The following is a 144,179-nucleotide window of genomic DNA, read 5'->3' as shown; positions in this document are numbered from 1 at the left end:
TTTGCTGTGCGCCACCGTACCCCTTCTAGGCTTATTCGCTTGAATCCGCTCGTTTAGATTAGCCCTCGCGGCGCCACATTTATTCACCACAACTCACCAATTCGGGAGTGTTCTTTTGTTTTCTTACTGTTTTATCTGAGTTATATTTTTTTTTACCGTTAAGCCATCTGTACCTTCTCTACAGTGTCACCCAGCGTCTGACTAGTGTATGCTGTCTAGCCTACCTACTGTGCTGACCTGTGTTCGTTTTGGCTGTAGCCAGTAGATAGCCAAAAGATAGCCAATAGATAAATAATTTCCTATAAATAATAATTCACTATATTTTATTATTTTTACACTTATTTAACCAGGTAAAGACTCACTGAGATTAAAAATATCTTTTGTAAGAGAGACCTGTCCACGAGAGCGGCAAAAAAGACAAAAATCAGTTATATTCAAGGACAGTCAAAGACAAAACACTCAGGAAAACCATAGCTATGTAGAAAAGAGACATAAACCTGGAAGCATGTAGAGGCCTCATACAAGAACAGAGAACATTGTCCTAATCTTAATTGTCTTGAGGTGGGCTCGTTTGAGTTTTTCATGTCAGATTCATCAAACGCTTGTCACCTCACAAAACTGTCATAGGTGACCCACATAAAAAGACGCATGCCACCTTTTCGTAGAGTCTACGCGCTCATGAGCACTGACTATTTGACAGCAAAATTGACTCTCCAAAAAGGGTAAAAAGAAGAACTTGGAGTTCGGATATTAAAGAAATTAACATCACTACTCCAGCGTCACTACTTTCTGTTAACGTAGTGTAACTTGGACTGTCGCCGAATTAAAGAAAAATTGGTTTGATATAAGATTGGGAGAAATCTCGCCAAAGCAAAATGGTCCATGAATGGGACTGGAGGAGCTAAAAAGAGGGAAAGTCTCCGTCACAGAGGTGGACTAGAGAATATGACAGATGATGTCTGACTGTGGGTTTGAGATGCTAGTGTTGTATAATTGTACAATAGTCAGTTTAAAGTATATTACAATTCGCAGAGCAAAACAGTCAAATAATCCGCCGAACAGGATAATCTTAACATGATTATACATTATGAGGATGATTTTTAAGCTTCAGGAAACGGCGTACTGACTGTAGGCTACATGACAAGTGCGACAAGTCAAAATCACTCGTAAATTTCGCTCCTCCCAAAGAGAAAATTCGAAATACGAGAAAATTGGTAAATGCGGGAAATTCACTTAAATCGCGTGCACGAGCCACTTAAGAACAAATGTAGTGCGTTTCTCGCATGAGGTCCAAAAAGGGACAAGACCCACTGCCAAAAAAAATGGAACTGAGTCATGAAACTGAAATCATAAGGTAATTACCATTAAACAGTACAGAAGCACTGGCCAATAGTTATGTTCCAGGTCTCACACGAATCCATCTAGCGAAATCAACTCAATTTTCAATCATTTTGTAATGTGTTCCATATGGAGGGGCATAGTATTTAAGAACAGAATTTAATTGCCCGAAAAAAAGTCAGTTCGCACTCGGGGAACAGACATCAATAAAGCATCTTGCCAACGGAGATCATAATGACTACTTTTTGTATGTAGATATAGAATAAAAATAACAAGGCAGCAGACCGTGGATAGATCTGTAAGAGAAGCTGAGCCTGTACAGGTGCGCCTACGCATGTACCTGCATACCCGCACCGCTCTGTCTTGCAGTTAACAGCGGTGTGTGAGCCATCTGCAAATAGGAATGCATAACCATAGAGAATGTCAGACGTCCCTAACCATTAAGCACATTCATGAAAAGCAGATCATAGAACTCAAGCAGAGGCAAGAATGCTGCTGACAGCAAGTACTTTATAGCACTTGAAGGAGACGCAGTATTTATTGGTAAAGTAAACATAGGTTCACTTTGAGCTTCGACTAAATTACCAATGTTAGACTTGAATGACAGTTGGTAATAAATTTGAATAACCAAACACTGCTAACTTTAATTGCTTTGCCCTGCAAAGCTACAGCCTGAGGATGATTTGATGGCAATTCTTTGGAGTTGGTAAACACCGTACATTCAGTTTTGTTGGCATGTAACGCTAACTCAAGCTGGCATTAATGGGACTAGACCTCATCAAAAGCAGTCATCTGTGTGAGGTTTAAAGAATCAAATACAGATATCCAAATACAAGAGGCTTAAGACAACCAATCACAATTACAGTTGCCAACTGAAAGAATCTCATTAAAATCAAACCTAGCATAAAAGGTGGATAACTCCCAGAGCAGATTTAGATTTGAAACTCCTCAGTTGTACTCATACATTTCAGAAAGCAGGACCAGGGGTATTGGCGTACATTACGTGAGAGTAGAAGTAAAAGAATAACAATACACTGCTGTTTAACAGTATAGCCTGGCAAATCAGATTGGGAATTTATAGGCTGTGAACTGGGGGCGACAAAAACAGTGAATGTTAAAATCCGACCATGCAAGCCATAAAAAAGTGAGAAAATGAGGCAGAATCTTAAAACCAACATGAGCTTGTGGTGTCCACTTAAGAGAGCTCAGCCCCAACAGGGTTATTGTCTGCTACCTATAACTGTCATGTGTGTCAACTGTACTGCTTGCACTCAGAACATTGCCCATATATGGAAGTTAAACATGACGGTAGAACTCATGGAAAAGCTGGATAAACCTGATATACTCCACCCATGACATTTGGTGGCTGTGTGAACTTATGTTCAGGAGGAAATTCAACAAGAGACTTTGTCCAGTGGCATCCAATTTTTTGTACTCAACTGTCTAGTGTATAGTGGTTAACCATTACTGCTGCTGATTAATGAATAAGTGGTTACAGTATAATAATTCGCAATTCCATTACCGCTGTAAGTTACTGTGCCTGCAACATACAAGGTCATTGCTATGTGAAATAAATGAGATCAGATATGATCACAGATGTAGATAATCACTAAGTCACCATAATCCCTTTGACATTTACAGTTTGATTTCAAACAATATCTGTTTTTTGTCTAAGGCTTGAAGCTGTGTTTGTGGTTTTGGAAAAATGAAAATGAAGCTGTAACACAGTATCTACCTCTGAAATGAGGCATACAAGATAATGCCTTCATCTCTCCTGAGATCTCCATGCTTTTGTTGTGACTGACTCCAGCACTGGTGTACTGGATGTTCTTTCTGGAACACCATTCATTCGTTGGGACAGATGTGAAATTTAGCAAATGGTGGATGGTGGCAAATTTGATCAGTAGTTGCTATAAGAGAAGTGAGGTGCATCATGCCAAATGCCAGCCCTTCTGTGGTTGGGTCTATCTAAGTGTGGATGTCTTGGACCTATAGTATGTCACATCACAGACCATGATCCTGTTTACAGGATTTAAAGAACAGTTCCACAATTATGATCCGAGGAGCTGTCAGCATGCCGTCAAACGCATTTCAGTGATATATATTGTGGTTTGTGGTGTAGGTAACTGCTAAGGGTCTTGTCACCACTTCAGAGTCAAACCTGGGTGGTGGCAGTGAGACCACCAATTCCGAACAGTTTAACTTCCTGGAATAGCCGCAGCAAGTTCAAGTTCGAGTTCAAGTTTATTTCTTTAGTGCTTTTTACAATCAAAAATTGTCTCAAAGTAGCTTTACAGACATCAGTGCCTAATCCCCCAGTGAGCAAGCCCGAGGCAACAGTGGAAAGGAAAAACTGCCTAATGAAGTGAATAGGATGAAGAACCTTTGGGAGGAACCAAGACTCAACAGGAGGGAGCCCATGATCCTCTGGCCAGCACATGGGAAAGGGGGCTCAACTGCAGAGATCACTCAGGAGTCAGAAGTTGGAAAAACTCAACAGAAATTTGCCAGGATTCTGGATAAAAAATTCCTTGCAGAGGATTTGGTCAAAAATAGAGGAATGGTCCATAAAACACAGCTGTCAAAGTCTGCAGCTGACAAAGTCTGAAAGTGAAGTAAAGGAGTCAAAAACTTACCTAGGATATATGACAAAAAAACAAACACAGCTTACTCAAGAAAACTCATTGAAAGGCAGAGCCACACAGAGTAGTGAAGGAAAGGCTGAAATATACAAAATAAACAACACAGGTCCAACTAGACAGGGACATCCATTGAAGCCCTCTGCTAGACCATCACCCCCTCTGGTGGAGAACTAGGGAACTGAGTAGGGAATGTACTCACATAACAGAATATACATGAATTTTAAAAATATATTAATTCAGACAAATGTACGGTAATGATCTTCTTCAACTTAGAAAGCAAAATTTTAATTTGATTTTATGGAGTAAATAGTCTTTCAGTGTTTTAATCAAAAAGTGTGAGGCACAAGTCAAGTTGATCACTGAGATTTATTTAAGCTTGGCACTGATGAATCAGAGGTTTTCAGTGTGCCCTTATCCTTCATCCAGTCAGCAATCAGAAATGAAAACCCTGACAAAACTTGCCAAGACAAGACCAGGTGGACCAACAGCCGTGGTCTAAAGGTTAGAGAACCGGGCTTGTGACTGGAGGGTTGCCAATGGTGTGCCCTTGAGCGAGGCACTTAACCCTAACGCTCCCCGGGTGCAGAGGAATGCTGCCCACTGCTCCTGCGTCTGTTGTGTGTGTTCACTACTGGTGTGTTGAATGGGTTAAATGCAGACAAATTCACTGCTAGCTGTTCACAGTATGTGTGCAATCATGGAGAATTTAATTAATTTTAGTTTGTACTGTTAACCTTGCTATTCATCTTCTGTTAAAATACTGTGAAAAATACCGGGGCAACTTCTTTGACAAATCAACTTAGAAGGAAGGGGTCAGCTGACAACAACAACAACAACAACCATCACCTTTATTTGTATAGCACCTTTCATACAAGAAATTACAAGCACCGAGTGCCTCACAGGACAACAGACATAGAGTGAACATAAAAACAGGGAAAATAAGACAGAACATAAGAACATTGAAAATAAAGCCCAATAAAACAAAATAAAAATAAAGTCAAAAACAGAATACATAGAATGCATAAAACCAAATAAAATACAAAATTTTAAAGGAAATGCAACAGTGCATGAGTGCAAGAAAGAATTTTGGGCCTGTATGAGGACAGTTATAGCTAGTTAAAGGCTAATGTGAAGAGATAGGTATTTAGCTTCTTTTAAAAATATTTAGGGAGCTGGCTTTCCAGATTTCTATAGGTAGTGTGTTCCATAGCTTTGGGGCGTAATTAACAAAGGCTGCATCCCTGCATCATTAGGTTCAGCAGAGATGTACAGTTGCATGTCATCTGCATAACGATAGAAAAATACATTGTGCTCTCTAATGATGTCACATAATGGTAGCATGTAAAATGAGAATAATAGTGGGCCAAGGCAGCTCTCTTGTGCAACCCCAAAACAGATGTCATGTTTCTCAGACGCATGATCTCCAAGACTGACAAAACTTTCTCCCTTTGATGTATATTTTGAACCAGTTTAATACACACTCAGGAAGACCAACCAACTTTTCAAGATGATTGATAAGGATATCGTGGTCAATCATATCAAACGCTGCACTTAAGTTTAGTCTGAGGTCGCTGATGATTTTAATAAGAGCAGATTCAGTGTTGTGGTATGTTCTAAAGCCTGATTGAAATTCCTCCAGGATATTGTTTTCTTTTAGAAAGGAGTTTATTAGTACTGCAACTATCTCTAAGTATCTTGCTAATGAATGGAAGGTTAGATATTGGCCTATAGCTGGTCAGTGCATTACTAGCTAGGTTGGGTTTCTTTAGTAAAGGTTTTACAACAGCTGTTTTGAAGGCATCAGGGAAGATGCCCGTTTGAAGAGATGTATTTATAATCTTCAGGACATGGCTTGAAACACTTGAATACCCGCTTAAAAATGCTGTAGATACAGGGTCAATAAATGAGGTGAAGGAATTACATTCAGTGACAGTCTAGAAAAGCTCAGTTAATGTAGTACAGGTGAACTTTCCCATGGTTACATCTTTTTTGCCAGGTCTGCTGAGGCCATCTGTATTTACATCAGCAGCAATACTGGCTCTGACTGAGGTTATTTTGTTATTGAAAGACAAAGCAAGACAACTGAAAGAGTTCTTCACATTTTGATGCAGAGAACTGCGGGGGGGGGGGGGGGGGGGGGGCAGTGTTGAGTAGCTGGTCAATAATGGAGTATATTCTAAAGCTTCCGGCATTCTCTGTGATAACTTTGGAAAATTAATCCTTTCTTGCCAGATGTATTGCTTTGTTATAGGCAGTCATGGCTTCTTTGTATGTATTACAGTAAACTGTGAGCCTAGTTTTTCTCCATTTTCTTTCAGCTGCCTGACAGATTCTGTTAATCTCATTAACACTGTTACTGTTTAACCATGGGGAGATTCTGTCAGCCGACCTCTTTTTAAACTTTAGTGGAGCAGCAGTATTTAAAGCAGATGACAAGGTATTGTTGAAATTTTAAACCATGTCATTTAAAGAGCAGTCATGACTGCATGGCTCAAATGATCTCATAATGTTAGAGAACTTTGCTTCAGTCTTGCCATCTAAGTATGTCTTTTGAACCAAAAATTCCCTTTTAGTCTTTAAGATTAGGTTGGCATCAAAAAACACACAGTGATGGTCAGAAACAGATAACTCGAGTACAGAAACGTTATCAATGTTTAACGCTGTTGTTATTACTACGTTTATAATGTTACCATGCTGATGAGTGGCTTCATTTACATGTTGGGTAAGTTCAAAGCTGTCCAGTAAATTCACAAGCTCCATAGCTTTGGAGTCATTCTTTTTTTTTAAATGTGAATATACAGGTCTCCATTCAGGATTAATCAATCATATCTAGTGACACCAAGTGAAATCAGCTCTGAGAATTCCTGTAGAAGTAGTAATGAATATCCTCTTGGCTGATAAAATGTAATGATGAGCACTGATAATTCTTTGCTTTGAGCTCAAGAGCAAGATATTCAAATGATGAAAATTCACTATGGTTAATGTCATTACACAAAAACTGTGAAGAGAAAATGGTTGCAATCACTCCTTTCCTGCTTTGTCTGACTAACTGAAAAATTATAGTTTGGAGGACAAGCCTCTATCAGTGTTGCAACACCAGTAGTGCCATTTAGCCAGGTCTCAACAAGCCATACAGTTCAAATTCTTTTCAAATATCATTGCATGTTTGCCAAATGTGTTGACAGATTCATGGCAGAACAGGTAATTCCCTTGGCACCTAACACAGGACTATAAAATGATCAAAGCCAACAGTTTTCCAAACATTTAAGGCACCTTTTAAACATTCCAAAAGTCCCCAAAAATAAAATTGCTGCTTTTATCCACTATGCACCTAAACTGTGGAACACCCTATCAAGAAGTATTAGAGAGGCAGGCTTAGTGGACAGTTTTAAACGGCAACTAAAAACATACCTTTTTAGTCTAGCGTACTATTACCAATTTTCTCTTTTGCCTTTCTCTTTTTTTGTTTTAATGGTTTTTATTCATTTTATCCATTCCTCATTTTTTTTAAATTCTTTTCTTATTTCACTTAATCTATTCTTTTAATTATTTTACTCTAAACTGTTTTATTTATTAATTTTGACAATCTCTCCTGTTTTATGTCCCTTGAATTATGTGGTTTATCCTTGCTTTTTCATTGTGCGGTCTATTTACTACCATTTTATTTATTTTATTACTTTTTATTATTATCATTATTATTGTTATTTTCTTTCTGCTGATATGTAAAAGCACTTTGAGCTACATTCTTTGTATGAAAAGTGCTATACAAATAAAGTATTATTATTATTATCATTATTATTATTACCTAAGCCCTTCCAGAGAAACTGAAAACAATGACGGTCATGGGAATTGTCACCTGGCGGTTTAATGACGGTTTAATTACACTTTGTAACGGTTATATTGTGCTGTGCCTTTAAGAGCACACTGCCTATTGTGCAGCTGCGCCTGCGTATATTGGGGGGATTAGAGTAAATTAGTCTCTCTCTTGTGTGGAACAAGTGCAGTGCTGTCTGACTCTACTACCAAAAAAACCTGTAACGCAACAGCTTGTATATCCCCCTTTCTGTTTTATTTTCACTAGTCTGAAGTGCATGTATGTCCAGATTAGTGTGCCTGGAGACCCGGCATTATATGGTTGACGCTTTATTATTAAACTGACCCCCATAAGTGCCGCCAACTACGTTGTTCTGCCTCTTCCATGGTGTCTCCAGTCTTCAACCATAGGAAGCTAAGGCATGACAACCTGAAATTTTCATGTTGAAACACGCTGGAGTTTTGAACTGAAGGAACATAATAAACTGTTTGCCATGCATATCCCTATTAGCCATGAGAGGTTCAGATCATTTTACTGACTCAGATCTTTGAATCTCGTTCAGTGAAATGAACGAATATTTTTTCAAGTCATTCGTGCATTTCGTTCATTGGAACTAGTGTGGCACTGTAGCTGTCATCTGAGTGATGACAGAAAGATGGTCCTCAAACAGTAATAGCAACATGGTTTGCTTCACTTGGCAAAGTATAATATGCAAGTTCTATGTGGCTATGTGACAAGTGAATGGAAGACACAGACCTGAAAGACCCATTCGTGAACGAAGTTGAGGCTGAGTGGCTCGCCTGCGCAGCCTAGGGAAAAAATGAACGAATCACTCACTTAGACGACTTGTTACTCCTGAGTCATACAAAAGATTAGTTCAAAATGAACGAATTGTTCACGAACGACACATCACTAATCCCTATCTAACATAATATGAGTAATGTTAATTATAAATGCCATGGATTACTGTTTGTTGAGTGCCACAAATGAAATAGCCTGTTACAATTCGTTGGCACTTTAAAGGCAAATGAATTCTTATCAGCATAGAGAGAGGCACTGTCAGTGTTATGCACGAGTGTGATAAATTACTTAGAACCTTTCCTTTAGTAAGAACATACCATAAATTGTAAGTTTTCAGTGGAGTGAATTTACCTTAGCTGATAGAAATATTGCTACTTTTAATTCATTTAACAGGAAAAAGGAAAATATTTAAATTAAACCTTTATATGTATGTTGCGTTTGTCTTAAATTGTCACGCACTTCCTGAGATTAGCCAACCAACGGAGCTGCTAAAAGGGGAAAAATCGTCTTTCTGTGTGGACTTGTTTCACCCTTGCTGGCTTCAGATATGCATTTATGGGTACAGTGGTCTGATGCAACCTGTTACCTTTTGATGAACCTCGTTAGTTTGAAACACATTATGTAATTCATTGATTGGTACCGTTTTTGCTTTTTAACCTACTGTACCACTCACAGTCACCCTTCCCTCCCCCAACCACAAATCACACTTCCAGTGTCATAATTTTATCAAGTACCTGGGATAACCTTTTTTCCCTCTAGGTCTCACAGACTGTGGAATATGGTGGGGTAGGTTACCAATAGCCTGTACTGTAGGCTGTAATCTTCTAAAATGTTTATACATCTCCCTGTTGTATTGTTGAAGCCTATTCAAGTTCCTTATTACTCTCTGAAATAGTGTCATGCAGTGACAATCGCTCATTTATTCATTATCAATAGGATTTCAGTGCTCACATTATTAACTAGTGCTTCAGTAATTTGCATGTTTGCGAAAGCTTTTGCTAGCTGACCTCATACATCAAGTATATTTCAATTAAAATAGCCCATTAACAGCCTGTTCTTGGGTGGTAGCTGACATGGAACCCTATCAGAGAGACAGCTGATCCGCCTGCAGAGCGCTGACCTCCGGGTAACACTGTGTGTGTGCTTTTCAAGTGACTGACAGGTCCAGCCTGATGGGGGGGAAAAATTGATTTCACACAATCCCAGCCTCCTCTGAGTGGCCCCAACCAGGGGATGGGGCAAAATGCACAGCCTTGATACAGCCATCAACCTAAAAAAAACAAAACAACAAAAAAAAAAAAACAGAGTTTACCAAAGGTCATACTTCATTTGAGACCTCCACAGCTTTCTAATGAATTATAGACCCCTGCCCCAGAACACACACACACACTAGACACATTTACTGTTTGCTTGACCTTAGAAGCGAAATCAATTTTACAGGCCTCACTTAATATGTAGTGTGTCCTTCTAAAGAACATAAAAAAAGATCTTAGGGATTACCCATAGGACCATTGAGTCTCCAGTGTGGAAGAGCATGAAATCTGAGCATTTGGAGAAAAATAAGTATTCAGTGCCCCCCCTCTACTTATCAATTATTTGCTGCAGCATCAATGGACAAGAGTCTTAAAATCCCAAAGTTCACAACAAAACCCATGATGTGTTTTCCTTGCTGAATCAGGGAATGATTCTGCCTTCTTAGTGAGATGAAAGATGATATGGTGTTCGCTATGTGTCTCTTGTAATGATTTTACATCTCATTCATGTCTCATTGAGCTCTCTTTTGTAAGGCTTGACCTGTGGTGAATACGTGCACTTCTCAGGCGAGCCCAATCCACAGCGTGCCTCAGACCCGTGGTTGCCTTGCCTGCTCTTTTTAATCAGTTCCCCACAGGCTGTGGTACTGTAGCCTGTTGGCTTAATCTAGGGTAGCAATGAGAATACTGAGAATATAGAGCAGTCATTCTTACCATTGGCTTCATTACACTTAAAATCCTGAAAAAAAAATAGGTGTTGTACAAATTACGGCTATGTAAAATTATCTTTGTCTTTTTTGGACTGTTACTGTCTTTGACTCCTAACAGGCTTATGGTCCCTTTTACATAGAGAGTGCTGTCCTTGATTGCCTGCTCATAAAAGTGCAAAGAGACAAGCTGACTCTTTCGGACATGAGCTTTCATATAAACACTCAGGTATATTTCCATGAACAGTGTACAAAGACATGCAGGTTAATACATCAGAAAGAAAGATGGGGCCTAATTGCATCTGGAGTTCTTGAAGGTTAGGTCCATTTGGTGAGCAGGCATAAGAATAGACACAGAGACAGAGAGAGAGAGAGAGAGAGAACACAATGTAGTGGTATAGTGCAGTACTCTAGTAGTGCAGCTTATGCGGTAAAGGTCAGAAATATAGTGTGACCTTATGTTATTCACTTCACTGCAACAGAATTAGATGTCATGTGTTTAGTCCACTTGTCTCAGGGTAGCTGAAACAAGTGAATGTTATTTTTGTTGGTTACAATTATTGCTTTGGGCACAAAATGATATTTAAGTACTCTATGACATGTCTGTCTGAAGACTTGAGAGGATACACAATATTATTAGAACAGGCATTGATGGAGATGTGCAAGATTGTGATAAAGGACTTCCTGCTACTGTGACACCTGCAGCTTGATTCCACATGGCAGTGTTGTCATTATGTCATCTTCACTTTATCATTCCATCACCATGACATCAGCAATGACCTTGCTTTTCCCGCTCAATTACTCATGCTCCAGAACGTTTGGTTTCAGCCTTATCACTCACTAATCTGGAAGCATCTTATATACTTTTACACATACCTAGGTAGAGGTGTCACTCAAACTTTGCTCAAACCAAATAAACTATAAAACCCATCATACTGAAAACTCCTGAGGAGAAATAAGCAAATACACAAAGAACCAAAAAAAGCAATTAACACCCCCCCCCCCAACTAAAAAAAGCTAAAGATTTGCATCCCAGAGGCAAATTATCTGAACCAGTAACTACACAGAGGGTCCCTTTCTGTCCAAAGACCCCATACTTTTGACTTGGAAAGTCTTCACAGGCACTCAGAGAAAGACTCCATTTAGAAAACCCTAAAGGCACACAGGGAATAAATCTATGGTGGAGCTGGAGGGTGGAGACAACTGTCTCATCACTGAATTCTGCCTCAGTTTACTGCAGCTGGGAGAGAAGAGTAGTGCCATTGAAGCCATGCTAAGGCCTAAGCCAAACAGACATTTTGGAGATGTTCAAGAGATGGAAGAGTCTGGGGAGTTGGGATAGGAAGAAGCTGAATAGGCAGAGAAACCTGCCAGACACTGGCATCTCTGCTGGTGTGCTTTATGGAAAAATAATAAATAATTAAGTGTGGCAAGGGTAAGGGCTTAAAAGTACACCAAGTCAGATAAAGAATGTTTAAACTGTAGCCAACTACGCCACCCTGGGAATTTCAGCCAGAGAATTTCAACCTAGTACTTGCAAACAGAACACAGGTTCAAAAATTGAATTGCAAAATTGAATTTCATGGCCTGAGGGGGTAGTGGAATTACTACAAAGCTGAAAATATACAAAAGGACTCCAGCAACAAACCTAATTTGATTGCAAAAAGGTGTTTATAGGTACGATCCCCCCAGGGTACAACCAGGTAGAACTATAATTAGGAATTCCTTATTACAAAAGTAGCTTTTTTTAAAATAAAGTATCGGTACGAAAAATATAAAATATTTCCACTATCATACAGACAGACAAATGCTCACCATTGTAGCTGGGGGAAGAAAAAGGGGGTCAGCAGCAGAACTAAAGCTTACCTTGGGAAGACAGACTAGTTGGGAGGTATGCCCAGGTCCCAAGCCACATGCACACGTGCATGCTAAAGGTGTAACGGTTCTGAAACAAAGACCGAAACCGCGATACAAATGTCCATGGTCTCATGTCGTGGTTCCAGAAGACGGATGAGCTCTCATTACGTTACTAATGTAACAATAATAAGTGAATGAAAAATGAGTTAGGGCAAACTACATATTTTGTTTTAGGGGTGTAACGATACACGTATTTGGAACAGGACGTTCAGTTTGGTGCACGTTGAGTGAATATTGTCTAACTCTAACCACGCACATAACTTTATGCACTGATGCTCAGTCGACCGAAACGTTAGCAAATAAAGTGATACTTGACAAGACACAGGGTGTGTCCGAAATGGCATACTAATGTACTGCATACTGGCCCAGTATACACCTTGTACTGCACACTACTCCCAATCATAGTATACAGTATGGTATGCAAGTAGGCTATGAGAACTTTCGTGTAGTGTACAGTACGTTTCCTATTGGTTGGGCTATTTGTTCCTTTAAAAACGACAACATACATCTATCAAAAGTAATCCTATAAGAAAGCATATGAAGACTTATTACACAAATATGGAGCTGATAAATTTGTACTTGGAACTGCAGCTGGAGTTGAAGTTGGAGCCGCTTCTGTTGCTGTCTGCCATGTTTTTTTTTAAATTTTTGGCAGTTGGAAATTGTTGCGTTGCATCATGGGATGTGGTACCCGAAGAAATGAGCTCTTGTTGTATACTGCAAATTTTCTCCAGAGTAGTACATCATCCGGGTAACTGTTGTGTACTGCAAAATTTTTATTTTTCGTGCACTGCATACTACTTACGTTTATTTCAAGATCAGTATGAGTAGTATGCCATTTTGGACACAGCCACAGTGTGCCCTCTCCTCTATATTTCTGTATACGGAACTAAAATTAAAAACTCCGATTCCATAACGGAGCTGTAGCAATCTGAATTAGCACATGTTCAATGATGCAGCCTCGTAAGTATGGCGGCCGCAAAGCTAGAGGTTGAGGACCCTCCGTCAGGTCTCCTGTTTGGGAACATTTCGGTTTTCCAGTGAACTACAGTAGCAATAGGCAAAGACAAGTGGATAAGACGACACATGCCGGCATTGTTCAACTGAAATCGGGTATGTTACTGGCACACTGAACATGATTACTCATTTGAGATGGCATCGTCCAAGTACAAGTAGCAGTGTGACACTGTTCAAAAGTTTGTGCAAGTTTATAAATTCATAATTTCAGATTTTGCATGTACTGAAACCATACCGAACCGTGACTTCAAAACCGAGATACGTACCGAACCGTGACTTTTGCGTACCGTTACATCCCTAGCACGCGCACTGCAAACAATAATAAGTGAATCAAACCAAGGTGCTCCTGGAAACTTCACGCTGTAAGGGGACACCACCAGTGACTGGCCTTCCCAATAGGGGCCCTCAGCCGCAGCCTTAATTAAAAAAGAATCATATTAGTTGAGCAATAGACACACCAGATTATATATCAGTTGTGACCAAACTATACATCAAGTTAAAAAAAATTAATAAATACAAATCACCCATCCACCAACAGCGCGAACAATATTCAAGACGCAAAACAGTAACAGACAAAACAGCAACGTGATTGGAATGCGGCACACCAATACCAACTCCCCTCGAACACTTTGCAGGTCTAATGCTACCTGTAGTGACAAAATGAAAAGTTAGGAAGAATAGAGAAGAAACCTTGCTTAAAAGTAACAGTGCCGTACCCTGCGCATACGTTCCCACAGTGTGGCAAATATACATCAAAGCTGGACAGCACCAGGGAGTGCTACGGCTTGGCAGATGAAGCTACAAACAATAGCAGTTGTGCTACCACCATGCAAAACGTAACGGGAAAAATAGCACTAAGACTGAAGATGTGACTACCCGAGGGTTAGTAGAAGGTGGAACGTACCAAAACTTCCACAAAATCAAGCTAAAAACCAAAACAGACAAATCGACGGGTGCATAAACCCAAGAAAAGCAGTACACAGCAAGTCGACACATACCTTTCAAACGGAGGAACACGTGACGGAAAGGGCGAATATCCCGAAAGCAAACCTTCAGGTCGCGTTTACCTGAGCCTTTATTCACGGAGAGCTTGTCAGTTATGCTAATTAGTTGCCGGCAAACTGAACAATACATACAAAAACGGGGAAGTGAGGCCACCCGGCTAAATAAGCACATATGGAATAATAAAAATAAGAGAGAGTTGAGAAATGAATACACAAGTGGATACGTTAAACATTTTGCATTTCTTTTTATAAATAAAAAAAAATAAGTCAATGAAAAAATATTAAAAACTGTTGTAAAACATGTCTTTCTTTCTTTCTTTCTTTCTTTCTTTCTTTCTTTCTTTCTTTCTTTCTTTCTTCAACATCCAAGAAAATACAATACAGAGATCGGCCTAAACAAACCAGTATGCAAACAGACAGACAGATTGACTGACAAACATCTATTTATTTAGGCTATACATTTGTTTAATCTGAACCTTCACTTATGACTTCTGTGAATACACTGCTAACATCCATTTATTGTAGCAGTTATACAGGCTTCAGGCCAAATAATGGAACAGAAGAACATGAAAAATGTGTGAATTAATAGTCACAATAAAGTAAATCTTGAGAGCATAATGGAATTTGAACTGTCTGCCTGTCTGACACTGAATTGCCTGTCTGTGGAGAGGCAGGCAGTTGACCAGATAGTGTGATTGTCTCAAGCCTCCGACCCCCTGCAGAGAGTTTCCACTGGATGTCCTGTTCTCCTGCTGTGACTGTTCCCACAATACTCATCCGAAGGGCATCTCTCATGTTGAGCCATACAAACAAAATTAACCAAATGGTGAGCTCCTCTCAATATTATTTTAGTACCCACCAAACACTTGGGCATGGGAAATTCTGCCTAAATACAGACACCTGTTTGATATGGTTGAACATGTATTCGACATGTTCAGTTTGCGCTTTAGTCATTCAGAGATGCCACTGCTTTCTTAAGGATGAGGGTTCATAAATGCAGGATTATGGTAACTTTCAATCTTCTCACTGAAAGGGTCTCATAAAAGGCCCTCAGTGCTGTTTATGATGTCAGGTTTTCCTCATAAAAAGCCCTCAGTGCTGTTTATGATGTCAGGTTTTCTATACAAAACACTAACTATGTTAACTTGCTCGACATAGAACATTGAAACTTAGTATGGTGTTGTATGGAGACTGAAAGAGATGAAGGTAGCATTGTTCTGAACATTTTATTGTTCCTGTCTCTTCACTTCATGTATGTTAGGCAAGTAAATCCACACTGGCACTCATACAGCTGTGGCTGTGGTTCTGCCTTTGCTGACACTAACTTTACACGTTAACGAGCACAGGGAATAAGGATAGGTTCCCTTAAAAAAACGTTAAAATACTCCATTAAATCTTTAAATGGTATTTATGCCTATCAGCGTTCAGAGATCAGAGAGAGACAAGAAGAGAAAACAAAAGGAACATACAGTGCCGGATAGAAAACAACTGGAAGAGGTTTGGCTGTGACACTTTGGGTGTGGCCCAGTCAAATATAAACACAACTATTACTTCGGTCACTGAATCCTATGGAGATGTCCCACCTGTTTTTGTTTTTTTTTTTTTTGTAGCCAGTAAAGCATGGGACAATAAAACATTAGATAAAGTCTAATGTATACAGCCACTGAGCTTGTTTTTGAAAAGCATCTAGATGTTTTATAACCAGAAATGTTTTTCCCAAACAGCCTAGTTTATATGATGAACCACATCACTACATTGAGGTCCATTTGTATGCATTTGCCCGCAAACAAATGGTTGGACAAATTTGGATTTTGGCCACATTTTTTTGAAGTTGGAGCTTTACAAGGAGATATTCAAGCTATAGTAGCCTTTAATCGTGGGCATCGGCAGCTGTGTTGGCTTATCCAAGCACGGAGCCACAGGGGTTAAAGCCGTAACCCACATCTTTAATTTGGGCTATATCCGGGGGAGAGCAGCAGACTTAATCACAGTCTGGCTGATGCTGATGCACACTGACGGCCATTCATTACTGAGGCCCACAGCCTTCAACCCTGCATCAGCCTCCCCCAGCCTGCCACCTCAGGCCAGCAGAGCATGCCTCCTCTCATCCCATCACCACTCCCTCAGTGGTGGATCTCTCCATGAACAAAGATAGCCAATGACCAGGCAAGAGACAACACAACTCAAGGGTGTTGTGAAATTCCAGTGAGCAGATACCTGCCATTCCATGTCCCAAGGTTTTGCACCTCAACCAAAGGGTTATCACAAATCCGTGTGACAATTTCCAGCAACATTTATTTTTTAATCCACTACAGTTTTAAGCTTTCTTCGACTGATAGTCTTAAATCAAGAAATTATTGCATTTTTTTTAACATAGAAAGGATAGATTTCTGAAAAGTCAGAGAAGCTATAGAATTCATTTAGCTAACTCCTCCCTCCCAACACACACACACACACACACACACACACACACACACACACACACACACACACACGTGTGCATTCCTTTCTTTCATTATGCTGTTATGCTTCTCATTTGCATTTCATTTGCATTTTCAAATTAGCCTGTTAAATTTACCCGTGCAGTAGGTCTGATGGAATTAGATGTGTGTGGAAAGTGATGCTGTAATGACTGTGTGTGCTGTTCCATACAACGATTTCAGAGAAAGTCAATGTGAAATTAAATTATGAATGGAATGTAATTTCGTGTGATAAAAAGGTGGAAAAGTGACAGAGAATGAATGGTCATTTAGAATGGGGAACTATAGAAATGATCTCATGAGTAGACTCTTACATTGTTTAAAAAGAAATCTCTCTACTTGCAACTCAGTAAGATGGGACATGGGTGTCATTTAGTGTGTGTGTGTGTGTGTGTGCAGTAGTTGACAAGACTAAAAAACTTTTCATGACAAGTCATATCTCTGTCTTACTTGAATTAGTATCACAGTGTTTATTTTTGGGTCCATCTGTGAGGTCTTTTAGAGATATTTGCTACAGTGGTTGTAAAGGAAAATCACTCTTAGGGAAAGCCATGTTCATATACTGTTTTCTGCTTTTGTTAAAAATGTTATAAGGATTTGGTTTTGGGTGAGTTATATGGCAAATAAACACTGAAGCTTTGTGCAGTCCTTATCAGTCTAACCATCTGATGCTCCATCTGTAAGCTCCACACAGGCAAGTAGAAATAAATCAACTTCACTACTGATTCACCAGCTGTACCCACTAGCCCCTGACCTATTTCTCTCCGCTACCGTCCTCTGATAGTTTGCATTTGTGATCTAAGTGGAGTGATGACTTGCATTTTCTGTTTGCTGAGGGAATCCAGCTGTGTTGCTTGGCTACTGGCTAAGTGCTAGGTAAGTGCTGTGTTGGGTAAGTGCGGTGTGCGTATTCTGCCGCTTAAGAGCTGAGACAATCCAATACTGTGTTCCTTGTTTCTCTTTCAACGCTTTCCTCTCTGAGAAAGGTGCATTGAGCTGGAAACAATGTCCACAGAGGCGGAAGGATTCCATGCCTCGTGCTTGAGGAAGGAAGTGTCTCCTAAAGGGTCAAAAAATGGGCCCTCCTTCTAAAGGTTGCCATGGTATCCTCAGGGTCCACTTTGTTCGAATGTCCCCAGTATAAACAAATACAAAATATCACATTAAAACAAATCCGTTTTAGTCAGGGCAAAATGATACTGAATAACCTTTTTTAATTGAAATTATAAAAAATTACGAATTATAATCTTGCTGGAAACAACATTTAAAGAAATTATGACAAATAAACTTATTTCATATTTAGCTAACTTAGTTTTATGTTTAGTTCATACTTAGTTCATATTTAGCCTATTTCATAACTTAAAAAAGCCCAATTGTTTCCAAACTTTCACATGTCATTTCTGTTACTATATTCCACATACACAGCCATCTAATAATATAATAGTAGATGCTGCAAGTAGAGTAACCAAACTCTATAATTTATGACTGCGCACTATGTCTTGAAAGCTTATCTTTGTTTACAGCATGAGACCCCATGAAATTGTGGAAGCAATGTACTGCAGAAAGCCATGCATGCTACACATTCTGGAGAGACAGGAACACAGTAAAGGTCAATCCTAACACCGCACACTTCCCTAAGGGACTTTCAAGGGGTGAGTTTATTTGGGTGAGTCACATTAGGTCTGGTTTAATGTCAGAAATGGGAAGATGCCAGCTGGAAATGCCATTTTGATGGAAAATTCTGCCATAGAGTGAAAGAGGATATGTGGATTGTTGATTTATTACTGTGGGAAAGAATCTTGAGTTAAAATAAGGGTAGATGAGTTCATTAACTTTTGGGATTTAAATAGCTTTGTTTAAGAGAATTTCTCACAGAATTGGTGTAATGGATACTTTAGTGAAGGAGGTGGGCATCAGCTTAAATGGATGCTTCTGAATGAATGAACAGCGGTCACTATGTCACATACTGACTCAAATCTTTTGTCTCTGTACTCTTCTTTGGAATTCCTTGCAGTTTACAACATTAGTTAGTCCATGTAACAAAGATAGCGCTACATTAACTTTATAATTAGAAAAAATACATCAAAAGCAAACACTTAGGATTTCCACTGATCAGTCAGTGTGTGAAAATGATACTGAAACTCATTCAGCCTTTAAGAATAATGGAATAATGCGTCAGACAGAAGAATTTTCGTAGACTTGTCATTCCTTGAAGTCTTGGGGGAAACTCATTTAAAGGTAGTATTCGCCCGTTGAAGGCTGTGTCCATCAGACTTTAACTGATCCCTTCATTGTCTACCATCTCAGTTTAATTGACTTAGGTCAATATCTCTGTATTTAATTAACGTGTGGTCAAAAAGCCCTCTCTCTATTGCAGAGCATCAGCAAGCTTCTCCGTTAGGGCAACACCAATGAGTGCTCCTAAGGGACACATCGAACATTTAAACATCAACCACCCAGTAAATCATGGTGGCGAGGAGATTGTTCCATCCCTCCTATACCCGAATAGTATGACATGAAACTACACTGAAACAACATTAGTCATCTCAGACCAGAATATGCGTTTATGAATGTAGAATTTCTCCAAAATAGGTGTATGTAATACTGATCTCTATGAGTGACATGGAAAGATGCTATTTGCACTGCCACCTGCCAGTTGCTAAATTATACATGAATCCATCTGACTTTGACTGTTGGGTTTATCTGCTCAAATCTGTGTGACCATCTCTGACTTCCAAAGCCCATTTATTGTTTATGTACCATGGACAAAGACCTACCATTCTTCCATGGATGAAGGTATCAAGTTTCATGTAGATAATTCTGTAGAAAAAGACTATGTCATTCTCTCTCTCTCTCTCTCTCTCTCTCTCTCTCTCTCTCTTGCTCTCTCTCTGCCTCTGTCTCTCTCTCTCTCTCCCACCCTATCCATGATAAGTATGAAATGTGAAATGTAAGCACATTCCCAGAGCTGGGGTAGAGCCCAGGGCACGGCAGCTGATGGTAGAATGAAAGAATTGAGTTGTAGGTTAGGAATCTGATCCAGTCTGGGCTTCAGCCATCACTCCCGAGTTCATGCTAATCTTCTCACTCTTCCTCCAGTAATCCAGTTAATGCTACCATCTTTTAATTTCCATCATTACAGGCAGAAAGGACTACTGCCTCTCCCGTAAGCCCTGAACCACCAGCAGGCAGCAAATCATGCACTGTTAAGGGTTGTGTTGGCGTAACACTGTACTGGAGCTTTGTGTCCTAGTTTTTGGTGCTGTGAGAGAACGACAGCTGCTGGGGCAATGAACAGTGGGGTGGGGGTTGCATGGGGGGTGGTGGTGGAAGAGAATTAGTCAGTCTCTATAACCCTCTGTCTCACTCTGGGGAAATAGCAATGAGCAGGCACTCTGAGGAAGACAACAGCTGCAGCTCCCAGCCTTCACACACATGCATGGGAAGAAGCCCTTGGTTCCCATTCAGTCCTGCACCTGGATGCTGTGATTATTCTGCATACAGCACTGGACGATGAACAAATTATATTTTAGGAATATATGCACTATATGAAGGTCATCACTGACATTAGGATCATGTTATATAATGGCACAGAATGTTCTTGTTGAGTGCAGTGATGCTGATAATATCTGTGTTAGTCATTTTATGTTTGTGTAGACACTTGGAAAAAATGTGCTAAAAATATTGAGAGAAGTGAGCATTACAACAGATGCAAGACCATAATCTTGGCATTATTGGAAGGATATGTAGGAATCATCTCTTTGGAGATTTTTCCATAGCCTTTTGGAAACTGAAAAGACAGCGGGGTGCCATTTTTATCTCAGGACCCATATGTTCCACGGCTGTCAAACATTCACCTAAGCTTTTAAGCTTAAACATGTGTAAACAGTAGTTTACATAATGATGAAGGCAGTGGATTTACCCCATATGACTGTACTAAGTGTTAAGCCAGGGAAGTGACTGCCCTGTGGATACTATACTCTTGTTCAGATGTACAGTCTTGGACTGCTCTATCAGTGCTTTGTGTGAGACCTTTTGAGTGTGTTATGTGTGTGAGTGTGTGTATATGTGTGTGGGTTTTATTCTTGTATGGCTTTAGTTATTACACAGAACTGAAGATGGGTACAGTTAAATGATGAAGGCCATTTACTCAGGTACAGTATGTGAAGTAATGGTAACTTCAACAAACTATCAAATCACTCCAGATAAGTGGGTCTCATTACAGTTCTTTCATATCTTTCAGTGCTGTGTATTGAAGCATTACTGCATTTGCAATATTTTTTGTATGATAGAAAATAGTATTGTGCTGAACACTATGTACAGATCATTGCTGATTTAATATGTGGAGTATTAGCATGTGTTCTAAAGGCTGTGATAGAAAATATCTTGAAGTATTTTTATTATTGTGATGATAAATATCTCAGTATGAGACGAAGACCCCAGAGATGATTTCATAAACCAGCTTCATTTAGAAAGAATCGGTGACAGTTACACACGGAATACAACAGAGTTTTGATGTTCGTATATACATTATTTCAACAGCAATATTAAAACAGTTATCATGTAGATATAGTTATCAATGAGGAACATGTAGCCTATTTACTCGGCTCTAAACAGACCCCTCTCAGAGAGGCTTTTGTTCTGCAGTGATGGTCTCTCTTAACTTTGCTCAGCAAAAATTGATTTTATCATTACAAATTTCAGTATCATTTTTCAAAGGTGGTTGTATCAAATGTTGTTTATTCTGGCTGTATGAAATCTTGCCAACAAGCCATGTGCAAAGCACATGTACCACATTTCAATATGGCTTATACAAAGCTGTCACTCCTGACAGTACACTTGGTGTGCCATTGCATCTGTTGAACTCATAATTTCCAGTTTTGCTATTAAATAAATAGTTTCAGCTATTTAAAATAAATCAATTTATTAATGAATTCTGACAATAAATCATTGTCGTGGCAGCTACATATTTTTATCGCCTAGACTAGATTAACTTTATTTGTCTGTTAACCTGTGAATGTCTACTAAATGGAAACAGTTTGGTTTGACCCAAATTTTCTTTTGGGACGACAGCTACCCCAGTCTTACCTCCTATCTTCTTCATGGATTAATTCTAACACATTCTGACACAGTGGTGTACATCAAAGAACAAGCCTCATAATCAACCTTCACCTTCTGATATAGCTTTAAAATGGATTGCGCAGAACCGATCCCGTACTCTAAGATAACTCACTCAGGTGTGATGAGAGGCCTGTTACTTTTATTACAATACTGACAGACAATAACTCACCCTTATGTAGTCTGGCAAATTACCTTTAGGTCTGTCTTGTACAAAGTTGTCTTATTTGCAATCTTGCACCACTCATAAGTGTGTCAGGCTACAGACATGCTCCAGCATCTCATAACAGATGTGGATTTTGTGACTTATTATGTATAGCATCAAAGATGACAATGTACTCACACTTCAGCATTCAACTGAGGAAGACTGTTATAGACAGTGACAAATGTGTCATACGTGTTATGCTTTGAGGCCTGAGTTTGTCTATCTGTAATGATATATGTGTTATTACTATCTGTCTTGTCATCATGTGCAGCTTGGCACTGTATGTACACATGTAACTTAAATGCTGGGGCTTAAAGTTGATTAGAAAAGGCTTGACAACCCTTCACTGGATCACTATTGTGCAGTTGGCTAAGCCTTATGTAACTGTAGGCAGGCAGCTACAGTTACATAAGGTCCACCGTTGGCTCCTAACTCTGTCTGTCTTTGTGCCATAATAATTTTATTGGGCAACAGGGTAAATGCATCAAATGTGAACAGATAAATGTATATGATCTCAGCAGGTTGAAGGGTGTCCATTAGCTAACAAATTGTGAAGAATGCCTATTCACACCTGAAAATTTTGTGTAACACCTAAAAGTATGGCAGTGTTTGGCTTGAGGCAGTCCCACCCAAAATAAAACAAAAACACCAGTAAGCACATTTGAAACTGAGAGTTGGACTTAATCTATCTACCATAAGCCCCTTTCACACATGCACTGCAACCCTAAAATAATCTAGACTCTAACTGGAGGGGCTGTATGTGTGAACGCAAATGTCCGAATCAGTCGGATCGGATCCTAAATGGACTTTATTCTACCAGCCCTCTAGTACAAAGTCCGTTGTATGTTCGATTGAGTCCATGTGTGAATAGAGCAGATTATAGTCTGGAGAATGCACAGTGAGGAAGTGGGAGCGCTGATGCCTTTTCTAACATGCGACTGGCGCGAAACCGGAGGAATACAAACATCCGTAGGTGAGGAAGAAGGGTCATTTACACAAAGACGCCAACGAAAACGTCTAACTGGAGAGATGAAGAGATTTGGGAACTTCTGTCGGTAACGGCCGAGGCCAAAATCGTCAGACAAAAGTCAGTAGCCTCGTCCGCCATTTTCGGTGTGTTGTAAACAAAACACTGCATTTTCGCAGCATACTTTTTGCATCATGTCCTGCCTCCTGCATGCTCTGCCCAGGTGCCACCCCTTGCCTAAACCAAACGGAGTATATCGAGTAGGGGACAATGCGTCTGACACTGTCTCCTGTTGTGTGCTACATGTGTGAAAGGGCAACTTCTGACAAAATGCGAACCTGATTCTGCGGACATAGTCCATAGTGCATACGTGAAAACGAATATAATGCCACAGAACATTTGGTGACCTTACAGTGAAACATTAAGGAAGAGAGATCTAAATAAATTTGTGAGGAACGGACAAACATGGGATATTTGGCAGCAGTCTTGAAGTCACAGACCAAACAATAACCTGTCTTTAAATGAGACGGTCGAGATAAGTCTGACAAAGTATAAAAACAATCTAAGTAAGATTATTAAACCCTCACTTAATAAACACCAAATGTAGCACTGCCTTAGGAATCCATCCATAAGAGGAAGACCTACTCTTGCACCCTGAGGGTTCTAACAGATTGTCAGCCATACAGTCAAGTTCATATTAACAAAACAAACAAACAAACAGCAAGACATCCTCTGGTTCCGTCGAGCACTGCCAGTAACCTCTACGCAAAATCATTTTAAACCCACACTGCCGTGCTATAGTCAAACGAGGGATGCATTGTCTCCACATTCTCTGCCTGTCTCCTGTCTATATAAATTCCTGAGTATTGATTCCTCTCCTCTGTTGGGTTAGAGCAGGCTCTGCCCTTGCTCTGCTGCCCCCCTGCCCAGAATGGCAGGTAAAAGCCGCCTTTGTTCTTTGCCACCTTCTTGGGCCTCTTGAAAAGCTCAGCCTGTGGGTTGTGATCTAGTGGCATCCACCCAGGCTTCTCTTTCAGTAGCTTGTCACGATCTGGACGCACACTACGTAAGAACTTCTTGAAGATGTTGGTAGTCAGGGAGAGCCTCCGACAGAGCTCCTGTGAGCGACTGAGACGTAGTGGGTGGGCTGGGGAGTCAGGCCTGCCTCCTCCCTGCTCCTCCTCTTCAGAATACCTCTCCACCTCAGGCAGGTCCAGCCAGTTGCCCACCAGATCAGCAAAGACATTGTCACCAAGCACCAGAGGTTGACGGTTCCGGCTACGACTCATGAGTGATGAGGTCCAATCACTGGAGTCATCCAAGCTGTCCTGTGAGTAGTTATTATCCAGAGATGGTCCCTCACGTGAAAGGCTGTGGAGTATGCTAGACAGATCCACAACTTGTGGTGGATTAGCTGGGTGTGTCAGATTAGCTGGATTGGATGGACATTGGTGTTGGTCTTTAGACTCCATGTCCATGTAACTCAGCCGTGGACCACAGAAGTCTACTTGTGGGGCTGAATATCCTGAGACCCTCCTAGACAATGGCAGGCTCTCACTCTCTAGACTGGAAGAAGAGGGAGACGTTTCTAGGCTGTTACAATGAAAATGCTGAGTGTTCAGTTGATCCTCATGAACTAACTGTGATCTATGGTCCTGAGGATCCTGATTTGGGCAGTGGACATCTGTCTCAGTTGGAAGCTGAGCTGTTTGTCCTGGTCTTCCTGAGATCTCCAGCCGCTCAAGGGCTGTTTGGACCTGGAGAAGTTTGAGTTCTTGTAGAGCACCCATCATGGAGTTCATCTGTGCGTGAAGACCATCACCAGCCTCCTTCATGGAGAGCTGCAGGGAAAGGATAGAAGAGGACAAAAGCAAACAACATCAATGATTTTGAAGACAAAAGCACCAGCGGAGAAACCTTTTTGTAAGCATTTGAATATTTACCCCTCTAGAGAGCCTATGGCTGCATCAACATCAGTATTATAGTATTCCAGTATTCCACAGAATTCACTGATCAACAGATTTGCTGATCAACATGCTGATCAACAAATTCGTACGGTCAGAAAACACTGGCATAGTTTTTCAAACCGCACCACAGAAAAAACAAGTACACCACAAAAAGACCTACAGAAAGAAAATGGAAAACTTGTATCATCACACCTTTTTGATCTCTTAATGACGGTCTATCTGTTTTACTTTCCCAAAGGAAAACAACACCTTTTCTTCTCCTCTCTTTTGTGGAAGGACTGTCTACTTTACAGCTTTTTTGTGTTCTCTCTGTTTCCATCATGTGACCTAGTTTGAGTGACAGATCCTCCATATGGCCTGCGTCTGAAGGGAAGAATGTGCTCCTGGCAGCTGCAGGATGGCAGAGAGAAAGTATCTGGCTCCACCATGCCACTCTCCTAATGCACTGAGAGCTTGAGTCAAGCAGCCCAACCGTTTGGCCTGAGAAACAACAACCCTCTGAGGACATGCAGTTAAATTTAACACCAGCCTTACAAGGGTTTTGTTGTTAAAATATTTCTATAAACATACTTGTTTGACGTTTCAGAAACAAAAAAAAGTCAAGTGCATAATTGCAATATCTTGTTGCATCCACAAAACAGTCTATATGACATAAACTTGATGAAGACCCTGCAGAATTAATAGAAATCAGTCCCCTAGTTGTACGCAAGAACAAACCACATATTTGTTTATAGCCTGGCTGTATTTCTAGTCACAGATCATTTCGACAACTGTAGCTTCTCAGTAAGCTAAAAGACAATGAGAACTAATGGCTTACCTTGCATCAACTTTCACAGAAAGGTTTTATGCCCTTCTGGTTACCCTGGCTCTAGTCTTCTCACCTTTCAAAGGCCAAGTCTGCTTGTCCTTTATAGTCCTTTATAGTCCCCTGCCAATTGGAGACCTTGTCCAGGCCTGGCAACCAATAGGCTCTGTCTAGACTTTAATCCCAAACAGCCGGGGAAAGGTTCACTCAAGCAAAATTGACTGACAAAGAGTGAGAGTTCCTGCAGCAGTGGGATGAGCGGCGGTGGGGGTGGGCTGTCTGCCATATGTTAAGGCGGTACTCTTTTACTCATAATGATTTTAATTATGGGCTCTGTCAGAGCAGGGAGGCTGAGAGCAGGAGAGTGATGGACAGTTATGTTAGTACAGTTGCTAACTATGCATTGTCTGTGTCAAGGCTGTCCCTGACTTCATGGATGGGCATTATGTTAAGTATGCGTTTAACTGATAATATGATTGATTTGCCATGTAAATGTAAACAAAATAGTTTAAGCTCTGACTCAAAAAATATTTAAACAGATGAATAGATACCTAGAATCTGTGTAGCGCCAATCCCACACTAATCTCAGACTGACAACAGGCAGTTATTCTTAACGACAGAGCCATTTGAGACAGATTATTTTATTTGCCATAAAAAGCAAGTTGGACACACTTAGATTATGGATATATGCTTTGAAACATGGCACATGGAAAGAGATAAGACCATAAAGTTGGGGACAAAATAACATGAATGCAGTTACAGCCTTCAGTTAGCTCATACTCAGACTCAATACATTAATCATAAACCATGAGGTTTACTCGGCCCTGTATAGCTCTAGACACCACATACATATGGCTGACATCATTAGGGGGAACTAGACATCTTGAAGAGCTGGGTAACTGTACATAATTACTGTTTACTTCAGTGACTCTATGGGTACTGTCACACAAAGTGTTACATTCTGCCTTTGCAGATACCTTCCATAAGCCTTTCACAAGCATTACATGCCTAAATAATTCAAGGCTAACCCAGCATGTAGCACTCAACACTCAACTTTAATTCCAATATGAACCAAGCTTATGTCTTCTAGCTGACTCATTTGTTAATGGAGGATATGTCATCCTCTGGTGCTGTAATATTTGCATGCAATCAAATGCGCCCCTACATCCATTCCTGCATATTCTGAAAATCATTTTAAAGTGCCCTGAACATCATTTTAGCAGAGGTCCCTGGAGATCTGTAGAGCCGCTTTGAGTTTGACCGAAAGAACACATCGTTTCCTCTTGCAACTCTTTTTAAATGAATCCAGGATTATGTGTTAAGGGCTAATGCTTGTGTTGAGTACAGTATCTAGTTGATCACCTTTACTGCTCTTTCTGTTGGTCAACTCACAGCACCATGGGCAGACGCAGTCTCGTCCCCTGAACAAGTCCTTTTTTTCTGATTAGAGTTACTACATCTGCTTTCTCTGCTGGCCGTCTGTCTGCCCTGCGTTACTTTCCCTGGCTATCCCGGATGTTTATACTGTTACGCTGATCATATCCCTTAATGATGCACTGAAAAAATGAACTTCCCTCTCTAAATACATACCAAATGAGTGCCTCTTAAAACTCTATAGATCTTGCTTAGTGTCCACTGCTGATTAGGAAAATAAGTTTTGAGGACAGCATAAACCTTCCTGTGTTCTCTGCATGCAGCAGAAACTGACATGCAGTGTTCATTTGCAGATTTTCTCATTTTCATTACTATGATCACACCAGAACGTTACATAATGTCCATTAAATTACAAATTATGCAACACATGGAATTAAGAATTAGATATACGCTTGACTGAAGGCTAGGGGTGAATCGGCTGAAGAGATAGAGCAGAGATGTGTGCTAAACACTGATACACAAAGAGTTTGGAAGCTAAAAATAAAGGTTTGTCTATACACTGAGCTAGTGCAGACATCTTGATATTCCTGCAGCTTTACACAGAGAGGGAGTGAAGTGTTGAATTAACTAATGTGGCAGTGCAATAACCAGCAGCAGTGAACTAATGGTGGATGACGTTATACTCATTTTTCATCTGCTCATGGTTGCATTCACTTTGCTCCTTGTATAGAATCCCTACCAGTGTTACATTTCAAACTATATAGCTCTTAAAGTCACGGATGCATTCAGCTTAAATACTCAGAACCTCCTGGTGACAGAACTATGCATCTTATCTACAACCTGTCATTATCAAAGTCTGCTTTCACCAAGTTTGACGAGAGGCAATAAAATTCATGCAGGCCTGATACAGAGCACCCATTGAGTGATGGATGCAAATGCTTAAAGCAGAGAGAAGAGTGTCTTTCTTTGGATCCATTAAAAAGCTGTACACATACACACATGCATCTGAGGTTGCAGTCATCAAGCCTAATAAGACCATTTATAGTGGAGTTAAGCAGACCTATTTCATGCCATGGGAGTTAATGGGGCTATTCACTATGCTCATTCGGGAGGAGGAAATGAGGCAGCAAAGGTTATCAAACCCAGAGTTGTTAAGGCAGTGCGTTTATTTCATAGCACTGCTAATTAAATATGAATGCTGCCTTATGCAGGTCAACGGTAGAAATGTGATCTGTGTCCAGAGGGATACAGAGTGTGTCTCTATGCTGGCGTAAACTTTTAGGGGTAGGGTGGGGTTGGCTCTTGGGGCCTTGACACTGGGAGGTGGTCTAATTGTCAGTTTCCTGGCAGACATTATGTTCTACGTAGTAAGCTAATTGGTAAGGGGCAGATTTGACAAGAGAGAATCAGGTATGCTGAAAAGATTGAAACTGAGACTTCTGTTAAGAGAATAAAACTCTTAACAATGACCAATATCACCCAGAAGTGAGATAAGAGATGGTTTGAAAATTTAATACAAGTCGTTTTGCAAAGTTTCTTCCTGTTTATCAGTACTTTCCAAGAATAATGTTACACATACTATTCAAATGGTTTATTTTAATGCAAAAGGGATGCATTCCAGAAATATTACCTCCATAATGTTCAGTGTTTCACTGCTTCATGATCTATACACTACATCAGCTATACATAAACAACCATTTGTATGTATTTCTATTCAGTGAGGTATATAATTTCCTACTGACCTATTTAGAATAAGTGTCTCAAATTCTCATAGAGAATTCAAAACTGCACAACCATAACAGCAAACTGTACAGTCTTGGCAAAAAAAAACCCATTACACATTATTTGTTAAAGTAGTTAATTCTTTCTTCCCGAACAATATTTATTATAGTTAAAGATCAAGTTACAGTAACACAAACTGATTGGATATTATCATATTGTTCAGAGTATCCGAAAGTATTTATCAAAATCAAGGCAGGATGTCTCAGAACGGAACAAAAGCTTATTTTACCACCCATTTCCCCCCTTTATCTGCCTGTTCACTTAAACAAATCCATATGATTACCCCCAAAATACAAACAAACGCATATGGGCAGTTAAGAAGCTCCAGTTCAATTACTCTCCATGAGTTACTCCATGGAGCACATATGCTGAGGGGAACTTGCTCAGTGTTCTGTGATTGGGCAGAAACACAGCAACCTACACAGAACAATCATGTGAGCTTATCAGCCACATCTCCAGCACAATGATCACACACACACACACACACACACACACGCACACACACACGCGCACACACACACACACACACACACGCTCACAAACACACATGCACGTCCCACAGCTGCCACCAGGGCCCAGGCCAATTTTAGCCAAGGGGAAGGAAGGGCCGTTTGAAGAATGAAACCACAAGAGAGGCACAGGCTGAACAAGTGCAGTCCCATTCTTGTTCCTAATTGAGAGCAGAAACAAACAATTCTGTTTGTGCCCACCTGAAATAAAGCTTAGACTGAATATGCACACACTTGACATATTCATAGTTTTCTTCAAGAAATAGATTTGACTGCTCTGAGAGCCATGTCAAATGGCACATGAATGTAATGCAGTTCTTCAGCACCCATTTTCATTTCAAAGCGCTGCCTTCTCCTTCATTTCTAAAGTGAGATCGCAATGCAGATACTTCACTCTCTTGCTCTGGGAAGCAGCAGGCATGCTAGTAAGGCAGCTGCATGTTTAAAGCAGAAAACTGAGGTAGAAACTTAAAACTTCACAGTTCTCTGTTATTATTGCATTGTTCAAATAGCCTGTATTAATTTTACAGCATTTTGCCTTGCTATGGTGGCTAAGCCCTGTTAATTTCTCTTCTCGATGGATTTATGCACTGGTATGTATACCAGCATCAAGAGCTCTAAAAGTAAACGGTGATGTTCGTTGTACTAGGGATCCTGCTCACCCATTTTGGTTGTGTTTTCAGCTATAGTCAGCATTGCCTGAAATAACCTACAAAGGTCAGAGATCAGGGTCCTGAGTGACCTCTTCTCCCACACACAGACTGACCCAACGGCTCCACTGATTGGAAGTGTTCACAGAAGTCTCTGACAGAGAGCAGTCAGTTAAAATACTGGTGTCATTATGTCTTTTGCTACAAATGACAATCTTTCCTTATAGATACTTTACAGGGTGTTAGCACTAAGAATGTTACTAACCTACAGCTATCACTCTATATGACCTTACATAACCATCAACAGTTCAAAGCTATACACAGAGGAGGTTTAATTGGGTTGTCAGTTTAACTAGTCTTTTAGGCATATGAGCTTCGGTCCAATCATGGAGTAGCCAGTCGAGTGGCATTACAGCACCAGAATAGGCAGACAGACATGTGGCATCTTTGGCACAGACATTACCTGTAAACATGACACAGCAACAGACTGTACTCTGCAGGGAGCAGAACAAGAGACTGTTTCTCTCCTAACTGCATCTGTTATTCATCTCTGTTGTTTTGCTTCATCAATAAGAGAACATACTGCTTTTTTCAGTTGGCAAACTATGATTATGGCAACCATGACACAGCATGGCATCTCTCTGCCTCCTTGATCTTGGTGCAGCTTAAAAAAATATGAGGCTAATTTTTGAAGCTGTCTTGGCAGCAGCATTGTGGTGCAGATTGTGGTTCTTCACCATTGTCATATCAAATACAAATGGTACTAGTGCTTCCTAAGTTTGACAGCTGAGAGCAAATAATAAAAAGCAAAGACACACTACAGAAGATAAAAGTTGGACCAAATACACTATGCGCTGTAAAGAAGATGAAACCGAAATAAATTGGTGTCAGCTCTTCTGTACTATACCGTCACTTTAATATTTCAGAGAGAGTAGCTTCTGGCATCTTTTACAAGACAATCTGAGAGATTAACTGTAGATTTGTTTGGAGGACTGTACATTAATAATAGAAAAAACACGCTGATATGTTGTTTTATTTGTATTCGGTTCAGAAAGAAATAATTCACAGAGTGCACTTCTTAAGATTGAGTGCATGTAAGGGACTATGGAACCAACCATTTAAATTTCTTTATTTAGAATCAATTGCCCGTTGGAATGTAATAAGATATATGAGACACGTTTCTCACCGGGAGACAGCACAGAAAATACAGGGGTTTGAACACAGAACAGAGTCCACACTACATTAGTCCTTAACTTTCTGCAGTCTACACTGGGAAGAAGCGGTAAGAGTCCACTGAGGAGAGAACGTCTCTTATGAGACTGTCATCGCCGATGAAAAGGAAAAAAACATTCCAGATGATACCGTTAGTACACAATGCGCGCAGATGTTACTGGAACCTAACGTGCATCGAAAACAAAACACAAACGCGTTTTGATACCCTGTAGCCGATGTACTGGCAAAATCAGAGTTTGGAGAGAGTCAGTTTTGTTTGTTTATATCAAGGCGATTTACACAAGACGTTGCCTCAAAATAACATGCTAGGATACATTTAAAGTCGTGCGAAAAAGAAATATGATGTTACAGAGAAAAACACACCCGCTTACCGTGCGTAATGGCGCATATGTCCAACCATATACAGTGGCGTATTCGTGTTCATACATAATAGCATTGCTTTAACCAATTCCAGACTGATATAAACGAACAGAAATGATCAAGCTTCAGGCTGATTAGGTATACATACCAGTTCCTGCTTCAGGCGCCTCAGACAAGTATCCATGTTTTTGCGTTCGGATTTTGAAAGGTGGTCCATCTCCTAAGTGTTGTATTAATGCAACCACTCGGTCGACAGTTTTATAGCATCACTCCTCTATTATGTTGTATGAGCAGCAAAAGCATTTTGGGGTGATGAATCAAACTTACTTCTTTCGTTTTTTTCTATAAAAGTAAAGCAACGCATACAACGCAAAACATGTTCATAACTTCCAAGAATGTGTATTTCTATCCCCGGTACCGTTATTCTTCAGCAGTTCGCCACCTCTGTAACGGTTATCCCCGGGCGGGCTTAGGATATCAATGACAGGCGGTCAGTGTCTCCGTCGCACCGCACGCTGCTTTGAAAGGCTGTGAGCTTTTTTTTTTTTTTTTACACTGACCAGAGCGCTTACGTTTAGCAAATAACCCTTCCCTCAAAAAGATTCAAGAGACATTTCCTTTTGAGTGCAGCTTTCTCGCAGGCAGTGACTTAAATCAGCCTCATCTCAAGCCGAAGAGATCTTACACTGTAGATCTTAAATTTTGATCAATGAACAGACATAGTTGCCTGGTATAAGCTACTTTGTACAGAAGTGCCGGTTTGGTGAGCAATACCAGGGAAAGTAACACTGTTTCGTCAGTGCAATTACAGAAAAATAGGATTTGTGGTGTTTTATTCTAATTTCAGAATAGTTAACAGCAAAATATGTACCACGACTCTGACGTTACATTTCCATTGAATTCCCATTATTTCATGTCAGTGGTTTGCTTACTGTTGTCATTATAATTTACATGATACACAGGGAGAAACATTAGCCGATTAAAGAGTTTCTCTTGAGAAAGAAAGGGCGTTTAACCACCTGAGTGCTAAAATCTTTGTAGTATAACCTACATGGAAAACAGGCACCTGTGTTGATCAGGCTTAGGCCAAATGTCACAAAGAATTAACATTTCATGCACATGTTCTTCTTCTGATAGGCTTTAAAAAGACCAGGAGTTACGTATTTATCCTGAGACTTTGAAAACAGTAAGAATTTTGATTCCTTAAGGTCAATTTATTGTTTAATCTTAGAGAGTGGTCAAATTTTGATCTTGATGACCAAGACTTTGTGTTTGACATATTAGTCATTCTTCAATGTTATGGCTTATTGCTGCCTGTGGACACACTTGAATGCAAATAATGGGTTACTAGACAAATAAAGGGAGCACACCTATGGAAATAAGAGATATATCAAAAGCAAGTGTTTCCACACAGGTGTCGCAGTTCATTAAACTATCAAAAGCTCACCATACATAGAAACATGTATAAAAGTGCTGGGCAGGAGCAATTATCCATTATTTATGTCACTATTTACATTACGTGTACATTACATTTAGTTAGCTTATAAGTGGAGAAACAATCCAAGCTCCAATGTAGTGAGATACCTGTGAGTAAGTGTGGAGTATTAAATCTGTTTAAAAGTGCAAGCAATAAGTACGGGTTTTATTTCAAGACAGAGACAAGAAGGTAGGTAGAGAAGAACACAGTAGGTACATGTAAGGCATGTTAGGGTGTTAGAGGTGTTAGGTGTTAGGAGAGGAGGTGCTACTGGAAAAAGTGAGTCTTCCAGAGGTTTTTGAAGACAGAGAGGGATGCCTCTGCTCTGGCAGTTGGTAGCATGTTCCACCATCAGGGAACCATAAATGAAAACAGTCTGGACTGAGATTGCCTTTTGTGTAGGGATGGCAATGCCAGACAGTGTTCCTTGGAAGAACGCAGTGGGCGAGAAGGAGCCTGATTTTCCTTATGTTGTAAAGAGCGAAGCAGCACTGCCGGGAGACTGATGCAAGATGGTCGGAGAAGGATAGCCGGTCATCAGTCATGACAGAGGTCAGTCTTAGAGAGGTTTAGTTGAAGGTGGCATTCCTTCATCCATGTGGATATGTCTGAGAGACAAGCTGAGATCTGCACTGAGATCGTAGGGTCATCTGGCGGGAATGACAGGTATAGCTGGGTATCATCTGTGTAGCAGTGATATGAGAAGCCATGTGAGCAGATAACTGGACCCAGGGAGATGGTATATATTGCAAAGAGAAGGGGCCCCGGCACTGAGTCTTGGAGCACCCCTTTGGAGAGGCGATGGGATGTGGATGTTTGTCCTTGCCATAGTACATTGAAGGTGCACCCAGTGAGGTAAGATTCAAACCAAGAATGTGGTTTGCCCGAGATGCCCATATCGGAGAGAAGGATGCAGTGGACTGTCCTGCAGCCCTGGCTGCCTTTAGGGCTTCTTTTAGTCAAAACTGATATCTCCTTACTGTGATGTCCACATGTTGCTTTTAAACACACAGCCAAATAGACAGGCAGTTCTAAATCTGCTGAATGCACATGTCAGTCTAGGGTATGAGCAGAACAGTTCATCCACAACAGATGGACACTACAGTTGGGATGCAAATGCACAGAACCATATTCCGTGTAAAAACACACATTTGTGAGTAAGGTGATGCAAAGAGCACTGACAGTTGCTCCCAGAGCAGTGGTCAAAAGTCACACAGTTAGATGAATCATCCTCCATTCCTGTCTTGTCAAGTTAATTACTGCATTTGTGGCTCCTACTAAAAGAAATCTACAGACTACAGGGCTCTGCCCTTAAAACAAAGCGTTGTTTGCACATGCTTTTCTTTTGTCAATGATCTAATATTGTGAACAGTCTTAAAGAAAGTTTGAAGTTTTGTTGACTATTTCATTTGTACAGAGGTGTAACAACACATGGCAGACTGGTAAAAAAGCAGTGTTATGCTGGAACAAATGTGAACTGTACAACAGTGCACTGGCAGGCAGCGAGGGTTTGCTGATTGCTTGGATATTCAGAAGTGTCCAGGCATGCAGGTTATGGTCAGTGAACTTTGTGACAAACTGACGGTATCAGTTAATTATCAAGGACATGCTGGATTAAGTGTTGGTTATGCTGCTTCAAACACCAACTAAAAGAAGTCAATTCCTTCAAACTGAACTGAACGAAGAGTTGCAGATATACTGTTTGTTGACCTAATTCCATCTAAATGAGCAGCATTATCATCTTAATTTTCAACTGTGCTACATGTTAGACTTTCCCAGATGAACGCAAGCAGAGGATGTGGCACGGAATCCAAAAGCAAGCTGGGGCGAGATATATAAATAAATCATTTGGAAATCAGCGCAGTGTGCTTTGGGGAGAAAGATAGAAGCAGCTTTTCATGCCAAGCTTTTACTTTGCTACAGTATTTTGTTCTTGTTATGCTCTTTGAAGAACTGCATAATGACATGTATTTAAAAAACGATTTTAATGTAAGATCTAAAAAGCACTCATGACAGAAGTTGCCCGCCATCTTGCATGACTTTCTTTAATACAGAAAAGAAAAATAGTTGTTCTGCTCCTTCTTTATCATACATATATTTTATTAAGCAGATTTGTTGCAGAGACACTCAGACGCAGTTGCAAATTTTCACTTTTCAGTAGGCTACTGTTTTGAACTTCAGTGGGAGACTGAAAATTTTACTGTGATAACAGACTACTAATGAGTGATGAATATGTCACATAAAATGCCCAGTGAACATAGCACTTTGACAGGCCAAAATAAGGGCTCTGAAAACTATGGGGATGTTTTGAAATCTGCAAATCCCGACCGGATCCACATCCTGACCCGCAGCTGTACATGGGCTTGTTTCCACTTCCCCCCAGCTGTCACCATAACTACCCTGTCTGAGGAGTTCAGTCCAGACCACACAGTACTGGGCGCAGTGACAACAGAGAGAGACATTCATTTCCCTTAGCCTGCTGTACAGAAGAGCAAACTTACCCAGAAGCTTGGACATGCCTTGACTAGAGATGGATCTCAGCGTGTAATTTACAATTTATCTGTCAAAGCAAGACAGACGCTGAACAAAATATACATTAGGAGACTGGGCTCCAGGCTTCAAGAACTGACGCGAAGAGAAGAGTCATGACTGCTTGGGCTGTGGAATATCAAACATGACCAACTACTGAGCAATTAGCCACTCAGGTGGAACAAAGGGAACGCTCCAGCCCTCTAGGAATTGAATGCACTGGGAAGACCTGGAAATGAGGTCACTCTTTCAAGAGGAACTCACTGGAAGAGGACCAGCTGGGTCTTTTTGGAGGATGGACTGGCACAAACTTATGGAAGGAGGGAAAAGCTTTACATTTTAACAGATGCAGTAATCAGCTACATCACAAAAGACAAACACTCTTAAGCTTAATTAACAGACTGCCGAGAGGACATTGTCAGTTACAATGAAAATGTTTTATCGCTCTACTCGTGCTATTTACATGTTCTGCAAAGCCATATTGTTCAGCGGCCATTTTCTTGTCGTCCATAATTCTCCTTTGTGTGATTATCCAGAGGAAGTAAACGATCTGATTAGCACAATGCTGGAACAAGTTTGGAAGTGCCATGTTGCTAAAGAGCATGTTGAGGGAAATTGATGGCTGAAGACAAACTAATCTATCAAATAAAAAGCTTTTAGCAGTGATGGAATAAGCATAAGATGAACAGGTCAAGAAAGGGAAATGATTCTTGAATGTCACTGCTGAGCTTCCCTTACAGCACGTCTGAAGGAGGCATGAAAGCCATTATAAGCCCAAAGTAATCAGTATTCATTCATGTACTCAGTTCAAGGGAGAGGGACTCACAGACGTGAGGGCAGGATGTATTTGAAACATGTGCATACACTCCAAAACACAAATGGATGCATGAATGTCCTGCGGTACACAATGATCCTGTGATAGAACTGATTGAACAAATTATGCGAAATATGTCTCATTTCTCCAGTCTGATGGTGTTATAAGACACAGAGTTATACACTCCTTGGCCACTTTATTAGAAACACCCACCTTGCATGCACTCCTTGTTGTTGTACAATTAGTGACAACAGCCCATCTGTTGCCATGCACAGTTTATGGTTGTCATCCTCTAGCCCTTCATCAGTCATCAGTCTCTGACCACAGCACCGCTGTTGGCTGGGTGTTTTTGGGTGGCTCACTACTCGCAATCCAGCAGTGACACTGACATGTGTAAAAAACCCAGCAACGCTGCTGTGCCTGATATACTTGTACCAGCGTGACACCCACCACCATGCTACTATCATGTTAGTGTCACTGCTGTGTTACAAATAGTTAATTACAAATATAATATTTGATCAGCAGTGCTCCTGTGGTAATAAACTTACCATTGGTGAATGGAGTAGAGGGTGGCTGACAAATTGTGCATGGCAACAGATGGCCTACAGTCTGTAATTGTACACTTATATAGTTTACCTATGAGGTAGGAACAGCTCATAAAGCGGCCTGTGACAGTAGGTCCAAGGTAGGCGTTTCTAATAAAGTAGAGAGCTTATATGAGCTGTGGGCGTTGTATATGAACTTGTCCATGCATAAAGAGTTTTTAATCAGCCACTATCCATTTAGTTTCACTAGGTATTTGTTAGGTGTGGATCCAGAGTGAACTGTCTGATGAAATATCAAGAGGCTCTTCAGATTTCATGAATAATACATGTCTGTATATAAATAATTTTCCAATGCCAGTGGGCGTAGTCTTCATCTGATTTCAGTTCAGCTGCTTTCAACTGTAACGTGACATTGAAAAACAAATACTGCAATGGTGCCATCTAGCGTTGGAAAACTGAAAACAGAACCATTACTTTGCTGGTTTGGAAAAAGAAAGTAGGAAACTGGGGTTGATGCAGTGTGTCTAAATTGCAGAGGGCTTTTTTTTTTTTTAAATATAAACAAGAAAGCAAACAGATATTAGATATCAGACTGGATGACATGTTGGATGTTGGTGTTACCTGTTCATTAATTTGTGTCTCTTTAAGACAGTTTTGTGATTTATGATTCTGACAGTAAGATCAAGACAAGGCTTTAGACTGTTTCATTTTGCCTCATTTTATTATTCGTAATTATAATCTGTTTATAACAGCAACTTATCGTTCCAAGCCAATCATATTTACCAAGTGCAAATGTGCCAGAACATCTTAGAGTGACAGCTAATGAGAATAAATAGTCATTGATTTAAACTGTAATCTAGGCGAATTTAATATGTGTCTATAATGTGATGGAAACGCTATAGATTGGCTGTGCTGAACTACTTTATTGTCTATTCTCAATGTATTGACAGGGCAAAATGTGACGGCTAAGTTAAAAAGACCATATCTGAACAATCCATTACATCATTACTGCATGAATCTTATAAGCAGAGTTTAAGGAACATGATGAAGTCAAATAGTTCATTTTGATAAATTTTCTGGTTGCTCATGTGAATTTCTTATGTATTCCAAAACATAATTTCATGATTTAAATGAGGATTTATTGTGCTTGATTCCATTAATATAAGCCAAGTTTAAGTTCCCGTTTCAAGGTCAGCATTTCTTTTTTGTTGATTTATGAATTCTTTAAATGAAAAAATGACTTTAGATTTTAAACTCAGAGGAGTGAAGGGGCAGATTAACGCGAGTAAAAAACAGGAGCTTTTTTTTTTAAACCCTTTGCTTGAATATAAATTGGTTTACCATATGGTTACATCTGCTGCAGAGGTATTCTGGCATAAAGTTACTGTTTGTTGAAGGAAAATCTTTGTGTGACTGCCTCCAGGTAGAAAAAGCTTTCCATACACCTCAAATGAATCAAGATGTTCTACATGTGCTGAGAAAATAATAATAATAATAATAATAACAATAATAATAATAATAATAATAATGCAAACCAAAACCAGCTTTCTAATTTCTCTGGTCACCATAGAAAAATGACTTTCCGATACGATTTCAGAGAAAGGCTGGAAGCAGTGGGATAACAAATAACAAATGCTGTTGGGGTTTTTTTCCCACATGATGTCATATTTATGCCATATTACTGGCCAAATAATCTCTCTTCACTTACCAGACATTTTGTTTAAATTGAGTTGATTTCCACTGTATACCCAAGTCCCTTAGAGATATAGACATAGATAAGCTTACAAATACTGGATGCATAAGCCCTATCTCTTTATTAGCTGTATGTTAGGCATCAGGTAGGGGTGTTGAAATATATTTTGAAATACACTTCAGATTTAATGTAGATCTACTGAGCTGATTAAAATGTTGTCTTCAACAGGAGGTGAGCTTTCCAAAACCTCCATGCTAAAATACATGGCTCAGATCTGCTCACAATGTCTAAAATGTCTGGCAAGGCCACTAAAATTCTTTTCTAAAGACTGCACAATGTGATGTTGATTTAAAACTCAACTGATTAAACAGACTGACTCTCCAGGGAAGACTGGCAGGTCTTTGTTTGAGGTTTTTGTTTGACTGTGAGAAGCTTTTGTTTGTATAAAACATTTGGTACGGGTCAAATGCAAGAGCTAAATTGCGCAACCTAAGTTTAGGAAGGAAACCGGATACTGTCACACTTATTAGTAATGCATGATTTACCTGAAAAGATTGTGGTATCTAGTTTATAGTGCAGCTCAATTTCTCCGTATCTGAATGCTACAGATCCAGTTCTCTGAGCCCTGATAGCTCAGCACCGGGATTATCACATTTCAAACAGTGCATTGTAATTAAGTACACATTTAGAGAATATTGAGTACTGAGAGTATGAGAAAATCATACGTGGACTTAATTCAGTTTCAGAAAATGTGACTGTGTTTCAACCATAAAATATCGAAGCTACTAGAGAGTAGTCAGGATAAAAAAAAAGGAACAGTTTGAGTCCTTTTTGATGTCAGATTGAAGTCTTTATCAGATGCTTCATAGATAGTTTCACAGGACAAAGTCATAAAACAGAAACAACACCTTACAGAGTATGCACAAAAGACACCCAAACAAAGTTCAAAGGAAAGAAAACAGGAGTAACAAGGGAGACACACACATCAGACTTTTTTTTCTCCTTAAAGGGAATAAAACACTACCAGAGATATATATTTTGATGAGTTTCCTGTTTTTGTTTGGAACCCTTGGGTAAAGACTGATTGTGCTCTCCAGTGCCAAAACAAGGCCACATTTCAGAATTAAATCCCACATGTGTACTCACTATACTCTCAAACAGTTTCACACTTACTGGATACAAAGTCTTCAAATGCATATAGACAATTCACACTGGCAGAATGTAAACGGAAGTTGTGTGTTGTGTGTTTGACTATATGTAGCAAATTAAAGGCATAATTGCACAGTTATTCACTGTATTATTCCTAAAGTTTTACAACTGACCTAGCAAGTAATTTTAAACATGGACTGTCAAATGATAATGTTCTAACTGTCTAATCTGTTTCTATGAAAACGTTGAGCTTAAAATCAGTCATTACTGGGAAAGTCATTCCAGGTCTGCTGTACATTCAACGGACATTAAAGACTACAAAAACTCTGATCAATTGAAAATGTTGAAAGGCAGAATTCAAAAGAGAGAACGCAGTACAAAAAGACAGCATGTCATCTTAACACAAATACAAAGACTTTCATCTCATCAATTAGTTATGAGCAATAAGATCATTTGGAACCTAAACACTGACCATGAACAGACAGGGCAAATGCAACAAGAAGCCATTTTCACATTAGGCAGGGCTTTGTAGCTCTTTATGATTCTCAGTAGCCATGACAACTATATCGTATTTTGTACTGTATGCTACAGGTACTGACTAAGACAAACACGTTAATTAAAGCAAAGTGTATTGATCTTGCAGTAAATAACTTTTGAAAAACAACAAACAACAAAAGAAAGCAGAACAAGATGATGGTAGAGCGGAGAGTCGACAGAGACATGCAAGTATGAATAAAGACTGAGAAAGGGAGAGAAACCAGGGTGGATAAGAACAAGAGAGAGAGAGAGAAAGAAAGAAAGAAAGAAAGAAAGAAAGAAAGAAAGAAAGAAAGAAAGAATAAATCAAAGTGTGTACAGGGATGAACTGAAAATCCCATGTCTGTCTCACCAAACACACACTTTTTATTTTCCACAGCACTTTAAGGTGTTACTAGAATGTTGGAATTGCACTGAAAAGTCTGTCCAGCCACAGATGGAAATGAATAACAGTATCGACCTTCTACATTTCAGGTGTAGAATGAATGTTATTTGTGAAAATACCATCATGAACAGAAGAACTCATTTCTGATTAACACACATATTCCACTAGAATTTATGAAACACAATGGTCATCACTTTCCTTTTCATACATACATACAAACATACATACATACATACATACATTCATACTCTGTGTCTACCATAAAATACAAGCCCAAAAAAAAAGTTGAACAGAAGTAAAACATCAGTAAATCACTCTATTTAACTCTAAAACAACTGGTTTTCTGCCTTGAGATTCTACCAGAGAATGGGAACAGCAGGAGACAGAGTGACTTCCCACTTGTCTCATCCGTTTCCTTGTGAAAACACATTCTGAGCTCTCTTAAGAGATGTGCATATCACAGGGTACTGGTAGTCGTGTTTCTCCCTGTTCTCTTGCTCTTTGGTCCACCACACACTGTTTATTCTGTCTCTGTCTCCATCAGAGGGCTCCAGGCTCCTGGGAATGCTTGCTCTCAAGACAGTCGGACAGTCACAGCTCCCTGCAGCGTGGGGTGGTACTCACAGGGCTGACACCTTGACGATGTTGGAGCTGGCAGTGGTGCTGATGCTGGGCCCGGGATTGGGTGGCCCATGCCCGTCCCCCTCCGGGATGGGGGCAGGGGGTGATGGAATGCTAATGATCGCCGTGGTGATCTGTCGTTCTCGGCAGTTGAACCGGCCCACCTCATTGGGTTGCATGTTTAGACTGGAGCGGCTGACATGAAGAATCACAATGCATTTAAGAAAGAGTGTTTGATCAATATCTAAGTTCAACACCCCCGCATTCTCATATTCTACTCATATACTTTACAAATGAAAAAGAAACATTCATATCTGAAATAACGTGCCTTAAAGGTATTTAGTGATAGTCTGCGATCATCAGGTGATGGATATCTAAACATGAAAAAGCAAAACATTTTCATCTCAAGGTTTATAATAATTTACTCTACATCGCCCTCTAGAGTTTCATGTGATAATGATCCACGTCTGTGTGCACTGTGTTTGCGGACCTGCTGCTGTGGCCTTGCTGCTCTGCACACTGGATGTGGAGGGCACTGAGCTCCTGCAGACCCTGTGTGTGTGTGTGTGTGGTGGACATGCTGGAGTTGGGCAGGGGGATGCTCTTCCTGGAGCGGCAGCTGCAGCAGGTGCCCGTGAAGCCCTCCTGGCTGGACAGGGAAGGACTACGAGAGGGATAACTTTGCAAAGCACTTTCTACACAGTTCTGCTCAAACATCTGTTCATCAATAAACTCATGAGCCTGAGACACAGCGAGAGAGAGAGAGAGAGAGAGAGAGAGAGAGAGAGAGAGAGAGAGAGAGAGAGAGAGGTTTTATGGAATGAATCCTCATTTACTTCACTGTTTGACTGACTGAGATTTCATAATGAGTATAGCTTTTTCTCTATACTTTGTATAATACATTTCTGTTTATAGTTTATATCTTTGTCAGTATATGCTTATTGCATTAAGCCTTACAGTGGTTTTCTCAAGACAGTGCAATAGGTGGTGATGTTGGCTCTCCAGTAAAGATGTTGACTTATTCAGGTGCTGCTGTTCCTCTTCTGAAGTCTGTGGTACACACACACACACACACACACACACACACACGAGAAATAAAGTATTCAAATTTCAAAATTGTCAACCACATTAATGATAGAAGGCACTATATTTTTGACATCAGTAACTATATAAAACAAAGCTGTTTTTTTTCAGTGTTCAATTTAACATTGCATTCTCTTACATGGTGAAATCCTAATACAGCAAGTGTATTGATTGCTCAGCAGCCCTGGACCCTCACGTACTCTGACTCAGAAGTGTCTAAGCTCTGTGAATGCATAACTGAGTCACTAGCCTCCTCAAGAAGATGAATATTTTCTGGCTCCCTGTGTGTGTGCATGTGTGTGTGTGTGTGTGTGTGTGTATGTGTTTGTGCATGAGGCAAACAAATAACAAATGACTTTGATAAGCCTTGTTTTTAGAGGTTGTCATAAAATCAAGGAGGATTCTTTGGTGGAAACTGGGCAGAGAGATTTTCTCAAATCAAAATTCCATAGAGCAAGTAAGCTTGCCTCTCTGGGTCTTGTCCATTATTTTGTGCAAGACCACACAACATTAAGCAACGGCAATGACACGATGGTAATTCAAAGTGCAGTGCAGCTGACAGCTTCATCACGCTTGTAAAAATCACAGATGAAATGCAGTCAAAGTGTGCATGTGGACAAGATTTATAGGCCTGTCACCTCCACACACTTTCCCTAGAACTGTTTCATTTGAATGGCCAGTATATAACGCTCACTTACAGAAGGGGCATCATTTTAGATGTCCATTCTCCAAAATCATTAGGCGCAATGTTACATTGATGCCTGCACAAATCAAACACTGAGAGCGTGACACAAAGGTCTACGCTGTTCCTCCCGGCTTGTATCGAGTAGTCTCTAATGAATGCTCAAGATTGCTAATTGAAAGTATTATTTTCAGGTCTGCATCAGCGGCCCTTTAATCTAGTGCATTATTCATGGAAAGAACCAGTGAATAGGCCAGAAAGGATGACCAATTCTGGAGACTTTCCATTAGAAGACTGAAGACTTTTAATTTCACACAACTCCTAATTAAGATGGAGTGCAAGTTAGGTCTGTCCTGATTTCATTATCTTACAGCACAATTCACCCTCGAAGGAAACCCACCAGAGCAAAATAAAATGGTGTCAAAGGCACTGGGATTTGACAAGAGGTTAGCCACTGCATTTTAAGATTAGAATGAAACTGCTTCTTCTGTGCAGTTATCTAACCACAGCTTTGCTGGAACTCAATTACACTACTTCTTGTAGACGTATCTCACACACGAGTACTCTGTGTGTCAAGACGTTCAAATGTATATACATATATATATATAAAAAAAGCTGAAATAAAGAGCACATCCAGTATCTTATTAGAGAGTGACATGTTTACTTGAAGCTATGAATGGTGTCTCGGTTTGTTTGACAAACCCTTGTGAAGACTTGAACGTTTGAGGAAAATCTTAAAAAAAAGAAATCCTTTCTGACACAGAGCATTTGAACTGTCTTGTCAGGTTTTGTGAGGTGATGGAGAAACACTTGTTGACTACACAGCGTTGTCCCCCCGTGAGAAGAGATTCACCGTCAGGTCCAGCAGTTCACTCAGCAGGCCGTTACGCTTGCGCTGCAGGTAGGCGTTGGAGCTGCATGTCTTGGCTATTCTTATCCGGGCCAGTCGGGCTTTCTGTGTGGGAAGAGGTTACAGCGTCAGACAACCAGTGGGAAGAGTAATGAATTACCTACTGCACACAATGTGCTGCCTAATCCATCTGCGCCAGCCGCAACTTAGCCTTTGATAAAGTTATGTCACAGATTTTCAAACAGGTATTTAAAATGAATTTTTTCCATGTTTTGTTTTTGTTTCCATAATTAAGAATTTATACACTAAATTTATAATGGAGCCTCAAGCTGCAGTGTGCACATGAGAGTACTGCAGAATAACTTTAAAGATTGTTTAAACAACTATAAGTTTACTGTCAGTAACAGGAAAGAATGGTTTGTGAATATAGTCTTTGGATGTCACACTCCTTGACACAATCCTTGAATAATTAATAATTGGTCACTGATGAAGATAGAGACAGACAGAAAATTTGTCACCTCATTTTCTGTTTTTCCAGGATTGCTGTCAGTAATTCTCTGCATCTTCTAGTAACAATCATGTGAAAATCACTTAAAGCATTTCTCACATATCAAGTTTCATTTTTCTTGATTGAAAAGTATATTTGGTCACATTACAGCCCCAATGAGCACAATAAACTGTCAGCTCTCAAACCCAGTGGCTTCCTCTTCAGACTATGATTTATGTCTAAACAGAAGAGAAGGACAAACAATGAATACTTATCGCAGAGTGTCCGAAGTGTTCTGACTTCTTTGTGACAATCTTAGATAAATTCTTTTTTAATCATGTTGCCGAATCTCTGACTGCATTTAGTAAATGTATAGCAAGCTTAAATCACTTCGTACACACTATTTTTGACGCAGCGTGTGTATTGAAGAATCTTGTTAATTAACGAGAGATCATGTTTTTGAATCTCTGGAACAATAATTTGCAGAGGAGCACTCAGTAAGTATCTGGAGTCCTTCTTCCACTAGACCTTGCTGGTATAACGGAACGTAGAAGAAAACGTTGCTCTGATGGCTTGTTAAGCTTCTACTGCATGTGTACAAATGAATGCTGAGGTGGTTTTTTTCAGGGTAACAAATAATAAATGAATCAATGAATAAATAACTAAATAATCAAACCAGGCAATGGCTCCTCAACGATTCAAAAGCTTCCACAACCAAAATTGCGATTAAATGCCTATCTGTGATGATAATGTTGCATTCATGGGGAGACTTAAATCTGTTTATCTGCTGACGGAATTAGAAATCAGTAGAGCAGATCAGCTTTAAATGAGAACTTTCACAATAAAAAAAATAACATTACGCTCAGGAAAAAAACAAATGCAGCCAGGAGAGGTATTGGCTTGTTTTATTTTTGTTTCATTTTTCACTGTGCTGCGCTGAAAGCTGTGTCTGCTCTCCTGGTAAATTTGCATTTCTTAGAACTCCATTCGCCATCTCAACACATGCTGACAACACCCCCGCCCCCCTCCCCCCAAACAATGAAAGTAGTCAGACAGTAGATAGGACAGTAATAACTGAGCGATGCCGGTGGCTTATAGTGTATGCATTTTTATATATATATATATATATATATATATATATATATATATATATATATATATATATATATATTCACACACACACACACACACACCTATATTACAGACAAGAGAAATGTGGAAAGAAAAACAGTCAACATGTTATTGATTTATTGTGTACAAAGCTGCCTCAGGATATAAAGACAAGCTACTTCATAAGCCATTAATTATGTTTTTTATTGATTTTATACAGATGTGTCACGTTAAAACCAAAACTCATAACACTAAAAGATCTCTCTAGAGTCTGCCAACATATGAAGCATCATCACTCCTTTGTTTTGTGCATTTACAGTTAGGGACAGGGAATATTGGACAAGAAATTATAAAGGTATTTTCTGGCCTAAGCAAGGAATTGTTTAATGACTGATATAAAAAGAGTGTTTGTTATGACGTTTAATGAAACACTATCTCTGTGTTTTGACTCAATCCAGTTGTCTGTAAAACCAGCAGCTAAACAGTACTTCAATTGAGAGGACTCAGAATCTCACGGATCATCTCAAAGGCAACCTACATTCATAACACAAAGCATTTCACTGTTTACCGCAAAGGACCTGGTTGGTTTGTAAGCTGAGCTAAGAGGCGATGTTAACAGACAGCACTGTTGTTCCATCAGAGGCTCATCTTTTTTACTCCTGAAATGTGTTGTAAAACTGTGGCCGTCTGCCACATCGCTGGAGGGTTTTTTTTTTGTTTTTTTTTTAAAAATGGAAATATGACCTGGAAATACTTATGTGACCTATTACTTTCCTTTTTGTTTAACGTTTTACATTGTCACAGAGGTGCTCTGTTTGTCTGTGGCTCCCCTTGACTTTGCTCCACCATTACTGCTGTGACCCCAGTCCATTTAGAGCCCGCCGCGCTCAGCAGGAGCACACCCACAATCAGTTCTCTCATTGGTTCAGCAAATTGGCTCTGTGATTTGTGCAGGCTAGAAAAGCCCTCTGCCATGCCCGGACACAAGGCCAACACGTCACTGGTGAATTTAGAGTCGTCACCAAACTCTACTTTTAAAAAGTCAGTTTTGGGTGAGTGGCCAAGCAAAGGTGACCCTGGAACAGTGATTAGTGGGAAATAGAGTGGGTTTACTGAAGGTTAAGAGGTAGGACAAGGCATCCTCATTCCTTAGACTGTTCATTGTCCATGATATGAGTGTGCTATCGGTATAAGACGCAGTGTTGCACAGATTTGTTTTGGTGTGAGGGTAAAGGGGTGCATAAGGATATGGCAGCAGCCCCAGATGGCCTCCTAATTGTAATGGGAGTCAGAAGCAGCCTGCTATTAGAGCGGAATGAAGACAGATGAGGGGAGAAAGGCTGACCGTAGCTCATCCCAAAAACAGCCGCTCCACGTAATCAGGGGATGGAACAACCGGATCCATTGCTGTCAGTTTCAGGAGCCTTGCAAAGGTATGAGCTGATGGGGTTCGGCCAAAAGCATTCTTAGGGAGACAGTCTGGGGCACTGGAGTGCACTGTTTCTGAATTGACTCCTGGAAGGGCATGCGTACAGTGCGCAGCATGAGGTTTTCTCATTTACATGTGTCTCCTTTCATTCTGAGTACTGTCTGATAGGCCACTTTATATAATTAATGACTTTTGTTAATCCCTATAGCCACTGTTGGCTACTGCAGATGGTTTAACTGTGTGGTTTTTGAGCAAGGGTTTGCTAAGTCCAGTTATTTGTGGTAAAAGGGCACCTCTCTTGTACTTATATACATCTCTCTCATACACATATACACGCCCAATCTAAAAGGTCATGTCCACTGGGTATGAGGTACTATTGTGTGAGTCCATTTATTGTTATTTAAAGTAATAAAAATAAAGCAGTCAGGCAGAAAGCCTACTGGGAATATTTTAGTCAACAGAGAGTGTGGAACTCCATACAATGTTTTAAAATATTAATCTCAACATAACTACACTTAATGGTTATCACACTTTCTGCTTTAGGACGGTTTAAACCCGTGGGACCAGGAAACACTATTTTAGCTGAGTTTTTTTTTTTTTTTTAACTCACCAAATTAATTAATCTCTGAAAGAATGCAGAAACAATCAAATCTGCAGCTGATTCAAAGCTAATGGTTGTACTATGAAAGGTTTTTTGAGGCTTGGGCAATAAGCAAATGTGAGACTGTTAATTCAAAATAAAAAAACAAACAAACAAAATATGCAGCAAACAAAATCTATGTCAATTAGATGCATGCATGCATGCATGTGTGTGTGTATGTGTGTGTGTGTGTGTGTTGCTATTTAGGCATAATGAGTGTCTGATTTCAATACCAGTTCATTCATGAAGAATAATCTAAAGAATTCCCATTCTTCAGCTGAGAAAGACTGACATGTTACGACAAATATAGCATGCACAAGATCCACAAGAATAATATGACAGAAAACAATATAAACAATAATGTTGACAACTAGTGGCTTTAGAATTGCTGAGGGTAAAATAAGCAGAAGAAGGCATTTAGAGGTATTAAATGGAGGTGGTGCGCTAAAACTCATGAAGGTCATCGTAGAATGTTATTACTTCTGAATCTTTTGACACCTACCTCAAAAATGGTGGAACGAGTTGCCTCTCTCCATCAAACGCTCAGACACACTGGACACATTCAAGCCCCTCCCCCCCACTTTAAACTAATCTCTTTTCAATCTATCTGACCTCTTAATCACTGATTCACCTCTCTGTATTTTAGGTACATATATATTCAAAAGAAAAGAAAAACTGACTCCGTAGAACATTAAAATCATACATTGTCCTTTAACAGATGACTGGCACTAGTTTTTCCATACTGATGTGTTCATCTAAGCCTCTTATGCTTTAGACAAAAGTGCAGAAATGTGATGCAAAAAAGTATGTAAACTGAAGAAGTGGCACTCTTTTTGTGCAAGTTAGAAGCTGTCTTGCTAAATTTACTTACAATTATCTAAATTTACAGCTTCTGAACATGACAGTGTAGGGACGAATGCTTTATATTTTCATATTACATATCTGAATGGTTAATCATCTATGATTTGTCCTAATAGAGACTGTTAGGCATCAGATCGTTGTCATTATAAATAGGCTTATGCTTCTTTGTGTAGATGGGTAATGGATGGTGTATTGTTTGCCGACTCAAGAGGAGTCATTTGCAGTCCACAATGCTGTTTCCCACCAAATGATGTTGGCATCATGAGAAAGAGTCATGGCAACTCTCTCTCTCTTTCTCTTTCTCTCTCTCTCTATTTTGCTCTCTCCCTCTCACTCTCTCTCTCTCTCTCTCACACACACACACACACACCCACTTGACTCTCAATATCTGGTAACTCTTAATCCAACAGAACTTTATTATTTAAAGGTGTTCACCTGTACCTTCTGAGCACGTCGTTTGTCAGCTCTCTGGTTCTGGTGATAGATTCGGCTAAAGTTGGACACAATGACAGGGACAGGTAGCGCTATTACCAGCACTCCACTCAGAGAACAGATGGAACCAAAAATCTTTCCTGCAATGGTCTTTGGCACCATGTCTCCATACCTAGAGAGGAGGAGAGACACAGTGAGTTGAAGCAGGGGGGGCATGTACTGAAAAAGGTAGTTGGGAGTGACAGAGAGAATAAGAGATTGAAAGAAATAGGAACACAAAGAGACAACAATTACAATTGGGACACCCATCGCTTTTGGCCTGTACATTGCACCATTAAGTCTAAAGGCTTCTGTCTATACATCAACACATCACCCTGTCACCTCCTTTGGATTCCAGCAATTGAATCACAGACTAATAGAAAGCTCTATAGGGCATCCACACAGGTGGAAAGGAGATATTGAGATAGAGTGCTATCACTGCTTCTCAGGCCTGCAGAACAAAGCCTACTAGTAATCAGGCTGGCCTGGGCCAGTCTCAATATGGGACATATGCAGAGGGATATCACATAAACCCAGGAGTTAATGGTTTTATTAGCATAGTCATCAAATATAGGCTGTTACATAGTTATGTCAAGGTGCAGTTTGGAAGGAATACCCACAGAGATAAGACTTAAACACTGAGTCAGTCAGTGAAATAACAGGTAGCTTCTTGAGCCAGATGATAATGCCTGACAAAGCTCTCATGATCACAGCGTATATTCTTGAAGAGGAAGCAACTAAATGAGCCCTCTAAATTAGTCTGGAATGGTCTTCAGAGGACATGATGGGTATAGTTTTGAACATTCTGGAATTTGGGTTATTGTGTATGAAGGCTGTAATGTCTGTGCTGATCTATTTTGTTTTGTTCCTTCGAAACTGATGATAACTGTCAGCGCTCAACCAGCTGCTGCACTCGAGCTTTGAAAAAAATATCAAATGGATGTGTAAAAGACATCATGGGTCTGGATGCTATCAGCAGGCCTGACAAAAAAAAAAAAAAAAAAAATTCAGAGGAATATGACTCATTGACAAAACCCATCACTAATGCTACTGGGCTGGCTTCACACTCACTGCACTAAAGTAATGGTATCCTATCGCTCTGTGAGAGAAGGTCTGCTTTATCAAATGTTTCTGATTATTTGCAAGAGGGAACAGAAAAATGCAACAGCTGCTTAAATATAGATTTGCTTCACTGGCTTCACTTCCTTGCAATAAAGTAGCATGAAGAAAAAGAAAATTCAATTTAAAATAAAAGACAGGTATATCTGCAAAGTCAGTGCATGTGAATTCGATAATAATAATAATAATACAATTCCATTAGTCACAAATAGAAGTATCACAACTCCCTTTTAAGAGCTTGGCAATGTTCCAGTAACAGCAAAGATAAAAAGCAACAAAAAAAGAGGACTTGAGCAATTTATGAGTATTTTTCTGTAATGCAACTGGAGATTTCTGAACATTTCTGTTCAATTAGAGCCCCTGTGAGAGCTGTCTGTCATTGATGAACTCTCCAGCATTGAGTTCTATCTCTGACTCAAACATTTGTGTGCACTTCTTTGTCTTGTAAGTTTATTCCTCATTGATTTTCTGTGCGTTGAGCTGGATGGGAGCCAGACACGTAGTCCCTACGGCTATGGCTTCGAGGTCCACGGGACATTTCAGAGGGATGGACTTTAAACTTCCCCCAGTGACTGTCGCAATTTCACATAAACTCTTGATCTTTTTGAAAAATAGACCTATGCACTACTGTTCCTAGACTTTATTGCACACTCTTCCCATTTACAGCTTTTTGTTAAAAGATAAGGAAACCAGTCTGGACTAGTTTGTATAATGTTTTGTTTTTGTTCCAAAAAAAAAAAAAAAAGAAGTTTGTTTGTGCATTGGCTCAGGTATAGCCTAGCAGTGTCAGAAACATAACTTTAATTATGGATTTCTGCTTCTTGATCATTCATTCGCAAAATCCAGACACCCCCACTGTCGTTTATATACACATAAAGAAATAGGACAGCAGGTGCAGTGTACCAGAGATATACAGAAACTTTCAGACAGACAATTTATCTATCATTTCAAAATGAGAGTAAAGCAGTTTCCATTATCCAGAAAGAGATTACCTTTAAAGAGAGGACACATAAGACAGTGCTGCTGCTGACTGAAAAGCAACTTGGGAAATGAAGCAATTTGGGTTTTCAGAATAGACATATTCAAACACAAGATGTAAGGTCACAGGCCTTCCAGAGAGACAGAACATTTCCATCCAATTTAAATAATAGCTGTCACTCGGGGAGTAAAAAATGTTTTGAAATAAGATGAAGGAAAGCCTTATGCTGACCTCAAGTATGGTAGATGCTTACATTTCAGTCGACTTAATGACAACATTTCAAGCTATTAATCTCAACCCTAAAGCCTTTTAAAAGCCATAACCCTAAATTTCAGCGTACCTGCCTCATCACTTTGAAGTTGGCAGGTGTGGCTGATTATCACATTCATATTCACAGGGCAATGGCTGACAGTCCTTCAAATTCACATCTTTGTTTCAAACATATCGCACAGCCAATGTTTTGATTTAAATAATGAAAACTACACAAAGAACTAAAGACTTTCAGTTAAATAAGTTTCTGTAAGTTAATGTAATTAAATGACTGTGTATTCATCAAAAACCAGTAATTTACAGAATTATTTTCATCTCTCAGTGGAGCTAAGATCATAGCTTTAATCCGTATTATTAAGTGAACATTCATTTTTCTGACATAATAATAATAATAACACCACAGTGACTCAGATAAGTGGCTCTGACAAAAACTATGAAGACCAACAAAGAAACAGAACACAATAAAGTTACAACAACCTGGAGAGAGACTGTGCATCTGCACTTTCTGGAGGGCATTTGTGCTTTGGGTTTTGATTTCAAGCATATAATTGACAAAAGAAGAAAGTGAAGGTTTGGATTTTCCTCCAAAAATGCTGTAGGGGCTCAGTTTCAACTGAAACAGCATCATACTGCCTGGGCACAATTCATCCCTTAGCTGCTGCTGCCTGTTGCATTATCAATGATACCACTCTCTGTCCGTATAGCACATATAGGTCTTCACATGAAAAATATCACTCTATGCCCTGGGTTTTCCTTTCTGGTTATGATTTGTAATAATTTTATTTTCAAAGGTTCATGCAAGTTATGGCTCTCCACTGACAGACTGCATTTGGATGATTCAAAGCAAGGCCTAAGGGGAAAAAGACTGTCAGCAAATGTTGAAACACAATGCTAGAGGGTAGTTACCATTCTAATTAGCGTGACGTTCACCGTTTGTTTTCCAAAAATGCTGGGCGTTAAAAAAAAAAAGAATCGCTAGTATAACAAATTGTACCCATCCTGATTGAATGGGCTGTTTCAAGGCCATCAAAGATAATCTCATTTAATCTCTTTAGCCCTCTTGGAAAAAAGAAAAACAACTTTGGGATTCCTCAGACAGATTAATTATTATCAAATGGCATACAATTTACAACTGGAGATAGTGGATAACAAATATCAGCTGGTAGCAAAAGTGCAATGTTTTTAACAAATCTTACAACACTTTAACTAATTATTTTAATAGGGCAATAACAGAAAGAGAACTTTATCTTTTATTTGTTTATGAAATGTCCATAAAATAGAAAATACTCACCAAATTACAGAAAGTTAAAAAAAAAATGCTGCTCTTATGCTTGCATTTGGATATTGCACTTGCGAGGTTCAAACACATATTCAGTAACCAGGCACAAAAATGATCACCTTGCATTTACAAGCGCTGCAGTAAACTCAAAAATATCCATGTCCTTGAATTGCCCATCGTAACCTACTGCAAACCCATTTCTTAGCTCAACCTGATGGACTAAAAAAACTGAAACAAAGAGAACAACAGCAGTTAATCTACAATCACACCCTGGGCTCAAGACACCTGGCTTTACACATCTTTGGGTTAGAAAAACAATCACACATTAGATTGCCAGTAATGCTGATAATGGGCTTTTGCAGCCCACTGTCATTGTGGCCAATCATTGCTCCCTGTTCCGGCTGATAACTCTGTTAAAGACATTGAGTGGATGAGAAAGGGAGAAAAAATAGTTCTGAGAAAAATCTGTGCCCTCTGTTTTATCTTATCAATTTTATGGTTGCTTTGATATTTGTTAGAGAAACCTCTATAATCATTTCCACAACAAGGGCAAAATCCTCTTGAGCAAGTTTTTCTTGATTGAAGCCTGATGTGAATCAAATAGAATAAACCAGATAAGTGACCATGAACATAATATTATATTTCTGACCATAATAGCTGGAAAACACAAAAACTTGAAAAACTGGAAAAAACTGAAATAGATGTCACAACTTGGAGTGCCTAAAGATCATCCGGTAATCTCTATTGGTGTCCTTTATGCTTAATACGTTATTCAAATTCTCAAAACGTCATCAGACACAGTAAACTACACTTGGCAATAGTATCAAAGTTTGTAGAAGTACCTTTGACCATGCACCCGTGCGAAGGCTAATAGCATCTCACAACATTTGTACCACAAAACACTAGACACTATTAACATAATTTGATTCCGACACATTGAAACATGCCAGTATGATAAATAATTTCTTACATTTTCTCCACTTGACACGCTGTCTCTTCAGTATCAAGTGGAGAGGCTAATGAGAGGTGAAATCAAAGCAGTACTATTCATGGTGAGATGGAATCTGGGGAGAAAGCTAATTTCTGTCTGTATCCTCAGGGAGAAAGGCAGGTCTCAAATTTCTCTGTAGGTAAAGGACAAGACATACATAAGCTGGACACCAAAATAAGGTGGTGTAGAGGCCCTCAGTGGACCTCCAGAGGCCTGACAATATCATTTGGGTTATTTCTTCTGTCTAGTAGAGCCCACTAATTTTCTAACAAGCTATGGATTAAGATAGACACAACATAGAATCTCTTCTAAGGACATCTCTTCTCTTCCCTAACTCTGCCCATAAGGCTGAAAGCCAAAAGTGTATTGGCAGCAGAAAGTGTAGGCTACAAGTCCTTGTCCATTATAAATGTTTATTATTTTATAGTGGTGAACCAAACATTACTTAAAAGTTACTTATTTGTCATGAATATATTCAGATTCTTTCTAGAGAATAATGATTATGAAGTTGCAAGGTACAACTAAATAATTTAAAACAAAAATTCCTGAATCAAAGTTCCTCTAACCTCACTACTAGAGAATGTAAATTAGAGGATATATTTCAACCACATACAAAATCCTTTAAATCTGTTTAATGTGTGAAAACCTCAAGAGTTAGACACGTTAACATTCTAATCTTGATCTGAATATGATGAGTTTAAGATATGAAGAGTTTAAGATATATGAGTTTAAGGTGTCATCGCATGCCTTTCTTCGGCTTACCTGGTGTTAATGGAAAAATTCTTATTCACAATCTAAACTATGCTATTCTTGGAGCTATTTTAGTTCACTGCAATGCATAAATCACTGTAACACACGGGAACAATGAAAACTAAGCAAACCTCTTTAACAGTTATTGGGCCGAAGGGATTGGAAAAGCAATGTGATGAAAGGAAGTAAAAAGACTTATTTAGCAATAATCTTACTAAGGACTATTATACATGGCTTCAATTTTCATTTTTAATTTAGTTTCATGCGTATGTATATTTCATTTTGGTCCTCTCTTTGGTCTTCACAAAATTGCCTGTCTTAGTGAAAGAAGTCAGCAGCAGAGAGGAAAGACTCCATTGCTTGTCTTTAGAACCTGTTCTGTTCTTCTGTTTCATTGAAGGGAATCTATGAAGTTGGATCCTGTGTGTTGTGAAAGACATAATATAGAGGATACAGGAAATTAAACATAATCTGCAGTTGTTCTATAGGTTCGTTCAGGACATAAGGGAATGATGTGTTTAATTCCTTCACTTTAAGGATCCAGACTCAGTCAACGTGCTTCAAGCCATGTAGAGTTAGTTTGCCGTTATTATAATAAACTTCATAGTGGCTCTGTAAGACTCAGAGTCAGCACCCAGGACAGCTCCTGCAAAGCCACAGGGCACCTAGAGGCTAAGACTACATGGGTTTTGATCAAAGTTGTTCTTCAAAGCAGGCCAAAAGCTAGTTTTATCTTTTAGTTTAGCACATATACATATATATATATATATATGTGTGTGTGTGTGTGTGTGTGTGTACAAAAAGGAGCTGAGGACACTTGACAGGCACTGTGAAATACCTCGAACCAAAGGAACCCTTTGATAGTATTAGTAGGACAAAATTGGTTTCAAAAATTTAATGTAAGATGAGAACTCAAGGACTGATAAAAAATTGAACCCTTTTTTGAAACTAGACCATTAAGTGTCTTCCTGCCTGCAGATATACCTTTAAAGAACCAAGGAAAGATACAAGATGTTAAGACACTACCTGTATTTCATGCATCCACATTACATCTTATGAAAGAACACGGTATGGATCTACATCTCTGCATCGCCTCCAGCCTAACTGTTTACCTTGATATTAACTCTCACTTTATGATATTCAAATACATTCAAAGGAAGAGGATTTTTTTTTCTCTCTTGCTGAACATGTAACCAAAATTCAGATCAGATGTCTTCGGTGCATTTGTAATTCTCCTCATTCTCCTGGTTTATTTGCACTAATCTTGGGTTGATTATTGCTCATTTTCCTTTGCCTTCTGTACCAGTGCCACTTGAAAGCCTTGACCGTGCTTACCTCCTCTACTGATATGGAATTCATGCTTTCGCTATGTATTCTTTGACAACCCCAGACACACAATCACCCTGCTTAATGAACCATACTCTTAAGAAAATGTATTTGTAAATTTGCATTTCTCTTTTCTGCCACTGTACGGTGGAGCATGAAGTACTAACAATAACAACACAGTCACAGACGAGGTTCAGTCTTTTGTAAGTCAGTCTCCGCGTATTGAGGAGCAACTATTTTTCCTCTTTTATGAATGTTTGTAATTGGGGGTCGAAGATCTATGGTGGATACTCCGGTAGAAAACACAAATCTTATGAAAAACATTTAGTAGTGACAATGTAATACGAAACATAAGACAATGATGAGTTCACTTTCTGATAATATCATGATTTCATATTGAAACCATATATTTGCAAAAGGACATCTGTACATTTACAGTACAAGTAAGTGCATATTCTCCACATTACAGGAGTGCAAGGCACTAGAAGAATAATTAATGTCTAGCTAATTTGGAGTGTGTTAGCCTATTGGCAGACCTATACAACCACATTTCTACAAACATTAATGTTCTGAGGAAAATCAAGAGTGCATCCTGTCAGATTAACGTTTAGACAACGTAAGACATAAATCCTACAATTGACAGAACCTCAGGCAAATCAGTCTGTCTGTGCTAAGCATGGGGCTTCCTCCAGGGCCACAATTTCATTGCTATGCAACTGATTACATCTTGGTTTGATTGCAAGTTGATGGAATGGTGGGCTATCAGTAATTAAGATGCTGATTTTACCCGTAGTTAGTCAGGGTAGAAGAAAACAGGCAATTTAAGAAGTGCTTTTTGCTGCTACTAGATATAGCAGCTTTGATTATTTAAACCACACAGTCCTCAGTGGTAAAAGCAATAGCACACAATGTTTAGTAGCTTGTGACAGTTCAGTGTGGTTCAGTGCATCTATCCAGCTCCTATTCAGAGGAGTCCTTCGGAAGATATTTAGTTTTCAGATTGTAATACATATAAATATTTATATATATATACAGAGAGAGAGAGAGAGGGAGGGAGAGAGAATATAGGTACAGTAAAGAACTAATGGACAAGGGACAAGGGACAAGGAAAAAAGACACATACAGTATGAAGATAAGTAGATATGCCCTCGGCAATGTGCAAACTGGCTCTCTTTTTGAATCATCAAAATCTGTCTTTCTCAGAATGAGTGAAGCAGACCTTGACATATTGCTCACTATTTTGACTGATGTCTATAGTGCCATTCACAGAGTGAAATATTTAATTTTCCATCTGCTTCTTTGTGACAAAAACGCAAGCGAAGTAAATGAACAACAATAGGCAATACGCAACAGATTTTAATAGTCGGAAACAATATTATTTATTATATATATTTAGTATGTATGTAATCTAAGAATGATTCAATCTCACATAAAGGCTCCTAAAAAGACTGTTAAATATACTTTGTTGTCTTAAAGTTGGGAGGCTGACAGTGCATGTAGGGAATGACCAAAACAAGTGACATTGAAAAGGTCAGTGATGCTGTAAGAAAGGCAGTGTGACTGAGTGTGAATTGGCTGAAGTGAAGGTCCAGAAAATGTTATGAGCAGGTGGCTGATTTCCATCACAGGTCATTAGCCTAGGCCCTTTGTCTTGTGCAGTAGGTCTGCCAGACGGACACAGTCAGGAAGAGCAGAGTGTTCCAGAAGAGGTAGGAGGGCACACACCATGACATGGACCAGTGACGCAGTCACCAAGAGGTTGACTAATTCTTAGATTATTAGAATTCTAGGTTTTCTTTAATTAATATCAAAATTTGTAAACCTTATATAATATGTACAAAAAGAAGTGCTACATTTTGCATTCTTACGATGGTCATTGTTGAACTTCCAAGGAAAGGAAGCATTATTGTTTTATGGTGACTTTAATGTTTTAATGGTGATTTTATTTAATGACGATTCTGAACAGTTCCTAGGCAGCTCAAGGAATGTAATAAAATGTGTGCCATCATTGTCAGTAATCACTGTCAGATTGATGTACTTGGGATGGTGTGAGGATGTTAAGGCTTTTAATCATCTGATATTTTACATGGATCTTCTTTAAATGGCTGAGGGTGATTTTAAGTGGAACAAAGATTATGAAGGAATGGGAGGGTCATGACAGTTTCATCAAATATACATTTTTAAAGTTCTTCAATTTAAAGGTCAAAATGGTTTATTTGGCTCTCAACGGAACAAAAGCTCACAGTGGACAAAATATGGAATATGGTGTGAAACATGGTATGAAGGAGATCTGTGTGTAGGTTGGAACAGATGCAGATAGAGTAGTAAATACACATACCACAGGGTTGTAGTCTGCCTACTAGAGCGTATGGGTCTTCTTCTCAAAAGGTGGACATTTTCTTATTAATAATAGTAATAAAAATAGTTTATCTAAATTTGTTTTCAGTTTGACTTTTGAGACCATTTATTTTTTTGGAGTGGGCTAAACAACCTATCCTGACTCTCTTTATTATAGTTCATCACTTCTTAATAAAGCATCACCTCCCACCCCCCCCCCCCAAAAAAAACCCCCAACACAAACAAACAAAAAAACCCTCAACTATTTTAATGAGATAAAAAAGAAAAAAACAGCCTCCTAGACTCCCAACATGGCTGTTCAAAAAAAAATCTTAAGTAGGTTACAGGCAAAAAAGTAGGCTACCAGTGAGACTTGAGAGAATAGGGAAGCTGGTGCTTCAGTGTTAGTAAGCTGTCACATCTCACTTCAGAGCAAATCTATAGAATAGCTACCTGCGTGATCTGGGCCAGGGCTGATGTGCTTACCTTATGTGCTTACCCATGCACAGATATCTTTATTTTGTACTATTTTGTCTCAGGTAGTTTTCAAATATATTTGAAAACTTTCCGAAGCAGACAGAGAACATTTGGTTTTATGATTTGTCTGTGAGTGCAAAAAGTTCATGTCGAAAGGCATAAGACCATTTGCACAGAGGACGATTCATATTCAGATGATGTTTCTTCTGTCCTGCTGAAAGCATGAGGTGAGTAGTTTTTTTTATTAGATTAAAATGAAAAGTGAAACATGGCTGTTGGCATTAGTCCCCTGTGGCCATTTTCTGAGCGGAGAACAGATGAGATGAATGTACCAGCTGGCAAAGCCAATGAATAAGAAATCCTCATAGCTTTGACTAATATTTACTCATTCTCAACGCATTTATTTCCAGACAATGTCAGTGTTTTAATGAGGCTCTTTGGTGCCATCCTGCTGAATCTCTCTATTATCCTGAGCAAAATAATCATTCCTTATTTGATTAGATGTGTATACTTCTTTCTTTTACATGCACTTGTAAAGGCAGCACAAAAGTATTACACATGCAGACACACTGAGCATAAAATCATGTTGACCAGGAATTTATCAAATATTGTGACTCATGAATGATGACCATCACATGTTAAATACAAAGACCTGGGTAAGGCAGCCAGGACATTTTATTATTGTTATTATTATGATTATTATCATCATCATCATTATTATTGTTGCTGTTGCTGTTATTATTATTATTATTATTATTATTATTATTATTATTATTATTATTATAAAATGGATAAATACATTATTATTCTTATTATTATTCTTATTATTATTAATAATAATAATAATAATAATAATAATGTATTTATCCATTTTTATTTTTATTATTGTTATAGAGAGAGAATATTTCTGTCCAAGAATTATAAAACAGAGCAAAGAGAACTATTACATTATTGCTGATACAATGAAAGCACTAGGGCACAATATCTGACACAACAAATCAGATCCAAAAAGAGGCTGTTAAATACTTTTTCAGCTGTGAGTGGAACTGATTAAAGTGCTGCTATTTAACTTGGGTATGGTTGTTTTCTTGCCCTTCCTTCAAGACACTTCAGAGGAGTTCTTTAATTTACTGAGTAAAAAAACATGTTTTGTTCTCTTTTCACTATCACATATTTTGAAAGCTCCTTTCTTTCTAGGGTTTCAAAGAGGCTTGAAGATACAGTTGTGTGAAACATTAAAGAAACATCAAAGCTGTTGCTACCATATTCACCAATATCTGCCCCATCTTATGCAAATCCACAGAATGTATCAACTGAAAGTGACCAGCTTTTGATTATATTATAAAATTACTGTAAATCACATCTTTTATATACCAACGGAAAGAGCTGTTTAGTATGTTAAACAAGTCAAATGAGTCACCACTGGTATTAAACCCAGTGATGTCAAACTACAGACATTAGAATTTTTTTCCCTATGACAGAGCTTAAGTCATAGTCTTTGCAGCTTAAACTCAAAAATTGACTTTTTTGGCACTGACAAATATGTGAAAGAATTTCTGGCTTTGGCTTCCTATTCTAAAGAACTTATATTTACTCATTCTCAATGCATTTATTTCCATGCAATTTGCCAATGGCAAATTAATACTGAAAGTTAAAATGCTAACTTAAAAATAAGTGTGTGGAAGTAATTAAAGAAGATAATGTGAATGAAATAGCAAATAGAGAACATGGAATAGAGAAATGTGATCAGACCTCTTTCATGTTAAAATGGAGGCTGTTATGAAAACATGCATTTATACATTAACTGATGATATTTCCACTATGCAAGGATTTTTTTTATGTTTAGGTGCACAAGTTCATGACTATTCAGATGGAAGCAAATTAAAAAGATCTGTACCCCTCAGTTTTTCCAATCTGTCTCATATTCTTTTTAAGACCAAAGGAACTAAAAAATCTTCAATACTTTCTGTAGCCAAGACCCCCAGTCGCTCACACCATCTATGCTAACGCTCTCTTGTTTTTGTTTAATTAACCTGTAATCTTCAGCTCAAACAGTTGCTGTAAGCAGCCTGTGGTGTGTCTGGAGTCAGGCAGCAGCTACGAATCATGTCAAAATCATGTATTTAAATGTTTGGATTTTTTCAATTTTCTAAAGAAATTTGGCCAAATAATTGAACTTTCAAAAGATGTAATGGACAGTCAGACATGGTGTATCTGGGGTCAGTTTTAAAGAATACGACTTTCTGAAATGGCGTACAGATGTTGTTTATGGTTTAGTATTAGTGGCGACAGAATGCAGCTGGCAAGCAGATGTTACCCAAAGGACTACACAAAAGAACACCTTATTGCTGTGACTTTCCGCAGATTAAGCCATCAAAAAGCAATATTGCAACAAACTGAAACGCATGTGTCCATGTGCAGTTGTGCAATGTGCTTCTATTCTTTAAGCAAAATGAACTGCAAGCTGAGTAATTGCTGAATATTACAGCTCCCGTCAAACATTTACAACCTGTTCCTGCATACTGGCAGTAGTTCATTCACTCGATGAGCTTAAAGAAATGTCTATCCATACCATGCCTTGAGGGCTTGTAGTTTGGCACACAGCATTAATGGCAGTAAGGTCCAGGTGTCAGGAGAGGAGGTGAGTCATTTTGTTCCTTGGTCACTGATAATTACCTCAACTGTGCCAGCCGTATGTCCAGCATCATGCCCACAAGTTCAGGATGGCAGATTAAGTAATGCTGATGCTAAAAAGCACAGTGCACAGAGAAGACAGATGGTGTGAAGGCAGTGCAGCGGTGGGACTTTCAATATTTGGTGCGCTTTGGCATACTGCTGCACACTGACTGGTGCTCAGCCAAACAGGATAAGGTTCTGCTTGCTGGCTAGAGATTGCAAAATGGGATCCAACTCTGGAAGCTTCCTGACACCCCAAAATGCCAGCATCTCACTCAGCTGCATACAAAATTTGGACCAATAGGCATGCATCCTCTGGCAGAACAGAACTAACCTAAATGGTTGAGAAAGCAATAGATGGATCATTCTGATTCAATGAGGCTTTGCAGTTGAAGAAGGTTCTAATTCATTGTTCATCTGCTGCAGATTTTCATCACACTACTAAGCTCAGTTTGAGGGAACAGTTTGAGGGCCTGATCTGGAAAGTTTTGGGCAATAGGCCTCTATTTAAATCATTTGAATCTCTATGGGCCATAGATGAACTCAGCTCAGCTCATTGTGTGCCTTGATACAGTAACTTGTCACACCAAAGCTAATTAAGGAATTTAACTGAAAGAGGTTAACTCTTTGTTCTGTCATAGCAAATTCATCATTCATCAGCCTGCTGATATATCTTAATATTTCGTCTTACATGTGCATCTGTCAATGAAAGGGTGTGATATCAAGAGCAGAAAAAAGTCATGATAATTTCGACAGATGATGATTGTTCATGAACTTCATGAGGTAAGCAAAATGAGAGAAAAATGACAAAATATTTTAGGATAATATTTTGTCCATATTTTAATCAATAAATACAGGTACATTTAACATGCATATACTCAAATCAGTCAGTTTGACTTCACAACTTCAATCACCAAATAAAATCATACAATGGATATAGAGTACACCAGACCTCAAGAGGTACGATCGAACACCCCTTTTTGAGAGACATTTATCCTGGAACACTGGCTCTTGTGTAAGGCCCTGGAGAATGGATGGTATGAAAGATTTTGTGTAAAAGAACCACACAGCCAATTTATGTCTGAATACAACAGAAAAAGAAAGAAAGAAAAGCAAGGGCATTGGGGATAAACTTTCCTGTGCAAGGCTCCAGAGTGTGTCATTTTCTTAAAAAAAAAAAAAAGGAAGAAAAAACAGTTGCTGACAAGAGAAATGGCGTGAAAACATTATGGTCAATGGCAGTAAGAGAAATGTTACTGAAAATGAAAGGTTTTTCCATCTGTCCAGCATTTCCAAAAGAGATCAGATTGATTTATTCTGATAAAAACTTCATGAGAATTTCAAACTTTTGAGAGAGATAAAGAGATCATTCAAAACTTCAGGGATGAAGCTTATTTCTAAATATTAAAAGTACTGCAACACCCTAGAATTGAAATCATAGCAGATTGACTGTATCTTTCAAATTCAACTGGTAACAAGAAACTACCATATTTGCAGCTAAACATGTGCATGGGATGCAAATGAAAATTTCTTCAATTGTAATTTAGAATTTGAAGTTCTAAATCAATACACTCACATTTGAATAATTCATATGAGCTTGTTCAAAATTGAAAATCACGACACATATTCACCTGAAAAAAGCTGTCAAAAAAGTCAGTTATGCTAAAAGGAAAAACAATTGAGTGACCAGTGCCATCTCAGTAAGGTATGGACAGCACTTCCTAAATACAATATTTAGTGCCACACGAGCATGGATTTGGCTGCCTTTAGTGCACCATCAGCATGTATTTTTATAATTAATTCTTAGCCAGTTTCATCCATTAGAGCTCGTTTCAATATGTTTAAAGGCTTAAAACAAGCTTAATTTACTTGCTCATTTCACTTTGCAAACAGCTGTTTGGCAGAGATAGCGTTCAAGTATTAAGGCATTAACTGCCACAAGCCAGTGAATAGTCTCAGAATGAAGTGCATCTGAAATTTTCCAGAGGGTGATGAAACATGTAAGCCTATGCTGATTCAGGATAGAGGCACATGTTTGGTTAAAATCCTTTCACATTTTCAATTTCTGAGCAGCATCTCACCTTAATATAAACTACAGCTATATTATCCTAAGATGTCATCTTACTTGTGGCTTTGTGGAAGTTACAAATCATACTCATATTACCATTGTTTTTTTATGCAATGTGTTTATGTTTACTATGGCATTTTATCATAATTAAAGAACCAACAACTGTTACAGTTTACACCTGTATTAATCTCTGTTAGAGGTGTTTGTGTATGCAGGTGTTTTTGGAAGAAATATAGGCTATTAAGACACTGAGCTGAAAGGACAAATAAAGCTCAGAGCTGATGCTCCTGCACTGTGACAAAAGAGAGTAATGACTGGGACCGAGAGTTGATCAAAAAACTTCACCACCCATTATAATGACAAACATAATGGACCTAAGAACACTGCACTGTGAAAACATGGACAGACGACGACTTTTCTAAGTGACAAAGACTCACAAGACGAACGTTCATAACATAACGTTCAATCCTACCATGCAGACGTAGAAAGAAACTTGTTATCATTGAGAATACTCATGTATACTCATGTAACATAATAGATTAGCAGATTAATAGCTGGAGCTGGAGCTGAAGAAAAATGACTCCCCTACTACCCCACAGGCAAGTTATGCGCATGCAGCTACAGGTGTAACCGTAGCGACAGTGTCGTGCTGCTGGGGCCTGACAACTATTGTCTCTTGATGTGATAAGGGCGACCCTAGTGAAGGGCCTTTGGTGTAGGATCCTTTACCTTACTTTACTGTATGTAGGGAGCTGCCTTTGATTCATGTGTAACACTAGTGTTTTGAAGACCACAAGAAATGGAAATATTGGAGAGATACACCATTACAGAAACAAAATGAAGCAGTAAGCATGAATAAATGGGGAAGAAGGAGGGATTTGGTTTGGCCTCTAGTCTTGAACCACACATCTATATGAAACTCTGCGTCATAAAGAAAAGAAAACCAAATGCACTGACAACAGGCATACAATCCATTTGTTGGCAAAATAAGTTAAAAAGAGTCACCAAAGAAGATCTTTTTATGACTGTTATTACAGAGTGAAAAACTGCTATGTCAATCTAAAATTTCTTTGGTCAAACATCACACAGGCCACTTGTTGCTAGTTTATTTCTGCCTTCAAAGCGCAACTCGATACAGGCTACCTTATGGAATCTTTATTCTCGAGAAAGCAGTGGATGACTCAGAACAGAATAACCAGCAGCCAACTGTGTGAGTAAACTTGTTTTGCTGCACTGTGTGAAGCAGTGATTATTGTAGACTGTAGGGGTATATCTGAGAATCACCTTTGTTTTGGTATCTGGTTCCCCTGTGGTATCCAGCTGTTCTTTGCTAAAAGCAGTGATTTGTTTACAGTGATCAGACAGGGCAAAGAGAGAAGCACCACAGAGCCTCTAATTATATCAGTCTGCAGATACACTTTTCAACAGAATGAGAGAACATAAACAAATCAAGACAACCCACTGGGATCAAAGTCTGAGGTGTGCTACACAATGAATGAACTACATTTTCTGCTACATAGGAGTCCATTTCACCAAGCACTTTTGACTAAAGCCACAAAGTTAATGAGCTATGTAATTAATGACACAAACCTTCCAAAATTCCATTCATAGCCAATTTGCAAAAGAGATCATGTAGCATGTGATGGTAGGGTTTCTTAATTTATTTCCCTGTCCATTTTCTTCTTTTTTTATTTCTTTAAATTGACTTAAATGTTTACTCTTTGATAGCAATATTAAAGTTACTCTGTTAAAACAGTTATTATTAGAGGCTATTATTATTTTAAAAAATACATCAAATAAAGGAAGATAAAAAGAAGAGTTCGAGGCAGGTAGCATGTAAGGGCTGATACCCCTTTTACAGCACAGCTGAAGGATCTGAAGGGCAGCTCACGGATGTATGAGATACATGCTGACATGGAACATGAAGATAAACAGTGGCAGTAACAGTATATATACAGTAGCAGTAACACTTACTTCACATCAAGAGGAAATTATAAAATATAAATCACAGATCAGTCATTAATTTTACTATATAATAAGAGGCCTTTTATGCATGGTTTTTACTATAATGCCCTCATCCCTAAGCCAGACTTTGGACTTTCAACACTGCTTTATTTTGAATATAATATTGAAATAATGTTGAGTTCACATACAAATTACACATTAATGTCTATTTTAAGGAAATATATTATGTATTGTAATATTTCTTCACATTTGCTTGTATTTTTCATAAAAAGAACCCCTGTCCCTTGGGTTCACTGTCATTTCCACCACACTGTACAAAACAGAATTCTAGGATCAAGTTTTAGGGTTTGTATACCTGGTAACCATAGCAACAGCCACTCAACAGGGGAACACATGGCTGGAGAAAAGAGTGACGGCCATAGGGGGTAATAAAAAGAGGAAAAATCAAGGTAAATATGATTTAAATTGAGAACATGTTTATTGGGTGTCATTTCAAAACAGTTCATATTTCATATGAGGGTAAAAACAAATGGACCAATTTCATTTAATATTGTGTATTTTGTGTATATTTAACTCTAACTCAAAAACTGACATTATCAGGATATCATATCATGAGATTTTAAAAGAAATATGACAAAATGTCATTTTCACAACAGTCATTTCCACAACCGGAAATGATGAATTCCTATTAATATTAGAGTGAAAAAAAATATATATATTTATAATTTAACAAAATCATCACAGCCAATATTAGGATGTGTTTCTATGGAATGAAAAAATAAATCATAGCATTGCATTTAGCATTGCTAAAATTTTCCTGACCAGAATGAGCAATAGTTGAAGAATTACCCATATATATATATATGTACATACATACACACACACAAAGAGAGAGAGAGAGAGAGAGAGAGAGAGACAATTTATCCCTTTATAAAAGGAGGAGTGCTCTCCTTGTCTCTAATGCATTTGCCTTGAGTAAAAGGAGGGACTGCTCTACTTCAGTTTCTGTATTTTTGTCTGAAATACAGATTTTTTGTTTTATTTTAATTGAATATTCCACGACATTTGGCAGAGTAACACAAGGCTGATTTTGACTCAGGATGGTGTGGGAGAAAGACAGTACTGTTAAACCACAGACAGTTGAGATTTTCAGTTGCCCTATGCAAATAATTTGCTGTTAGCACATCATTATTGAACAGGAATTGGTGTCTCTAGAGTATTAAACATGCAGGTAATAACACAGAGAACAGCTAACAGAATTTGATACACACCACCTGTGTGATTTTAAGCATGATGCTGTGGAAAGTTGGCTCTTCTACGGAGGAGAACAGCTGCATCTCCTCCACCATATACACAGCTACCAGTTGTTGAGCTCTTTCAGACTAACAGTTTTATTGGCCCTACCAGCTGGATGGAAATCTATTCTCTGTTGTTTTGTCCTGGGTAGGACCACTGAGATCATTACCTCCATCAGCAGGGTCTCTGTCCTAAAGGACCGGGGTGCTATGTTTAGCGTGCAGATGTTTCTTTAGATTTGAGGTCATGTTCTTTGCTGTGGAGAGCTGTTTGTCTCCCAGGCAGAGTTTGCATCCTACAATTCCCTTCTCCTTTCCTCTATTGAATCAAAAATAATGCACACACATCCACTGACTGAAAGCAATGGTTTAGGCCATGATGCATCACTTGCTACCAGGGCCAATTGTGTACAAACAGGAAAAGTGTGCCCACAACAAAATGTGGCAACCTAAGGAGGAACGGGGGCGGGTGTTACTTTTTTTTTACTTTGTAGCTAACTAATTAACTAACTAACTAACAAAAATAAAAATAAATAAACAAACAACACAAGTTAATAATTTGAAAAAAGTAAGATATTATGCCTTAAATTTGATAAGTGACACTTTTTGTTTCAAAAAGTAATCCTTAATATATAATGGTTGTATAGTGCATTACCTCTGATACTGATTATTACAAAAAGACAAAAGTAAATTCAAGTTCACAAAACATAAAGTTTAAACTAGGTCATTGAAACTAAGCTAGCGAAGCAAATTTCCCATAAGAGGGTGCCTGCTATATTTTTGATGTGAGCTGAAAAGTTCAGAGGATACTTAAGTTCATGGTTTGCATTAATTTTCATGTGGTGTTTTATCCAGATAAGCAACGCCGATCCCAAATACTAAAATAGACTTGGTATAAACTCACCATGTAGGGCATGACAAGAACCTCTTAGTCATGTCACAGACTCATATCATGGTGGTTCAGAAGCTCATCACCAAGCCCCTTGAAAAAAGAAAGCCTTCCTACATATTCATGTATTTTAATCCATACACCACTTGGAACTGAACTGAATAAACTAAAAATACATAAGACACTGTGGGCCCTCTGCTCCTGTGTGCAATGTGACAGAGCTCATCTGTATGCGTGTCCCTGTGCCCCTGAGAGCCACAGCATGGAAAGTTAACGTCAGCCTTCCGCAGCCTCTGTTACAGTGACTGACACAGTCTGAAAAGAGCATATGTCAGCCACAAGCCTGTTGCTCTGTATGCCTCCACTTAACTAGATTTAGAAGGAAATAAAATTATCTTTGGGAGGAAACAGAATTATCTGACAAAGGCTTTTCTTCCTTTGACAGAGTACTTCTCAAATTTTCAGACTGAAAACTAGTGTAATATTTGTAACATGAACAGCACAAAAACAGTCTTGGAAAGTATGGAGGCCAAAATGGAAAACACGAAGAAGTACAAGAGTCAAATACTAGCGAAGAACTGACAGCGCAACTGTGTTAAACAGCAAACCCACAGTATTATTAGGAATGAAACATGTCAGAGAATGCAGCGTTTACAACGTCAGTGCTACTGCAGTGCACCAGACTGGACGCAAAATGGACGTTATGCTGAACCTGTTAAAATTTGATGTTGGCAATATCCTTTACCATACACAGATGAGAAACTAGCTGACAGGATTCAATAAAGTTACATTTTTCCAGATTCTTCCTCATGATCTCACATTTAAACAAATGCCCTCTTACTGTTGTGCAGTGCTGTCCTGTTATAGGGCCTCAGTACTGAGTACTTCTGAAATGTAGTGTTCTTTGAAATGTTTTGTTTCTTTTAAAGCTGCTATTCTATGACTAATGCTACTAAGTTTTTGTTTTTTGATATCTCTGCAAATTGATTTTGTATTTACATATTTGGTTGCATTTCCTTTCCAATTTATATGGATTTTGTTTCCATTTTTGTGTAATTTTGTTATTATGTTTTCTGATTTTGTTTATGCACCCCTTTTTATATTTGCATTTGGCAATATGCAGTCTTGTTCAGCAGTTCAGGGCCACTCAGATGAACATAAAATCCATTGTGAGCCAGATCTCTGTGCACATGTTTATGCAGTTTACATACTATACATTTACATTTTAAACCATTTGCAACTTTCTGCATAAGAACAAAGCTGCATCACCGATAATCCAGAAAGAACATGCAATGCGTGTCCAGGAGCAATGTACATGCATTTCAGATATGGTTTCCTGCAGAGTAAACTAAATCTTGAGTGTAGAAAAAAAATGCAAATCAACATTATACTAACAGGCAATACAAAAGGAAATGAAAAGTACCACAAAAATAACATAATAAATTAAAAAAAGTTTTAATTTAAACAGCATGCTTTGATTTAAGCATGTGCACTTTCGCAGTCTGTCAGTTCCCTATTCATCCCAAGTGACCTTTATCATCTGCATGCATTAGCCATGCTTCTCTTAGCATGTCTTTCAGGCTGCATTAACAGAAATTTGTTTTTCACTCCATTTAAAGTGAATTTTATATCTCAGGAGCATTATCTTGAAACAAAGCCAATCACCCTTAAAATATGGTGTTGTCAAGATCACTTAAAGTCATAATTTAAATTTTGGATGATGACATCATGACAAAAGCAGGATTACTGGGATGGATGAAGTTCTTTGGCAGGCAACATAATATTTGAGGTTCATACTGTCGGTTAGTTTACCTTTCTCAGTGGTGTTTGCTTAAAATGATTGCAGCACACACAGAAACATAAACAAGCAAAACTTCACTGACACCAACTGTTTACCATTTTATTCTATCTTCTCACATAGTAACAAAAATAAATAAATTAAGTGATATGATCTATTTCTGCAAAAACAGCTGAATAAAGGTGGTCTATGCAATTATTTCTGGAATTGTCCATTTATATGTAATTAAAGAATTAGGCCTACTTCTGTGAACATGATTCCATAGACCAGATAAACATGTTTCAATTATTAGAATCACAAATGGTCAAAGACTGCATACATGAGCTTATGAGTAGAGCCCGACCAATAAATTGGCGTGCCGATATTATCGGCTGATATGAGCTAATTGAAGACAAATCAGTATCAGCAATTGTAGCCGCTGATAAAAGCCAATTAAAAAAGAAATGGAGAGATGGAAGATGGATTCTTTAACCATGTTATGACATTCATGTAAGCCATGCCTGGCTTTGCTGCAGTAAGGTGAAAGCCAGTACAGTCAGTCAAATATCAAAATTACCTTTAATGTTACAGTAGTTGAGTGATGTAGGCTAAGCTGTTGACAAACTTGATTGTAGGTTTACTTATGAAACAGTGTGGCAAGTAAACAAACAACGGTCTTATCATTTCTCTCTTGTCATTTCTAAAAATTCTCTGGCAACATCGCTTACAGTAGCTTATTAGTCCATGGCTAAATCAGGTTACCCACAAAGCTAGCTAATGCCATGTTTATCAGTGGAAGGCCACTAACATTAACGAGCGGTTAAACTAGTGTTTAACTTATTCTGCCTGAATCAGGCAATGGTGATATATCTGCGACTCACATGTCTGTAGTTACAATCAGTGCACTGAAAATTATTAAACCAGAGACATGCAAGCAAACATGAGCTGCACAAGCATCTAACGTGGATTGGTAGCCAAACAAAGTTATCTATCTTTTCTTTCAAATGTGTAGTGTGAAATCCCAAAGTCCTCGTTGCAGACAGTCATGTAGCCTAGCATTAGATGCATTCAACAGCAGAATTTACTCTAGGTCACTGTATCAGTTTACTGCATTATTTATTAAAACTTTAATATATTTTGTTGTACTTTTGTTCAAAGTACTACTGATGACAATAAAACAAGTTTATTTTTAAACTGCATTATATCAAGTTATCTTGGTGAGGACTTTTAAATAACTACACAATAAATGTTTGGGAAAATCTTTGTTCATGTTATGTGTTTCTGAAAAAAAAAGAAAAAAGAATATCGGCCAATATATTGTTATCGGATTTTTAAATCCGATGAATATCGAAATCAGTATCGGTCTGAAAAATCCTATATCGGTCAGGCTCTACGGTCCGTGTACTTTCATGTTCATTCATTATTTTATTTTTGGAAGTGAAATGGAAAACCAAAAACAAGTGGTATATGACTTTTCAGAATTCTGCAGTCACTAGGTAAATGAAAAGAAGATCGTTGTTTTACTAATTTGGGGTTTAAAAATAAATATTGACCCCTCTCTTGTTTCTATTTATCAAATGAATATTATCTTGGCATAATATAAAAAGTGAAAATGTAATAATGAAAAAATGTCCTTCCTACAAATTCCCAAGGATGGGAATCAGAAAGCAAAACTGACAACTTTTCCAGAATTTGATTTCACGTCCAAAAATAGAAAAATGAATGAACGCAAAAGTACACGGACCCTCTACTTATGAGGTGTCCTACCAGTCCTATTGTAAATATATAAACAAGGGTTGTGTGAAGCAAACCTGTTTCAGGTCTTAAACAATAAGCAGCTGAGGTCATTCAATAAAGCTAATTTAAGTTCTGTTGCTATTGAACAAGGGACAGCTGTTATAGTGAGCTACCTCTTCAGTGTAATAGCAATAATAAAACAAGAAAATCTACTCTGAGACAGACATGTTTATTTGTAAGAGCTATGAAGAATGGCCTGCAGCCGTGATGTTCATATTATTAGGCTGGCTTGTCTTCGATAGCCTTCTGCTTTAATGCTATTCACAATGACTCAGCATTGAATCACCAATAGTTTTCTTATATTTTGTAAAGACATTAGCACACTCAAAACCATCCTGTGCTAAATACCATCTAAACTGTGTTTTAGAGATTGTGTTGAGCAGGACTGCTTGTGCCCAATTCAGTGACATTCAGATCAAATTTGTTGATTTCACATTCAGTGCCAAATGTCATATTATTTGGCATAAAAGGAATAACACCGATTGTCAAAATTTCAAACTGCAGTGATTAATATTACAAAGTTAAAGATAATGGAAACAAGATAACCATGAACCAGCTGAAATCCAAAAAAGACAAACAAGTGAGGAAAATTACTGCTGAGTGTGATGCCTATACCAGATCCTGGCAAAGGAAAGGGAGCTTTGTATATGTGGCTGCAAGTCAGGGGAAAAGGCCAAGACAATTTATTGTACCTGATGTCTCCATGACGACCCCCTCACTGAGGACCCACTAACTTTCTTGGCATGGCTAAAAAAATCCATTTTGGAGGCTGTCGTCTCAACTCCCTTCAGGAGCAGACACGTGGTATTAAAGCCCAAAGTGAGGTATTGGCACTGCGGATGGTTTATCTATGGAGCCGTGGGTCTAAGCCCTTAGACCGATGTCTCTTCAATTTAGACGACAGTCTAAAGAAGAAGAGGAAATTGATGGAGGACAAACAAGGGATCTTTGATGACTGAGGTCAGTCTATATTAAACCTTTTATGATTCACCCTGAAATGGACCGACCCTTTTCGCATTGTGATCAGGTGAATATATTACATTCCCTAATGACGTTCCGTCAGTCCAATTGAATCATCATTTTGAGATCAACTAAATATAGGTTTCTTGTTCTTATGTGACCTCATAAAAAGGATGTCAAGGTTTTCCAGGATGAGGAGTTTGAAAGAGAGAGAGAGAGAGAGAGAGAGAGAGAAAGAGAGAGAGAGAGCGAGAGAGTCCATATCAGTTTCAGCAAACAGGACTTTTTCTTAATATGATGATGCCTCACTGGCACACTGACAAACCACTCATTCAGCTCTGCCATGGAAGGAGCAAAAAGTGCACAATAAAAACGGTGAGGAAACTTCTGAGTTTATATTGCAAAGGACAGTATAATATGTCAAAAGACCAACAATGTTTTGTTTAACCTGACAAAACATGCATATTTCTCAACTGTATTTATGCTCTTTGTGGCACATTTCTATGGCATTTACAAGCACCCCAAAGTATAATGGACACACCTCTCCTAAAAAAAAACATAATGACATATGACATACAGTATGACATACATAATGTCAGAGAATCTGTCAATGTTTGTATTCAGTTCAAATTCAGATGTTGCCAGGAATGGAACCTGTATGTGGTAACGATATTTGGCATCGAGATGAATGCAAAAATGCATAAAGCAAACTTGGAAGACAAAGAGCAAGGAATTTTTATGAAGAAACATAAGTAGGGGTAGTAGTAGAAGTTGTGGAAGAAGAAGAAGAAGAAGAAGAAGAAGAAGAAGGAGGGGATCCAAACATATTATTTGTAATGCCATTCTGAACAAGGTATGTGCTCGTCTTAATAACAGGTCCTTGTTTTTATGGGCGATAATGAGCAACATGAGGCAGTGCCATTCTGTTCTGCCCTCAATTACCACAGAAATGTCAACAGAGCATGCTCAGATTCCTCACCGGTTTGGTCAGCTATCATATGGGTCATTCATGTAATTCAATCTGGAAATTAATTTCCTCAAGGAACTGATAACATTTGGCATTTTGCCATGAACAAAAGTTAAAAAGGACATTAACCACGTCACCTGGCTCACTGCTTTGTATTCCATGAGCTAGTCATCCATACCAAAATTACAATAAGAACACCCATCTGATTTGAAAGCCTTGTTTAAATTATACTGAAAAAATGTAATCCAACCACTATTAATAGCTGAAAAATTGATGTAAACATAAAAATATCACCTGAGCTATCCCTATCCTCAGTGTTAACTCTAGTGAAAGCAGGCTGACTATGAGTTTCACTAAAATCCCTGCAATTACTCCTCTAGAGTAAACTTTATGATTACTGTAAGCCTTCAGCCATACACAAATGAAGGCATGTTTTAAACAGTGTATTCCAGAGAAGGGGCCTCAATTCCAATAAACTAACAGGTTGGATATCAAACATGTATGTGGACAACTGGCTTTGTATACTTGGCATGTAAAATGGTTATGCGTGCCAGGTGGCAAACAAACAGCCAACAATGTACCCTGTAGATGGTATCATATTTTTTGGATTTATTGGATCTATAAGTGGTTAGGGGGCTGTGCCAACCTGTATGTTGATGCCGATTCAAATACAATATGAAAATGTATGAACTGCCAATATGACGCATCCCCAAGAGAACAAAATGACCAGTGTTGCCATCTTTCAAATTAACTATGATATACAGCTGGCATCATTTGATACACAGTCATGTAAGCCCATGGTAACAGCTGGCGTGCTTTACAAAATTTTGATAGATGGATGATGTTTCTGGTAATCCATTGAGGTTAGAACTGAAAAAATTAAAACCATAATCAGATATTCTAATTCTGATCATTCTGTTTTAAAAAAGTGCACTACACTAACAACACACTGAATACATACTTTTGATGTGCAAAGTGTAATATGTTAAAAAGGAAAATAAAACTGTTTTGACAATTTGACATGATTTGACAATTATAGCATGCAAATTTATTTTGAGTTTTGCTTTGATTTCTGATTTCTCTCTCTCTCTCTCTCTCACACACACACACACCCACATACACTCAGACACACTCACACACACTGAGACTGAAGGCCAACAAACATGGTTACACACAGACAGCAATATAAAGTTTAAATAAACTATCCAAATGTTGTACGGTAATAACGTACACGAACAATGTGTCCTCTTTGTCTCACATTCACCTGATCTGTTCCACTAAAAAAGTTCCAGAAAACATCTAAACAAAGCTAAGGTAAGGTCTGATATCTCACTGCTGCTTCTCTCAAAAATTGAAAAGAACAACATTTTTTCCCCCACAAAATAAACATTCTTGTAGATTTTAACTGTTAAAACCTCATGAGTCTTGCCACGAGGATAAGACTAGTTGAATCTCTGAGTTTCAAAAACATCTTTATGACACATTTTGATCGATAACTGGATTTGTCTTGTGTTCCTGAGGATTTAGCTGACAGAGTGAACCACTGAGAAAAGGAGACAGATGTTCAATATGATCTATTTCAAATATGGGAAGCTGGAAGATATTATAGTGATCTGAAATCTCCTCATGGGAACACAGAGGTCTGTGGAGTACTCTGCATTTCAGCACAGTGCTCTGTAATCTGACTGTAGCATTGTTTGAAGCTTTAAGCAGACAGTGCTGGATCCATCCATTTGCAGTACCTGCGTAACCTCTTTAGCCTGATGACATTTTTCAAGAACAGCATTGCCTTTGTTGAGACCACGGTGATGACAGCATGTGTGACACTTCATGTGTGTGTTTTGTCTGCTTCACAATGTGACCAACTGCCAATTTCTGGCTGAGCCATGTTAAAATAGTTTTCATACGCATTTGGCTGAGCATTGGGAGCTTGTGTTTTTTGAATACTAACAGCTGGGCTCATTCTCGCTCAACACAGTTCAAAGAACAGTGAGCATGCTAGCGTGCTTGGAACTAAGTCAGTGGAGCACATATACAAAAGTGTATCTTCCCTGTGGACGCCTCTGGTGCTATTTATGGGAAGCACAGATGCAACGACAATTAACGTTCGCTAAATACGGCAGAACTGAGCAAAAACGCATGATCACATTTTCATGGAAAGCAAGCAATTCCCTTGAATGCCACTAATATAGGTCTATTCAAGCGTTACCTTTCAGACGTTAATAAGATTCAGAGCTCCAAGTTACTGATTTATGAGGATACATTTTAATTATGAAATCATCTGTATGACGCCTTGGCATTAAGATCTGTGCACATACAAGAAATGGAAACAGTCAAAAGGCGCTTAGACTCTGGCACCCAGCAGGCTAGCATGAAGTGACACATGGACGGAACAGACTGTCCTCCCTAGATCAAAGAGTGGGCCAAAGATCATGACTCATTATGCAGTAGGGGCCATCATCTCCTTACCTGCTTAGTATCACACTGCTCTTACAAAAGATGATTCTGTTTGGCTTTGACCAAACACTCTCTCAATGCCAACTCTATTTGTCTTTGTCATTAATGCCAAACACCGAAAAATTACGTGATGTTGCTCATTTTGTTAAGCGTATACAAATGACTGTGGAAAAAAAGGAGGCTAAATGTTCTGTACACGTCTGAACTTGGAAAACAAACACGACAGGACACTACTTTGATACTCACAAGCAGTCTTATTAGGTAAAACACAGTAGTTCACTGCCGTCTGTTCCTGGCAAAAAAATGAATAACTAAAATAAAATAACAGTGGCAAAATAAGTAACCTAAGCATGGATAGGCATGTCATAATAAAATAAGAGTGTACTGAACCACTTGCTCGTACCATATTAGAGTAATATGTGGTTATGAGGCGAAGACCAGTCTACTTAGAACTTCATAATAGTAAAACAAAAAGTTATCCTGTGGCGCCAATGCCCCCTCCCCCTTGAAAGGAAAAACAACGATTCATTTCTTTCATTTACTGAAGAGGTTACTCTTCTTATCTCATAAAAGTCTAATGAAAATACTTTGCAATGCTTGCAGATGAATCTCTGATAACAGTGGCTAAAGGTCCTCAATTATTACTTCAGATGTTTATCTCAGCTTTGCCAGTGTAATAAATATTAATGCCTCTAAAACAGAGATTACAGAAAACAAAGAACCAAGACAACAGATCACTGATTCAAATCGCAACCTGCTCAAAATCATCAGGATTGGGCATCATTCCAAGACTTCCTCTAGTGCACTCTTATATGGATCTGGGCCAAGAGACCATTCAATTCCTACTAGGGTCTGTAAGAGGGAGTAAAGTTCAATAATATGATAATGAATTGGTCCTGTCCTTGTATTTGCCACAATTGGATTTCTGCATATTTGTACAAAACATCTGGGAGTAGAGCCAGTTTCAGACACAGATGGATGTCTGCATTTTCGTGAGGGACAGCACTGTGTCCTACAAGGAGATTTAGGGATACAGCTTTGCCATTGTTGCGCATTCACAGAGCAATTGAGGACAACATTTCAAGCGGCAGTCTTTCAAGCAGATACCACTGAGTACTTGAATTACATACCAAGGTTCTGTAAATTGTGAAGCTGATAAAATCATAATAGATACACACAAGGCTGAGACAGTGGGTCCAGGTATTACAAGCCTTCAGTTCAAGAATGCTGCAGCATCAGTCAGCTTGACTGACTATAAAAGGTTACATATTCTGTCATGCTCATTCTTGTGTCCTTGGGAACTTAAGCAAGAAAATGTACAATACCAGAAAATAAAACCCAGGGTAAAGTCGACATTGGTTTGTTAAATTGGGTAAATTGGTTAATTCTGACATTACAGTGGTGTGTCAGCCATGAGAAAGAAAGAGAGCAGTTTGATTGAATTTACCCATCTGTATAAATAGACTGTGATTAACAGATGCAATTGCCTCCAAATGTCAGCTAGCCGTCTGTGCCCCTCGTTATCATCAATCACACTCTCCAGACGCCGGTGATCATTCCACCTGATTACGACACAGTAGTTAAGAGTGATTGCCCCTGTTGTCATCACTGCAGTTCTGTTCACCAACATTCAAAGGGTGGCTTTGTAGGACAGAGGAGGATAATTACAACTGGTTCCACGCCATTGACACATGCAGTGACTAAAAGTGATCTATACTCCATAACAATAGTGTCCTTCTTTTAGTCTGTCTCTGAAAGATACTAATGCCTGTTTCATTTTACCAAGGCTGTAAACTGCCACAGCACCAAGGCTAAAATCAATCATTCTGGCTCCTTATTCCAGCTACTGACTAACCATGGATTGTATTTACATCCATAAATGCCCTAAAATCAATCTACCCCAGTGTATACCTCTCCATGGTACTACCACTGCTAATATCCTACAAATTAACACAAACAGAATTTCTGTCTTCTACAAATAAGCACAATCAGAAATTTTGTTATTACTTACCTGTGTCTTCTATAGAGAGCACATTTGCAGTTTCTACAGCTGTTCATAACGTGAAGAGTTACAGTAAAGATTTAATACACTAAGGCACTTTGTTATCAGAATGCTTAAAACTCAAAATGAAATGTTAGTCTTTATATTCCATCAGATGTAATATTAAGACTAATGCTAAAAACTAACTTCAAATATAATATTAAGACTGGTGTTAAACTGAAAAACAAAACTAAAGTTCAAATATAGTATTAGGAATAGTACAAAGTAGTGAAAAACTAAAAAGTAAACTTCAGGTATAGTATTAAGGGTACTGCAAAATAGTGAAACTAAAAACTAAACTTCAAATATGGTATTAAGGCTAATGCTAAATGGTGTAAAACTAAAATTTTAACAAAACAGTTGTCTTTCGTGTAAATATAAGCCAGTTCACTGCAGAATAGTTTTTCTCTCCTTCAGTAATGACTGAGGGCAACATCCATGCAACTGCGTGCAAAATGAAAAACCATACAAATGAAATTCCCACCCCATCATTAAACAATTCCCCTCCTGGCTGAGCACAAGGCATCTTTTAACAGTGTTTGTGCTTGTATGTCATTGATCAGCGGTGTAAACACTCTCAGGCATGTTTCACCCAAAGAAATCCAACATTAACAAGCTTAGAGAACAAATGAAATGTCAAATGTGAAGTCAGCTGAGAAAACCCATGGGCTTATTTATCTTATTAGATAGAAGAAAGCCAATAGGAATGAAAATCAAACCTGTAACGGGAGCTAAATGCTGAACTCTACGGTCTGTCATCTCAAGATTGATCCGGTCAACTCGCAGACATCCACGACAAGTGTGTCACATTCCCATCAGCCTCTGTGATACAGTTGTGGAGTTATTATTGGGCCATTGGGACTGATGTGACAACCAGGGCTTTGTCATTCCTCTGAGTGACAGAACTCGATGAACTGATCTCTAATAGGGAAGACAACTATGCAAATATCCAGCTAGTGAATCCTGAACTCACACAGGAATGATGACCACAAACAAGATGAGTTTGTGGTCCATTGATAAGTTCCATTAGAAAATTCATAAAGCTACATCCTATGCCGAGCTCTCCTTGCTTTTATGATTCAGTTTTTTTAATTTTGATTTTTCATCCGTTGCTTCTAATTTGCAGATGAGGATCTATCTTACACTTACAGTTGAGCAAAGCACAAAACTGAGCTGTCTTAAAACATGTTTAATAGATTATATAAATGAACACGTCTGTAAGGAACCATTGCACTCGGCTTAATAAGACACTCCTGCCACATAGGTTGGAAGCTCAGGAGTGTGACGGCCAGCACTAAATCTGCCGCAGGTTAATTTAGCGCAGACACAGACCAAAAAAACAATTGAAAAAATCATTCATATACAAGCCAGAGTGGAAAAAAGAAAAAAGAATAACATCTGTTTTCGGTTTACCATCCAGTCTCTTGTCTCAGGTCTATGTCTATTCCCAGACTATGTCTCTTGTCTGCATCTTGCTGTGCTTGTCAAAATTCAGAGGGTTTTGAACAGCTCATCTCACTTGATTTCCATCAGTTATTATCGGTAGGGATCAAGACTGCAGTCTGTCATAACTCAGGGCAAGTTATAACACTTAAATTGCTTTGACTGTGAGTTCATTTGTTAACGGGCAATGGGCAAAAGAATTATTTAATGCTGCCGTCTAAGAGAATTTTAAGAACACGCCTAGTGCCAGTTGACAGAGGGCATAATTTGTGCCACTCATTTATCACAGAGTCTATGAATTTTAATGAGTGAGCACCATGCTTGAGTGTATCAGGCTGCAAAAATAATGGAAATTTGCAGAGACTTTGCAGGTCTAATCGAAGTATCTGTTTGTTGTACTGCAACAGGTCTGATAGCATACTCAGGATTCTGAATATTTGAATGGATAAGGAAAAAGCGCTTTATCTGTCTGATTTGTAAAGCTATCTAACACTTGAGAATAATTCTAAATGGAAATGCATTTACAGATTTTCACATCTACTACGGACCGAATATAAATTGATGTTGGAGGCGGCCTTACCTAAAGGGGAAGACTTGTGACTTTATACTCATAGTGCAGCTATGACAGAAATAGAGTCCCATCAGCCCATAACAAAAAAACATGCAGGTTTAAAATAATGTCAGATAAGCATATGAGCTGTGTTTAGGCACAAGCTAGGGTAAAAATACAAACAACACAGACCACATATATTCCGCAAAGATCTCGCACGGAGTGATCCAACTTCCACTCTACTTGCCTTTGGTGTGTAGGAGAAAACGGTGTACTGAGTAAACAACTCCTTGCATTGTCTAGGATGTGAAATCAGAAAATACCATCTGATGATGAGCTATTGCTTTAGCAGTAACTCACTGTGATTTCCATCTTACAAATAAATGAACTGTTTACAGGTTGTTGTTTTCTTTTGACTGATTGTTAGCAGATTTTGGCTGTGGCTGTTTTTAGTTTGACTGACATGTGCAGGAGAGGGAACAGTAGTGCAGTCTTACATGCAGTGGTAAATAACACACTCTAGATATGAATGAGGTCATATCTACACCGTAAATTAAACAAATGACTAAATTATGAACATCTGGACACCAATCTCACTACTAAAAAATGCAGTAAACCTCAGTACTCCATGTGATGGAAAAGGTTTTTTTTTTGGCAACTCCAAGTAAAAAAAAAGCAAAAAAGCAAAAAAAGGCAACCTGATATGTAGCCTTTTGGAGTTGACTCAAGTTGTGGGAAAGATTTTTATTTTTGGGGGGGCGGGAACTTTTCTGTCAAAAAGTTCAACACACTCCAAAATGTGAGTTTGTGACAGGCTATATGGCAGCTCATATCAAAACTATAAGTTTTTTTTCCCCACAGTGCACTGCTGAAATCAGAACCTGTTACTGAGGGTGGCACAATACATTAAGCTGTTTATCTAGATAAATTTCTAGCTCAACTGCTGTATCACGGCAGTTAAAATGGATTGTAGCATACTAGTGCATCAGCCTCCACATCAATGTTTCCTCGTTCTAAAATCAAAATTCTACCTAGATGGACAAAGTAAAAATAATCCAGAACCTTACAGCTCTAAACTGCATTTGTCTGGATAATAAAAAGAGGATTAGGGCTGTTTATGGCTTGTTTTCACTCCAAATTTAGGCCTTAGCTGACCCCAACCAGCTGTTTATAGAGATAAGCTGCCAACAAAAATCACTGTGTCTATTTGGTCATGCTAGTACTTCAAGGTGCCCTGTGTGCTGTGGGAGATGAGCAGAGGCAAATGCACCATGTCAATCCATTTCTGAGGCATTTTTTCAAGTGTTTGTGTCTGTGTGTGTGTCTGTGTGTGTGTGTGTGTGTGTGTGTGTGTGTGTGTGTGTGTGTGCGGCTTGGTGGGTGAAATGGTACAGGGTGTGTCTTATCATTTACTGTAGTTTGACTTGTAGTCATCTCAACAAGAATGATGACTACTCCTCTGTTTACACTGAGCTGTGGCCCTCTCGTGTTAATCTCAGTGTTATATTCAGTGTGAGGACTTCATGTTGAGCCCATAAAGTGACAACGGTTGTGATAAGTCTTTGACTGACCTCTGCTTCGCACTTGGGTTGTTTGCAATAACAGAACCCAGAATGATAGGCAAGTCCAAATGACACAAATCAAGTATGAATGACAGATAATTAGAACCTGTCTTGAGCTTCTGTTTCACCTTTGCTGCATTTAAATTTCTCACATCAGAGGTATGGATAATCATATTTATGTGTGCATTGATGTGTATAGTTGGTGCATCTTCTCCATTTTTCATTTTGTGGTGAGCTACTGCATTTTACATAGCACTAGGTGCTATGCTTGCAACAGTTCTATGATATTCTTTTTTCCATACTTTTTAGACCTACTGTTGTACTGTGAGGACAGAATTACATTGGGGTGGGAGGGTGGGGGGGGGGGGGGGGTAGGGGTGACTTTTGGCCCATGCTGAAGATGATATTGGAGAGTTCAGGTTGTTAAGCATTTCAGACATGAGAAGCATCTGTAAGTATAATTTGTTTTAAATGAGTTTAGGCGGCAAATGAACCACTGACAGAGCTAAATTAAATTCCATTGCTATCATTAGAAAGGCTTCCATTAAAGGAGCCTGTGTTGGGAAATTGGTTCCAAGTTCTTTCACTGATAAAGGGGATATTTTTAATTTTCTACAAGGCTAGCTCATTCTGAACCACAGGCCTGAAGGGTGTGAAAAAATGAGCCATTAATTCCATTTGAAGCAAGGTTACCATTGAGGATTAGTTGCTTTGTGCGGTTCCCCAATCGATTTGAGTGGATTTGCCTTGTTCTTATAAAACATTTAAAGAGCATTTTAGATGCTTGCAGACAAGCAGTGTTTCATTCAGGCAGATACATTAAATAATTCAACTCGACTTCATGTGAGATGAAAGGTGTGGCTAAATACATTTGGCAAATGTCATGATGTCCCCTCTGCTTCCCAGCTTCACTCAACCTACATTCTAGGCTACATAAGAAGACTGAAATATGCATATATGATGAATGGGGAGGGTTTTGTTGCAGTGAGTCAAATTGGGCTAAACACTGAGAACTAATGACTTTCACACACAATGGGTCAAAGTGAGTACGACCACAAAATGTTTATTAAACCACCATAAAAGTTCTGAATTTGGGAGTGACTGACTTCTATCAGTGGTAGCCTTACTCTGTTCCTTTTTTGGACCTCCTGGCATGATTTTGATATTCCCTTTGATCCATGCCTGTAATTTTCACTCCGCTTATTGTCACTGCAGAGTTTTGAGGAGGAAAAAAAAGACAGACAATAACCTGGGTTTTTTTTCCCTTCATTTGGATGAACTACAAACAACAATCACATACAATCTGACAAATCCACCATGTCTTTAGTGAGTAGCCACTCATTCTGCAATCTTTTAGAAGGGCATGTGGTTCCAAAAAAAATCATGCCATTTATTGCTGTGTGACGGGGGTGGGTGTGTGTGTCTCTGTGGGTGTGTTTTTTGTTTAATGACTACAGATCAGTGACAGTGGCACTGGCTGTTATGAATATCTATGACGGAGTAGGTGCGCTTACGTTTGTGTGTGGGTATGGCCAAGTATGCATACAGGTGTTCAGGCGTTCAACCAATCTGAAACAGTGTCGTGGAGACTTCTCCAGATTTTGCAAAACATGTTTGTCCATAAATTACTTGACCAAAAGTAACATCCGCGGTCCAGATTCACACAGCCGAGCACCTGGCTCCATCTCTGGCCTCCCTACCCATCCTTTATGTCTTGGAATTATAGATTAGTGTGCAGGAAAGAGTGCTAAATGCTGCTCTGAAGCAGATTATATATAGCCACTGATTAAGGCAGACAGGAACATGACCTACATGCATAACATTTCTCTGGCGTTACGCTCTGCTAAGGAATATGTTGAGGGCTTTACAGCTGGGAAAATTTCTCTAATTATAACGCAGTGTCATATTTCACTGTGAAGCGCACTTACCCTTTTCTCATTATTGGGCTAACATTTTGTGGAGGCCATGATGGCTGTGGGACAATACCCACCCCTCCCACCTCCAAGCCGCCCCATGTCCTACGTCCCCCGTCCCCTGGAGGTACAGCTAAAAAGACGGACCCACAGCTGCCGGAATGCAATTCATACAGAAATTGCACAGCTCATGTGCCTGAAATAGCCAAGACCCCAAGGGGTATGGCTGGCGAATGAGAGCATGAGGACCTTCCTCCACACTCATCAATCTCATGCTGCTGTCCCGTCAACTGGACATCCGGCCGCACCGAATAGCTCCTGCCAGCAGACAATCGCCATGCTTTTATCAGCCACCTGAGCGTGATTTAACACCCCTGTTCCCCAGGAGCGGTGATGTGATTATATAGCTTTTCCCCATCTCCCAGACCTCTGCGTCCCATTACCTTTACCAGTGTGCGGCGTCGGCACTTTCATAGAGGTGGAGGAGAGGGCAGCCGGACTACAGAGAGAGACGGAGAGGGACAGAGAGAGAGAGAGAGAGAGAGAGAGAGAGAGAGAGAGAGAGAGAGAGAGAGAGAGCATCTTGAAGAAGAACAAATGCAGCCCTGGTTTAAATAGATCAGGTGGATCAGGTAACAAGTTTAGTGGTTTCTGGTGATATCCACTGGTGATATCCACTTTGCAGGGTGATCTGAATGCATAGATATTCTAGGGGGTAAAAGTCTTAGAATAGACTTTGAGTTTTTGAAAAGTCTTTGAGTACTATGGATTGGGAATCAAGTGACCTCACATGGGTCTGACTGATGACCTTCATATTACATACATTTAAGGCAGGCAATGCAGGAGTGTTAGACAAGAGAATTGGTATGGAAGTCACTCCTGATTAACTGATTAAATCATCATCAATGAGCAATTACTCTGCTGTAAAGTACATAAAATCATTTAAACATAAAAGGCATTCACTGTGTTGGGGAACACTGAGTGACCTAGTCCAATACTTAAGAAAATAGTAAGACATTTTATGCAGTTAACTATGGTTTAACGCAATATAAAAAAGAGATTATATATCATGAAAGTGGCACTGTTTTTGGTGACTGGTGCCAACTGTAGATCAATGAATGGATGAGAAGATGTGTTAGGGAAATTACTGAATGAATAAAATGATTGATGCAATGATTCCACCTCTTCAAGTACACTAGGGTAATCAGTTAAATCTCGAAAGGCACAGTAGTCATTTTCAGTCCACATAAATTTGTATGGGAAATTAATTGCTGCAATGCTGAAAAATTATGGGGTACTAGTGCACCAGAGAGGGATTTTATCAAAGGAGCAGGAAAAGAGCAGTGAAGTCAAAATTTTCTTTAGTTCCTTTAAAACATCTGACTTAAACTTTCTAATACACAATTGATATTTTAGTGACTTTTTGCTGGTGTGGGGGTGTGAAATTACCATTTGAATGACTATTTCCATCACAATTTGAAATTGGAAATGGTAATGGAAAACTAAAGTGCATCCTGAAAAACTTTTTAACAAGTGCATTTCAATGGTGCTGATTTACACTCACTCAATTCCTTCCATAGAGATTCAGATTTTCACATTAAATAAAACATGACACGCACCTAAAACACTCATCTACTTGATATTTTAATGTATTTACTATGTTCATAAAGAAAATCAGCAGACACACACACACACACACACACACAATGCACACACACGCGCACACGCATGCGCACTTTCCATCAAAAACCGTGTAAAGGGCATTCACTGTCTTAATATGACTGTAATTCTGTTTGACTCCCCATCTATAGACTCCTTAAAAGCAGCATGAGCAGGAACAATGTTGAACCAGTGGTCTCATAAATGTTATTGGAGACCTGAAGACCTTATCGGAGAGGCTGATGGGAGATGGACAGAAAGGCTGTCTCTCACTGGACCTTGCATAAGCAGGCAGATGGGAAGTGGGTGACCTCATCACCTGAACATATGCCCCTTCAGCAGGTGAGCCATAGGGGAGGGACTTAGGAAGACACACTGAGCTCAGTGCATTTTTCCTATGGCTAACAACAATGAAACCTTTATCTTTCTCACAAATTGAAAAGCTTGTGAAGCAATAGTCTTGGATTTTATCTATAAGAATCTGAGTCAAAATGCTATTTATATCTTAATGGTCAACACCATTTAATTATAGTACTTTTTAGTCCCATTAGTATATAAGGTATGTCCTGGCACTGTACTTTTCAAGTAAATCAGAGTGATGTTTTTATAAGGTAAAGTATATTTTCAAATACTATCAAATCAATCAATCAATCAATCAATCAATGACCTGTGGCTCTTATAATATCAAGAATTCAGCTCACCTAGCCATGAGTTCTACTCAAACTGTGCCCACAGAGTAAGATAAAATAATAATAAAAAAAAAAATACATTGATTCAGGTATCTCTTTGCAGTAGGTGCTCTGCCTAGACAATCTCATTATCAGCTCCCACTGAAATGAGACTTGCATATCAATATTCCCTCAAAGACTGTGGCTTCACTCGGCAAGTAGCTGCTCATTACATTTCTTCTTTATACGCTGTCCTCAGGACTCCCTGATGGCCTTGATATTGTGTCAAGAGGAAACCTTGTTGTTTCAGGATCTTGGTGGAAATGGAAACTGTGTTGATACCGAGATCAATATGATATATTCTCTATCTCTACGTTGTTCTTTTATTAATGCAAGAGAGATTATTCAAGTATTTATCCGAGCACAGTTTCCTCTAATGCTGAAAAGCTGTCTCCACAGTCGGATATTAAAATTAATATCCAGGCTTTTTGTCATCTATTTTTTACTTAAAAGGAGGTGAAAATAGTTTGAATCGAAGGCCAAATGAGACCATAGCTGCAATGCATACCTTTAAAAAATGTTCAGAAAAAAATGCTAACAAATTTGACACGATATCAATATTACAATTCTGAGCAATAAATAACTTCATTTTGCCTTGTTAATGTACAAAAGAGCCAGATTTTGGGATCACTTGGATTCTGACAGTCTGACAGCAGATGTGACGGTAAAGCCGTTTAACATTTCTTCTAAAAGGGTACTGAATAACTCATGTGCTCAGTCTACTGATTATAGTTTGCCTTGAGCTGAAACATTTTCAAATGAAGGACTCCCTTCAGATAGAGTGACCATGGCAAGTAGGATTACATGAGACAGATTACACTGTCTGGTGTTAAATGATATCAGATGTTAGTGCACTGTGGCACTCTAACTGTGACAATCAGGGTGCAAACAAACGTGCCCTGATAAATGGTTATGTCCATCAGTGAACAGAAGAGAAGAAAGGAGCTGCCAGTTCCCCTGTTCCATGGCACTAATCTCATCAACCAAGCCATCTCATTAAAGACTGAGTGGAAGCAAAATGACCACAGCAACAAGTAACTCTGAACAGTGAACAGTGTACGGATTGGGATCCTCTGTTGATTTGAATCTGATAAAGATGAATAAAGTGTAAACCTCTGTATTTTCACAGGACACAGAATGTACATGTCTCACTTTGTTCACGTAAGCATACCTAAGCCGCTCTCTTTAATTAGACATAGATATTTTCTTGGAGACCATGAGTCTATATGTAAACTTTAAGTTGTAAAAGCATAAATGATGTATTTTATAAATACACAAATGTAAATCTCTAATCAGTCTGAACATGTTAACAAACATTGTTTTCCAGACCTATCTCTATGTTTGCTCTTCTTTTTTAGGTAGCCAATATCATGTTAGCACAAACATACTGATCTCTTACATAGTCTGTCTTGTCACAACCCTCCCTATAACCCAGGGACACTCGTGTCTTATGGTGGCTTCTTAGAGAGTGAGAGATGTGTGCATTTGCCTAGAGGCACCGTCAAAGCTTGAGGGTTTATGCTTTTTCTACCCAATCTTGGTGACAGCATCAGTGACAGAACCTAAAAGATAAAAGGATACCTTTATCTGTGAAGTCATTTGGCTGAAATCGCTGCTCAGGGTGTTTCCACGGAAAAAAAGACATTTTTGTAACCTTGTCATTCGATGCAATTGTCTCTTCTGTTTGAGTTTATTCAGGGAGATAATTGGAAACCATTTACAGAATCTGTCATGAAAACAATAAGATTTCCATTTCCATTCGAGTGAATTGGAAAAATTAATGACCAGTGTCAGAGAACACTCCACAACTTTCAAATCTCGCTCTCTCTCTCACTCTCTCTCTCTGCTTCTTTTGTTACACCTAAGACTAATGATGCAGCACAATGTATTTCTGTAAAAGTCATCATACCACTTGATTCTGTAGAAACCATGGATGGATGAGCTCCAGTCATTATGATATCATGACTGGTCTCCTTTTGTAGTTTTTTTTTTTTCTAGTAGATTAATTCAGATTCAAGACTATAAGTATAATCATTTTAAGCTCCAAGGGATAGAAAAATTGCTTTAAGAGAGGGCTGCAATTTGGATACAGTTTATCGTTATGTAGCCTACAAGAACAGGCAGAGTGATTTAACAAGCTTACTGGTTACTGGACATTGCCCAAATTGATTTACCTTGACTGGGCACTGTAATTCAGTACTGGTGTTTCTCTATAAAACATGAAGAATGCTTTATTATGTAAGTAAAATCAAATTTTGGCATTGAGCTACTAGACAAATTTATGAGACCGCTTCATATTTCCAAAGAGCAGTGTATATATTTGATTACAGCACATAATTGCAAATTTTATTTAAAAAAAAAAAATCTCAAAAAAATGAATTCAGAAATAGAACCACATAACTTTCAATATTACCTTCATTTGTAGAGACAGCCTTCAAATACCTTCAGTTACTAATTTATTACACTGTAACACTGATCCATTGGCAGCTACAAAACAAGGCACTGCCTTCACTTTGTCAAAGTTTATTAAAAATATGAAGGATAAGAGTAACAATAAGAAAGGATAGATCTGTAAAAGAAGACTTTTGCCATTCATCTTGACTACCAACGCCCTGTGTATTTTCAACTCTTATTAAATCATCAAACTGAGGCATATGGATGTTTCTACAAACAAAGGTAACCTTCAAAGTTAATTGGGATGCATATCTGAATTCCCATATTTACATGTGAGGTTTGAAACTATGTAATGTATAAATTTGCAACTATGTGCTGCAACTATACCTAAAATAGTCTTGAATTCATCAGTGTGTCTGAAATACAGCACTGATCATCATGTGATTCAAAATGCATTGAATGTACCCTCATCTCTGTATTATCTTGAATTTTTAAGATGAATATTAGACATATTCGATGATGTGAATACTTGCCAAGGTTTTCAGGCAATGTTCACCTGCAGTGATACCATCAAAATGAATAACTCATGTTGTGAGACTCTAAAATGTTTTTATTCAGAATGAATCGCCCAGTGATCACATTTCTCACATTTCCCCAGACAAAAACACCAGAAAAAATTCCTTCCTGAAGTTATCTGAAACGACAAGTGAAATTGCCTCTCTTTTCTCATTAAAAATATGAAAATGTTCTAATGTACGTCAGCACAGACTCACAGACCAAAGACTATGACCTTTAAGGATTACCAGTTTCTGTTTTAAATCAAGAGCACTGACAGAATTCTTTACTTAATGTTTTGGCCCCTCAGCTGAAATGTTCCTTTATCGGTCTGATAATCAGATGCTTATCAGAGAATTATGTTGCACAGATTAAGTGTGAATAACATGAGAATAAAGAGGTGCTAAAAGGTTTAAACCAACCGAGGGGGTACAGAAATGCCCTGAGATCGATAAATATAACGGAGGAGTTGGCAGCCTCTGCATCAATCAACTTTCACAAGATTAAGAGCTACCATTTATCTTAGTGTGCCACAAGACCCATGACAGTGCAGAAATAGTAGCAACGTGACCAGTGTGCTCATTATTACCAACTACTGTCAAAACATACCACCCCCTGTACCTTTCTTCTCATATCCTTTAAAGGACTGCTACTTTCCTGTACTAGCATACTGTGGTAGTAGTACTTTTATAGTTTACTCTGTGCCTGTTACTTCGTATTAAGCAAGGAATCAGTGATTTGTAATCATTTCTCAAAAGCATTTGAAGAGAACAAAGGCTAGACTCTGTAAGGGACAAGAGGGCAAACAAGTCATTCATCAACAAGTGAAAGAACACATTTCATTTCTCCTTTCCACTTGACAGAAAACATTAAAAACCTTGCATACTCTGACTATTGCTATAAAAGTTGAAGGGGCTCAGTCTGACAACAAAGACAAATATAATATCTAACAGTCTGAGTACATTGGTTTGGTCCAGTAATAAAATCTTGGTGATAAATTAAAAAAAAAAATGCTTATCTAAAGGAGAATAGCACAAACTAGAATGAATGAATGTAAAGTTTTTCTCTGAATCCAAAACAACTGAGAGCCATCATCAATGAGCGCTGTGCACAGGGGTTGTGCTGGTTCAAGGCAAACTGCTATTCACTGATCGGTAAAGGCCTCAATGAGGACACACCACAAATGTACAAATTATGTTCATCTTTCTGCGGAGCAGCCGTGTTGAAAACCATAAAGTTTAGTAGAGCAGGCAGACAGATATCAGTTCAAGTAAAAACAAATACGTGAGGTAAGAGACACAAAAGTTTTCACCCGACTGCACTGCAGCTGAGGCCGACTGTCTGCTTATGGTCTATGGGTGATAGGTGCAAAAACCGCAATGCCAGTGAGATTATGTGGATTTTCAATCATTTTAATTGTCTAAAGTAAAATATCCCTAGCAATCCTATAATTAGGTACTACAGCTAAGTTCACATTTTAATCAGATTTCCAAAATATGAAATCTTCCTTGTAAAAATAAAATATTGCCATTTAAATGATGACACACCAACAAATCGGTGTTATCAGCGCTGGTAACCATCTCTGCTCTATTATAGGTGGTAATTCAATCAGTGGTAAGTGCAAAAAGACATCTGAGCCTATACCACTTCACGAATCATTTACATCAATGCGCAAATATGATTGGTTCTACTACTTGAACATTCCATTCCTTCACCACTCCTCATGTCTGACCTGAAACTGAATATGGGAGTAAATGGGTTCTCTGTCTTATAACACCTGAATACCAACTTAGCACATAGGAATCAACATCAAAAATGTAATTAATATTCAAGACCACACAAAATCCCCATGAGCTGCTCAAATCCGCGTGCCCTTCATCTGAAAATGTAAAATGATTAGCTGCTGAATTCTAATGATAAGGCAGCTTGCATCAAGTAGCACTTCATGGGACATAAAAGAAATATTGCTCTAATCAGACCATGAGAGTACTTGTGCTTAAACCCAATACATCCCATTGGTTCTCCTGTTTGCTAAGCTAGTGATGCCTTAATTAGTCATAACCACAACTGTGGTGCATGAGTGATGGTAGCCTACGCAGCACTTATGCTAGCCAGGAAGAACGTGAAATCTCAATGGGCATGTGGGGCTACAGCAGGATGGATTTGTCTTTACTGGACAACACCGATGTCATGGTGTACACGCTTGTGTTTGTTTCACCAGTGCTTCCTCCTGCACTCAGGCAACACGTTCACAGTTTTGAAGACCATGAATAATAAGGAGAGATCCAGGAGTAATAGTGTGGCACTGTGATTCCTCTAATGACTCTTAAACTTTAAAGAGAGTTTGAAAAGCCAGGCCTGTCTTACAAGACATCGTCACAGAACTCCTGTTAATGCAGTTTGCATAAAATGTATAGTACAGAGGTGTTAATGCACTTGTACATAAAGAGGCACTTATTATGGAATTATTATGCTCTTATTAGGCTGTTATGTTTTGATTGACAATAAATCTATGTATAGACCTGCGTTGCGTTTTCTGAAAATGGTTGCAATGACTGTAATTTGTTTTTAAAGACATTACAAGTACTTAATGACTACCATCTTGATAATAATAACAACTAGATAACAGTGTCAGCAGCAAATATGAGCCAACTCTATAAATGCATCAACTTGAATATTGTTCCTGGCACAGCAAACACTTTATTCTCTATTGTGATCTAAATAAACCTCAAACATGACCTGATCTCAAATAACTACTTTGAACAGGACCTGCAGATAACTAAGCTAATTGAAACTCTTTAACTACTGCCAGAGAGAAACAGAATTTATGCACCTCCTGTATCACTGCTGCAGTGATGAAACACTGTATGTATGGTAATTAACTAAGCAATAAAAAGATGTGCAAACACAATGTAAGTAGATAACTATGATCATGGCAAACAGATCAGGCTCATTACAAAACACCTTTACTACACAACCTGTCTCTAAAGAAGGTTTTACCTGTTTGCCCTTTCACTGGGAAGGCATATAGCTAATGAACAAGTAGTTGTCAACAAAGTGAAAGTGCTGATTATTATTCAAAGAATGAAACCACCTCTTACTACCACAGTCTAGATGACTATGGTAATGTTGTCTTATTGAAGTGACCTTTTCATTCTTTTTGTATCTTGAAAAGCAAGTGTTTCTGTATTGATCTTAGACGAGCTTTTAGCAAAATGTACTCCATTTCTTTTTATTTATATGTTGCTGCATTTGCTTTGCTTTCCCTCTGAAAATAAGAAATTGGAACTTCACAATGTAGGTCAGATAAAAGAAGAGAGTGTTTTCAGTTGGAATAAGATGAAAAGTCACAGCATCATCAGAGCATCTATTATTTTCATTTATTTCTTTCGACAAAACTAAACAGATCATTTAAATCCAGTGAAGCACATTAAGTGCTCTCAGACATAAAGGGGGTCAAATGAGTGAAGATATTCAGTAAAAATCAAAAGGGGTTTGATTAATCATTTTGGCTTTATAAAATGCAGTTTTCACAATAAACACAAAGTGATACTTCAGAAGGTATACTTCAAATGTGTTGGAGAACCTTTAATACTGTTCCATGCATTGTTTGCAGAATTGTCAAAGTTTTGATTTAAGTTGTTACACTGGGGATATGCAATAATGCAAATGAGGCAGATATTTTGCCTCATTATTTTATTTCTTTGAAGGGAAAAATGATGCAGATGTGTCACAAGAAAATGTCTAAACCAGGACCAAACACTAGTAAGGACCAGATTTACGCTATGATGTGGCACTTTGATGAATTAGACTAGTATCACAAGTGTCCCATAAGTTTAACAGGACTTTCCATAAACTGTGATCTTTATAAGGTTATTCTGTATCTATCCACAAAAACACACAGCCATCCCCACACAGGCCAAGGGTACAGACGACACCACACAGCAGATCTGTCCTTATTTGGCCTGTCTGCAGCACAGTTAACAGGAGATATCATGAAAGTTTATATTTGTTAGCAGATGTCGTGGTACGCACCATTAGTCATTCTGACAGCCACTTATACCAGCAGGTCTATTGAAGAAGTACAGCATCTGTCTTTGCTCCAACATTCTATTAAACATAGACATTCTGGCCTCAATCCATTTTCCACTTCTGCTTCACATAACAATAAAATGCAATTAGCACTACGTGGGCAGGTTTACTCTCATTACATTTGTAACAAGGCACATATGACTAAGTACTACTGACTGTGGAGTACTAAGTATGAGAATGTGGGTCTCACTTTGACCCAAATAGAGTGTGAAACAGTTGCAATTAACAACAACCTATCGATTGTTTTACAAAAAAACACTTCAATACAAAGCAAAGAGAACTTTCACGAAACTGGTGACAAAAACATAGCAAGTGAAATCCCTTTACTCCCCAGAACTGTCAAAAAAAAGAAGCTTTCAAACTGTGTAGTGCAAGAATATTCCATTAGCCATTGCCTGTTATGATTAATATTTCAGTAACTAATTATTTGGTAAAATGGTCAAACCAAGAAAATGCACATGGGCTGCACTTACCCTAACGTGGTCATGGTAACGATGGTGTACCAGAACGAGGCTGGAATGCTGGTGAACTTGCTCGAGCTTGATCCTTTCTCGGCATAGAACATGACTGTGGCAAAGATGATGATAGCCATAGTGAGGGAGAACAGGAGGAAGCCCAGCTCCGAGGCGCAGCTCTTCAAAGTGTAGCCTAGGATGCGCAGGCCCTGCGAGTGCCGCGAAAACTTGAAGATGCGAAAGACGCGAAAGACCCTCAGCGTGACAAAGGCCCCACTTACATCCTCGTTGTTTGTCATGACCAGGCCAATATAATAGGGTAAGATGGCCACTACGTCGATGATGCTCATCACACTGCGCATGAAGCGGTAGCGGCTAGGAGCGGCAAACAGGCGCAGGAGGTACTCCACCGTGAAGATCATGACACAAGCTGTATCCATGCAGAAGAAAGCTACTGTGTAGCGCTCTCCACAAGGAACGTCCTTCTGGTTGGGTGTCGAGCCGCAGGGCACCGTCTCTACGACATTTGTGATGACAGAGACAGCAATAAAGAAACCGGTGACATAGTAGAACACCAGGGCCATGGTACTTGTGTGAGGATTCTCAAAGGCCCGCCACATGGTTTCGCGAAAGTTCATGTTGGGCAACTTGCTATCCTTGTTCTCCTCTTGGTCATCCATAAGCCTCTCTGCATTCTCCCGCTTGCGATCTTTGTACTCTTCATAGCAGCAATCACCAATGATCTCTGGAATGATGCCAAAGAAGGCCAGCTCCTCATCATATGCTGATATACACTCGTAACGAGGGTAGTGGAGCTTCCCTGTGCGATAGAAGTTGAGGACACTACGGAAGGCGTCTGGATCTCGGTCAAAGAAGTATTCCTTTGTCTCCTCGTTGTAAAAGAATTCTTTCTCTGAGCTGCCAAGGAGGGTGTCTGGGTAACGATCTAGCGTGGTCCTCCAGGTTTGAAAGCGACGCCCGCTGACATTCAGAATGATCAGCTCATCCTGCCTCTTGCTGTGGTCCCTGGGAGCGATGGGCATGGGGCAGTTTGCCACTGGCATCCAGCCGATGGCAGCTGCCCGGGCAAGGGGGAGCCAGGCTGCTACTCCAGCTGCCATGCTGACTCCAACTTAAGGCTTGAGAGACAGGTGTGCAACCGTCAAATAATGCTTGTTTTCTAATCAGCCCTCATCTATGAGAAATGGGATAAAGTTCAGTGATGATCAAAGTGTATTCGATTTTCTATAACCTTCAGAAATGATTTCCATAATCAGGCTGTTGGACTGCATAAGATATCAACATACTGTAGCACTAGAGCAAGTGAAGTGGAAAATTGTCAGTGAGAAAGCTGTCACGACTACCTTCATGGCTCAGTTTCTGTTCTATTAGCTATGAAAATGGACAGCTAAAACAATTCTAGTAGCCAACTGTTATGATTACATATAGGAAATGGCATATTTAAACCAGAGCCGCCGAATTATGTATATATCTTTTAATAAGATAAAATGCAGGAAGAAAAAATGATCGCAGAATGGGCATCCAAAGTGAGTTTCACGAAAAGTTGTATGCTGCGATGGGTAGATGCGAACCAGAATTCTCTTTTTGTTGTTATCCTCTTAAGACAAAACTATTTCACAGATACCTGTTGAGCGCCTTATGCTTTGCCGTTTTTAAATACATTTAAAGAAATGTAATTCAAATCGTAAGCGAGATACATTATGTAAACATTAAATCTCAAACTATCCGTCTATGATATGGATATACTAACTTTAATAACAAATAAGAAAGCGGAACTCTTAAGCTTTAGATGGTTTTCTGAGTAAGGACAATATACAAAACACAGACTATTACTCAGGTGTCATGGTGATCAGATCAGTGTTATGATCATTTAGCGCGGCAATTAAAGCGTTGCAATTCAAACATGGAAGGATACTGGTCCTTACAACTACAATACTTTTGCAAGTTGTGGTTGTATGAAATGTGCATGCACCTTAAACTGAAAAGCGTCAGATTCAGCGTTGTCGAGTATTTCAAGAACAAAAACAATTTCCCGCACTTACCTTCCAAGTAGTTGGGGTACAAGTGAAAATAACTCAGCAGAGAGCAATCTATTTCTCATCCTCTGAATACGTGCACACGGACAGCCTACAAAAGACCTATGAAACGGACGCTTAGTCAAAATAATTCAAAAGAAAAATGCATGACGGTAAGTTCAGCGATCAGAACGTGTTCTTGTAACTACGTCCTTATATAAAATGTCATGCTTAAAATCGCGCCTGCATATAGTTTGTCTCCATGTGGACATATGATCTTGAGTCAACTGAAACTCGATCTGCAAAAACTCTCATTTAATACGCGATATCTTGAAAAATGAAAACGCTCCCCTCTGGTGCTCTCTCTCACTCACACTTGCCTGAACGGTGAACGGTGAATATGGGTTTGATCTCTCTCTCTCTCTCTCTCTCTCTCTCTCTCTCTCTCTCTCTCTCTCTCTCTCTCTCTCTCTCTCTCGAATATCCATCCCACTATAGCCCCTTGTATTTCTATGATGTTACGACGGTGTCAAGCAAAGTGGCCGTTAACAGATTAAGAAAGAGACCCCTGGTTTAAAATTTCTATCGTAAGACATGGCATGGCATAAAAACTCTTCAGTTATTAACATGTTCGGTTTCTCCCTGAAATTTTAAGAGCTTTATCAGCCCTGTAAGATGACAACACAGTGAATTATACGATATGGATATAGGCCTAGATAGAGCTTTTAAAACGACCACATGGGTAAAATAATAGAATACCGTTATGTGTAAAATAATGGCTAACATGCTGGAAAAGCATTGTCGAGGTGTTTTTCATTTACTTTAGATTCATTATGGGTTGCAACACAAGTCATTACACGAGTCAAGCTCTCATGGTCTTGGATTTTCCTGGGGGATAGATGGAGAATCGGTATTGCCTTTTCACGCTTTTAAAATGATCATCAGGCGCGCCTCTAAATGTATCATGAGACGTTTTGGTACATGTCGAAAAATAAATTTACAGTGCTCTTTCTCAATTAAGTGCTGCATAGCCTTTAGATAGAGCTTCTTCTCATTCCAAAGGGAAGAAAATTGAAAAGTCATCAGAAGGTTAAGTATAAGTTTGGTCATAACAATACCATCATTTGTGCTAAGGTTGCAAGGATCACTTTGCACATTTGTCCAGTGTTTAGATGGGTTTTTTTTGTTTGTTTTTTTTGTTTTAACACTGTAGTCCCAAGCACTTGGAGTCCATGAGGATCATGCATTTTGCCTTTGTGACAAATGCAAACTGTGACAGGATGGCCCTCAGCAACAGGGATACAGCACCAGGTGGCCAGAGAGAGGTGCCACCTCTCTGCTGTCAGAGATGCCCCGACACAAAGAAAGTGAGGTGCCTAAGGAAAAGTGACTGCACCCTTCAATTCCACAGCATTTTTAATGGGATCCTGATCCTCCACACCATACACATTGATACCGGCTCCACCACCAGATATGTAGTGAGCCTCATCTTGCCCAGGTCTCCTCTTGAACCTCCGCAGCAACACATACACAGAATGTGTCCAAATAGTCTGCATGTATGATCATGGAATAGCGCTCAGTATTCAGCCAACAAATCAGATGGCAACGGTGTTTGATGTTCTTGCTAGAGATGTTGTGGTGAACAGCATAAACACAGGCACCTTATTTGATGGCCAGGAGCTCCCATATCCACAGTCAAGAAGATGCAACATAACAGTCAGAAACACTGTTTTGACTGCTGGGTACCTGCCACTGACTGTGCCAGTGTCACAAGATGACCAACCTGGAAAGAGAAGGAAAACATCGCAACCCAATCACAGAGTAAAAGCTGTTAAAAGTCCCTTTTTTTCTGGTAAATCACACCACAGACAGCTACGGGCCTTATTCCCCAACTCTTCTCTCATGGTACCCTATACTTCCTCAAGAAGAGTAGAACTACTACAGTGTCCCGAATTAATAAGGACTGAGTGAAATGTTTTTTGGAATTTCAAGGCTATCACTTTTGTACATAATGACGTTGCATCAAAGAAATTAAAAAATAAAAAAGTCACTGTTCATCGTGGCTTTTCATACATAGCTGTACCCCCTGCCTACTTAGCCACAGAGAGAACCAGACTATTCATACTTGCTATGCCCCATTTGGTAGTGACATATGCCCACTGGATCATACTGAAGAAAAATTTGTCAGCACTATGTTCATACTGTTAATGTCAAGGCTAAATTCTCTCATAAAACAAATTGTTGGTACTTCAAAATGATTTATCAAAGCAGCAGATCATTCTGGATATATTGTAGCTAAGCTGGTGGAAACTGGGGGAATTATTTTTTATTTTGTTCTTGTTTGTTAATTATCATTATTACTGTTGTTGTTGTTATAATTATTATTATTATACTCAAGTAAAACTAAACCAGTGACAATATTGTAAGCCATGGCACCTGAAAATGTGACTGGTCATGTCTTGGGGCCCCCAACAAATTGTTATCAGTCAGCCAAATGCCGCAGCACAAAAAAAACCAAAAAAAACTGGCACTGTCTGGACAATAACACATGAACTCTGTATCTCTCTCTTCTCGGAGTGTGTGTGTGTGTGCATGCGTGTATCTTAGATAGATTTAGAGACAGAGAGAGAGAGAACGAGAGAGAGAGGAAATGTTTTGTAACATTTGTGCTTAAAAGAATTTGTGGAATCCCAATTTTTGTAATCATCCCACAACTGTTAAAGGTGTGGCTATAGTGTGGCTATAACACACCAGTCATATGTTGTGGACATGGTCTGATCCTCACCAAACTTGGTACACCCGTGTGATTTTGCTTTCAAAGCAATGTGCGAAATAGGCTGACTTTTATGTATAGCGCTATAAGAGAGAAACAGCTAAAAATGCACATAACTCATCAACTATTCAGTACAGTGAAAGCTTTGTTCCTGCACTGTCCTCACGGTATATGTAAAGAATAAGCAATATTAAAAAAAAAAATATGAATGCCTTTTTAAAAATCATATTCCAGCAGGCATTTGACTGGCTGCCCAGAGGCTGATCTTGAAACTTGAATGTTTTGATCTTTCTATCTGAGACAACTAGATAAGATTTAGGATCAGTTAACCATTAGAGGGCACTGTAGCAGTGCACCAGGCTCTGTGCAAACATGTCTTTAGATAAGTTTTACATTATTATACACTGACATTGCTATTTACATAACAATTCTGAGAACCAGGCTGTTTGAATAATTGTGACAAGCTTAAGCTTTACAGAATCTCTGGAGACCCCAAATAAATAATTTACCAAAGCATTTTGAGCTTTCTAGCTTGTATTGCTTGAACGAGGCAATCAATGTTATGTTGTGTGTTTTTGGCCAAGATACTGCTTTCTCATGAAATAATTTTGAAACTGCCCCAACGAAAATGTACAGTTCTTGGTCACTTGGTGCTAAAATAAATCAATTAGTGAAAATGACTATAGTGTTTCATTGACATATTTGATAATCTATACATTTGATGTTAAATATACACCACTCCTGAAACTTGAACATTTTTGTGTCGTTCAGCCAAGTCTCACTAGAGTGGGAATAACTACAGTTGTTTCTTACTGCCTGGATGTATTTAATCACTGCTTTCTGTTGTATGTAACATTTGTATTTCTGAAGCGTCAGTGGAAGCCCTTCTGTTCCTTGTGTTACAAAAAAGTAGAGGCAGCAGATGATAAAGATTTGATGAATGCAGGAACATGTGCAAATCTAATTGTTCAAAGTCATCTAGTCAATATTCAGTCAATCAGTTACTCTTTGTTTGAGCCAACAAGAACAAATGCCTTAATGGGCCAGAGCATAAAGATGCACCACACTGAAAATCAGATGTGTGTTGGACTCATATCCAGATGGATTTTGTGTTTGTTTGTTTGTTTGCTTGTTTGCATAAAATGTCATGTTCTATCTGTTTTGGAATTTTGAAAGATATTTGTAGATGATTGTATTTTTTGTATGTGTGTATGTTCAAAACAGAAGCTGAAAACAATGAAAATTCGAAATCTAAAACTAGCTGTTAACATATGGGCTTGTTAACTTACTTTTAGTAACTTCTTCCCTCTGTATACTTATTGACAAGTTTCAGATCAGGAACACCTAATAATCACTCAACTATCTTTAACAAATTTCCATCATCCACATCTGTCTCTAGAGCGAATGTCTATCATATGTAGGTATATAGGTCTACAGTATCTAGGTGTTGTGTGCTACTGAGGTATGAAGTAGGAGCATGTTGAACTGGCATGAGTTTACGTCCCATTTCTTAAGTTGGATATTGACAGGGAAGGCACCCACAGACATAGTACCTCATAGCTGTGTTGCACTGGGACCTTTGGCTTTGTACACAGTGCATGCAGAGGAACAGTCAGCTTCTGCAGCAAATCTTACTGCTCCCTTGAGCAGCCTACCTGTGACACATGTTCATAGTCTTGTTCTTTACAATGGGCCTCATTCACCAATATCTTCCTAAGTTCTTTCTTGAATTTGTTCTTGACAAAAGGTCCTAATAAAAGTCTATGTCAGATTCATGATGTAAATCGCAGAATTGTTCATACCTTTTTTCTTATAATGATGAATCCCGCTGTCTTTGTAAATTGAAAGCGCGTGCCAGTTGTTCCTAATTAGCATTGGCAAACGCTCCACCAATCCCCATAAAAGGGCATGAGACTGCAGATGTGTACACACAGAAATCACACACAGAAATTGTAAATAAGAGCCCAACCAAGAATCTAAAGACGGTGGAGCACTGGACTCCAAATGTAAGAAAAACTTCAGTAGTTCTGAAGTCGGGGTGCTGCTGCGGGAAGCGAACAGCAAACAAGATGTCATATTTAGTAGCGTATATATCCAGTAGTGGATATAAGATAACAAAAACAAAAAAAGATGTATGGGATGCTATTACTTATTCAGTGAATACTGTATCTGGAGAAGGCCGCACAGCAAAAAAAAAAAGGTTTGATGTAAAATCTGAGGCCAAACAAACTGCCAAACACAGAAGAGAGACACGGACCACTGGAGGGGGAAAGGCTTGCCCAGAGTTATCTGAACTGGACCAGCGCATTGGGGGCCATTACTGGAAAGACAGCACTCTCGGGTGTGCTATCAGCTGAGCATTTGGACACAGACCTGGGCCCCCGTGTCAACGGTTTCATCTCCTAGGCCATCTCATATCTCAGAATCAGAAGGTAAACTGGTTTTTCAGAATCAATACAATTTGACGGTACACTTCATCTAAAAGCTGCAGCTGTAAAAGCATGAAACATGCGACGCATTTATCATGTAAACACCAGTTTGTAAAACCTAAAGGTGGGTGATTATCTTTGTGAATAAGTGTTCTCTTCTTCAACATGTCCATCTGTTTAAAAAGTGTTACCTAAGTGCTTAGTTTGTATTCAAAATTTAAACATTTTCTTTTGCAGTATAGACCAAACATCGCATAATTGAAACCCCCAAAAATGAAAGGTCACTGCATGGTTTGATTTTTATCATTTATTTACAGATGAACTCCCACTGAGGCGCCCACCCTCTGAGGTGGAACCTGGCATCTCGCAGGCAGTAACATCCTGCAGCAGTATGTCACAAAAATCACCAATGGGCGGGACACAAGTCTGGAGATGACAGGTTTATTAAACACACTGCGATTTGACGAAAACTTGGGCAGCAGAGTATCAAACAAAACAAAACAGACAGGGCAAAACACTGAAGTGGAACAGGTGAAAAAAAGGCAGGAGGACTAGACTCACAAACTAACAAAACTCGGATAGATAACCGGATTCAAACAAGTATTAGGAAAGTAGTATTACAAAATATAGCTCAGTATGCACATGGGGTAAGTGTAGACTTTGTGAAGTGTAGGTAAAACTGAGGGGATTAAATGGAGAGGCAGATGAGTGCAATGGAATGAAACAGGTCTGAGAGATGAAGAATGAGCAGACCGGTGATTAGTAAACCAGCGACGCTGACCGCTGAATGGCTGCAGTCGATGGGGGAGGGGGCGAGGTCATTACACAATACCTGCATGCGTACACCCAGGTCCCGTTCACCTGCGCCACGTCTGATCTCAGATGCAGTCCTGGACAACCAAGAGAGAATGGCCCAAACGCTTAAACAGATAGCCTCAACACTGGCCACAATCTCTGAGACACTTAAAGAAATTTCCACGAATTTAAAAAAGTAAAGATATGCACTGAAACCTGTTCGATTTTTTTTTTAAGTTATGTGTTTCTTTCTTGAAATGAATGGTAAGCTATAAATAATCACACTGTAAAAGTCAAATAAATTTTAAAGTCGTTATTTACAAACAAGCAATTAATTACCGTCAACCTCGGACAGCAAGTTTGTTGGCCAGTCAAAGGAGTGGGTCAGGACACGCTTCCTCTTGTTGTTGTGGTGGCTGAATTGGAAGCGGTACACACCGCGTTTCACAGCAATGTTGACACAGCAGGCCATGATTATCCTACAAACCTAAAATGATGAAAAGACGGCCAAAAATTATACAATGCAAAAAATTATGATCGAATTTGACTGAGGTAGTCTACAGGTTCTCTAATGTTTTTGCAAGAATAAAACACAATTTCTCAGCCGCTCTCTTTATACCGCTCTCTTCTCCAGTTTGTAAAGCAGCTTGCCACCTGCTGTGTCCAGACACATCCAGCATCCTTTTAATATACCAATCATACGCTTGATGGTGGAGTGAGTATGTGCGTGCTGCTGTGTAGTGTAGTGTTTCTTTATTTTAAAAGATAGTAATGCTTTGTAAAATAATGAAAATAGTTATTAAAAATATTATAAATGATAAAATTATTATTGTAATTTAAATCCCACAATATTATACAACTGTAGAGTTGAAGAAAATGCAATAACCAATTATTTTGCACAAACGTGTCAGCACACAAATGTGCGTAAGTGTGCTCTTGAGTGTGCGTAGATTCTGTTCTTACCTAAGAACAAATCCCAAATAAAAAACACTGGTCAATGTCAGAATGTTCGTGAAAACTGCGTAAGTGGGTTTTTAAGAAGAAATTTCTTCTTAAGAACAGTTGGTGAATGAGGCTCAACGTTCTTGTGTCAAGTCTACCCACGCCATGGAGACTTGTGGGAAAGATGGCTTTGTATTGCATTGGAACCTGTTACTGTTATGCCAGCAGGGACACTGCCCTAATAAAGAAGGGATATTGTATTGCTATAGTCATTCTGTTTGCAATATCAAATTTTGTCTCCAATTGATTGTCATCTGACATAGATGAAAGACCCTCTGGGCAAAAGCTAAAATGGTGATGAAGTTCACTTGCCGTGGAAAAGGAGTTTTGTTCTAATTAACATGAAAAGTTGTCCAAGGAATTGCACCTCTCTATTGATAAATGATCACCTTTGATAGATGAAGCCACAATAAAGCAATTAAGCACTGTTTACTTTTGGGTCCCATGAAATCATGAAGTTATGAAATAAAAGCTGATCATCATATTCAGTTTATTTGAAATGATTCTTTGATGCAGACGCATCACTTACACAAACTGAAGGGCATATGTATCATTATTTCAACAATCAAAATGCGTGGCATGTCTTCCCTAGCCCTCTACCCACTGAATTCTCTCAGAATTCTTGTAATATGTAAAAAAATAATCTGTGTTCATCTTAGAGCTAGAATTACTTGCCATTTAATTTAGATGTGCATTTTCCTCTAATCTTTTCACAGTGTTAGACGAGCGCAGTTTTTGTGAGTAAACTTGTAATAATCATAGCTTATTTCATAAAGAATCCTTGTTTGTTTCAAAAACTTATTAAGGATTCCATTTTGCAGGTCACTTGTTTGTGAAAGGCCTTTTGTACTCCTAAACTAGAAAAAAAATTCAATTTTTTAGTTAGCTTCTTGTATGCTTACCCCAAGTGACACAAGACATGACAGCAGGTGGCAACTGTAAATTTATTAAATTGTTTTTAAGCTTTGAGAGAAATTCAAGTAAGCCCATTCTGTAACCTACAGGACAATGGCTGTGGTATTCCACGGCTGTGAGCATATCGATAGACATTAATGCATGAGGGTCAGGGAAGCTTGCATAGTCTCTCCTTTCTTGTTCTTCATTTTTACCCCTTTCTATTCATTCATTCATTCATTCATGATATCCCAGACTTTGACCGTTATGAGTGGCAGCATTATTAAGTAGTTTGAGATCACTGTGTTCTCATCAAACATGGGCAAACCTGCACAGACGTTAATGCTATGATTAGGAAAATTGGTCCTGGAGTTATTTCTCAATTTGTGCTTTATTTATTAACGATAGAAAACCATATCCTTTCAGTTTCAAACGAAACCCAGTTTATGGCCAAGAGAATAAAAATTCTGCTTTGAAGATAAAAAACAGCTTGGAGTTGGTGTCTTCAAAAAGAGAGCTCCTGCAACAGTGCAGTTACCATGGACAACAAACTATTCTGTTTCATTTTGAATAACAACCCATTTGTTATTTTAGGTTTGTGAACTGTCATTGCTTACAACTGAAATAAATATAACTTCAATTTTGGTGACACTGTACCATCAAAAACAACAACAACCCCCCCCCCCCCCCCCCCCCCCCCACACACACACACACACACACACACACATACATAATTCTGTTATAAGATTTAACCTTTAAATATCCTTTCATCTGTTGACAGAAAGAAGCTTGTGATAAAGGATTCCAAAATAGCCTCAAAACAGAGACAAGCAAAAATAATAAGCACACTGGCAAAAGAATATGTTTCCAGTAGTTTATGGCTCCACGGAACAATTTTCTCCAATCTGATTTTGTGCCATTGTGCAGACTCTCATTAGCTAAGGAAATCTATGTAACACCTGAGAGCTTTGACATTCTGATCATTTCCCAAGTACACTGAATAGCACTTTGTGGAGTGTTCAGAACAGAAGAATGAACAGTATGTAAATAGTATGTGTTTAAAAGCGTCGGTGCTGTAGAGTGCACAGGCCAGAGTAGCGCACATCTGAGATTTGAAAGCTTCCTAGACTAGCTAACTTGAAATTGAGGGCAGACATGTGCAGGTACTGATTGAGGAGGGGAAGAGGTTAGACAAATACCTAACCCAGAGGCACTCCAAATGAAGGTCACTTAATAGAAAATAATTGCCCAGAGCAAGACAATTGATTGCAAAGAGACAGTTTTATGAAACAAGGTGAGATTTTTTTTTGTCAGCTACCATACAAAAGACACTTTGTTTCCAAAGGTATTTACATGCTTTTAAATGAGAAAACAAGCCTTTGTGCTCTAAATTATTGAGCAAGATCTTTTCTGTTTGTATTTAGTTTCGCAGATGAAACAAACATCTAAGACATTGGAATTTCTGAGTGCTGCAGTTCATATTGTGATATTTTAGCAAAAGTCTATGAGGCTCTTCCAGTGCAGGAGTAATTTCATATGTGTATCTATTTATTCATTCATGTGTATTTGTTCACTGTGATATCCATTTGTATGAACCAGTTTAGTCAATTTTGTATTTAATCAATCAGTATCAGTTATTTTTAATGTTGCATGTGTGTTTGTACATATCTATATGTTTTTGTAGGTTTGTGTGGTCAACCGTGGGTCCAATGGTTCGTGACTGGTCGATATTTGAGTATTCTTATGGATCCTCCATTCCCCAGCCCAGTGTTCTTTGTAGGTTTTTTAGATATGCCGAAATGTCTGGAACTGTCTGAAAATATTTTGTCTTTTGTCATTTTACGGTACAAATCAATAGAAGAGATTTGCTTAAAAAAAAAAAAAAAAAACACTAAGCCTTGGCTCTTAGTTTGTTCTTCTCAAAAATTAGACTGCTTTTATAGCAATTTGGCTTTTGCGTGGCTTGAAGCTTCTATGGGCTGCACAGATATGTGTTGTCTGATGCATTGTACAGGGGCACTTACATGCTGAATACAGTAGATTGTTGGGGGATGTTTAAATGTGACTGGGTGAGTGGGAATGGGGGGGGGGGGGGGGGCGGTTTGGGGTCTGTGACGTGTCTGTGTGGGCGCCTGTGGGCGTGTGGAGATAGCAGTCTTCCTCTTGTGTAGAGATTTACACAACATCACAATGATAAAAACCCCAAATCTTCCAAACACAATCTTAAATGAGAATACCTGTCAATCAGCCCAAGTTGCCTATTCTTCTTCAATCTGTCCCAAGATCATGCTAAAATCTCGAATTTGGAAAATCCTCAGTCTAGCTCCCACAGCAGTGTGTCACTTTATCTGAGTGGATCAAAGCCTTCCTGCCTCACTGCTGATAAATTATTGACCCATGACAGAGTTGTACTCACTGTGGAAATACAAAAGTATACTGTCACAGTTATAATTAAGTGTTAGTTCTCCATTGAAACAGAGCTCATTTTTGTAAAATTGTCTCACAGCTCTGAATTAAGAGCCAGAGATACTCAGATGTTTTAGGGTATAATGATCCCACATTTAAGAAATGCTTGTGCTTTCTTGAATATGTTAGAGAAGACTATGAGTCATGTTGACTATTATGACTACAACCCACTGACTAACCGATCACAACCTCACAATGCCCACCCAGGCTCCATTACCTTGGGGAAAGTACAAAGGTGCACATCAGTATGTTTGAGCATAACGTTGTAATGAGTGTTTTACTGGGGACAAGCGAACTGTCACAGGGTGACTTTAGAGCCGGCCCATGCTGGTTTAGTTCAGGTACTTGCTTTGTGTAGATGGTAAAGATGAACACCAAGAACACTTTATTCAGAGGTCAAAAATACTGCAGCAGCACTCACGGGCACATCTCACACTCCCGTGCCAGCTCTGTTTTGGCTCCTATTGCCTCTGCATCATCCAAACATTTGTTCCTCTAATTGGGTCATAAGATATGATTGTAAAATTGCTAACCAAATGAATGTTTTATGAACAGGAAAAAAATGGTGAGATATAATGAATGCTTTATAAATGTTAATAAATTGTGAATGAATGACATTAAATGGTGAGGGTAACACATGGGAATTAATGAAATAAACTGTGTTCCATATGGTCAGTTAACGTGTTGAGGTAAGTAAGAGAAATAAAAACTAATCACAGACAGATAGGAGAAACTACAGAAACTATAAAAATGTTCATCTAAACATACCTTCAGGAGTATGTGCCATTGGTTTTATAGAGGTGATTCCTCTCTCTGTCAACAACTTCACAGTCCCATTTTAACCGAGAAGAGCAGAAAGATATTTTAAAATGACAAGCAGATTTGTCATCATTACATTTGTTGGTGTCAGTCATGAAAATAATTATCCATCCTTGAGAAAGATATAAAGATATAAAATATAATAACAAAAAGATGTAGAGAAAGAGACATCTCCCTCAATTCTTATTATGTTATACTAACAAGTAGAAATCTCAGTTGACTGTCGCAATCTATTTTATGTTAAAAAGAAACTCAGTAAAGGCACCCTTTTAATATGCAGGACAGCCTGATCTTCATGCAAACTTTTCCTGGAGAAATTTTAAACCTTTTGCTGGACTGCTTTATTTTTCGGAATGTAATTGTCAATATTTTAAACTGCCATGCGCTGTCCTAATTCTTTTAAAGTCTGGATTTAAATGGCTCTTTTAAAGTCAGGACTTGTAATAAGGCCCTTTAAGCTAAGATGCATTCAGGATATAATACTAATGAATTAATGTAAGCACTCTTCCATCAGATCTGATATGTATCTACTTGCCCTGATGTTCACCCTGACATACACCTTTGGGAATGAGAAAAATGCATGCTCAGCTGCTTTTTTTGGGTAGTGTCATGTCCCATGGTTTACCTCCATCTACGATGTATGAGCAGGTGAAATTTAGAAACATGAAAATAAATAGATGAATGTATCTCTGTCCAGCTGTCTCTCTTTTCAAACACGTCTTATAATCTAAAAGACCCTTTAAAACTTTGTAGAATGTGTTGACTATGGATGGATTCGATAAACCATGTCTAATTGTTATCTCATCCTAATTCCTCTCTTGGTTCTAGTCTTTTTTGACAGTTTTGTTAAAGTACTGTGTGTGTGTGCGTGTGTGTGTGTGTGTGTGTGTGTGTGTTTTTTACTAAATAAAAATACTTTATATACTTTGTGTCCAATGTATTTGTGCTGCTGCTGAAGTGGACATAATGGCAATTTCATTTTCTTGAGGTGCAGATGAAAGTAGATTTCAAGGCCCAGAGCTTCATAGTGGGGTTATGCAATGGGGGGCACAGTAAAGAAAAAAGAAGGGGGGGGGGTCATGGAACCTTAGGAACGAGTGGGGAAAAAATGAAGAAGACAGAGTTCAGGGGAACCTCAAAGAAAGTGCCGACTCAACTGGATGAGAGAGATCAGAGGGTAAACAACAAAGTAAATAGAAAAGAAGAGCATGCCAACACAATCAGAAAGGAGGTAGATTGATCTGCTTTGATGAAGAGAAAATTTAGAAAGACATCACAAAGAAATTCTCAAAGAGAAAAGCACAAGAAAAAAGATTATGAAAATGTTTAGTAAAAGGGTACATGAAAATAAATTACACGAAATGTTTCCTGGCCAAATAAATGTAGATTGTTTTTGTTTTTTTTTCACCAAACCAGGTATGATTACATTTTTATTCAGGTTGACCTGAGCAAGTTGACCTTGTGTTTAACATTTTGTTATTTCATAGGTAATTGTGTTAGATCTTTAACTGCTTACGCATGTGCACTACAGCGGTACAGCAAATGTTTAGTTGCAAAAAAAGTTTGTTTTTTTGGAGTCCATTTAAAAATGTTGCATGCCCAAATGTATTTTGCTGTCTCGCGTAAATACAGTAAGACTGCACCTTGTGATAGGATAGTGTCACAGCCTGCACCTCCATTTTGGACTCTTGTTTTGTTCTGTCTTTGTGCTCCTGTTCTGTCTGTCTCCGCCCCTCACCTGTTCCTGTTTGTCTCATTATTAACCTCGTTAATTTGAACCAATCCTGTTTTGCCCTGTTTAGTTCTCCCTCTGTATTTAAGCCCTTGTGTTTGCCTTGTCCTTTGTCTATCGTTGTTTGTGTTAGTTTGCACACTGTTATGCTGCACCTTTTGTTATTGGTTTTGTTCCTTTTTGCAACTGTATTTTTGCCTTCAGTTTAAGTAAAGTCCTCCTTTTGTCACCTTCAATCTTTGTGTCTTGCACTTGGGTCCTGCACCACTCCACCAGCGTGACAGATAGCAAAAAGTCATTTGATTATGAAAGTTAGAAATGATGAGCAATGACTCTGAACAATGCAGTGTCTGTCCATGACTCTACATTTTAAGTTCGACAAGCATTCAGATAATCTCTTACATACATTATCATTGTTATCTCATCTTTTTATGTTTATGTGTTCGCCACTGTAATACAGATGTACTAAACAATTTTTCCTTGTTAAGGTTTTTTGCCAGTGTTTTTAGGCGCTGTCATTTTCTAACTTACGTTTGAGAGATTGTAGCTGTTTCAAGTTCTAGCACATCATAATCCATTTAAATAGAGGAACAAAACGCTTTCACAATCCATAGGCTCATTACCATATGAAATCCTGGAGAATAGTTATACACCTCTTTTTACTGTATAGTTGAGATAAAGCATGTACTCTGCACAAGAATCAAGGGTTGTGAAGAACCAGTTTACTCAATACGCTGGGAGCATGCATCAGCAATCATGCACAAATCAGCAATGTTATACTTCACTGTGTGTAATGTATTTGAGTTTTTATGTCTTCATCTGGTCTTCATTTATTGGGTAACACTGTTGCTAAGCAAACTCAAGGACTTACATTTAGTTAAAAATGACAGAAATCTACAGTCTAGAAAGTTCTTTTCAATTTCTTATGGGACCAAAGAGAATTAAATTCATTGACCACATTGAACCCTTGAATTGAGAAAACAAGAAAACAAGGTCATAGTTAAGACATTCCAAAAAACTGTGATACCACGGTCATATTATTGCTGAATTTAACAAAATTAATATTTCAGTTATAAGGACATAATGTAACCGTATAAAAGAGTGAACTTAACATGAAGCTGTGCAAAAAAGCAACATAGTAGGTTGAAGATGAGCAAAAAAAGAAAAAAGAAGTCCGTGAAACATATATACCAGTTCGATAAAAAGTTCCCTCTATCTAGTTAATTTTTTAAATGAGTTGTTTCTGCGTTATATGAACCTTAGAGAGAGAACCGCAGCTGAGGACATCTGATAAAGATCTGGTAATCTGTTTCCGATGGATTTAATAACAAAGCATACATTTACCCACAAACGTTTGTGGTTTGACATTGCAGTAATACACATAGCAGTGGGAAAATAAAAGTAAAAATGCTCTGTTTGTGGTGTAGTAGCGCCAGATGACCTCAGAGCTAAAAAACTTAGATTTTTTTTAAAGAGGTCATTTCTTTGTGAGAAAAATTACAGGAAATATCTATATAGTGTGAACATTTTTGCCAATGAAAGTGGAAATTGCTGTTTGCTGAACTTCTATCTGTTTTGTTGTCAGCTGTGCCCTTGCCCTTTGACTGCTTTCTGTCTCCCAGAGAGCAACAGTGTCCAATCATGTTTAGGGCAATTGCTTTATGCGGACTGTTGAATGTGTAGTCATGGTGACATTTAGATGGCATTTTTGTCAAGGCAGAGCTGAAGGCAGTTCCTTAACACTATCCCTCGTCTGTGTGTGTGTGTGTGTGCGCGTGTGTGTGTGTGTGTGTGTGTGTGTGTGTGTGTGTGTGTGTGTGTGTCTATGTGTCTATGTATGTGAGTGTGTGGGGAGGATGGGGGGATGACATTAAGAAAAGGGCTTCTGGAGCTTCTTTCCATATAATTTTGGTATCTTAGTAGGAAAGAACATGTCCGGTTGCTCTTAACTCATGAATTTGTAATCTGAAGCATTTCCTAAACACTCAAAGTCAATTAAAAATTTTGAGCATAGTGTGTGTCAAGTATTTGCACTCACAGACTTCCATTTAATTTTACCCCTTAAAAAACATTCTAAGTGAACTTAACTCAGCAGTTCTTGTAGTAAGAAATGGTGGTGTAACCGAGGGAATGTAAACTACTCTTTATAAATGAGTAATAAAAAAAAAAACAGTGGCTGTTTATATGGGAGTGACTCATTGGGAATTTTCAGAAGTTACAAGTCAATTTAGGTGGTAAATTTCTTTTGTTGATTAATTCACCTGTTTATCAACTTACTTAAACTTATGTTCACATCTAAAGATCTTAATAATCTGTGTGAAATAAATACAAGCATGTTATATAGATAATTATAAATTGACTGTAATGTGAGCATAATTTATTATGTTATTATATTAGCCAGTGGATACTTCAGTTGTAGCATTATTATTGCAGTGAGGTGAGGTATTTAGAGCCAAGATAAAGACTTATTTATTTTCTCTAACGTATGAATGATATCATTTTGATTTGACTTTGTTATGGACATGTAAAGCCCTTTAAGATTATAAATAGTGATATTGGGCTCTAAATAAACATGCATTATTATTATTAAGGTTTTTTTTTAATCTTTGGATCAGTTATGAGAACATGGCTTTGACCAGTGGATATAAAAGCCTGTAAAACGTCATTTCAGATTTCAAGAACAGCAGCCATTCAGGAACAGAATCAACTGAATGAATACTAAAAAAGTAAAACATGGACTTCCATTGTGTAAGCAGATAGGGTTAGCTATTTCATGCATCTATTCTCTCATCAAATGTTTTATCACAGACAAATTGCTTTTGCCAATGCATTGAGCCAGGAAGCTGGAGTATCGAATTATTCAGAGGTAAGAGTTTCAGATGAGCTCGACAACAAAACGGCAAATTGCAAAAAGCCCCCACAATGAGAAGAAAATGGAATTCAGCTCATTATTATTCAAGATTTTAAAGAAAAGATTCAAAGCATTAAAGACTGAGGTGAGAACAGTTGTAGGTTACATTAAATTTCAGGCTAAGTGCTGTTGCTATCCCCAAACTCAATTTTATTTCTGCAAATTAGAAACTACGTTGGCATAAACTCATACACATTAGTAAATGTCTATGCAAAATGGCCCTTTCCATCTTATAGTGATGATGCTTAAGAGCTTGTTGTAATATTACACAAATTATACACTCAAACCATATGCTCAAATTCATCTTCTAACTGCAATGTCAAGAAAAACACTGCATGCACAATGTTCAGACCTCCAGCAGTTGTGGACTTTTTGACTTGATTAATGTATTTATTTTCTCTCTCTCTTTTTTGACAAATATGAATTCATTTATAACCACCAAATGTAATATTTATGATTTACACAAATATTTTCACCGACTTCACAAGATTTTAAACAATAGTTAAAAGGAAGAATGATGGCACAGTTAAAGTTATATTTGCAAACAAATGTCAGTACCCATGCAGTAATTATTGGGTTCACACATTACTTTGAAGTTATTTGACAGAGATGTCATGTTCAAAAATTTTGTGAACCATTAAATAGTAATGGATTTTAATCCATTTATATTTAGATCTTCTTTCAGATTTAGGGGTATTATTAAACCTCATTAATAAAAACTTCTGTCAGGTGGTTAATTCTGGGTGTGATGTAACTTGTCTTTTAATTAAAAGCATGCTGATGAAATGTGATTGACTCAAACTGAAAATGAAACACATCTGATTCATATGATCTGGTTCATCATTCTAAACTTCTGTTTCAGCTGAACTGTCAGACTAACGGAACAACTCCAATGTTGAAGATAAGGACGTGAACGAGTTATGACCTCCATTAACAAAAATGTACCCCAAACCAGTTCATGTCAGTAAGGGGTTCTCTGATCTTTTACACTTTAAGGAATCTGTAACCATTCCCCAATCTCTTCCACCTCACCTTCAAAGCCATTCCAGTTTGGCCCAGCGACATACAGATCCATGACTGTTCTTCACTTGCGACATATGCAGCTTACAACTGCTGATACTCACCACAGTCATCCCAGTAATCTTATTATGTTATTTTTGAGTAGAGACATTTGGTTGTAACATATAATGATGACTGCTCCATCGGCTGTACAATAACATCAGCTGCCTCTGCTGCCATATTTGTTATTGTTTGGGTCTAAGGCTGTTTGGCTGTCTGGCTTATATATATATGCATTCTTCAACAAAACATCTGGATTTTTAGTTTCATATTTATCCATAACCAGCTCAAGACATTCTCGAAACTATATTGATTTACTGTACCATTGATAGCCATACTTGAGCTGACAGTGAATTTCTAAACAGAAGATTTTTTAACACCCCAACAGATTAAAAGTGAAGACCAATTCAGTTTTTAGTTACAGTGTTGTCTGAATGATATGAAATTGTGTTGACATTGTTCTTGTTTGTTCTCACAGGAGAGAAGGTGAGGCAATATCTCTTACAAATATTTTTTAAGACAGGGTATAAAACTATTGAAATGCCTGAGCCAGAAGATCCAGGTTGAGATAAAAGTTTATTACAGATAAATCAACAATTTCCAAAACTCAATTGAACTATTCAGGTGGGAGTTATCAACAGGAAGAAGCAACACTGGAAAAATACGAAATCCAAATCGTAAATTCAGATAGTGAATAATCTCGCACAGGAGCTGGGTTAAGAGAAGACAAGAAACAATGGCTACATATGTGTGAAGCACTCATTACTTAACAAAAACTGAGGAATAGTCTTGTTTAGGCACAGCAATATAATCAACAGTGAGCTGCAGGTGTTGTAATTAATCAAGTGAGGAGGAGTATCTTCAGTGTTGGATGAAAGCAGGTGCGTCAACTGTTTTCTTGTGGTGAGGAATATATTGATATATTCATAGAATAACAGAGAGTAATCAACAAAATGCACTGTTCAGTGTTGGTCTGTTGAAATAGTGTGTCAGTAAATCAATGTAACAATTTCATTTTGAGGAGGTAACTGTCAAAATGGGATCAAATGTCCAAAGGGTGAAGTTCACTGAGGTGGGAAACATAAACATCATTACTGATAAGATCCTCAAACATACAGATTATTCTGAAAATCTGTTCAAGCATACAAGGGAAACACTCAGGACCCAGACAGCCTGCTCCATGCTGTACCAACCTGATCCTATAAAACAAATATCAGACACTGAATACAAGAGAGCGACATCATTTGACTATTTTGTGAGAAAACATCAACATTTGACAACCTGTTATGATACTTCAAATATACATCTTGTATGTAAAGATCATATCAACCACAACATAGTGATTCACACATTTAATATGCAATGTATCCATCATTTTAAGCTGTTGCTCTGGGAAGAGCAAGTTGGAGAACTGTTGAAGTCAAGTTTGTGAACTGACCTACACTGGAGGATATGCAAACAAATAAATAACTTTTTGAAATGTGCATTAAGAATCAACACATAAGTCCAGATTTATAACCACCACATAAACAGTAATAATAAAACAGTAAAAGCCTGAACTTGCTGATTTGAGGGTCAGCCCACATCCATACTCTCCTTTGGTGTTTAAAAATGCCACCATTCTTGTTTGGTTAATGATGCATTCTCCACATTGCAACAGAAATATTTTTTTAATTATTTACATGTCTATCATATGTTTTGGGTTTTTTTTTACTTATTATTAAACTGTAACTGGACCATGTTATTTAATTGTCTAAACTCTAAGACTGCTAAAATCATACTCTAAGGCAATTAATTTAATGTATGCATTTGGCTGTCCATACAGTACAATAGTTTAAGTTTGATTTTTTGTTCTAGTAGTATGTTGTCATGAGTTCAGAATCAATGCATATTTAGGAACTGTCTTCCGTTGATATAACTGACTAAAAGTTAAGGTTTACAATGATGCACCTTGTTACTAAAAGGATCTTTAGATAACAAACTTCAAAACTATAGCTGTTCCTGCAGATTCTCCAACTCTCAAATACTTAACAATGCAAGGATGTGTTCCTCAGAGGTGCGAGAAAGTGAAAGAGAAAAAAAACAAACATTTTTTTTTATATCAAACCGCTTCTTAACAAGTAAGGTAGTCTCTTAAGAGCTCATGTAAGAGAGGGTGGAGAAGAGGAAGAGGGAACACTAGCAGGAGCCTTCTGAAAGTGTGGAGGGTCTTCATGTCCACTCCGTTCCTGGAAAGCGTTGAAAACCAGGAATCAGGAGGTCCTGAGGTCCTGCTCAAATGATACACCGCACAGTTTTGTGCCCAGGGACTGTCATTACATTGTTATTGTTTGCTGTTCCCAAGCACCATTTCCTCGTTGCTGGTAAGACCAAAATGTAATTACTGTGGAGAGGAAGAAGATGTCCTTGTGGCACTGTAAAAGGGTGATGAGTAAAGTAATTGATTCAGGAAAAATGCGTTTTAAGATTCAATAGTGTTGTGTTGCCTACAGTGCCTTCTGAAAGTAATCACACTCTTTTGCTTTATCCACAGATTTTGTGTTATCATGGGATGTTGCATGTAGATTGGTGCCAAAAATATCAGTTTAAGCCATTTTGAAATAAGTCAATAAGATAGTGTGTAAAAGTGAAGGGCTATGAATATTTTCTGAAGACACAGTGTATTGTGTGAAATGTTTGCTTCTGACACAAAATCAGAGACATCAGTCTGCAATTATGTCTGAAGGCATTTGCAGAACACAATCACTGAGGGTGTGTTTGGTGTGAATTTAGGGATTGTATGCTTATTACACTGTTTAAAATGTGTTTGTTTTCTTGTGTTGATTTTAATGTTTTTATCGTACTTTTTGCCCAGTTATTACAGATGTAAATAAGCGACGAGGCTAACTGTGGTGTAGAAAATAAGTTGTGCAAAGATTATGGTTTAACAAATGAGTTGTACTCTCTGACTGTTTTGCTGACTAAAATGTGTAAAACATATTCATAAATGACAGGAGAGATAGTGTACCTGAAATTTATAAGGACAAATCAGTCACATTATACTCAAACTGTTAGGCAGATCAATAGGCTAACACCACATATGTTGCAAGTCTTTTTTAAATTTTTTTTTAACATTCCTATCTTCCGAATCTAATGTACTGCACAAAGAAAGTACAATATAATACCTAGCCAAGAATATGTGTGAAGAGCATGCTAATTTTGTGACCTAACTGTGTGTCCTAAAAACCTGCTAAGAAGCAGCAATGATAAAAAAATATTTATTTATTTGTTGCCTGTTTACATTTTTAAAAAATTCGAAAATATTTTTCGTTATATACTGAAAACTGCTATAAAAAGGTACTGTCATTTTAAGAGTGAAGAATTTGTGTGATGATGCAGTTGTGCAAATAACCTATTGTTGTTAGGTGATTAATCACAGAAAGGTTTTGAGGGGAAACTATACTGTAATGGAAAAAACCTTTCTTTCAAAACCAGTTGTTAAAAAAAAAAAAGATGAGCGGTTTTCAGCTGTGGCATTTCAATGTATAGAAAATGGTCTGCCTGTTTACAACGTCATTTAAGCTATTAAAATCCAAAGTGTCATTTGGGCTTTTTTTTTTTTTAATTGCTGCAAAATTTTGAATTTTATCAGCAAAACAAGAAGGCACTTAGCTTAGACACTTAGCAGCCATGGGTTCTGAAATAGAATGGCATTTTCTAGCATGGAGTACCAGTTCAATTAATCACACAGTTTCCAAAGAGCTCATATAATCTTTTCAGATGTTTTAATCTGGCCTGTTTCCAGAATGCTGTCTTCAAAGGCTGACTGAGTGGAGTTCCGTGTGGAAAAACTTAGCGATTGGGTTTCATTGCTATAAAAGAATGGAGATGTTTATTTGTAGAATGCTCAGTGTAGAGAATGTGATAAAGATAAATTGATGTTGATGCTATTCGTAAAACAGTGACCTAAGTTTTATACACAGAAATGTTTCATGTGAAAACAGGCAAAAGGTGATGCTATTTGTTAGATGACACTATCATGCTTTTTAAGCAACAGAGGTTAAAATGACATCTAGTCTCACTTACCCAAATGCCGTAATAACACAAAGAGAAATGAAAGTGTGTCATGTTTGGATGTTTTTAAGCTGTATAATCAAGATGTGCTCAAAGTGTTTTTTTTATCTTCTGTAAAACGTGCTTTAGTGCTCATACAGCAACCAAATCAGTAACATAACCATCTTGATATACATGGAACCATTGCACAGTAGAACTCTTCAAATCTGTGACTGTATCAACATTTTTGCAGTTTTACTTTTGGATCTTCTGCCTTAGGTGCAGCACAACAACATTAGGCGGCATACAAAAGTTACCAACTGCTGTTTTTGAATGAGGATATAATAGATGTGGCTAACAATAGAGTGTAGCTTTTTTGCTATTTTGTGCTTTCTAATGTCAACTTTGACGCATTTAGCTTTTCTTTCAAAGCCTCTGAGACTCATTACTAAACTCTGATTGAAAAGTGAATACTTGCAGTCTACATGTGTAATGTCTGTGTTCAAAACGTTAGGGATTTTGGGAGTAGCTTAAACCCTCAGAAATCATTGCTGTCAGTCTATTGTTTAAATGACAAAGTCATCATTAGGCTCAATGAACTGTCATACATAATGGGCGAATAAATAATTGATTGTGAGAATTGCAATGGCATATAATAAAAGCAATTATGGAAAATTGCTGCTTTTCAACACAACCGACATTCTCAGGAAATAAAATAATATATCAAGGAATTTTTTTCAGTCTGAGTTTTGGACCTGTTCCCTGGCAACCCAAATGTTTAGACAGCCTTTGCCTTGTTCAGTGACCTTGCTGATGACAGGAGGGGGTGAATTTTAATGGGAAATTAATGTTGATGTTCAGACAAGCTCAAGGAGACACATTTCTACATTTTGGCATGATTTATGATTGTGACCCAATTAGACAAGCCATTTTAATGCATACCGCTGGGCAATTATAACTACTCATTGATCCTGCTGAGAGTGCTCTGTTTAGCAATGTTAAACTGCATCGTACATAAGTTTTGAGCACACTTGTTTGCGTACTCACAAGGCCCAGAGCTTTTGAAAATTCAAATGAAAACTTTGTATCTGTGTTTGGTTTGCGATCACATCATCTCTGCACCGCTTTTGTATCTACTCACGCACTTTCAGGGGCACATGGTATCGAACGCTGGCTGAAAATAGCAGATAATTGCAGAAAATCATGTCTGTTCCAAACTTGTATGATACGAAGGGAATGACATCCCTCATGGCAAAAAAACATTTGACAGGGATGCATACCGCTGTTTACAATGTATGCTTCAAAATGTATTCATTCATCATCTCTCATTCTGTGCCGGTTGTTAAAACTTCCACTGGTTATCACGATGATTATAAGGAAATCAAATTGTTCTGCATCCAGTCTAAGGGCCTAGATTTTACAAAATACAGGGATAATAATCATTTATCCACAGGCAATCTTACTCAGAGAGTAAGATTACTCAAAATTGTTTCTGTGTTCCAGAAATACCTCTCCCTTTCAATTCATTACCTCTTAAGTTACCAGTCATGTCTGCCTCTGTTCTAAATTGGTAATCCTGGAAACAAAAACACAAATTAATCAAAGTGTTTCAAATGGCGTGTTAGTGTCTTACGAGCGTTGGATAACAGACTCAGGCCCAACGGGACATGAATGAGGTCAATGTAAGCTATTTCATACAATTATTACCTGGGACACAGGAAAAAGACAGCAGGTGGAAATAGAGTTCTGGTGATTCAGACATTGTGTGAATGAGCCACAGATGTCAAGCCTGTGGTCCTCTTTTAGTGAACTGAGTCGTCCCAGATGCTACACAACAGAGGGAGCTGCTCTGAAAAAAAAAAAAAAAAGAGAGAGAGAGAATTTCATCTCAGACAGTGAAAGCATAATGGTCTGACTGTTACTGAAGATCATGTGAATTTATTCATCCTTGTGAAGCTTCTTATCAGGAGACGTCTCTGTGACATTAGGCTTGTAGCTTGGAATGTATGCAATTCATGCAACGAATAAAGCATGCCTATTTGAAATTATTTGGGATTTTTGTTAAAAGCAACAAAATACTGTCTATTGTCTCTTTTTTCTAATGGTCAGCAGAGTGAAAGAAGGATCATGTCTCTAATGTGATTTTTATTCCTTGCAGTTTATAAAGCTGTTTGAGGGGATGTATCCTGGGTGATTGGTAGTGTGTGAGTTGATGGTAAAACTAGGTACAGCAACAGACTGTCTTACCACCTGTCTGTCACAAAGGTAGGGTGATTATTTATTGACTTCTCTGAATAGATATTTCAATGGTCGCATCAAACCTGACATTTCAGTACATTGATTAGCCCTCAGGTGTAGTTTAAATCAATCAAGTTTGCGGTAGTCCAGAAAAGAGAGTTTTCTAAGAAAATACATGATGCCATCTTCTAATAAGAGATGCTTTCAAAGGCAGCATGGAGGAACATCCATTAATGGATTCACAGTGAATAGGTTCATAATGAAAGCTATGCAAGCTCCAGAATCACAAAGAAGTGCATAGCCGCTGTAATTGGCTTGACATTTTCTGTGTTTGAAAATCCATATCATTCATCGAAAGATGTCATGAAGCAAGCGCATTGGTAAATGAATAAATTAAACCCTTAGACAGAGTTTTCTCCTCTTAATGAGAATTAAAACTGTAGGCTTATCAAAAGAACCATAAAAAGACTTTCAAATTAGTTTGCTTTTTTAAATATATGTAACCCCTTGTATCAATCAAATCATTTTTCTTTTTAGAGATAGGACGGCAGAATATGTACAGACTGCCAAACATTGATTTACCATTAAACCTACGAACCCTTTCAATAAACCCATCTTAAGATATAGTTTCCACTGAAGAGATTAAATATTCAACCCAGCTCATCATTACAATCCATAGGGCACTTTTGGTGAAATGGACCAGGTGTCTGCTTGCACCAGTCAGCACCAGGTGACATTTTACATCTCCCATCCTGCTCACAGTCATCAACCATTAATCCATACACACAACCGAGAACTTCTGCCAACTGATATTAATTGTAACCTTTACTTGAAACATGAGAAAATGCACAGACCTGAAGGTGAAGAAAGGATCTTTTATTTCCAAGACTGCAAAAGAAGGTAAGACAGAGACAAAGAATTTCAACATGTTTAAAAACAATTATATGACCATATGCTCCGCCCCAGTGGCCAAAACACTGGTACAATATGACCACGCAGGCCCACTGTTTCTCACAGGCAGTACCTTAGAAGTTTTAGGACACATTTATATTTCTGAGCTAGGGGAATAAACTTTTAGTGATGTATTGGACAGAACCATATGCCGAGACAAATGTGGCCCAAGGTTACTGAGAAAAATGTGTTCAATGCACTAAGGGTCCATTTTTTTTTATCAGACTGTAACTTTTTTTTTTTTTTTTTGCAATTTCTTTTTTAAGGAGCTTTTTTTGTTTTACAACATCAACCATGCACAGCAAATGACATTTTCAATAATGGTGGTAAGTCAGCGTATGGAGACAGATATATGTTTATTCAGAATAACTGCACTGGGTAAAGAATGAGCAGCACTGATCTGAGGGATGCACACAAGAACTAATAGCACTTTATGTAAACGAACACAATGTGATCCTAACAGACACACACTGGATAGGATGTAAAATTCCAATCAGTGTGTTCTCACCCCTGGAGGTCAACTGCCACTGCAATTTCAGTTCAGCTTCAGAAAAGTAACTGAAACTAATCAATTACGCTCCTCCTCTCTCTGAGCTTGACTTGATTTCTCTGTAGAAAGGGCCTATAGCTCAAGCTTCAGCTCAGCTGAAATGAGTCATGTGGGGTTGTAGAGAGGTTGTATGCCCCTCCCATGTCGCATCCTTTTCTTCAGGGAAGTCAGACAAGAGAGTGACAGATATAGAGCACTAATGAATACTGAAAACCCCTGCAGAACACGGGTGCCAGGCAACAGATGTGGTTAACAGCTATAGATTACATTGTTGATTGGCAGTAGCTTCCACCAAAAAGATGCTGTTTCTATTCTTATCCCCGTACCCACAACCCCACCCCCTCTGATCAGCGGTGGGTCTCATATGTAACATGAGTTTTGCACATTGCTTAGAGTGTCAGTTTGAGGCAGGAATGAAATATTAATCGTACCGCAGATGTGGGCTTTGAAGAAATGGGACAAGGCAAAGCAAACGTGCAAAAGGTACGTTGGACAGACCTGACATGTACCTGTGACAGCGAAGCAACTAGAGAATACATGCTCTCAAGTTCATTCTGACTTTTGTAATGGGGCCTTTTGATGCTGTCTCATTCACAACACTGATCCAACCACAGTCCAAAAAAGGGCTTTTTCTTTTAGTGTCTTGAAATACAGTGTGTTGAGCACCATTTTGAAAATGTGAGCATGTGAGCTGGATGCTAGCTCTCAAAAACTACAGATGCTGTTTGTGCAGAAGGGAAAGTAGCACTTTCAGCAGTTGTCAGAAGAAGAGATGAGCAGAGCAAAGATGAAAACGTCCCAGTGTGAAAGTAAAACCAAATACAATGACTCAACAATTTTCTAGTTTAGAGTGTGTGATCTGAGATAAAATGAAATGTGTAGGTCTTGCTTTTAACCTCAGGTTTACCATAAAATCAACATTTTTTGACATAAAGTTTTGACATGAAAAAAAAAATTACTGTAGACATAAGGGGTTGGATTACAAACAGTACAGAAAGGAGAGAAGACAATTCATTTTCAGCTGCACATGAAAACATAATTCTGAAATATTTCAGTTTCATCACTCTACTGGTGAAGCATAAAAGGCTTACATACTGTAGTCCTGATGAGAGAACTGTTATAAATTCTTTGTATCTTGCTAGCTAATGCATGACAATGAGTCTCTTCTGTGTTGAGAAGAGCGTATGTTTTGTACTGTCATTCTGAGAGTGTAAAGTGGCATAACTGAAGTGCCCAGAACAGAGATTCTGGACTATCATTCTGAGGCACACCACGTATAAGTTGTGAATGATTCATGCCCACGTTTTTATTGAGATCGAAATCTTTAAATTAGCACTCAGTTTCTTGATTGGATGATCATTTTGTTAATACAAAATGATTTGAAATGCAGACAGTCATACAACTGATGCAGAGTATTTTTGTCTAGTATGAAGGGGGGGGGGTTGACACGGTTCTACTTTAGAAGTTCAATCCTGCCCTCTACTGGCTTTAATAAGGCACTACAAGGGTAGGATTGGAGAGGGAAGATTCACTAAGAATAGACACTGAATTCTTTCAACAAAACCTAGCTGTCACATTAAATAATTTATGACATTATTCAAACCATCTCCTGGAAGGTCACTCTTGTGCTTTTCATCTTCAGATTACATTAAGAAGACAAAGCTGAGCTATGTCCGCATTTCCCTAACCACTCATTCAGACCCTATTATTCCTCATTCCTGTTATAAAGACACATTCACTGCATTTGTGAGAAGTCACCATTAGAGGGCTATCAGCTTTAAAGAAAGTGAAATTTCACTAACCTTGGATTTCACAATTGCCAAGTCACTTGAAGAGGATGAACACTATTTCAAGCACTTCATGTCAGGTTTTGACACACAAAAATCATCATCCCTCAATATTTGTACATGTGCAAGAGACGGTGTGATATATGTGATTTATATTTATACTTGCATAAATTCACAAGACAACATTGGCTCAATCAACTACACTTTACAGAAAATGATCTGGTATGTTTTAGCTAATGGTGACAGTTTCAAGTTCATCTCTACAAAACGGGGTATTTTCCAAATGATTTCAAAAGTGTTCCTCTTCAGATATTTTGACTGAGGTGAAATAATGGAAAAGCGATTGATGCTACTTCAGAGACAATCGTCCCCGGCCTTTATTATGTCAAAGACTGTAACGTAAGTGACAAGCCTTGACATAGTTATTTCACACAAGATAAGCACCACAGTAATTTCTCACATAGATTCTATTATACTGCTGTCCATTACAATAGACCCTTTAAATGATTTCCACTCCAGATAAAGGAAGAACAATGTAAGATTGTGTGAGTAGAAACAATTTCATGAATTTCACGCTTAAAGTGTTAGAGTTGGCAGCTCTGAATATATAATACCACAGAAGTGAAGAGCCATCTTACTTCACTTACATTTTTTTCCCCAACCTCATTGAATCTATTGAGAGAAAAACACAACCAGTATCTCAATTTCACTGAGACATTTATTAATGTATCTGTGGATTCCATTTAGACTGAATGCAAATACAGCAAAACACACCATCAAGCACTAGGTGGCACTGTTGCGTATAGGGGGGGGGGATAAATTGAACAGAGAAGGATGAATGATTGTTCTGTATTCGAACAGCCAATGCTTCATGCCATGCACAGAGCATAAGGTTGACTAATTTTTTGTTTGATGTGCCAATTGAATTTTCTTTTGCTTTTTTAAATATATGTGAGTGGGCTTAACTTTTCCGCACATTCCCAGTGTACACAGAACCCTGATAAACAATGACAAGAACTCCAGCTCCCTTAACACACCATTAGTCAGCATATCTCTGTGCATGTATGTACAAGGCATACTGCCTTACATTGACACAGCGCACTGAAAAATTAGAATGCTGTCATTTCAGTGAGTGACGGGTAACACGTTTAGTTCTTTACCCCAAATGGCACTGACTAAAAGAAAGGCACCCAACGTTGACACGACAGCCCTCTCACGCTCAACACATCTCAGGTCTGAAGTCTTAACAAAGACAGCCTGGAAATAACATGAAACATTCTTATTTCAATTCTGTCATTGTAGCAGATAGGCAGATATCTCTGCAAATATTGAACCAGACCAGCCCTCTATCAACACAGAAAATCTGTCATAAATAGCTAACCCTTCCCAAAAGGTTTACACAACATATTTTGAACTAAAGTGTGTCCAATACAACATAACACATGAGGATTTGTCCACAGTATTGCTAAGAGGAATACTCCTCACTGTAAACAAGGTTCTTAGAGGCAAAGCAAACAAAAGCTCCAGTGTCATTAGACTGACAAAAGGAAAAAAAACAAAAAAAAAAACCCAAAACAAAATACAAAATCATAGTTGGCTAATTTTACAGAGATACTACTTAACAGCAGATCAGACACATCCACAGGGTCTTCCCATCCACAAGAGGGCAGGAGTGAGGAGGGATGATGAGACAAAGCCAGGGCTGTAGTATGAGGCAAAGGTTTATACAGATAATTTCTTTTATCAGTTTATCCCAATTTGGTAACACTTTTCAAAGCATGAATATTTATAGTTTCCGCCTGAAACGAAACACAATTAAGACGTTGTAGTTGCTCGAAAGTTATTGCAAATTTTGCAAAGCAAAAATGCATTTACAGTATCTGAGTGGAAGGCATTGAGAGAGGCTTTTGTAATATGACTCTCTATTCCACTTGATTTGCATTTCCTACATCCTAAAGCTTTAGTAAGAAGCAGTGCATAGAGTAAATCTAAGATCCAGCATCTTTATAATACAAATAATGTCAGATTGATAACTGAGTATGAAATCTTTAGATTGGTCCAATGAAACAGGAATTAGACACTTGAACAGATCTGAACAGATACGTAAATCAGATGGTAATAGCCGCAGAGGCTGGGACACTAGAGGTCTATTTTAATGTTTGGACCACAATAAATGAGGTCCTTGAGGACCAGGTTTTACAGAACTGTCACACTTTGATTCCAGGCTTTGTCTGTTAGGGAAATAAAAAGCGAACACTTTTGAGGAAGGGGAGAAACCCAAGGGCAGACATTCATCACTCTTATAAATACAAATATCAAACTCATACACCATAACTTAAAAATAACTCAGTTTCAGAATAAAAATAAAAACATATACTCACATCTCAACATTATTAGATAAAACATATATTAGAACTGTTTGTTATAAGAGTCCTATTTTTACGACATTACAAGCAGAACTGAGATAGTTGCAAAAGAACAGTAAGTTAACTGGGAGGAGGGGGTTGGTGAAAGACAATAAAGGAGACTCATTCTTCTCATGCCATTTACTGGTAGACGTCTTCTCTACAGAGCCAAAGCTGATATTGCCCACTGTTGTATACGTGGTGTCTGCATAAACATTTTGTTATAACATGTGTTGTGCACATTAGATGAAACAATCATCTCAGCATTTTTTACTGACATGCAGAATGTACACATTGCAGTGAATTCCCACTAATTCCTTTAGGAGGATTTTTTTTTCTCAGTGTGTTTTGCCATCTGAGGATGTCCTGTGGAACCCAGATATTCATTACCTTAAATGACGTCCCCATCGGTTTACTTGGATCATGCATATGAACGTGATAATCTGATAGATAAATATATTTTATTTCTAAATAACAGGCAAACACTCAACATAAACTGGATCAACAATCCTTTAAAAACGTGAGGAAAGGCTAAAAAGAGACAGTGCTGAATATATATGTCACACAGGTGGCAACAAGCATTAAAGGCTGCCCACAGCCACACACCACTCTACAAGAGCTATCTACCCCTTCTTACACCACATTGCCTTCTTAAGACTCACGTCATTTTCCACACTTCATGGAGAAGAGAGGTTAACGGGAGGAAGATCTCCGTGACGTCTCTTTAAGCTGAGTAACAGCTGGGTTGCTGTGTGAAGACAAATCTGAGGTGAAACTAAAAAAGACTAAAGAGGTGAACTAAGACTGAAGCCAAAAGATGACACTACAGTATAATGTAGATCACCTTGAAGCTCCAGTGTGTATATTAAGATCCTCATTAAACTTCAAGCAGTTCAACTAAACATGTATATTCTATCCATATCTGTATTATTCAGGGGCGAAAACCTTTTGAAGACAGTAAGGTACTAATGACTATTGGTCAGATGCTGAAAGACAAGCATGAAATATGTTATGCAACAACAGAGGGATCCCGCAGGTGGAGGTATGAGATTTCACGGGTGGTTTGAGGCAGTCTCACAGTCAAAAAGGCCAGGGGAGAGAGAGTGGTATAGGGCAGGGACACGGGAGACAGGAGTCTTGTCGGATGCAGGGGCTGTTTTGTATCGTGTGTTCTTTACTGTAGCATAGGCAGTCTTATATTTGTGGCCTAAAGTAAACAGCTGAAGTCTGGACTGTGTTCTGTCCCTGTTCCCAGGAGCCCATTCTGGTGATCAGGACTGTCAGAAAGGAACAAAAAGATCAGTCAAGATCAATCAGAACATATGTTCTTTCATAACTTTTGCTTCCTGCACCTCCAACACAACTTCAAATGCACACACACTCCCTCATTAGCTTTATCTTCTCATTATACCATCAGGTTCAGATAATTAGCAATAATTTGTAATTGTTCATATTAAAACAAATTTTAACATATCTATAAGTAATATTCTAAAACCTGACAAAAAAGTGTGCAATTACCTGTGCAAATATAATCAATGAAATGGGACAAAAAAAAAAAAAAAAAAAAACATGCAGTCTTTTTATCACATACCTCAGATTTCCTATGCTTCTCTTCTGGGGAAGAGTCCGTTTCCCTGACAACCACTGCTTTTGTTACCAGCATATCAGGGTGCTGTTGCTTGGCTTCCTGTATTGCCATTGCAAGGGCCTGATAAAATTAAAATTCATATCAGTCAAATAAGATCAGTCAAGTCATCACTTGCGACATTTTGCTCTTCATAATGCAGAACGACACATTTGTTTTTGTCTTTAAAAATATCTTACCTGATGTTGGTCCACATCATCATCTCCTGTGATTATGATCCTTTTCTCAATTCTAGTCTCTGAGTACCCGCCTTTCACTGTCTGTGAAAAGCATGTTTTTATATTTGGTTAAAAGCGTCTGCTAAATTGTAAATTGTAAATTGTATTAGCTTCTACACACCTCAGTGATGCATTCTTGAAAATGTCACATTGTAATCCAATTATAGTTACCTTAGTAACTTGAGTTGTGATTGCTGAGGTAACATTTTCTGCTGTGACAGTTAGTGGGGAACCAACTGACTCTCTTCCCAGAGTGGCTGCATTTACCTGCAGAGGAGAAAATGACAGTAAAATGTATGCTTCTGTCTCTTTTAATCAGACAGATTCAAAACCGAAAATGTCAACACTGACTGACTAATACTGCTATATTCACAAAAAAACAACAGTCATACGCATAAAAGTAGGAGTTTTGAATTTTCAAAGAAGAATTTTGTATTACATTCCCATAAAATATGAAATTATGAAAATAATAGCTAAAAAGCACTTTTTTACACTGCAAGTTCCCAACTAATGTCTGCCTGGGTGGCAAAATCTGAGTGCAGAGCACCTGTTTGCTGTTGTTTTTACAGAGCGTGATCGGCTGAGAAGTACACACACATTTCCCTGATTGAAAAGTCTCTGACTGTGAGGTAAGATCAAAAAGCAGCAGGATTCCAGCCCTCAAAAGCCAGAAATCATCACCCCTGACCTATGCTATGACTAAGAAAAGATTTCTATAGCAACATCACTGATAAACAGGTAGATACACTCTACAAGTGAGGAATTGAAAAAACAAAATCACAAACATGACATGTTGTACCAACCCAGAACTGTTGTGGTCTACATGTACAGATACTGCCGCTGTGTGAGGGACCCAAGTGCTTTTGTTGTAAATTAATGTCTCATTGACAACCTTAGAATGTACCACACATGCTTAGCTATGTATGTGGAAAAACAGAGTTCACTCAATAGGCAAATACATATTAAAGCACATTCAAGCTAAAATATAAAAAGCGAGTTCATTTGAAAACTGGGTGCCCACTTTAAAGGCTTGCTCATGAGTTTTGAGTTGTGTTAGAGAGAGGTGTTCAGTTTGTGTACTCACTGGAGAACCATTCTCTTTAGCAACAGGTGGAGCCTCCTCTACCTCATTCTCTTGTTGATTCTAAAATAAACCGGAAAAGAGATTGGGGCTCACTCACACTCACTCAGCATGCTGTTCAGAAACCTTTCATTTACACATTATTCTCAGATCGGCCACTGGCATCAGAGAAGTAAGAGCACAGTATGCGTTGATTTCAGTAATGCCAAGCAGGGAATGGCAGTGACACTTCATACAGAGAGAGTGAAAGAACTGTTTAGTTATTTCCAGGAGGTGGCACACAGAAAATTCGACAACAAGCGACAGTTCAGCATGTTCACCTATAGAGGGCAGTTTGGTATCGTGAAGCACAGCAGAAACAGTTGCACCTTACAGACAAGGAGAGCTTTTTGTAATCCTGCAGTATATGCTTGTAATAGTGAAGAAGCGTTACTTTGTGATGTGACATAGATCACAGAGTTACAACCATCTCAGACATTGGAGTTCAAATTATTGTATGAACACATTACTGAATGCCTGTTTAAATAAAATTCATTCAAGACCAAATACTATATATATATATATATACACACACACACACACACACACACACACACACACACACACACACATATATATATACATAAAATAAAAGTATATCGAGTAAATTTTGACCAGGTGCATGTTCTTCATGTTACTTGCACATGCAAAGCCTTATACACTGGGTTCAGGATGGAGAACATACCAACTCGCTCTCTTGTGACTGAACAGCTTCAGAGTTAGAGACTTTAGTCTCCATGCAGATGACATCATGGTTCTGTGGACACACATGTATGTCCACATGAAGTACCAATTGACATTTACACTGACCGAGGAAACTCTCCAATATCTCTTACACACACTCGAAATTCTTCAATTGATCTCATTAAATAAACTTCAAAGACACCCTTTAAAAATCACTGCCGTGGCTCTTAATGTTTGTTCAATGATTGGCATCGAGTGATGTGATTAAATTTTAATCAGACACCTGTGGGCGACTATACACCCACATGAGTGTGCACTCACTCACATACACACCTATGCATGTAACCACACCCATGCACACACACACACACACACATACACACACGTGTGCATGTAATGACACCCATGCATAAACACACACACACATACATAGACACAACACAAAACGTGCATACACAATCTCAAGAGACAAATAGAGCTTTATGCAGTTTTCATCAACCTCATTAATTTCTCAATGAACAATTCTCACAGCACCCAACTGCTTGAGATATAGAGATGAAGAGCTTAAGACAAGTGAGCAGTCAAAATGAATCCTACTAACTTCACTAGTGACTGTCTAATTGAATAAAGGTGTTAAAATGCTAAAATCAGAAATAAATATCGATCTTACGCACCTGTCCTGAGATGTCCATGTCAGAATGTGGCACCTCTGACCCATTGGAATGGGTTTCCACTTTAGTGCTACCCTTTCTCAGCAGCTGAGCAACAGTCACGGCACTGGGGTCTTTCTTGGCAACAGGAGGCTGATGGAGAACAAACATTACCATATAAATTAAGCGACCCATCTACAACACAGTCAATAACAATTACATGAAAGAAAAAGGGTCTCGATTCTCTGAAACTCTAATTTTCAACAAAGGATTGCAACTCAAGATACAGTATGCAGCAAACATAGGGCAACACATTATGCTCAAAACAGACACATGAGCATATTAAATATCTGACATGGACTGGTAAAATCATGGCAAAAAGAAATTCAATGATGTAGAATAAAACTTAACAAAAAAAGCAATGTAAAAATAGAGCATACAATTACAAGTTAAAGAACAGAACACAGAGACGCAATTAATGAAATATAAAAATCACAAAGGTAACATATGAAGGTATTCCAAAAAAATTTCTCCCAGCCAAATAATAAATAACTAAAAATGACAATGGGATAACAAAAAGTAAATGGAATGCATGGTTCACAACAACAACAACAACAACAAAAATCCGTGAATCCCATCCAGGGGAGCATCCTGTTGGGGAAGCAAAATGGGCCTTACAGCATCTCCCTCGGGGAGCACACGCTCCTCTGAGCTACGATCCTCCAGAGGGAACTTGTCTTGTGAAACCATGTGACAGGAAGAGTAAAAGTGTGAGTCCTCCTCAGAGTCAACAAATCCAGTCTGAGGCTGGCCTTCTCTCTGGCCCAGCTCAGACATGCCACGTGAAAACTCCTCCATGCCGGCCTGTAGGTCCGTAATGACGGTGAAGTCCACTTCAGCCTCCAGGCTGGAAGTGGAGCTGACAGTGATGCTGGAGCACTTCCTCTCGATACCTAGATGCATCTCCTTCGCAGACATCAGCTCCCGCTCCTGGTCTTCCTCTGAGGCTGAGAGCGGCCTCCTTTCCCATGACCGTTGCTGCGTGAGAAAAGACAGAGGACTAGCACAGCCATATCACACCTCCAGCCACACCTCAATGAAAGCAGTGGGGCCATGCTATGGGAGGGGCTGAAAGGGTTTAGTGTAATGAAATGGGTGGGTCCACTGAGCATGACGGTCCAGTGCTATGGCTCCTTGGCTTGACAGGTTCCTTAATGAATAGCCATGGGCTGTATGAAGGCAACAGAGTTCATGCATGTAACAGCAAATGACATCCAGCTAGAGAGCATGATAGAACACATTAAATACGTAAAACTGCCTAAGACGGGCTGCAATCCCCGTGTAATTTATAGTCCTTGTCATTTATTATCAAACAGTTGAAAGCCCTGACTAAACAAAAAACTTGCCCTATCTACAAAACTAGCCATAGCTCTATGATTGAAATTGTGAGAGTAAATAATTGTCTATTGTACTGGTGTTTAAATAAGCAGTTAGAAAGGAATAGAGCACTTATAAAGACCAGCCTCACTCTATTCAGTATAACGGGAAGCTAACTGTAGCCATATATAGCCCTCACACAATGCAAGAGAGTAAGAGTGCAAGCTGATTCGCCTGGGAGAGATGAACGGGATGAAGCCATAGAAAAAAGTTTAGCAGAACATGCCGGGAGAATATTCAGAGGAGGTATATAAAGGAACATAATAGAAGACAGCCGTAAAGAATTCAAGCCACAATCCTTGTTTTTGTTCCTGTTTTCTCAGAACCATTCATAAAAATATTACATAAATACTGAAGCTAATATACAATTCATTTGGCACTGGCTATCAGGCACAAGATAAAACTGTAAAGAGCAATTCCACTGCTTACACTAATAAACATATGAGGCCATTTTCTATTCACATAACTATTTGAAATTGTCCAGTATAAAAAACTGCTACACTACCACAACTGCGATTCAGAGCTATCTAATTAACACATTTGCATTACATTTGGTAAAATGTTCAGGTGCTGTCAAACAAAACATGTTATAATAGGCTAATTAATCCAGTGTTTTACTGAATCCTACCCTGTAAGTGGTCACATTTCCTTGGCGTCACCTCTACACCCTACAGCTATTCAACTTCACATAAGACATCCAGGTTACTCTAACATCATTTATGGATTGTGGCTTTATGGTACACAGAGGATTAGAATCTCAGAGAAAAAGAGACCTTGGCTTCGTCTACCGTCTCTTCATGAATAGCAGGAGCGGACGGAGGCTCCTGAAAAGCAGAAGCAGAAAGACAGCAGAGCAGAGTTAACACTAAAGAGCCGCAGCCAACGCACGCGCACACACACACACACACACCTTAAAGAAGTATGCTTTGAGAGATGCTCACAGGAGAGATTAAAACATTAAGCAGTTTAACAGAAAATGGACAAATTTTTCTAATCACATAATCGCAATCATCAAATAATAATAATAATAATAATAATAATAATAAAAAATGTCTCCAAGCCAACTGTTCCCTGTTAATCATTTGGGTCCTCCATTACTATCAACACTCATCTATTTTTCAAAACTAAAATGTATTCAAAATATTTGTTTGCTCTCAACATTGTTGGCTTTCAAGGGCTTTTCACGGCAATTTTGTCTGTTTTTTTTTTTTTCATCTGATTGCAATTCAGTTTTATTATTGAACTAGCTCAAGTCATGCACAGCATACATAAAGACTAGAATGATTAAATATTGGAGAAGATCCATGCAAAGCCCAAACTACAAAGGATTCAGAAGAGCCTATGTCCGATAAGAGTAATGGCAAACAAATATTTGATTATTGTGCCGGTGGTCTGAATATTTTGGATATGTATGTAAGTGACACTTTAGTGCTGTATAACCTGAAACTGAATAGACTGAAAACCTTACAGTAGACAATGCAGGGCCCAAAAGATCACATCATATGAGCCATCAGATGTAGAGTATAATGCACAACAATTAACATTTTGTCCAGTTGTTTAGCTGGATAAAATGTATTTTCTCATTAATAATATTGGAGGGAACCACTGATACCTAATCAACCAATCAGATCAGTCTGCTGGGTTAATATCAGCATTATGAAATGCACTGTGTTAGAGCCAACACAGGTAAATGTCATGCTACAACAGAGAATTCATATCTGCAGACGACAGTTACTGACCATTGCCATTGACTTGCTGAAAGGATCCGACATGAATGTAATTTGAAGTGGCTTTCATTAAAAGTATGCCTTGTTTTGAATTACCTTTAAAAAAAACTGAACGTTTGAAAGGAATTGCTTGAAATCAAAATAAGCACGATCAAGATCATTTACAGCCTCATTTGTAGCAGGCACGGCCCGTATTCAGCGAGAGATCCGTTCTCACTTGCCTGTCACTTCACAGTGCAGCAGCTCACACGCTGCCACCACTCTCCATGCCTGTTTCCATCAGTGTGCTCTAAACCTTGACTGAGATGAAAGCTGCAAACGTGACTTCAGCTGTCAGATCTCAGCCTAATTCAAATTCTCTTCATTTCACTGCCACAAACTTCTTTGTGCCTAATTACAGCAACTGTGAAATTAGCGTGGCGTCTGTGCTGGAGCAGTGGTCAGCCACACTGATGAGTTTTGATGCTGACAAGCTCTTTTCAGCAGCGTTTTTTGTCTCACAAAAGAGCATAGGATTTGAATGTAATTCTCATGCAGCACACCTATTTCTAGTCATGAATGAACTATGACCTGTGAACAACCATAAAAGGTGCTGTAAATGATAGCATGCTCAGCGTACTCATTTTTGTAATTTAGAGCATAACAAACATTTCCACATTCGTTAATAACAAATATTGCCCCAAATTGTTCTTTATTGTTTTTTTTTTATTGAGCATTTCAGTGGTTTACAGTACCTTTCTGGATGATAGTGGCAGACTGGAAAAAAATCCTCATACTGCTATAAAAGTAAAAAAAAAAACAATCATGAACCATGTCTGAAATCATTGGCTTCTCCTGCAAATCCAAATTTTAGCAAACAACAAAGAGAAGTCCAAAAACCTCAGAGTCATGGCGTTATGCAAGAGCCTGTGTTTCCTTTCAACCCCTCCCCTATTGTGAGCAGCTTGATGCTGAGTTGGAAGGAAAGATTAAGGCACAAAAGAGAAGAGAGGGGATATTAAAGCCATGAACCGATTAAACATTCTCGAAAATTTTGGCCATATGTTGATGCGATTTGGTGCAGGTTGCTGAAGCTGAACTCATGAAAAGGGAAAATGTGCTATTATCTGCATTAAGGCACCAGCCAATGAGTAGATCAACTGGTGGCCTAACGCGGCCCCTCTCTTCAAAGACAGGAAGAGAAGTTATGGGTATACTTAAGTCAAAAAAAAAAAAATGGATGTGCAGGTTGGTCTGAAGCTCATGCGATGCTTTGTTTCCAATGACTCAAAAACAGAAGATGTCAAGCAGTTACCGGATGCTTCCTCTTGGTCTGTTCCAAGCCTGGGTCTTTGCTGGCAAAGCGGCTGTTGCGCAGAATGAGTCCAGACTCTCTTGCCTTCTTGGTTTTGACTGGAGGAGTTGGAGGATTGTTTTTGACAAGCACAGATGATTTGGAAGAGACTGATGGGAGCTCTGCAGTTCCTTGGCCTGACTGAGTATGTTCTTCACACGATTCTTTACTGATATATCTCAGTGCTCCTTGTTCTTGTGTGGACCCTTCTTTCTGAAAACTGTCTAGGTTAAATGATGTCTGTTCTCCAGAGATTTTTAGAATACTGTGTTCCACCTCAGTAAAAGACATGGTTGTTTTCTCTTGATTTGTGTTGGCTGCAATAGATTTTGAAATAAAAAAGGAATCTGGTGCGCTTGTGTCCTTGCTATCCAAACGGATGTTAGTGTGTCTCTCTAAAGATTCACTGATAGTATTCTCTCTTTTACAGTTTCTACTCTTAAGCTCAGAGTCCTCTCTCAGGTGGAGATCTATCTCATCTTTGTACCCTAGGCTCTTTGATCTCTCTGGCTTGAGAGGAACAATCCTCGTTATTTCAGCACGAATGTGTCCTGTTTGTTTTTGGGTTGGTCTTCTCTGTCCTTTGTCTGACTGGACCTCTTCAGCTCTCTCTTGCTCAATATTGCTTATTTTCTTCTCATGTAAAAACTCATTCAGTCTTTGCTCTTTTACATTTTCATGCTCCTCTTCGTTTTCACTGTTATCAATCATGATGACTTTCGTAACTTCAAACTTACTATCTGATTTTCCTCTAAATTCATCTCTGCCTGGACCATTCACTGAGTCACAGCTTACTTGTGGCTCTTCAATGTTTATATTCTTTGCTTCACTGGTTACCTTTTTTCTCTGATCTCCTGCATACTGTCTTGAATCATCCGATCTGACCATTCCCTGAGTAGACTTCTCCCACCCTTTTTCAATGGCTTTGCTCTGTGCTTTCTGTCCATCTTCATTCAACGGTTCAACATCTGTGACAGATTTGTTCACATCTTTCATAAGCCGGTTCATTTTCTCAGATGTGGTCACTGCTCTCGCCGCACTTCTTGCCCTGAAATCTTCAGGATGACTGGTGAGTGTCTGCTCCTTCTCAGCAGGATTGTTATCTTCATCCGACTCTTCGCTGTCTTGCCAATAAGCTGAGGATTCAGTTTCCTTCTCATAAACAAACTCCATGGACATCCCTAAGTTCAGACTCTGAGGTCTCTTCTCCTTTTGGACTCTGTATGAATGGTGCTCCTCTTTTTCAACAGGGAGGGGAGAGTCTTTGGTTTCCGGCCATGAGTCCACTGCTGTTAATGGTTCAGTTTGGGGTTCGTCCACACTGGATTCTTTAGTGGCTTCCACTGGAGACGCTGACTTGACCCGAGCAGATATGTCCTTTGATGCAGGTTTGTGGGTAGGAAAACTGTCCATCTGGACATGCATTTCTTCTTCATCCTCTCCAGTCACTTCAATATGAATCATCTTGGTCAATTCTCTGTCTTTTTCTGGCTCCCTCTTTCTTTCGAGAGGGGCTACCACAGGAGGGGAAGGGGTTTGGCCTTTGGTCTTTTCCTCTGCTTTCATATCATTGCATGGTTGATACGTGTCGTGTTTTTCAATTAATACCCACTCCTCTGAGCCCTACATATTAATACAAATTAAAAACAGTTAGTTTTGCTAAGTGTAACAAAGGCCATGAACTACTATAAATTACAAAGTTTGTGGTACAAAATTGGATAAGAGGCTAAATTTTGCAATCTGTACATGCACTGGTATCTAGTTCTGAAGTTCTTCACTGAGGCCAAAACATTATTGACAAGGATGCAATGATCTGGATCTGGATCTGGATTGGCAGATGCAACAGTTTTTCTTCAGCCGGATCAGGTGTAATGGATACAGACAGCTGCTTATTACTATCTTTTCATCCAAAACAAACTGGCCATTTTACTATCAAATACAGAAAAATATCCTGATAACTATCGGACAGCCTCTTTTAGTCTTTATCTTGTTAATATAGCTTATGTTAAATGAAAATAAATAACACGAAGGGCTACATTCCGTCAAAACACAATGGACATTTACATTTACACGAGAAATTCACATTTCTAGTTAGCTAAAACATGCCTGTGCATATAGCAAACAATGTATAAGCTTCACTGAAAAAGGCTACTGTGTTTTTTGTTTTTTTTTTCCAATTAAAACAATAACGTTAGTACATGATAATCACGTTTCCCTTCTCATCCACTACATGTAAGGCTCGGCTGAACAGCCTCTTGTTGTCTACAGTGCTTAAACTGGGACTGAAAAGGGTTGGTTGAGGATCTGTGAGGTGTCAAATGTGACAGAAGAAAAGAAAAAGATCTTGTGAAAATATTCCATTTTTTCAGCTAAATGTCAACATTTATGTGAACACCCAGTTCTGCTCAACTGCCAATCAGTTAACGCACCCCTGACAGCTGAATAATGTAGGTATTAACCTCAAATTTAGTCTGCAGCGCAAAAGTCTCATATGATTCGATAATTCCTTAGTAATCTTCCTCATTACCAACTACCGGTCTAACTTTCACTGCACTTAGTATTACTTATATAGTATGGGACTATTGTTAAAAGGTGGAATGGTGAGCAATTCAACCTCAGGTGAAGTGACCACAGTCCTCTGGATGAAGCCCTCTATTGAAAGGGAGTCATGTCCCTTTGCTCCAGCCACCTCCTGACAGATGGCAAAGGAGAGCAGGACAAAAGAGAGTGGAGAAGAATCATTAGCCTATGAACAATTAAATACATCATAAAAGAGAGAACGCCAACTCTGAAAAAGACATTGTCCTATATTTTATGAGGTTCACACAGAACAAAATGGGCGAGACTTAGTCATTGTGTTTTATCTTTATGGAGGTATAAAAAGGCTTAAAGGGTGACAACTCTAGAAAAAGTTTTCTTTGAAAAAAAAAGTTTCAGAAAGCACACCAGCTCAGAGATCTTGTGATTTCAAAAGAATGGATTTCTCTAAAAACATACCTTTCTGGACCCTCTTTCACCAGACAGGTTTTGAAATTTGAGTAGGAAGATCTTAATTTCTCTTCAGACCCAGGCACAAATCTTACAGTGCTCAAGGTGGGTTATCTGATTTGTAAATCAGATTTGTGGTTTTAATTTGTAAACAGATGACAGATAACAATGATGTGCATAAATACAGAAAACACATTTAAATGACAGTGCCATCTTCACAAAGTAATCACTATCAGAGGACTAAAAGTTCCAGGGTTTATTCAACACCTGATAAAATGTAAAAATTATTGTACTGTGCACATGACTAATTTTCCTACTGTACGTAATATGTAATGACATTTGCAATTAAAACCTCACATATTTGATAGACTTCCCCCTCAAATGCTTTTTATCTGCCTTAAGGAGATTTTTAGTTGCATTCTTGAGAAGATATAGTTGCATAATGTAAAAGACATGTCACCTTATAGAAGCTCCCTTGCTAAGGGGTTTTTCCTAAATAATGAGGCATAATTCCACACAGTCTCATCCATTTCATATGTTCCATTATGGAGGAATATTAGCTACAAGTTCTGCTCAGATATAATAACATGTTCCATTCTAGAATTCAGGGTTCATTACACAAATCTGATGAGCTGAATTATTCAGAAGACTCTCTCTCTCTCTCTCTCTCTCTCTCTCTCTGTGACGCACTCTATCTCTAAAAAACACACAATAATATCTCAAAGGAAACATATGGATAACAAGAGAGGGTGATGGAGAAAAAAAAAATACAATTTTTTACAAGTGGAAAAGCAGCAAAAAAACACTTAAACTTTTGACAGGAATACTGCAAAGTGAGTTCAGTCATGAATGTTTAAATACTTGAGTGCACTTGAGAGAAAAATTAAAGCATTGACTCTTTTGACAACAAGAAAAAAAATGACCTTACGCTAACACTTAGTAAAACACAAACAGAATTGTGCAGTATTTGGCATGCATGGCAACAGCCAACACTGACACAATGTAATACCACACAGTGAATTCAGCAGCTGGAGCACACTGTGCAACCACAGTAAAGCTGACTGGTTTGAGCTCCTGTCTGATGGTACAGAGGGGCCACACCCCCTGGCTCTAATCATACTCACAGCCTTCTTCTCTGGTGTGCCACCTGGGGACGTTCCTGACAGACGCTTCTCCCGGTTCATCAGCTTGCTATTGGGCTCTCTCAAGGCTCGCTTCAGCTCATTGATACTAGCCTGGTGCTTCAGGAGAACATCTTCTGATTTATCCAGGAACTAGAGAGAGAGAGAGAGAGAGAGAGAGAGAGAGAGAAAATGAGACTGAAACATTTTTGATTGATCTAGTTTCACATTCGATAACTGGCATGTTGTCAGAAAAAAACTTACCTGCAGAACAAAAATAGTGGCGAAAGAGGAAAGAGTATGTTTAGCAGCAAAGACACTGCTGTATAAATGAAAATGACCAAATGACTACTAGGAATAAAACCACCTGTGCATTTCAGTAAATCTGTTATAATGAAGTCGGTGTGCAGTCCTTCACTGAACTCTTAACACAACAAAAACAGAGTCACGCAACACAGCCACATCACAGACTGAGAGGTACCTCCTGTTTATGTCGAGGGGTTGACTCCTGCTCCAACTGAAGGGGGCACAGGGTGGTAAAGGAGCAAAGTAAATGGGAAGGAGGGAGAAATGAAGGGAGACAAAAGTAGTGGGTACAGAGACAGAAGAAGTAGAGTGCAGCCAGTAAGTCAAGGGGGCAGGCACACAGACAGACAGATAGACAAGTAGGATCAAATGGCACAGAGAGCCTGGCAAATCCAGTGATAGAATGAATATAAAGCAAAGCATAAGCTCAGTTTGAGAAATCAGAGAGGAACTTAAAAGCATGGGGAGTCAAGCAGGCCAAAGTCGCATTAAGCATCCAAATCTAAAAGTTCTATAAAGGAATCTTATGACAAGAGCTTTGCCTGCTGTCAGGCCTAGAGCCTGAGCATGGAGAAATCTTTTAAAGAAGTTCATCAGCAAATTTTCCTGACGTAAAATTTCAGAGAAAGTAATGATTTCATTAACTAAACTACATGTAAACTGTCAGTAATGACCAATCCATGCTCAAAGATCTGATAAATTCAGGGGAAAAAAAAGGAAATAATGTTTTATACATAACCCCTCACAACTGTCAACTAATTTCCTGAAAATAAATGGACTCCTATTAAAAAAAAAATCTTAGTTAATTAGTAGAATCCATATTTCTCCACAAATGAAATATGGATTAAGGACACATAACAGTGTTCTTAATAAGGAGCAGTTAAAGAATTAAGACAACTAGCTCCACAAACATATTCACAGACAACCACTAAGCACGTCACATAAAATACCTCCTGTTTAGTGTCAAGAGTTGTCGCAGCATCCTCCTTTCGTCAGCACAGGGTTAAGGAAACACAGAAAATTAGTGAAGGCTTGTTCAAGAGCACAGTTAGAATCACAGTGCGGAGGGAAGAAGATGGTGCAAGGGTTAATGGGGAAAGTTTGAAGAAGGCAGGTCTAAGACTTTGAACTAACTTAAGTAGGAAAGACAGGGAGGAATTAGAAATGACTAATCCAGACAGCCACCACTGCAGAGCGCCACTGCAGAACATGTCAGAGAGAGGCTTAGGCAGTCGAGCGCTAACACCCTGCATTCATTAGCCGTTCAGAGATGCTAACCGACCACTGTTTAGTAGTGCTATAAAAAGATCATATGTATGCCTCTACATAAACATAGACTAGGGAGCTGAAATGTCCAATCGCTCAAAGCCTAATTAGATAAGAGAAGGAAATACATGTCCGAACAAAAACTGAGCAGGAGAAGGGTCTAAAAATTAAATTAGGTAATCTATTAAATCTGTTTTACTTATGTTTACTACAATTATCTGGGAAGCACTGTTTTCAGATACAGGGAGAAGCTACTATGAATTGCATATTCAGGTGGAAAATAAAGAACAAAAATGTAAATAAATAACTTTAAAAAGTTTTAATGAGCTGACTGAATATTCAAAAATCTATTTAAGCCTGTCCTCGACCCTAATCTGGATAAAACACAAAATTACACAAAGAGAGTCATACACAAGCCATTGTGCTCACACCAGATTCAGTCAAGGGAAGATGGAAAATATAAAGAATCCTGTCTGAGGAACTGTGCCTCACTTTTATCTCCTTCTTCTTGGTGGGGGTGGTGACGTTTTGCTCATCCTGTTCCTGCTCCTGTTCTTGATCTTGGTCCAGGCTCACGTCAGGTTCTGGTTCCTGCTCATCTCCTGACAGACAGGTTGGCTGTTCGTTCTCACTGTGCTGGGACAGGGTGTCCTGGTTTGCTGTCAGAGTGGACACTGGCTGGGAGAACTCTACCAAACAGAGAGGTATGAGAAATACCACGGTAAGGTTTGGAGCTCAGGTATCCTTGAAAAGGCTGCTCATGGTGCCAAACATTGTCAATCAAATTCTTATGCATTCTAAAAGTTGGTCTCAGTTTAGCAACTGCTCAGGGAGAGCTTAAACACAGGCAAAGCATACACATTGGAAACAATCGGAAATGCCCAAAAAGTTGCAAGGACTTGCAAAAAGTTGACCATCAACACTCATTCATTATACTACCGATAACAAGGTGTGAAATGTTTATTTTGCGTGACATTAAATGCTTAATGATTTCACCTCAAATCTCCTTCTGCATGGACATCTATTTGGCCAATTTGTTTTTTAAGACTATGAAATTTAATTGCCTGCTGGCAAACAGCAGTTTGGAAGAGATTAGAAAATCTTCAGACAAGGACAATTACTCTGACCAAAGGCCTAATAAGTGCCCAAAGGAGAGAGAAAATTAAATGCACAAACCTCCATCCAGACTGCGGGAGAGTAGATATCTCTTGCTGGTGGAGCGTTCAAAGTGTGGAGCAGGACGGTCTATCAGGGCACTGGCTTGTCTTGTCTGCGCCTGAGTTCTTCCGCTGTACCTGAACTTAGAGCCCATCACCAGAAAGCCTTTCGGAGGGGGCTCTGGAGACACTAACCTACAGGGAAAAGAGACAATTGTAAGTAAAGAGAGGGGGTGAGTCAGCTATTAATATATGTTCAGGTCTAGTAATATGCAAACAAAGTATTAGTAATAATGTTCACTTTCATCAATTTACAGTATTATTCATTAATAAGACTCCAGTGAAACCACTAATATTCATCTTGAGGTAACTGAAGGTAAGAATCTGTAGCACTAGCTACATTCTTAGTTTGTAGATAACAACGTCCCTGTGTGGAAACATTTCTGTTATCCACCAAAGGCCTGAAATGAATCACCTTTGCAGCAAAATAGAACCATGCAGGTCTCATCTCCACAAAATACATCCAACAAAAGCCCCAGGCAAGAAGCTGAGCAACACTCAGATACAAGTCTGAACAAGGTAGAAAACGGCAAAAATTTCTGAAGAAACGCCCAAGGCCCAGAGCAGTGAGAAAACAAGTGAAGAGAAAAGCTTTGATCACAGTTTGGACTTTAATCACAGCTAAACTTATCTAGGACAGACACCCAAATGTGCAGAGAAAATGTTGTGAGTTTTGTGAGTCAGAGACAAAGCAAACGTAGTAGTTTGGTAAGGTGTGGACTAGAGTGATTACAGTAAGGGAGAGGATGCCAGGAGTGGAGTGCTCGGGTGTGTTGGTGATGTGTGAGAATTTTGCCGGGTGCTACGTGACATGTTTGATGCAGCAACTGAAACTGTCTCTGTGAGAAGGGTGCACGCTTTGCCAGATTGTGTTTTGTGAACAGTTGCTTGACACAGCAATTGCCAATTGTTTTTCATTAATAGCAATCAGCAAAAATGGCAAAATCTCTCAGCACCTCAGACTACTGTTACCAGCACAGTCAGAAACACAAAGAACTTGTGTTTATGTGGCCTTATCAAGAAAGGCCAATGTACTTTATACACGTTTTTGGATTGTAATGAAGCAGTGCAGCTTTCACTGGCAATTTTTTTTTGACTTTGTGAATGGGGTTTGTGCATATTAACATTTTAAAACCCTGTAAGATGTTTTATGGATGTATTTCACTACCAGAGAGCCATGGTACTGTGGTTGGTAAATGGTGCCTTAAAGAATGATTGTGCATAAAAGAAAATATATATAAGACATATATAATGACAAATAACAAAAAATATCATAATGATAAATGTAGTTACCTGTGAGTAAAAAGCATTGTTCGTCTAAACTAACTCAATTTGAGAATGACAAACCACAATATTTATGAAAACCCTTCAATAAATTATCTACAGCGAGATGCTAAAGCTAGGATATAATGATGAGGAAAAGGTGAAAGACAAAAATGGATGTATAAGCCATAACGATTACCAGAGCAGTCACAAGACGAATCACAAGACAACAAAACGGGAGATAGGAACATGTGGAAGTCTTTACTTAAGGAGTAACACTCTGAGAAACCAGACCAGATTTACCTGAAGAAGGTGTGGTGTTCGATGCAGACTTTCCACAATCTCTTGGCAGCTCGGTGATTGGGAAGCTTGAAGCCGATGGTGCTCTCAAACTGCTCATACTGTGGTGGGAAATGAGAAAAGAGACAGGAATCAGGGCATTTTCAGGACACACAGATGCAAATTCAACACAGACAAAGGAGAAAAGCCCTGAGTATCATACATTTCATCTGTCCTTGAGATTCTTTAATCCGTTAAGCAAACTCATTTACCAGCACAGATACAAGAATAGCAGAGCAGATTTAACTGTGGCCAAAACCCCACAACATGGAACGATCTAGTAATTCCAGACTTGAATTCCTTGTGACTTGTAGATAGGTTTCTGAACAATTCAAAGAAGGGGGGATGATCATTTGTAACACACTGGGGATAAACATGAGCGTGGCATTCAGACACTCTATATTTATCTGTTTCATTCCTTTATTCTGTACTCTGTTGCAGCTGCATTTGTGGAGCTGAAGGAGCTCTTTATATGTCCCTTGTGCAGATTCTCTGTGTGGCTCAGTCCCACCAGAGAGCCGGCCACTTAGACTTAAACCACTCGGCAGGCCAGGCACGACAGCAGTGCAGCTTGAATGGGAAATATGCCCAGAACTCTATGTGCATATTCACCAATGGGTCTGCTGAACTGAAAGAGAGCCCCAGTCAACCTCCTATTTCCTCTTCCTCTGTAGACATGCTTTTCAGCCTCATTAATTCATAAACGTCTAAATAAACATCTCTTGTACTTACCAAGCAAAAAAGCACAGCATCACTTCGGTAAGCAAAAGAATTTCCTTGAATACGTTTTCATCCATGCTTTGTAAACACTACCATCAGACAAACAGACTAGAAAATGCGAGTCGTTATTGACTACGCCTGGCCCTTCCAACCTTCCAAGAATCAATTGGTTTAATCAATGTGCTTTCAGTCAGACTTTGGTTCATTAGTGAACTCCTTCCTCCATGAAACAGTTCCTACATTTTATTTACTTTGGAGGGAGAAAAAAAAAAAATCTAAAGTTTGGTTTGACTCTCAGCTCAAAAAAATGCTGTTTACCTCTCCAGGACGGATCTTGATGTAAAAATTGCTCCTCTTGTAGGAAATCTTGAGGATCTTCGGCCAGGCGAAGCGGTTGATCCTCAGGCGGTCACGATAGATCAGTAGCCCATTGGCACACACTCCCAGCATGATATCAATCCCTTCTGAATCCTACAGCACACATGAGACCGCATGGAAAAGAGAGATAAGAGTACTTTGCCTTGCTCATGAAGAAGAGAGAGGAAGTATTGAAGATCATTGTTATAATATGGAGAAAAGAGCATGAAAATGAACTCAAATTCACAGTATATGTTTTACAGCGTACCTTGGCATGATGTAGGTCAACTCCATACATGGACAGCTTCTTGGCATTCTCCAGGAAGTTAATTTCTGCCTCCGCAGGAGTCATTCCTCTAAGCCATTGGGGAGAAAGGAATCATAATTAAAACATCAGAGGTCATCCAAAAGATAAATTTAAAACATCAAAATCAGCTTAAAGAAGAGGGGCGACACTTAACTTACGAACAAAGCCTGAGCCTGACCATATAACAGCAACAACGAAATCAAGAGAGCTAAGGTGTCATATGCCAATCACTACTATCCTAACTGGGATCCTGACTTGTGACAGACTCCCTGACTAACTGAGAGTCAACATGTTGGTCTGATTTCAGAAAGAAAATGAATGGCAGACGCTGAACAGTGTGATGATACTTGTCAACATATGTGCGTTGAGATGGTTGACACCAGCTAGCAGCAACTCATTGGGAGACTCAACGGGAGTCTATTAGTGAGAAATTGCATAATTTGAAAAGATGTGAATAGTTAATCACAGCCTTAGGGGTATAACGCTAGCGCTGATAGATTTATTTATTCAAAATGTATTAATGAACTGAGACGCACTTAAGCAAAGGGCCACTGAAAGTGTCTCCATTCAGTTTGCCAACTATATGCAGGAAGATTGAGTCAGGTTACGTGCATGAGTCAGGTTACTTGACATAAGACTTCTCTACCTATAAGTGCGATGCAGCTCCATCACTCTCTCCTCCAGTTCGCGGGTCTGGTTGGGTGCAAAGCGGAAGTCACTGACGTAGTCTGTACCATGCTCTTCTGGATCATAATCACCCAACTCTGCCTGCACTGTGTAAGAGCCCAGCAGGGCATGGGTGACAAAGGAACAGGGCAAACGCCCAGACAGGATGTCATCTCTCAGCTGTAGACATAAGTAGTACCTATCAAACAATATGGGAGAGACACTCAAGAAATCTCAGGAGATGCAAGGTGGAAGAAAACAAATATAATTGCACCAGCTCTGTCATGAAATATTACAGTGCACTTCATATCATATATTGCAGCAATAAAATAAACAAATCTGCTTTCTGACTTCAGCTCAGACACTCCAAAAATCTTCACTATACGCGACAGTCTGAACAGAAAACAGACCCTCATCTGAGACCAATTGTAAAATAAAAATAAACCTTTCGGCAGCGTCAGTGAGACATCTGTTGTGTCCCCCTCCTACCTGGTAATGTCCTCTATGAGCTGAGAGGGGTCAGGTGGGTAGAATTTGACAGCAAAGGCAAAATGCCAAGGAGCGGCTGAGGACACAGGGACACATAACACACAGAAGGTGAGAGGAGCTACCAACTATTTCAATACTTTTCAAAGGCTGGCTCAGAGACTGACTGGTAAACAATAAAAATGTCCTTACGAGGATTCATGAGCCTTAGAGGCATCCTCTGCACCATAAAACAGAAGGTCATCCAATATGAGGCTCTTTAACATACCCAAGTTATAGTGCAGTTTATCTCACACAGGGAAAACAGCTCCTCGAATTGGTAAGCATGTAACACTATGTTCTTGTTAATGCATGGTAATGGACAAACATAATA

The 144,179-nt window shown here is 38.7% G+C and overlaps 2 protein-coding genes across 3 annotated transcripts; both read right to left on the bottom strand.

Annotated features, from left to right (window-relative positions):
- Positions 1–24,039: 24,039 nt before the first annotated feature.
- LOC115815734 (PAK4-inhibitor INKA2-like) lies at positions 24,040–32,160 on the bottom strand. The gene is made up of 2 exons (XM_030778729.1): positions 32,092–32,160; positions 24,040–25,104 (listed from the first exon to the last, which is right to left on the bottom strand). Exons 1-2 carry the CDS (start codon positions 32,158–32,160, stop codon positions 24,040–24,042), a joined length of 1,134 nt encoding a protein of 377 aa, XP_030634589.1.
- Positions 32,161–41,692: 9,532 nt separating this feature from the next.
- Positions 41,693–94,198, bottom strand: LOC115814421 (potassium voltage-gated channel subfamily D member 3-like). Of its 2 annotated transcripts, none has more exons than XM_030777260.1 (6): positions 93,096–94,198; positions 49,277–49,439; positions 44,312–44,413; positions 42,651–42,743; positions 42,184–42,434; positions 41,693–41,888 (listed from the first exon to the last, which is right to left on the bottom strand). In XM_030777260.1, exons 1-6 carry the CDS (start codon positions 94,196–94,198, stop codon positions 41,693–41,695), a joined length of 1,908 nt encoding a protein of 635 aa, XP_030633120.1. The 2 variants fall into 2 exon arrangements, with proteins under 2 accessions (XP_030633120.1, XP_030633119.1); XM_030777259.1 differs by having other exon boundaries at positions 42,184–42,495; positions 42,652–42,743.
- Between the last annotated feature and the right edge of the window lie 49,981 nt (positions 94,199–144,179).

The sequence above is a fragment of the Chanos chanos genome, chromosome 6 (assembly GCF_902362185.1).
Source record: "Chanos chanos chromosome 6, fChaCha1.1, whole genome shotgun sequence".
In the NCBI taxonomy this organism is placed as follows: Eukaryota; Metazoa; Chordata; class Actinopteri; order Gonorynchiformes; family Chanidae; genus Chanos; species Chanos chanos.
The sequence above is the reverse complement of the archived record's forward strand: the minus strand, read 5'-3'. Positions and strand labels throughout refer to the sequence as shown.

What these genes read in the sequence shown, in the direction of transcription:
- LOC115814421 (XM_030777259.1), bottom strand. Translation starts at nt 94,198, where the DNA reads ATGGCAGCTGGAGTAGCAGCCTGGCTCCCCCTTGCCCGGGCAGCTGCC. An exon ending in GTTACCATGACCACGTTAGG is followed by an intron (nt 49,440 to 93,095) that starts GTAAGTGCAGCC and finishes CCTCCTCTCTAG; the next exon opens with GTATGGAGACATGGTGCCAA. An exon ending in GTGAACTGCTGGACCTGACG is followed by an intron (nt 42,744 to 44,311) that starts GTGAATCTCTTC and finishes TGTGTACCACAG; the next exon opens with ACTTCAGAAGAGGAACAGCA.
- LOC115815734 (XM_030778729.1), bottom strand. Translation starts at nt 32,160, where the DNA reads ATGGACCACCTTTCAAAATCCGAACGCAAAAACATGGATACTTGTCTG. An exon ending in GGCGCCTGAAGCAGGAACTG is followed by an intron (nt 25,105 to 32,091) that starts GTATGTATACCT and finishes CTTTCCCTGCAG; the next exon opens with CTCTCCATGAAGGAGGCTGG.